This window comes from Watersipora subatra, chromosome 2 (genome assembly GCF_963576615.1).
Source record: "Watersipora subatra chromosome 2, tzWatSuba1.1, whole genome shotgun sequence".
Lineage (NCBI taxonomy): Eukaryota > Metazoa > Bryozoa > Gymnolaemata > Cheilostomatida > Watersiporidae > Watersipora > Watersipora subatra.
The window spans coordinates 38,028,308-38,150,203 of record NC_088709.1 but is presented as its reverse complement, the minus strand read 5'-3'; the positions used below and the strand labels follow the sequence as shown (position 1 = coordinate 38,150,203).

Sequence of the window (121,896 nt, the reverse complement as noted above, 5' to 3'; positions counted from 1 at the left end):
TAGAGTCTGTTGAAGACCTGCTAGAGTCTCTATACCTGCTCTTACGATCATATCTAAAAGATTCGTAACCTGAATTCCTACTCCATTTTCTAGAGTATTTATTCTTAGACCCTTCATCATTATAACTTTTACGTTGCCTTTGTGAAATTCTGTTAATTTCACCATTTTCGCAAGCACCTGAATCAGAACTTGAATAACTACTGGCTCCTCTTACTTTAGATTTATTTTTAGGAGCTTTTGTCGAAATTTCTGAAACACTAAGTTTGCTAGTTTTATATCTAGCGCCTTCCAATATAGTGTCAGATTCTCGCGCGAGTTTTCTGGCCTTCAAAGGATCCGTTAGAATTTTCCAATTCGACTCCATTTGTTGCATTAATTGCCTACGTAAAGAACCTTCTCGCAAGCCATTAACAGCTATTGCAAAAGCAAATTCTTTCCTTACATCTTCATTACCACAAAAATTAACGTTTCTACTGAGTTTTTCAACTCGTAGTAAATAATCACTTTCCTTTTCACAAGCCGTTTGTGAAACAGTAACAAATTTCATCGTTTTAACGTAAACCGTTTCATCAGTACTATAAATAGTAACTAAATGAGCTATTGCCTCATCGTAAGTAGAATTTTCATCCAACATACGAAAACCAACAGATCTTAAAGCATCTTTACCATCACTACCTATTGCGTGTGATAACGCAAGAAGTTTCGTATGGCCACTAAATTTATGGTTGCCGTCTTCATCCTTGCCCATTCTCATACTAACCATTTCTCCGACATTTTGAAAACTATCAAACCATCTTTTCCATGAACCATTAACGTCACCACTATCCAATTTTAACGAAGGAAACTCATTAAAATTAAATGCCATAATTGACGCGTAACAGAACACGAACTCTACACCAGTGTTAAAAGCATCACCAAATTTCACTGAGCACCACTGCACCGTAAACACTAAATTTCCCTCGGCACCACAACGCTGTAAACACTAAATTCCACTGAACACCACTACACCATAAACATTAAACTTCACTGAACACCACTACACCGTAAACACTAAATTTCACTGAGCACCACAACACTGTAAACATGGAAACCACACACGAAACACTTACCACGAGGTATAGAACCAATAAAACACTGAACACAATTATCACAGCACAAATCACATTTAACAACCATGCATCGGCAATCCTGTCAACTGCGGCGTGTTAAATAAGTGCACTCACCAATAAATCCACAAGGGAAAAGCCCTCATCTGCCGTTTGTCACATGCTTATATAGCTTTCGTAGTCATCCACATAGTTGACTCCTATAGGCCCACGTACTTGCGGTGCGACCTCTCAATACCGAACTGGCATACGTAACCTAATTTCCTGCAATACGAGCGGGCACGAGGCAGACACACGCATATACAACAGCAAGGTCCTTTAGTGAGCTGCAGAAGGTTTTCATAGCCATACTATTTTAGTGTCGATTCGGCAGGTCCCCGTACGTAATGCATACCAACCTCTCGACCTCCATAGCATGCTCCTGAAGTGTTGTCCTTTCCTCTCACCTAAGGGAGTTGAGCTGGCTTAGCGCCTGCCTGGCGGATAGCCTGAATCTTGCCCGGAGGGCATTGAAAATGGCCTCCTGGTCCTTGGCCCGTCCGCAGACCTCAGCCTGTTTGCGCAGTGCTTTCCGGAGGTGCAATAGGGTTGCTCCTTCCGTCCGCTGGTTGGCGTCGGCTAACTCCATGAAGTGAGCAATGAAGTACTCCACATCTCCCTTTCTAGTGTAATGGGGAGTCCTAAAACTTGGTGCCGGTTCTTGAGCCCTTGATATCAGTAGTACCCGTTTTAGTGCCTCCACTAGTCGGTCGGGTCTCGGGTCAGCACTTCTTGCTCTCCTATTGGCCATGTCTGGCTTTCAGTAGGTTTCTGCTCTTTTTGCAGAGCAGTGCCTCTACTGTGTCTGTGGCTATCAGCTCCTTTCCGGGTTTCTTCCTGTAGGAAGTTCTTCCGGTAGGAGCTCGCTGCCTCCTCAGGCAAGTCCTGTCGAAGCCTTTAGTAGGTTTCTGCTCCCGGAGCAGTACATCCACTGGGTCCGATACCGCAGGGCTTTCCGCAGCTCTCTCTGAGTTTCTTCCCATAGGAAGTTCTTCTGGTAGGAGCTCGCTGCCTCCTCAGGCAAGTCCTGTCGAAGCCTTTAAAAGGTTTCTGCTCCCGGAGCAGTACATTCACTGGGTCCGATACTGCAGGGCTTTCCGCAGCTCTCCCTAGGTTTCTTCCCATGGGAAGTTCTTCCAGTAGGAGCACGCTGCCTCCTCAGGTAAGTCCTGTCGGGGCTTTTAGTAGGTTTTTGCTCCTGGAGCAGTGCATCTATTGGGTCCGATACCGCAAGGCTTTCCACAGCTCTCTCTGGGTTTCTTCCTGTTGTCAGGAAGTTCTTTCAGTAGGAGCAGTGTCGCCGTTTTTCAGGCAGCCCAGTTCATCCAGAGTCAAGTAATCCTCCGAGTGTCTCATGATCCTGATGCGAGTCCTGTGGTAGAGTTCTTGGGATCGTCAGCGATCCCACTGCTGCCACCAGTGTAAAGATTTTGTGTGACCTGCACTTTTCCTCCACTAGTACAAGACTCGGTGCATGAGTTTATAGATATATTTCTGCTTAGTTCATTAGTTGTACAAGAATGATCAAGTAACAGGCAATGAACAGGCTCAGAACAGCTCTGCTCTCTAGCACAAATGCTCAGGCTTATATAGCCGGTAGGCTCCGCCTCTCGTTCTACTTGGCTGGGCCTGACCTGGCTCGGCTTGGCTGTACTCAGCTCGGCTCGGCTCGGCTTGGCTCGGACTGGCTTAACTCTCACCTCGTTAATTTGCCTGATTGAGCACAGCCCGGCTGGCTGGTGGATCACATTCCACAACACCTGTAAGTAACCAGTTTCAGAACGTTTTGTACGACTCGACTCGCATTGGGTGGAACGGTAAAGCTCTTGTTTTGCTTTGCGACCACATACTTCATCGTGTGACTCAGCTCATATTCTTCTATGTATGCTTGAAGACCATCTAAAGTACTGAGCGCATGCACTGTTTACATGGGCATGGAGTAGCCACCGTCTTCAAGCTGTAAACAAACAGAATGGGTACTGTAACAGTAGTTTAGGAAATAATACCAGTATTAGGCTCAGACTACTACTAACAAACATCAAAGCCTGTTGCATATCTACTGACCAATGCAATCTTGTTCTAAAGAGTGATGCTGACAAGTAAAAAAGTTACAGCTGCAGTCGTTTAATGTAAGTGGGTAATGTTGTGCAGAGTGTGATTATTGTTACATTGCACTCACTTTTGCCTGGGCCCGTACTGATTATTGATTGACTGAGATTTATGTTGACCTTTAGTACTAATAAGTCAACACAGTTACGATTAAAAGTTTGTCACCACAATCAGTCTGCCACACAACAAGCGATAATATTACCAAGAAAAAGAGGGTTGGGGGTTTGGGATGTTGATGTAAATGTTTCGTAATATAATAATTCTTAATATAAATAAGCCTAGTAAACAATAAGACCACTCAGAAAAAACTAGCTATCACAAAAGGAGAGCAACAAGCTCAATAACAATTGTTGCTGAACTTTGTGCTCTCCCTCTGTAGATGGTCTAGCCTGTATGCACGCCAGACTCGGTGTTGGTTTATTATTTTACAACAAAGCTCCCCTCGCTAAGTACTTATCTCACTTCGAGTAGTAGCAAAATGAAGATGAAAAGCTATTCTGAATGAATTACGGTTATTTATTATTTCCTATATCAATTACACGCTTGATTTAAGTGAGAGTGTGGCGCCTTACAGTGCCTCGCGTTGCGTGTTCGCAACTATAATAATTAATATAATTATATAAGACAGTACAATTCGCCTTTATATTTAGTTTTATAGTACATACATACATAGTTTAATTTCTATTAGCTAATGGGTGCCTATTGATGTACCATTGTTAATATAACCAAATCTACAGATATGCTACCGTAATACCAATATATTGCCCCTTTCTTTTACAAACTCGCGTTCCGTGTTCACAACTCGAGTTGTGCAACTCGAGTTGTACAACTCGAGTTGTGAACACGGAACGCGAGGCACTGTAAAGCACCATAACTGTAAAGCGTCATAAATAGTAGTATTCATATTACTGTTTCCCTTGCTTTACCTTTCCTCTTTTTTGTTTACTTACAGAGACATTTTGAAAAAAAGTGTTTTACACTGACTAAAACAGAAAAAACGTCGACTGACGGGTGATGCCATTCCTACTCTGTTTGCTCATAAGCCGCCGCCTGTCTCTGAAAGAAAAACGGCTTAAAAAAAAACTAAAATCACAAGCCGCAGCTCTTCTGCATTTCCCAGCGCAAGCCAAAATATGGGTGAGGAAATTTTTGTGATTAATTTCTATATTCAATTTCTCATTTATTGCTTATGATATATCAAACTGTGCAACAGATTACTGCTTATGATATATCACACTGTGCAACAGATTACTGCTTATGATATATCAAACTGTGTAACAGTTTATTGCTTATGATATATCAAACTGTGTAACAGTTTATTGCTTATGATATATCAAACTGTGTAACAGATTACTGCTTATGATATATCAAACTGTGCAACAGATTATTGCTTATGATATATCAAACTGTGTAACAGATTATTGCTTATGATATATCAAACTGTGCAACAGATTATTGCTTATGATATATCAAACTGTGCAACAGATTACTGCTTATGATATATCAAACTGTGCAACAGATTACTGCTTATGATATATCAAACCGTGCAACAGATTATTACTTCTGATATATCAAACTGTGCAACAGATTATTACTTATGATATATCAATCTGTGTAACAGTTTATTGCTTATGATATATCAAACTGTGCAACAGATTACTGCTTATGATATATCAAACTGTGCAACAGATTATTACTTCTGATATATCAAACTGTGCAACAGATTATTACTTATGATATATCAATCTGTGTAACAGTTTATTGCTTATGATATATCAAACTGTGCAACAGTTTATTACTTATGATATATCAAACTGTGTAACAGATTATTTCTTATGATATATCACACTGTGCAACAGATTACTGCTTATGATATATCAAACTGTGCAACAGATTACTGCTTATGATATATCAAACCGTGCAACAGATTATTACTTCTGATATATCAAACTGTGCAACAGATTATTACTTATGATATATCAATCTGTGTAACAGTTTATTGCTTATGATATATCAAACTGTGCAACAGATTACTGCTTATGATATATCAAACTGTGCAACAGATTATTACTTATGATATATCACACTGTGCAACAGATTACTGCTTATGATATATCAAACTGTGTAACAGTTTATTGCTTATGATATATCAAACTGTGTAACAGTTTATTGCTTATGATATATCAAACTGTGTAACAGATTACTGCTTATGATATATCAAACTGTGCAACAGATTATTGCTTATGATATATCAAACTGTGTAACAGATTATTGCTTATGATATATCAAACTGTGCAACAGATTATTGCTTATGATATATCAAACTGTGCAACAGATTACTGCTTATGATATATCAAACTGTGCAACAGATTACTGCTTATGATATATCAAACCGTGCAACAGATTATTACTTCTGATATATCAAACTGTGCAACAGATTATTACTTATGATGTATCAATCTGTGTAACAGTTTATTGCTTATGATATATCAAACTGTGCAACAGATTACTGCTTATGATATATCAAACTGTGCAACAGATTATTACTTCTGATATATCAAACTGTGCAACAGATTATTACTTATGATATATCAATCTGTGTAACAGTTTATTGCTTATGATATATCAAACTGTGCAACAGTTTATTACTTATGATATATCAAACTGTGTAACAGATTATTGCTTATGATATATCAAACTGTGCAACAGATTACTGCTTATGATATATCAAACTGTGTAACAGTTTATTGCTTATGATATATCAAACTGTGTAACAGTTTATTGCTTATGATGTATCAAACTGTGTAACAGATTACTGCTTATGATATATCAAACTGTGCAACAGATTATTGCTTATGATATATCAAACTGTGTAACAGATTATTGCTTATGATATATCAAACTGTGCAACAGATTATTGCTTATGATATATCAAACTGTGCAACAGATTACTGCTTATGATATATCAAACTGTGCAACAGATTACTGCTTATGATATATCAAACCGTGCAACAGATTATTACTTCTGATATATCAAACTGTGCAACAGATTATTACTTATGATATATCAATCTGTGTAACAGTTTATTGCTTATGATATATCAAACTGTGCAACAGATTACTGCTTATGATATATCAAACTGTGCAACAGATTATTACTTCTGATATATCAAACTGTGCAACAGATTATTACTTATGATATATCAATCTGTGTAACAGTTTATTGCTTATGATATATCAAACTGTGCAACAGTTTATTACTTATGATATATCAAACTGTGTAACAGATTATTGCTTATGATATATCAAACTGTGCAACAGATTATTGCTTATGATATATCAAACTGTGCAACAGATTACTGCTTATGATATATCAAACCGTGCAACAGATTATTACTTCTGATATATCAAACTGTGCAACAGATTATTACTTCTGATATATCAAACTGTGCAACAGATTATTACTTATGATATATCAATCTGTGTAACAGTTTATTGCTTATGATATATCAAACTGTGCAACAGATTACTGCTTATGATATATCAAACTGTGCAACAGATTATTACTTCTGATATATCAAACTGTGCAACAGATTATTACTTATGATATATCAATCTGTGTAACAGTTTATTGCTTATGATATATCAAACTGTGCAACAGTTTATTACTTATGATATATCAAACTGTGTAACAGATTATTGCTTATGATATATCAAACTGTGCAACAGATTATTGCTTATGATATATCAAACTGTGCAACAGATTACTGCTTATGATATATCAAACCGTGCAACAGATTATTACTTCTGATATATCAAACTGTGCAACAGATTATTACTTATGATATATCAATCTGTGTAACAGTTTATTGCTTATGATATATCAAACTGTGCAACAGATTACTGCTTATGATATATCAAACCGTGCAACAGATTATTACTTCTGATATATCAAACTGTGCAACAGATTATTACTTATGATATATCAATCTGTGTAACAGTTTATTGCTTATGATATATCAAACTGTGCAACAGTTTATTACTTATGATATATCAAACTGTGCAACAGTTTATTACTTATGATATATCAAACTGTGCAACAGATTATTGCTTATGATATATCAAACTGTGCAACAGTTTATTACTTATGATATATCAAACTGTGCAAAAGATTATTGCTTATGATATGTCACACTGTGCAACAGTTTATTGCTTATGATATATCAAACTGTGCAACAGTTTATTACTTATGATATATCAAACTGTGCAACAGTTTATTGCTTATGATATATCAAACTGTGCAACAGATTTTTGCAAAAGTTATTTTATATTACAATCAGTTTCAGTTAATAATTTAAATGTATCTTTTAGCATGTGATTACAAAGAGGTATGGGAACAAAGTTGCTGTGTGATTAACAATTCTATTCTTTATACATGTAGCTTTCTTACACACTCTAACTATTCTAGCTGACACTCACTTCTATAATATTTTCCCTGTTAGTGGTACAGCAATTATCTCATCAGCTGTTGTGGCCAGTAGAAATTAGGGCCACAGGTATAAGTGATATGTATGCATAGATATATATATAGAGATATATAGGTATATATATCTATGTATGTATGATTTAAATATCTGTCTATTATACACGTATTTACTAATGAATTCAATCCCTTATCGCCAATGATGATAAATTGCTCTTGCTGCACATTTTCAATTCACACAGGCAAACGTTTCTCACATTCTATTCATATTGGTTTGGAAGTTTATGCGCTGTCAAAAGAGTAACAGTGCTCCCCATTTACTGGTGCTTAAATCTTAAAATTGGCCATAATTGTCATTATTTTAATATGGTATATTTGTATTTCTAGAAATTGATTCACCGAATTAACTAAATGTCTTAGAATCAGACCTAGCGACAAGTAACCCTACAACTTTGATCACCTCCGAAATCGAGAGCATAGAACGAATGTTACGGAAGAAGCTTAAGAAAGTATGCTATCAGTGAAAATTATTGAAAACTATCATTTAATATAGATTATTTAAAGAAATATAAGCTGACTTACGCTATTGAACATTGAGGTAAGAGGAGTACAGACTCATGTTGGTATAGAACAGTTTTATGCGAGTAATTTTGACGAAGTTTAAGTTCTTTGAAACCCTAACAGGTATATGCGTGTATATGCTTGTTGAGAATTGTGATCGATTTCACTTTGATAACATGCAGATCTATAATGTTGCTATTGATTATTTTAATATCAATAGTAGTTGTTATGTAGTGAGTTTCAATGTATAAGTTTATTGTACATCTGGTCAGGTCAGCTATCATATCTAGACTGGTTGGCAAAGGATATAGCGAAACAATGTCAGGACAACATAGTAATAAAAACAAACAGCTGCTGAGTGTGGTAAGATGATTCACACATAATGGCTAACCATTGACCTAACTGCATACATGTATATCATTGAGCTAACTATGTTATGACAGTCGTTTACTCAATAGGGTCAGTAGTGGTAATCAAGAACATTTTCAACAATGTACCCACTTGTTTATTTTTTTCAGGTCCAACAAGAATATTGGGCTACCTTAGAAAAATTCCAAACCCATGAAATGGCTCTCAAAAATTTGTTTAATAGGGATCAACTCGTTGCTCTTCAGAGACATTCCACTAGAGGATTGCAATGGCGACTCGATACAATAAAGAAAGGGCTGAAGCGGCGGTTTACTTGTGGGTCCACAGATTACAATCATCTCCTGGATTTAGGTATGCCTCTTCTTTCTGTTAGGACACTGCAAAGACGACTTCAAACTATCTGCTTTAAGCCAGAAGTTCTCTCGACTGTTTTTCAATACATGAAGGAAAAGGTGAGCTTGTGTAACAAAGAGTTATCTTATGTTTATTTTCAATTCTATATTTCTCATTTGTTTTGCTAATCGCTCTTTTTATATTCTGATGTCTTTGTGGATTATACTGCATTCACAAGCTTCTTTGATTTAGGCTGCTGAGTATGGATAAGAGGGGTCGACAGTGTTGCCTTTGTTTTGGATGAGATGGAGATTACTGAAGCCCTTGAGTATGATGCTAGCAACAGCTCTGTAATAGGAAAAGTGACGTTACTCGGCCATAGTGGTCTTGCTAGTCATGGTTTAGTGGTTATGCTTGGAGGTCGGTGAGGTTAATTTCTTGTTTATTTCATTCATTACTTTCCTCTTTGTGTTTGCAGTTTTACCTCTAATATTACATGTACTTCGAATCCAAGTGTTGGCTGTATCTTTGCAGGAATTACTGAAAGATGGAAACAAATTGTCCTATTCCATCTCACTGGTAAATCTATTTCTGGGGACAGTCTAGCTTCTCTTATTATTGATCTCATAACACATGCAAGCGGTATTGGTCTGAAAGTTGTTGCTGTTACTTCAGACATGGGGTCAAGCAACCAAGAGATGTGGAAGACATTTGGTATTGAAAGCAAAAGGGTCTCACTAGTGAGCTGTATTCCACATCTTATGTCTGGTGATAATGTACTTCATTTCTTAGCTGACGTTCCTCACATTATTAAAAATTTAAGAAATGCCTTTGTCACTCATAAAGTTTTTACAATGGCGGACGATATTTGTAGAAAACATAATCTTCATTCTAATTGCATAAAACTCTCCCATGTTTTGGATCTTCTTGAATTCTAATCTGGTAAAGACTTAAAATTAGCACCTAATCTGTCTGATAAAACTGTCTCATCTACAGGACACTTCAGCAAGATGAATGTGGCGAATGCCATGCATCTCTTTAGTAAGTCTGTTAGTGCTGCTCTGAGGTACCTCATTAGTAATGAAGGTAGATCTGAGGAGTATTTGATTTATAGTATTTGATTTGAGGCTGGCTTGGTTTATTGACACAGTTGATCATTGGTTTGATTTGATGTCCTCTCGACATTTGGTAATGGCTTTATCTAAACACAAACTTGACGCTTATGCTGATGCTCGTTCATTTCTTGATGATTTTTTAGAAATAGTTCAGTCAATGTGGATAGGAGTCAAGTATGCATGGAAGCCAGTCCAAGATGGTATTCACCCATCTACACGATCCGTACTCAACATTTGCGATGACTACTTGACAACATGGAGTTCTTACTCACCTCCAGGTTGACACAAGACTGTATCGAGAACCTTTTTTGCTCGGTAAGATGTAGAAGTCCTGTGCCAAAAGCTAGACAATTTAAATATGCTCTCAAACTGATCACTGTAGCACAGTATCTCAAACCGACCAAAGCTTCTAACTATGTAGAAGATGAGCGAGAGTACTTTGGAGATTTATTGCCATCTACCATAGAAGTACCAACTGCAGAGCCTTTGCTCATAGATGTACCTCTAGCTTCCCGTGAGGAAATTAGTGCAACAGAAGAACAGCCGTTATATTATCTTGCTGGCTATTGTCTACAGAGTTTGCTAAAGTTGAAGCAAGTATGTGAAGGTTGTTGCACCAGCCTATCTAACACATCTGGTGTTTCCCGTTGTAGGTTGGGTTTTCTGCAATTTAAAAACTTTAAAAAGGGTGCTTTGTGCGAAGTTTCTGGTGACACATTTGCTCTGTTCAAAAAGTGGGAGGCTCCCATGAGAAGCTTTGAACCTCATCTTAAGAACAACCATATAGGTACTTTGATAGCTTCTAAATGCATGGAGAATATTGATATGCCATGTGAACTGCCCACTTGTCATCCTATATTGCAGAAACTAGTGAAGAAGTTTGTGAATGTTAGATTTCATATTTTATGTAAAAAAACGTACCTCCGCCTCACACTCAGTGCAGTTTGGTAGAAAAAGCATGGCCATGCAAACACTAGCTCAGACTATTCATCATTAAGTGTTGTTGAAATTTGATGCTTTCTGTATTTTTACTGTACTCATTCTTGTTGACTATTATAATATGTGCATATGTTAAAAAAAATGTGCAAGTCCGCCATTGCACACAAAATACTACGTTGGCGTTGTACTGGTACATCCAGAAAACCATATAGTAATAGATCAACTGGTCCTCTCATAAAGTGTGCTACCTTTTTTATTATTAAGAGAACTGTGCTGTAGGAAAGCAGTATTGAATTGTTATACAAACGGAAACAAACTTTTCACATTATGGATTGCAGCAAATAAATGAATTATGGTTTTACTTTATGGCCCAAGTTGAAATTTCACAAATTAAAACATTAATCTTACTTACAAAAAATTACTGGTCTTTTGGAGTGTTTACACAAAACAAGTGCCCACTGACACAGTTGGAATAAAGAGGTTCTAAAATAAAAGTATTAAAAGTAATGAAAGTTGAGCTAATATTTCACAGCAATCTTATCAGAATTGTATACAAAGAGCAATTACACAGTATATTAAAGCATTTATCAAGAAAGAGACAAGTTACTGATAGAATTTGACATTATTTAAGTACTTACAGCTTTTGATGCTACATAATTGTATATGATTCTTTGAAATCCAAGTTATGATAGGTATTAGAAAAATGGTTGACTTATTGGTTCAGTTACAGCTGAAAAACTGAGGAAGAAACAAACAACCACTTGGCATAATAAAAACTGGCTGTTTGTGGTCACACAAAAAATGCATTGGTAACGATGACACATATATGATACACACTACGCTACATGTATACTAACTATGTTTTATTATGATTGGCCAACTCAAACCTGTACCCATTAATTACTTCCAATACAGGCGTACCTTACTATAGTACTAGTACAGCTTAGCTTCTTTGACTTGTTTATTCGAAGTTAATAATTTTTATTGTAACATTACTATGAAAGATTTTCTATGTAGTATGATATGCCCTTTTAGTATGCAGTTTTTATTAGGGAAAGTGGTTCAATTTTTATGTTGTACTTCATATTTCTTGCACGTTTAGTTAAAATAATTGTCCGTAATAAATTTGCGGTTGTCCATTAATTTGCATAAAACAAGCCTGTTTATAATTTTATGAACAAAAAAATTGGCAAGTGATGGTATTATAATATAATTATTAATATATAAATATATATAATTAATATATATATTATATATATATATATAATATATATACATAATATATATATTATATTAATATATATAATTAATATATTAATTGTGAATACTTTAAATTGTTTGTTTGGCTGCCCAAAGTTGTGAAATTGCAGGTAAACCCAATTTAGCTGAGACATTCTAGTGCAGATAATAGGAGTTATTTACCATGAAATAGCAGAAAATCTGTAAATATAAAGTTGTCGTTTTTACAACTGCTATGTGAGTTAGAGCAAAACCTGAGCTTTCTTGTGGTATACTTGATAGTGCTCTAAGGTTACCCAAAGTAGTTTTATTAACTGATAAACAAAGACAGGTAAGAGCAGTCCATTGCAACTCTATATAAAAGTAGGCGTGGTCGATGTTTGTTTGGAGTTTCCGATGCGTTTGTATAGGCTCTGTTGGTGGCGTAACTCTCCCTATACGACACTGCTACGAACCACACGCGTGAGTTGCCGATTCAAGCAACTCGTAGCTACACGGTTCGCTAAAAACGCTTGCCTTTGGGCGTATATCTTCATAGTAAATGAGGATTTTCCTGCTGCCACGTTTATTCGGGATATATCGATCTAGGTACATGTATATCTTTTTCGTAGTTTTATTATGCCTGGGAAGAGGACATGAATGATAAATCTATTGCTTTCGTTTGTGGTATTATGTCCGTTTTCGATTATTCACAATTTATACAGTCAGAGCGAACACTATATTTTTCTTCTTTGCTTATCTTCTAGACCCTCTTTGATGGGGAATAACACTCTTGATGGTCTGTATTTTTCATGCCAATAGCATACTTTTAGAAACAACGCATTTGTAGCTGATCCCTCGAGAAATTAGCATCATGGTTGAAAGTTTACCATATGTTCACATAACCATTAAAACTCACTTTGTAAAAACACAAAGGTTATATAACATTTCATCATCAACATATTTTTATTAGCGCATTTATTACGTATCACCATTTCATGTTTTCTTCCATGACAATAAGCTGTTCTGTGAGTATAGCTTCTCCGGAAAATAAAATATGCCTACATTTTTTTCCTGAGCATCGAACACTGACGTGCATCTCTTGCATGCTTTTAACAGAAGTTGAGGGTAAATCTCGTAGTTTTACAGTTATTGCCATTGGAAAATGGTATCTGGTTATACTGATGCTATGTCTGACATCTATGCTGAAAATTTAAACTTTGCAGATGAAGATGCAGTAGGAATACTACCCATAGGAAGCTGAGGCATTCTATTCTCAAGATGGTCTCGGGGCAACAGATGGTCATATTCGTATTAGGATGGTTGGCATATGCTAGCACATACTTTCTAAGGAAGCCTCTCGGGCTGGTAAGGATTTGACACAAGCAGCATGTTTTTCAGGTCCACATTGTATACAATTGATGGTATGACAGTTCTCGCCAATTTTGGTTTTGATGGGAGGTTTCAGCCTCAGGGTGTAAATTGCTGCATACCGAAGATTCTATGTCTTGATTATTCATAAACAACTAGTGTCAGACTGAAAATGCAATATAGGTTATCGGTATTCTCCTGTACATGATCTTTCCTTTTTCTTGTTGAATTATAAAATTTAATTTCATCGGCCCATACAGATGAAGTTACTTGAGTAACATCACACTTCTAGTGTGGATGCATTGGCTAGTCAGTCGCATTCATGCTGCCATGTCCTTTCAATCCTCTCAAATGTTCACTCATAATCGCTGCATTACGTGTTGAGAGTAGGACATTCCATCGCAACATTCTACTTTTTTTAGTGCTATATAAAACTGAATGAATTATTGAAAATTGAATTAAAATTAAACTAGCATTAATCGAAGAAGTTGGTTTTAGGTTTTTGAGCGAGAAATTAATTAACAATGTTCTTTTACATGTATACGTTCCAATGTATGGCTGTTGCGACCATAGAGTTATCTCCCCCTAGAGTGATAACTACCCTAGCGTTTCCGGTGCCATCAAGGAGCGGTTAGGCCACGCCCATTTTTTGTGCTAGTCACTCGTAGTGATTGACAGAACAATAACATCAGCCATGAGAATGATCATTAATTTGCACAGTTAAGATAGTAATTAATGCTCATATTAAAGAAATGATGATTATAGTTTATTACTCTGATATATGCTTATTATTTAAAGCAATTCAATACCTACCAGGGATCGCTAAACATATTATGGAAATGTTTACTTTTTCCTATCCATTTCCATCAATGATATGCGACCCCCCACAGCCCTATACAGCAATGATATACAGCCAATGATATACAGCCCCCCTGTATATCATTGTTTCCATAAACATAAATATTTCCATAATTTTAGGGAGATGGATATGGAAATTTTATTTTAGAAATATGGAAATTTTATTTTAGAAATATGGAAATTTTATTTTAGAAATATGGAAATTTTATTTTAGAAATATGGAAATTTTATTTTAGAAATATGGAAATGTTATTGAAATGGAAATAATATGGAAATGTTATTGAAATGGAAGTAATATGGAAATGGAAATAATATAGAAATGAAGTAGGGAAATGTTATGGAAATGGAAATAATATGGAAATGAATTATGGAAATGTTATGGAAATGGAATTATATGGAAATGAATTATGGAAATGGAAATAATACGAAAATGAATTATGGAAATGTTATGAAAATGGCAATACTATGGAAATGAAATAGGGAAATGTTATGGAAATAATAAGTAAATGAATTATGGAAATGTTATGGAAATGGAAATAATATGGAAATGAATTATGGAAATGTTATGGAAATGGAATTAATATGGAAATAAATTATGGAAATTTTATGGAATTGATATGGAAATGAATTATGGAAATGGAAATTGTGACATACACGTAATCCCTGATATCTACTTGACTTGCAAAGGCACTGAATAGATAGTGTTAAGTAAGTGAGTTAATGCAATCAGTTACTCATAGATAAGATAGATAGTCATACTGAGGTTGTATTGCATTGGTGTGATGGGAAGCTAATCGACTGCCATCAACTATGAGCTGTACTACCCGAGTTGCCCGAGTAATAAAAAAGTCTGGACAGAAAATTTATTTTTATATAACATTTACCATTCTAACTTTTAAATTTCATATCATGAGAAAATATTTTTAAGCAGTTCAAATGAATTAAGAGGAAAAAGAAAACAACTGTAAAGGTTTTCAAGCTTTTTCAAACAACTACAACTTTTAAATTTCATATCATGAAAGAAGTGTTTTGTTGAAATAAATTAGGAAAAAAAACTGTAAATGTGTTTAAATGTAAAATAATTAGCAAGTAATGGCTAAATATAATCTGTTTAGCTATGATTACAATGAAAAATTATTTAATAAATAAGGGAATAAAAGAGTCTATTTTATTTTTATATAATTATAATTTAGTATAATTAAGTACGTTATAATTTATTTTTATTTAACATATAACAACATTTGCCACTTTAACTTTCAAACTACATATTATGAGAAGTGTTTTGTGTAATTGAAATAAATTAAGAGAAGAGAGGAAATAAGAACAACTGTAAATGTTTTCAAGCTTTTTCAAACAACTACAACTTTTAAATTTCATATCATGAAAGAAGTTTTTTGTTGACATGAATTAGGAAGAAAAATGAAACTGCAAATGTGTTTAAATGTAAATGTGAAATAATTAGCAAGTGATGGCTAAATATAATCTGTTTAGCTATGATTACAATAAAAAATTAGTTAATACATAAAGTAATAAAAAAGTCTTTTTTATCTTAAATAATTACAATTTAGTATAATTAGGTATAATTTATTTTTATCTAACATATAGCAACCTTTGCCACTCTAACTTTCAAACTTTTTGCTTGCTTACATCAAGCAAAGATGTCCACTAACTAGTGGACATCTTTGCTTTAAGCTAGTCTATGTATTTGATTGATATGTATTGAAATCTAATATTACATGTAAGGGCTGTTTGTGAACTGTGGAGTCAATGAATCACTCTATCACCATACAGTGTCAATACTTTCAGTTGATGGCAGTCGATTAGCTTCCCATCACACCAATGTAATACAACCCCAGTATGATTATCTATCTTATCTATGAGTAACCAATGATATACAGCCCCCCATGTGTGGGGGCTGTATATCATTGGAGTAACTGATTGCATTAACTCACTTACTTAACACTATCTATTCAGTGCCTTTGCAATGCATGTAGGTATTGAATTGCTTTAAATAATAAGCATATATTAAAATAATAAACTATAATCATCATTTTTTTAATAAGAGCAATAATTACTATCTTAACTGTGGAAATTCATGATCATTCTCATGGCTGATGTTATCGTTCTGTCAATCACTGCGAGTGACTAGCACAAAAAAGGGGCGTGGCCTAAAAGCTCCTTGTTGGCACCGGAAACGCTCGTGTTGTTGATGGCACAGTTATCACTCTAGGGGGAGATAACTCTATGGTTGCGACATTTGAAAAGAATTTCAATTCACCTGTTCTAACTGAAGCTAGCATTGTATCTAATAATAATATCTTGTGAGCAACAACATATAGCATTTAATTGGTTTTAGTTGAAGGTTGCCATTGAGAGGGATCTCGGGCTAACGACTGCTCAACTCGGCTTGTTGGATGCTTCCTTATTGCTGCCATATGCAGTAGCCCAGATCGCTTTTGGTTCTCTCGGTGACACATTCGGCCCACAAAGAATCTTTGGATTTTGTCTCATTGCCTCTGGCCTCTCTATGGTTAGTTGATGCAATGTATTATTGTAAAGAAGATTCTAGAAATTTTGGGATTTGGAATTTTCGGTATCGAACGCCTAGTTGTATTAATAAGCAGCAGCGTGCCATAGATATAACTTACTTGGAATGCTTATCCCAAGATGTATGGGTACTAGCTGTGCTACCTGGCGTTGCCCGGGTAATAAAAAGGTCTGAACTGAAAATTTATTTGTATTTAACATATATAACAACATTTCCCATGCTAACTTTCAAACTTCATATAATGAGAATAGAGAGAAGTGTTTTGTGTAGTTGAAATAAATTAAGAGAAAAATAAAAACAACTGTAAAGGTTTTAAAACTTTGTCAAACAACTGTAACTTTCAAACTATTAGCCTGGCACATTGCCAATGGAAAATTTTAGTAAGCTGCTAGGCTTCTAATGACGGTACTCCATGACGTTGCGTCAGCATTGTTGTCCCGCTACAGTTATTCTAATAATAGCTATAGCCGGAATGCAGACAAACATACAGACATACTTTGAGAAATATATATATATATATAGATTAAAGATTAACAATACATCCATAATGATATTGGTAGTAAGGTACATTGTTGGTGCTGAATATGTGGCTATCTTAACAAAGTTCTACGCAAAATAAAATGGCCAAAACATCTATCTTAGTTAGCTGAGTCGATGGGCCGCTCTATAACAATAACGACAACCCTTTGCATTTGTCAGTGACTCGCCCCAACGATCGTTTGCAAGCCAAATGGGTAGAAGATGTTCAACACTGAAGACTGGGCCCAAGATAATTTAGAAGATTGTTTTTCCGTGTGATCCTACGCTTGATCCTAGACATGATTTTACGCGTGATTCTATGTTTAGGATCACGCGTAGACTCAGCTGCCTAGTTTTACTTTGTTATTCTAGACATCTGGTTTCCGTAGGATTATGAAATTTTGGTCATTTTGTACTGTTTATAGCCTATTTTCAATGTTTCACGTTGATTGTACTTGAGATATCACCAAAATACTGAGGGCACTTCTAGCCGGCTGAGAATGAAAATGGCTGTTGATAGAACAGTAATTCCTACACTGATTGAAATTCTTGATAAAAAAGGATTAAAAATTGACAAAGCTAAAAAGCTTCTTTTCCGCACCAAGAGTTTTGCGCTAGAACTATTTGTTTTGTTAACAGTTGTACGCACTCTAACAGAGTCGCTGTATTGCACCATTATGTTTCTTCAGCGGTCTAAAGAGTGAAACAACTAGTAAATTGGTTGCTCTGCATCATGATATCCATAAGACAAGTTTCATACATACAATAATATTATTGATACGTAGTAAATTGGGTGCTTTGCATCTTTTTTTGTAGCACAGTAAAACCTTCGTATAAAGATTTTCTGTCAGACGTAAATTTTTGGCAAGTTTTCAATTCTATATCCGAAACATTGTTCAGCATACGGTGTTCAAAGTTTCTTCTGAGTGATAAATGATGATGCTGTTGGTAAGAAAGGTCCAGTAATTCCTCAGTTTCTGCAGTTAATAGGGACAGACAACTCTCTAGGGATTAGTGGAAATCCGTGAAATAGAAACCAATAGACTCATATCTAATATGGTCACTTTTTCATTAATCAGAAGTTTTTTTCTCTTATATCTGAGTATATCGACACACACGTGTGAATGTCCATTGAACCACCTATTGCATGGTAAATCAATGTGCACACAACTCCGATTCCGCATCATCCACGCAATGGTGCAGATGATGTGGATTTGGCGCATCATCTGTCCATAGTGCTTGAGTAGTCTTTGTGCTATTGTTTATAAAATACTAATATAAGTTCATGAATGCTTTGACAATCGGTTGTAATAATTGTATGTCTATGGTGTTTCTCTTCAAGGGTTTCCTTTTCATGTTTCGAAGTATAGTTATTCTACTATGCCCTTGACAGCTTCTACGCTCTTCTACTGGTTCTGCTAGTTCCAGCTAAAGGCTGGAAAACAAATGATTGAAGTTTGTTTGAATGTTTGCCATATCTAGCCAAACAAACTTCCAAGAGGAAGAAGATAAGAGAAAACTAACAAACTTTATACTCTGGCATTTGGACTTGACTGTACGCAGTGACTGTAGCTAGAAACTTCCATAAAACCTCTATTTGAATGCCATGGCGCTCTATTTTCAACCATTCCTCTATAGTGGCGTTCAATTAGAGGTGGCCGTCAAATAAAGGGTGGCGCTGTATTTTTCGACAAGCTCGTCAGAATTTCGAGAAGATAAATTTTATCCTTTCACTGATAAATTGATGCTAATGACAACTATATTTTACATTCTCCTTTGGGTGGATTGACATTAATGAGCTTCGGCCCTAGAATTTTTATGCTAGGGCCGAAGGGCATTAATTTAGGCTGGACAAAACTAATTTTACGTATACGTCAAAGTATCATACCTAGTTAAACAAGGAGCTACTTTGATCCTAAAATATTAGCTTGGCGCTGTTATTAATTGTTTCGATGATGCCATACCAATGGCTGCTATTACGTCATACCATGTTCCTCAAGAGTATTTTCATCATTCATCACAATGCTTTAAAGTTTTCAGGTAAGATTGTAAACCACATAATGGATGAATCTAAAAACAATGGATATGATTTAGACTTTGGTAACTTCGAATCAGAGTGTAGTTCTGATGATAAACCACTACAGCAACAACAAGAAACTTGATTGTAATCGATGTAACCGAGACATTATTAGTACGACTTTGTGGACACTTTTCTATTGATCACTTTCAATTATGGGTTCGTAAAGATCAAAGAATGTCACAAGGGTGTTCAATTAAAGGGCGGCGTTCAATTAAAGGGTGGCATTGTATTTTCAACCCTTCTATAGTCGTGTTCTATTAGAGGTGGCGTTCAAATAAAGGTGGCATTCAAATTGAAGTTTCACGGTATTTCGTACTGTCATAACTCATAATGCGAGCTCAATGGGTTCTGGGGCTGAGCTCATATGTCAATTCTCTCGTATTTCAAATCAATGTTTCCTGTATGAAATACTTAAATACATTTTAATCTATTCCCAACCCTTTTAAAACCACCTAACAACAGGATTTATGATGGACAAACGGGTTTTTGATAATACTAATTCACCACCTTGGCTCGCAAAGTAACAAATAACTTATCTACCAGTTATGATAGGGCATAAAGTTTAACATTATTGTGTACAGTGCTGCATGAGCTGTGAAAAAAACTAGATAGCAACACGCTTGGTACGCTCGGCACTTTTGTAATGCTAACATAACCTAAACACCTAAACCATAAAATTTAGCTAAAATTAATTTAGCTCACTAAGCACACACTTTAAAATACACTTTAATCTTACACTAAACTTAATTCTAATTTTGTCTTCATCGTAATTTTTATTCTTCCGACTTGGCGCTTTTCAATTTGCATTCGCTATAACTTTTAGCTGACCTTTTTAAAACTTCAAACAGATATAACGAAGAAGACCAAGTGATTCTGTTCTCGTAAGCAGCCTCTTTTTGATTTAGCAGCCACATCGAGAACCGTCTGAGCCGTCTCAAATGCTTGTATCTCATATTTGTCTTGTATCTCTAGGCAAAAAATTACTCGGAATTTTCTTCGTATCTCAAATATTTTGTATGATGGGACACTTGTATGTCGAGGTATTGGCTCAAAACTGAATACTGCAGCTGAAGGTGTTATCTACTCGTGTTCACACGTTCTAGTGTCAGTTGAAATACATGCGTAAGTTGTTGGTGCCTTGCCCGCATAGTCCGTGTTGATACATCACCACAGAATTACAGGTCTGCAGTAGTGTGAGTGTCTCCCTTCTTGTGTGGTATCCTACTATTTTTGAGATGTTTGGCCAAGAGTGAGATTGTTTTTACAATTTTGTAGCAAGACTAGCCCGAGTTCTTCATCTGCATGTAACTTTTGGAAGGCTATTTTATGCCTGTATCATTATTGGCATTAAATGATGATACGTAGATTGTCAGTACAATAGAGGAGTGTGTAATTAAGACGACATGTTTCTAGTCTTTGTATTTAACTCTATGCAAATACTGGTTTATATTGCAGGTAACATTTGGACTATGGTCGAGTGTAGAAGCACTATGCCTCCTTCTCTTTCTCAATGGTCTAGCTCAGGTAGTAGTCTTCTAAATCTCAAAGATTGTCATGTGTATGTGTGTCCTTCAGTATCTCCGGCTATAACTATTAAAATCTTGGTAAAATTTCGCATTGTGCTGGTTTGAACTTTGGAGGATGGACTTTGTGTCCTTCTGTATCTCCGGCTATAACTATTAAAATCTGGGTAAAATTTCGCATTGTGCTGGTTTGAACTTTGGAGGATGGACTTTGTGTCCTTCGGTATCTCCGGCTATAACTATTAAAATCTTGGTAAAATTTCGCATTGTGCTGGTTTGAACTTTGGAGGATTGCTATCGCAGGTTTGTAGTCCAGTTGTCTAACCACGGGTCTACAACTTGGCTCTTACGATTCATAGCTCTTACTATTATACATGTATATGCACTATACCCTTTTCACAATTTCACACGCTAAATGACATATTAATTGACACATTCCCATAAGGCGAATTTGTTTTCCCGCTGTAGATATCAACAAAATTTTCTCTCGAAATAAAAATTTGGTGATTTGTATACTGATTATATACGTTATTACGAGATATATGTTGCTCACCGTGGCGAGTTCAGCGTTATCCATTATGGTAAAAACGGATTCGCAAACAAATAAGTGAGAAGATTTTAGTTACAAGTTTTAAATTTACTAAAATACGTGTTTAGTAAGCTAAAGTGTTTATTACACGTCTGTCTCGAAGGCAAAACCTCTCTACGGTACGTTCTAGGAGTAGTACGTTGTAACGTTACATTTTCTTGCAGATCATAACCACAAAATGCACGTAACTTGTTGTAGTTAACTATTATAATAGTTACTCAGGTTAACATATCGTTTTATTACTATTTTTTAATGATGATGATTTTTACCAGGTGTTTGCACTAGATAATTACTATGGGTTTCTATACCACTCTATACGGTATTTTTGCCTTATGATGCAAACACTGAAACGAACTAAAATCATATAATTGTATACCAAATAATTTTTCATTGTAATCGTAGCAAAACAGACAATATTTAGCCATTACTTGCTAATTATTTCACATTTACATTTAACCACCTGTACGGTGTTGTTTTTTTCCTAATTTAGTTCACCGAAACATTTCTTTCATTTTTTGAAATTTAAAAGTTAGTTGTTTGAAAAAGTTTGAAAACCTTTACAGTTTTATTTTCCTTCTTAATTCATTTGAATTGCACAAAAAACACTTTTCTCATGATATGAAGTTTAAAATTTAGAATGGTAAATGTTGTCCATGTTAAATAAACATATTACTTATATAAATACCCTAAATACTTTATAAATAAATTATTACCCAAGCAACGCCGGGTATTCAGCTAGTCTATATATATATATTTCTCAAAGTATGTGGATATGGGTATATGTATGTGTGCCCTCCGGTTATAGCTATTATTAGAATAGCGTAGCCTGACAATGCTTAAAAGTTGACTTGCAACAAAATTCACATTACAGTTATTTGGTATCAAAAGGTTCACCATGTCTTACTCTGTTGTGTTGTAAATTTATGCCAAATATGTGGAAGTGGGATTAAAAACTCTTAAAAGCTCAAACACGAAAAGCCGTCGTAGATTGGAATCTCTTTATTTTTCTGACGTATTCATTACAGTTTAGTTATCGTCTTGTCACGTATGTTCTCACGTGTGTTCTCACGTGAATTGAAAGGCAAATAAAAAGCTCAATATAAACTCATCGTAGCACTAGTTAATGACAAACACTTTGGGTTTTACCGAAGACCCCGTGTCAAATATAGATGCTTGCTACTTTACAGTTTTGTTTCGGCATTATTCAATCGTCAAGTCGTAATCTGATCACGTGACCCAATACTTCGCAAATAATCTTTGCAGCGCTTTTCGATTATCACAGGTTACCAACAGGCTTGTCATGATTATCAGACAATGATATGTACTCCTTCGAGCTAAGGTTAAAAAGTTTAACGATTTTTTACGATAAGTTATAAGATATCAGTGCTAAAAGTGACAGCATTACAATGACGATAAAACAGACGCGTAAAAACAATAGATATAGTTTTATTGAATGCGTTAAGTATATTTGTAAAAATATTTCGACGAATAAGGTTGCATGAAAGTGGAAACAGAAACCATCCTGTAACAACTACGTCCCATTTGAGCCGTTTAGGAAAGCGAATCCAAACTACGGCGGTCTCGTGTGGATGCGATTAAATGTTCGTTTTTTTGCTTTTAAGAGCTTGTAATCACATTCCCACATATTTTGCAACTACGATACAACAGAGTAAGACATGGTGAATCTTATGATACCAAATAACTGTAATGTGAATTTTGTTGCAAGTCAACCTTTAAGCAACGTCATGGCGTACCGTCTTTAGAAGCCTACCGCTTATTAAAGATGTGGTTGCATCAAATTTGAGTTGATCTTAAAAGAAAGCATTTTTTTCTATCAGTTGATATGTTGTTTGTTGTGTTAGGCGATCTCATTGCCAAGATATTTGAAGATTAAAATCAAAAAATCTGATCGCCGTAAAAACGCTCAGGCCAAAAGAACATGCCCAGACTTGCCCAAAATGATGTCACGCGGTATTTATCTGTCAATATATCTCGTATTCACATCGGCTGTTTGTGATAAAAGTATAGTCCTACGCGGCTCTATTGGCATATATCTTATTTTGTATTTGCTCATGTTGGCTAAAATAAAATTTTAAATCCAGCTACAGATGCATTATTATGAATGTTTCAAAGGCCTCAAATAACGAAAATTGAAAATTTTTCTTACTCACTTTCTCCAAATGCTGTGTAAACATTTGAGTACCAACTACCAATTCTAACGGTCTACCGTAATTCTGTCAAGCAAACTATGTAGTACCCTAGGACACTTATGTATTCGCGGCATCTAACTTTCGCGTTTTCGCGGCAACAGCCTCTCGCGAAAATTTCATGTGCGAAACTAAACTATCATAACGAACGAGCGAAAACGCGAAAATAAATGGCTTTCTTCATTGATATTCACAATAAAATCGTCATATTAGAAATGCAGGCAATTTTCGTGTGTGGTTGGCTCATTGGGCAAGTTTTGCTAAACTCATTATAGCTAATACACCGACTGAGCAGCTTGGCAAAACAAATTAAGATAATAAATTTTTTTTGGAAAAGCCTAGACAAATGAAGAAGATGATGATATTAGTTTAGTCATTGAATTTGTAACTGATGAGGATGACAGTCTGGTAGGAAAAGTCATAAAATTGAATAATAATTATTGTGGTGATGAATTTTATTACCAACCAAAGCAATAACAACCTGGTGCCATGGCCACCGCGGCACCGCGTGCTATAAATACTTGAATTCTAATATTGGTACCAATCAGTCACTGCGGCTTTGACGTCATTGATAGTCTAGGAAAAAAATGGCAGCAAGCGATCAAATTACATTATTGATCTAGCCTACACATTTCTACCTGTGGTTCACAAATACAAACTACCGTACTTTTCGGACAATTAGCAGCTACTTTTTTCTGATGATTTGAGCCATGCGGCTTATAGGTAGGCCTACAAGGGTGCGGCTAATCACTGTGGCTTATTCTGTGGCTTTTTCTTTCACCGCTAGGGCGCACTAACGGGAATCTCCAATTAGTGCACTTTTAGCTGTGAAAGAAAATACGAAACAATGCCTCACGGTACTGTCCCGTTAGGCACTAAGTTAAAAAAGCGTCGGATAATACGAAACTGTGCCGTTCTGCACTGTTCCGTTTTAAAAGGCATTAAAAAGCACAGTCCTTAGTTCTGCGGCCTATAGTAAGGTGCGGCTTATGTATTGTTTTATTATCGTTTTTGGAAAATAAAGCACAGGTAGCTTATATAGAGGTGCGGTTCATAGTCCAAACAGTACGTAGTCCCAAATTGAAAAATATTTCGTACCAGCGAACTGGACCTGAGGAATCTAATGTTTGTTCCACTGCATTTATTTTCACATCACTATATTTTCGCACTCATCAGAGCTGCGAAATTAAGTTCCAGCGAAATTTTACTCTGTATGCTACTCACGAAACTAAATACTAGCGAAATATAAGTGTCCTAGGGTATAAGGTCTTTGTATCAGCGCAGTTCCGCCCCGCTACCCACACTAACGATATACAGCCTCCCAAAAGCCCCGCCCACATTATGTCCGTCGCCTATCCTTGTGGCGGGGCTGTATATCATTGCCCACACCAAAAACTAGTTGCTTACTACCGAAGTAAAATAAGCAGCTGCGTCTTTGAAAAGAATTTACATAGGGATAGAGAAGTCTGGGATGAGAAGTCTGCCGCAAACTGGATTTGAACTCACATTCTCCAGTTTTGCGGACATCCATATACCGTATCCAATTCACTACAATATTCTGCAAATCATGTTTTGCGTTATCTTCAACAATATCATTTTATTATATAATTTTTACAAGCAAAAAGATTTTCATCTCGGTATAAAGCTTTTATTAAAAATATTCATCAAGTCGTGGCCACTCACATAGTTTTAGCTGATACAATAAGACAAATTCATCTACTGCAACAAACTCAAAAAAAACATCATGGTTTATGCAACACACATTCAAGTCTCTCTTTCCCCTTCATGGCAGTTTCCACACTGACAAAGCTGCTTCGGCTGGTGGGACGACATAAACATCCTGTAATCAGTAAAACGAATGCAATAAATATATGTCATTCATAGATATGTCATTCTAAAGCGTGTCTACTGAAAGCTTTCAAATTGGGAGTTTGATAGATTGCGAGTGTAATTTTAAAACTGAATAAATGTTTAACAAAGGCACAAGTACCCCAAGCCAACGATTCGAAGCTTTGGTTCTGGAAATTAAAGATTTGCATTGATCAATCAATTTTCTTCACATTCTATAAGTAAAAAGTGAACATCTAAAGTCAAATCATAAATCTAATTCACTAGATAAAACTGCCACAGAAAAATTGAAGCAAATGTAGCTAGGTGAACCGATAAAAAAATATAAAACGATGATTAGTGATAGCAAAAGTTATAATTTTATTAATTAGTACATGTATTAATGAGTACTAAAATATTACCTTTAGTATATTCATCAATCTAAGCCATTGTATAGCTAAATGCTAAAGATTAGAAAGATCAAGAACTCACTGTACATACGTATCTCGCACGCGCAGGAAATTACATTTTAGCCTCAAACATGGAAATATAATCTAAATGTAAACTCAACAGGAAGCTCTATAGGAGACTCAAAGTAAAAGATAAATTTACCTCCATTCTCTGATCTTCCTCCGTAGAACTTTAACTACTTGATGCCAAGAAAACTCGGAGTCACCGTCGCAGCAATTTTTACAAATATGTTGTTCGCCAATAAAACGTGTCGATCGAGTAATTCATTAAAGTAACGATGTTAATTAATTTAGTAAATATCGATGTCCATGCGATTTAATAATAGAGTAAAATCCCTAAAATTGAGATCATAGACAACGCGTTTTACGAGTGATAACATTTATTACGGCCTATATAAAAATTTCGCGCTGATGATTGGCTAAGGAAGCGACCTCATATTTATCGCTCGTGGTTTCTTTTCAGATGTATTGCTTGTGACATCACGAAAGAAGCACCCGCTGCAACGTGAGCTTTTTAAAAGAGGGCCTCATTCAAACGCATATATCTCTGGACAGGGTTGGTCTACAAAGACTAAAATGGCATCAAGTTGTAGCTGATGTTTTAGCCTTTTATGGGTCTTAATTTCATTAAATTGAATTTTTTGACGCAACCACATCTTTAACTAGCATACTGGAATTTTCCATTGGCAATGTGCCAGGCTAATAGTGGTAGATGAGCAAGTGGTAGGCAACTCTCATCATTTCCCATTGTTTATAGGCTGATTTTTAATACCATTTTCCATTGGAAATGTGCCAGGCTAATAGCAAGTGGTAGGCAACTGTCATCACTTCTCATTTTTCAGAAGCTGATATTTAATACCCGGGCAACGCCGAGAGGCACAGCTAGTATATCTATATATTGGCGTAAGTTCATGTTGAAGTGCATATTGTAGGCCTCCCCGCTATCCTAGATAGTTAAGGAACTCATGCTACTTGTGCTGGCACTATTCCCAAAGTAGAATTTGTTGATGATCATAATTTTACGATGTGTCCAGTTTGACAATAGCTCTTTAAAGATATCAGTTGCGGTTGTCATCTAGCAATGCAAACAAACTTGACGCTCTAGTCTTCAACATACTGGTTGATTGTTAGGGCAAAGTGTTAACAAAGTGACAGCTATTTAGTGGGAAGTTGTATTATAACCTACAATCTCGTAAATGCTGCTCCCCGCATGCTTCAGATGTGAAAGTACTAGTAATTGTAGCTCACTTGAGTGATAAATCCCAAGGTGTCTGTAGTACGAAGAACTAAAAAAAACATTGCAGCTATATTGTTGTGATAGAAACAAGTTAAAAGATATCGCCCCACAACTTTTATCATCAGAAAAGCTCTATCACCTTCACACTGTTCGCTAGGAATAAATTAGTTGCTCGCACCTTGTGAAATTCCCATGATTAGTTAGGAGCAACTAGTCGGTGCTCTGAATGTCTGTTGGTCATGCAAAGGTTGCTGTTACCGATGTAATGCATTGTTCAAGTTAACAGAACTAGTTTTTTTAAGTTAACAGAACTAGTTCTCTTAAGTTAACAGAACTAGTTCTCTTAAGTTAACATAACTAGTTCTCTTAAGTTAACAGTACTAGTTCTCTTAAGTTAACAGTACTAGTTCTCTTAATTTAACATTACTAGTTCTCCTAAGTTAACAGTAATAGTTCTCTTAAGTTAACAGTACTAGTTCTCTTAAGTTAACAGTACTAGTTCTCTTAAGTTAACAGTACTAATTCTCTTAAGTTAACAGTACTAATTCTCTCAAGTTAACAGTACTAGTTCTCTCAAGTTAACAGTACTAGTTCTCTTAAGTTAACAGTACTAGTTCTCTTAAGTTAACAGTACTAGTTCTCTAAGTTAACAGTACTAGTTCTCTTAGGTTAACAGAACTAGTTCTCTTCAGTTAACAGTACTAGTTCTCTGGCATTGTAATCAGTATCTACTCAATTATTCTTAAGTATGGAAAGGTAATCAAGTGGTGCAGATGGTAGCCTGCCTGTCTCAGCATCCAAATATCTGGGTTTGATTCCTGTGTAGGGCAATTCTTTCCTAACGCTTGTGACGTGGTTTCGGACTGGTGGATGGCTCTCATTATAGAAAAGATTTTGCTTTTTCAACATTAATTCTTGTGAATGGATTTACCTGCTTTTTGTAGATCTCATTTTGGCTAAAGTTTACCTCGTCAGTCAATCTTTGCCACTAATTCTGTTCCTTGCAGTCGCAGTGCTGGCCTAACTGCACCAAGATCTTATCATGCTGGTTTACTGATGGACAAAAAAACTCAGTGTTTGGCTTGTTTGGCACCTGTGCATTTGCTGGAGGGATCATTGGCACTGGACTGGCGGTAAGTAACAGCTCAATAATAACAGCGAAATGACAGAAATGACATCCAACATTCAATTTCTCTCTACAACTGGACCTGTCTCTAGTCGTCAAGGTTCCATTACTATTAGACTCAGACATGTCCAGCCAAGATCACAGAGCCATGGTTTGTGTAACAAAGCTCTTAAAAAACAACCACAGCCTCTGTTTGTAGTAAGCTAAGCTGACACTACCCTCTATCGTGGAGGGGTTCCTCACACACCCGTTATATTATTACTCACTTAGTGAACTACCTGGGGTGTCACCTTGATTAGAGAGATTCATAGAGTACCTTGTGTGAAAAAAAATCATAGATATAGTAAACCATAGATTGGCAATAGCTATCATTACAATGGAGCAAAAGTGAGGCACATAATTGGCTGTTGTTTCCACGACGTTACGTCGCAGTGATGTGCGGATCTATCTATATCTATGGAAAACATCCTCCCTAGGAAACGCTATACAAGCTAACCATCAGCTGGATCGCGCTTGAGGGAGTGCTTGTCGCATCAGTGATATTGTACACCTGTCATATATCTATAGTTACACCTGTCATGTGTCTATGGTTAAACCTGTCATGTCTTCATGGTGATACCTGTCATGTCTCCATGGTGATACCTGTCATGTCTCCATGGTGATACCTGTCATGTCTCCACGGTGACACCTGTCATGTCTCTATGGTGACACTTGTCATGTCTCCATGGTGACGCCTGTCATGTCTCCATGGTGACGCCTGTCATGTCTTCATCGCTACACCTAGGTGTATAATTGTTAATACTGGCTGTGTAGCTGCATACTCTCTAAGCTCCTACACACCATCCATACACTATAAGCCTAAGTTTTTGTCACTAGCGAAATTATTGATTTTAAAAATTGCTCCTCGTGGTCCCTTTTTGAGTAACATTGATTTGGAGTGAGCTTGTTGCTCGAGGTGAAGTCTAGATTACTGCCAAGTTGAAGCCATTTTTTTGTCTATGAACATACTTCAATGATTTCATAGACAGCAGCTTAAATTCTACCAGAGTTCACCTCAATTGATCAGTCATAAATATCTTTGCTAGACTCGTTGCTAAGTAGGCTACTACATTAAGTGTTCTTGGTGGTGCCTCTATGAGAATTGAGGCTTGGAACAAGGATATATGTTGATATCAGCTGCTCGAAGACACGCTGTTCATATTCATGCAGTTCTTATTCAATTCTAAGGGAAGGCTTACCTTGCTCATCTATCATCTATATTACATCACTTAGCTACCGGTGCCCACCACGTATTGCGAGTGTAAAGTATAATATTAATATAAGTATAATATAAGTATAATATTAATATAAGTATAATATTATATAAGTGTATAATTAATTTTGTAAAAGATTTATATTTAGTCTACTGAAAGAACCAAAAATTTTTGTTTTCTGACAAGTTGCTGTGGCCTACAAACTTACAATGTGCGGGATGCAGAGTTTCTTCTTTATGCCTGGCCATGGCTATGGCCAAAATAGTCATATGATAAAAAGCCTAGTTTCAAGATAATCATCTATCTATATATTTTTCAAAGTTTGTTATTTTCCATCTGTTTTCTGTCGTACTTCGGTCCAGCTATCGCTATTAAAGTCAAGGAATTTAAAATTCTGCAATATGTTGGAATAGAACATACGGAGATTGTTCTATGCAACCACAAGATTTCCATCTACGATTTCTAACACTGAGCTAGATAGCGTGATGATCAAACATTATCACATCAACATTATCACCGTAGAGCATATGCACACGCTAAATGACGTATTATTTTAGCATTGCGCCCACGCAGTACGATGCCCCTGTTATGAAATATTGCTTTATAGGATAACTATAGGAAACCAAATAAGGATAACTATAGCTGTTTCGTTAGTGCCAATTTTTTTTTGCTGAGCGATATCAACAATAATTTCTCTCGAAATAAAAATTTGCCGATTTGTGTACCGATTATATACTTTATTAAGAGATATAGGCTACGTTGCTCACCATGGCGAGTTCAGCGTTATTCCCTATCATATATGTATGTATAGCGTATGCACAGGCTACATGACATTTTATTTTGAACTCTATGAATTCTATTAGCTCTATGAAACACGATGCTTTTTCATGCTTTCATGAACCTCTATTTTCGGTTTTTCGTAAGGTTCAATTACTATAGCTGGATTTAAGGCCAATTCTTCTCACTTGGACAATTACATGTATATTATCGCTGTAGGAAGAGTCTCGACATTCTCTCTCCCTTCGGTCAGACAAAGACAGTACGATATCTCATTTTTATATTTGTACCATTATCGGAGAGGTACCAGTATCGTCTTATTCAAAGTATTGATGGATAGCTTCTGGCGGAACAGCAGCCTTTTTTATACACACTCACTTCTATGCAAGAATCGTTATCATTAATTTAACATCATCAGGATTTTTATTTTGTTTTCTCAGTTCGTATTAATTGTATCATTACCGAATCATCTTCTATTGTAGCAAAATCGTAGCAAAATCGGCTTAATTTAGCTATTACTCGGTAATTATTTCACATTTACATTTAAAGCATTTTATAGTTATTTTTATTCTTGACGCTTGAAAGTTACAGTTGTTTGACGAACTATGAAAACCTTTTCAGTTGTTTTTATTTTTTCTTAAATTACTTCAACTACACAAAACACGGATTTTCTCATGATATGTAGTTAGAATGGCAAATGTGGTTATATGTTAAAGGTTGACTTGCAACAAAATTCACATTACCGTTATTTGATATGAAAAGATTCACCATGTTTTACTATGTTGTGTTGTAGGTGCAAAATATGTGGAAAGGTGATTACAAGCTCTTCAAAGCTCAAAAACGAACAGAAAATCGCAGCCACACGAGACCGCCGTAGTTTGGATTCCCTTTCCAAATTGGCTCAAATGTGATGTAGTTGTGAGAGATGGTTTCTGTTTACACTTTCTTGCAACCTTATTCGTCGAATAATTTTCACAAATATGCTTCACGCATTCAATAAAACCATGTCTATTGTTCTTACGCGTCTGTTTTATCGTCATTGTAATGCTGTCACTTTTAGCACTGATATCTTATAACTTATCGTAAAAAATCGTTAAACTTTTTAACCTTAGCTCGAAGGAATACATATCATTGTCTGATAATCATGACGAGCCTGTTGGTCACCTGTGATAATCGAAAAGTGCTGCAAAAATTATTTGCGAAGTATTGGGTCACATGTTCAGAGAACGACTTGACGATTGAATAATGCCGAAACAAAACTGTTAAGTAGCGAGCATCTATATGTGATACGGGGTCTTCGGTAAAACCCGAAGTGTTTGTCATAAACTAGTACTACGATAGTTTTATATTGAGCTTTGTATTGGCATTTCAATTCACGTGAGAACATCACATGACAAGACAATAACCAAATTTCGTGGTTACGTCATCGAAATAAAGAGATTCCAATCTACGGCCGCTTTTCGTTTTTGAGCTTTTAGGAGCTTGTTATCACATTTCCACATACATGTATTTGGCATAAATTTACAACAGAGTAAGACATGGTGAATCGTTTGATACCAAATAACTGTAATGTGAATTTTGTTGCAAGTCAACCTTTAAATACAAATCAATTTTCTGTGCAAAGACTTTTTTATTACCCGGGCAACGCCGGGTAGTACAGCTAGTATATATATAAATCTCAATGTTTGTCCATCTGTCTGTCCATCTATAGTGATAAAGTTTTAAGAATGATAAATCCACTACAAACTGGATTTGAACTCACAACCTCCAGTTCTGTGGACATTTATTTATCCAATACACTACACTGTCCAACTTGTTGTACCATGGAATAAGTTTGGCACATACTTGGAATACATGCCAATCTTGCATGGCTTCACGTTAAACACTGCACTGCAGCTAGCTTTATGTGTAAAGCCATATTAGAAGAAAAATCTATGAAGCCCTACCAGAAGAAAAATGCATGCCCATAAGTGAAGGAAAGTGCTTAAACTCATATAGCCAACAAGGCTATTGCAATCAGTATAGATCTGTTGTAGGTACTGCGATCGGTACAGTATGAATTACACAGAAACAAACACAGTAAACAGAAATGGCACTGTGCACAGAAATAAACCAAAACCTTCATTTGAAAGTTAGAATGGTCAATGTTTTTGTTGAATGTCTTGATTAAAAGTAAATTTTTTGTCTGAAAATTTTTTTATTATCCGTGCAACGAGGCGCACTCATCTAGTATTTACTATTATGGGTTCACATGCAGGTTCACAGGCTACTCTGAGACCCTTTATGTTATGGCTATGGGTTCACAGGCTACTCTGAGACCCTTTATGTTATGGCTATCATTGTATTACCTGCCTCGCCATTGTATTAACTGCCCCACCATTGTATTAACCGCCCCGCCATTGTATGGGCAGGACTGGGTAATAGGTAGGACAGGTAGGACATGTCATACAAATTGTATGACCTGTCCTATCTTTGTATTACCTGTCCTACCATTGTATGACCTGCCCTACCTTTGTATTATCTACCCTACCATGGTATTATCTGTCCTACCATTGAATTATCTGCCTTACCATTTTATTACCTGCCCTACCATTGTATTACCTGTTCTACCATAGTATCACCTGTCTGAGCATTGTGTTAATGCAACTCACTCCTTTTAGGTGTACCTAGAGAACAAAACTGGCTCATGGAGAGCAGTCCATACCATCCCATCTATTATTGTGGTAAGCTTTTGTTCAACATATATATTATATTACCTTGGGTAGCTCTGTATTATGTTATTGTTATCCCACGACCAAACAGAGCGAAGCGATTGGTTGGGAGATTTATGATAAATGCACATGTGCACACAACTCCCGAAAACTATTCATCAACAATGAGACGAACCCTTGAATCAAAATTCCATCAGCAAATTTAATCATCGTTTTGTAGAGTAATTAAAGTATAATAACAATACAAAACACATACAAACTTATTTAAATATGTTACCAAGTCTTTGTAAACCGTAGTTATTATCTTAAAACTTACCCATCTGATCGGATTATACACAAATAAACAGATTTATTTGGACGAAAATCGTTATTAAAACTTGTCAAGCCTCACTTTTATAAAAGTTAAGACCGAAAATTGAAACGCCGAGCGACAAAGAATAGAACGATTAAATCGTTCGCATTTCATGAAAAAATAACGTGCACTTTTCACCAGTCTATAGTATTGTCGAAAGTTTCGGTGATTAACGTAGGAGTACTGAAATCGTTTCATTTTTGCCGATTTCAAATTAACTGACATTTCAGACACATTTGAGTACTTTGGTATTCTAACTGATGTCCAACGCAGTGTAAGTAAAGGATATGACAAAGATATTTTTTTCTAACGATTTTTATGAGATTACGATATTTAATTATAAGTTTGGATATTCTTCTTGATATTTCTTGATATTGTTAGCTATGACGTTTTGAAATGTAAACAAAATTGCGCATTGGTTTTCTATTATTACTGTATTACTATTACTAAGTTTGGATATTCTTTTTGATACTTCTTGATATTGTTAGCTATGACGTTTTTAAATGTAAACAAAATTGTTCATTTGTTTTGTATTATTACTGTATTACTATATTAATAATATTGGTTATTCTAATAATATCAGTGCATTTTACTTCTAATATTGCATTTCTCCTATTGCAGGGGGAGAGATATAAACATATAATCTTTTTCTTTCATTATCGCTGTTTGTCATGACCAAACACTTTTTTAAATAGATTTTCTAAAAATCTATATAATAAATATCACTTTTTGATATTGTTAGCTATGACATTTTGAAATGTAAACAAAATTGTGCATTGGTTTTATATTATTACTATATTAATACTCTTGGTTATTCTAATAATATCAGTGCATTTTACTTCTAATATTGGCCAATATTGCATTTCTCCTATTGCAGGAGGAGAGATATAAACATATAATCTTTTCTTTCATTATTGCTGTTTGTTGTATATAATAACACCCACACCCAGTACATTACAGCTACCATTGCAGTTATCCTATTGCACTGCAGTGTCATTTGACTGCTAATATTGCATTTCTCAACCATCAGTACCCTTTCTTTTTTCCAATATCACTTTGGTCGTGGGCTGTATGACAGTGGAATTTCTAGTATATATATATATACATGTATATATATATATATATATATATATAACGTAATTTCATATATCGCTGTAAGCTTTATTATAGGCATCCTTCGGAATTCTTGTCCTGCTATTCTATAGAGAGTGTAAAGAAGCAAGGTTGCAGAAACCAGCAGACGAAGGTAGGAATACCCATGCTGCAAGTGAAAACAAGAGACTTGTTAAAATTCAAAATTAAATGTAACAAATATAAAATAAAATAAGTTTATAATCTGATTTAATTTAATGCGTAGGTTGAGAGGTAGAGGTAGAGACTTAGGTTGAGAGGTAGAAGTAGAGACTTAGGTTGAGAGGTAGAAGTAGAGACTTAGGTTGAGAGGTAGAAGTAGAGACTTAAGTTGAGAGGTAGAAGTAGAGACTTAGGTTGAGAGGTAGAGACTTAGGTTGAGAGGTAGAGGTAGAGACTTAGGTTGAGAGGTAGAAGTAGAGACTTAGGTTGAGAGGTAGAGACTTAGGTTGAGAGGTAGAGGTAGAGATTTAGGTTGAGAGGTAGAAGTAGAGACTTAGGTTGAGAGGTAGAGGTAGAGACTTAGGTTGAGAGGTAGAAATGGAGACTTAGGTTGAGAGGTAGAAGTAGAGACTTAGGTTGAGAGGTAGAGGTAGAGACTTAGGTTGAGAGGTAGAAGTAGAGACTTAAGTTGAGAGGTAGAGATGAAGATTTAGGTTGAGAGGTAGAGACTTAGGTTGAGAGGTAGAAATGGAGATTTAGGTGGAGAGGTAGAAGTAGAGACTTAGGTTGAGAGGTAGAGACTTAGGTTTAGAGGTAGAAATGGAGATTTAGGTGGAGAGGTAGAAGTAGAGACTTAGGTTGAGAGGTAGAGGTAGAGACTTAGGTTGAGAGGTAGAGACTTAAGTTGAGAGGTAGAGACTTAGGTTGAGAGGTAGAAGTGGAGACTTAAGTTGAGAGGTAGAAGTAGAGACTTAGGTTGAGAGGTAGAAGTAGAGACTTAGGTTGAGAGGTAGAAGTAGAGACTTAGGTGGAGAGGTAGAAGTAGAGACTTAGGTTGAGAGGTAGAAGTAGAGACTTGGGTTGAGAGGTAGAAGTGGAGACTTAGGTTGAGAGGTAGAAGTAGAGACTTAAGTTGAGAGGTAGAAATGGAGACTTAGGTTGAGAGGTAGAAGTAGAGACTTAAGTTGAGAGGTAGAAGTAGAGACTTAGGTTGAGAGGTAGAAGTGGAGATAGGGGTGTGCTAAGTAACTATCTTTAATTTGAGGCTAATAAAGATTTAAATTAACTTAATCTATTTAGGCCTATTAATATGTCTCTTATTTCATTTTGAATATCCTCTTCATTTTCATCTAGGAAATGGAATGTTTCAAAAATTTCGAACATTTCAGGATTTTATTGACTTTCAACATCAACAATAATCAATTAAACGGGAGCACTATTAGAAACATATTGTAGAGCTGTTAAAAGGATTCAGACAATTGTTTTTATTGAAAAGTCATCTTCTAAAAAGAGAGAATTTCAAAACTGCATTTGTCACTCGAAGTCAGTGAACCTCTCCTATTAAATGTTAAGAAATTAAAGTACGCTCAGAGATTGCTGGCTACGGGTTTTGTACGCCACTGTGATTGGTGGGACAACTTCCATTATTCATATCGGTATAGTCTCTGCCCCATTTAACAGTGCATTTAAAGGGTGAGAGGCGTGATATTGTAAGAATTATTTGGTTGCTTCTAATATAAATATTGGCTACTACTTGGTCAGCCTTAATTAACTATGATGCTACATAAACTCAGGCACCATTGTTATAGAGGTAGCTTCATCAACGCTAATTGTCTGCCTCTTTGGGAGCACTTCTGTCAGCCTTAGCTATAGGTTGTTTCTAGCATTCGGCAGTAGTGAGGAGTAAACCTTGGATTAGGAATGACAAAATATGATGAGCTATTATCCCGCGACCAAACGAGCGAGAGCGAAGTTTGAGTTTTTATGATAAATGCATGTGCACACAACTTACGAATATGATTCATCAACAAAGTCGCAACCCCTTGTATCGAAATCTCATCAACAAATTTAACCATTTTTCTGTGGAGTCATTTAAGTATAATAACACTAGAAATTCCACTGTCATACAGCCCACGACCAAAGTAATAATGGAAAAAAGAAAGGGTACTGTTGGTTGTTGAAAAAGTAGTTCTCAGCAGGAATTGACAGAGTATAATGTAAATGAGACTTAGACCTGTAGACTGTAAAGCTGTAGACCTAAACTACTGTACGTAATTTAACTAACAACAGCAATAATGAAATATATTTATTATATCTCTGAAATGCAATATTAAAAGTAAAATATATTGTAATATACAGTTTGAAAGTTGGTTGTGTTGAATGCAGAACGGTTTTGACAACGATATGTAACAGAAATAAATATTAATAAAATAAATATTTAACTATCTCAAACTTATGTTTTACAATAATAAAATAAATATTAATTCAAGCTGTAGACCTAACCTACTGTACGTAATTTAACTAACAACAACAATGCCAACAATAAAGAAATATGTTTATTATATCTCTGAAATGCAATATTAAAAGTTAAACGGCAAACTGATGTGTAATATACAGTTTGAAAGTTGGTTGTGTTGTGATGAATGTAGAACTGTTTTGACAGCGATATGTAACAGAGAGCAAACGTTGGCATTTACGCGTCTGGAAGTTTTATGCAAACTGGAGTGAAATAAAGAAATATTCTTGTCATGAAAGGGCATTGTAGTAACGCCCTACCTTGTAGATAAGATGTAAAGAAATCTGGCTGATGTTCTAGATAATTTGAAAAACCTTCGGTAATTGGACAAAAACTTAGGCTGATAAACTGTGTACCACATTTTCGTACCTGTAAATCGGTCTACGCCTCAAACAGTACACAAACCTTCTTGGCAATTAAACAATGCCATAGACTGGTGAAATGAGCACGTTTTTCTCGTGCTGAATTGCGCACTGCTAAATAGTTCTACTATCTGTTGCACGGCTTTATTGGCGTTTCGTAGGTCGGTCGAAACTATTAATAAACCAAGCTGTTCAAGCGTTTTGTGGCAATTTTTGGCAGAATTAATCTGTCTATTTATGTATAATCTGATCAGATGGGTTAGTTTTAGCAATTTGCGGTAACCGTTCAAAGGCTTGGTAACATATTTAAATAGGTTTATATGCGTTTTGTATCATTATTATACTTAAACGACTTTACTGAAAAATAATTAAATTTGTTGATAGGATTTCGTAACAAGGATTTGGTGGCGGCCGTTAGCGGATAATTTTTCGGGAGTTGTGTGCACATGTGCATTTATCATAAATCTCCCAATCAATCGCTTCGCTCTTGTTTGGTCATGGGAATACAAAACACATATTAACCTATTTAAATATATTACCGAGTCTTTGAAAAGTGTCGACATGTTCTTAAAAAATAGACAGATTTATTTGGCCGAAAATCATTATTAAAATTTGCTAAGCCTTTGTTTTTATCAAAGTTAAGACCGGAAATTGAAACGCCGAGCGACAGAGAATAGAACGATTAAGTTGTGCGCATTTCACAGAAAAATAACGTGCACATTTCCCCAGTCTATAGCATTGTCGAATTGCCGAAGGTTTCTGTAATTAACGTAGGAGTACTGAAATTGTTTCATTTTTGCCGATTTCAAAGTAACTGACATTTTAGACACTTTTGAGTACTTTGGTATTCTAACTGATGTCCAACGCAGTGAAAGTAAAGGAAATGACGATGATATTTTTTTCTAACGATTCTTATGAGAATATTACAATATTCTTATGAGAATATTACAATATTTAATTATATGTTTGGATGACTACAGAACAATGACTCCGTAGTGCAGATTTTCTAAAAATCTATATAAATATCACAACTTCTTGATATTGCTAGCTAAGACATTTTGAAATGTAAACAAAATTGTGCATTGATTTTATATTATTACTATATTAATAATATTGGTTTTTCTAATAATATCAGTGCATTCTACTTCTAATATTGACCAATATTGCATTTCTCCTATTGCAGGGGGAGAGATATAAACATATAATCTTTTTGTTTCATTATTGCTATTTGTTGTATATAATAACACCCACACCCGGTACATTACAGCTACCATTGCAGTTATCCTATTGCACTGCAGTGCCATTTGACTGCTAATATTGCATTTCTCAACCATCAGTACCCTTTCTTTTTTTCCAATATCTCTTTGGTCGTGGGGTGTATGACAGTGGAATTTCTAATGAAATAGTTCACAGGCTATACTTGAGTCACTATGCTCTCATTTGAATAGAAAGATAAATAGAAACGATAAGACATTCTTATTTATTGTAAGTGCATATCCTTTCCTATAGCTAATGTATTGTAAGTGCGTACCCTTTCCTATTGCTAATGTATTGTAAGTGCCTACCCTTTCCTATTGCTAATGTATTGTAAGTGCATACCCTTTCCTATAGCTAATGTATTGTAAGTGCATACCCTTTCCTATAGCTAATGTATTTTAAGTGCATACCCTTTCCTATAGCTAATGTATTGTAAGTGCATACCCTTTCCTATAGCTAATGTATTGTAAGTGCATACCCTTTCCTATAGCTAATGTATTGTAAGTGCATATCCTTTCCTATAGCTAATGTATTGTAAGTGCATACCCTTCCCTATAGCTAATGCATTGTAAGTGCATACCCTTCCCTATAGCTAATTTATTGTAAGTGCATACCCTTCCCTATAGCTAATGCATTGTAAGTGCATACCCTTCCCTATAGCTAATGTATTGTAAGTGCATACCCTTTCCTATAGCTAATGTATTGTAAGTGCGTACCCTTCCCTATAGCTAATGTATTGTAAGTGCATACCCTTTCCTATAGCTAATGTATTGTAAGTGCATACCCTTTCCTATAGCTAATGTATTGTAAGTGTATACCCTTTCCTATAGCTAATGTATTGTAAGTGCATATCCTTTCCTATAGCTAATGTATTGTAAGTGCATACCCTTCCCTATAGCTAATGCATAGTAAGTGCATACCCTTCCCTATAGCTAATTTATTGTAAGTGCATACCCTTCCCTATAGCTAATGCATTGTAAGTGCATACCCTTCCCTATAGCTAATGTATTGTAAGTGCATACCCTTTCCTATAGCTAATGTATTGTAAGTGCATACCCTTTCCTATAGCTAATGTATTGTAAGTGCATACCCTTCCCTATAGCTAATTTATTGTAAGTGCATACCCTTTCCTATAGCTAATTTATTGTAAGTGCATACCCTTTCCTATAGCTAATGTATTGTAAGTGCGTACCCTTCCCTATAGCTAATGTATTGTAAGTGCATACCCTTTCCTATAGCTAATGTATTGTAAGTGCATACCCTTTCCTATAGCTAATGTATTGTAAGTGTATACCCTTTCCTATAGCTAATGTATTGTAAGTGCGTACCCTTTCCTATAGCTAATGTATTGTAAGTGCATACCCTTTCCTATAGCTAATGTATTGTAAGTGTATACCCTTTCCTATAGCTAATGTATTGTAAGTGCATATCCTTTCCTATAGCTAATGTATTGTAAGTGCATACCCTTCCCTATAGCTAATGCATTGTAAGTGCATACCCTTCCCTATAGCTAATTTATTGTAAGTGCATACCCTTCCCTATAGCTAATGTATTGTAAGTGCATACCCTTTCCTATAGCTAATGTATTGTAAGTGCATACCCTTTCCTATAGCTAATGTATTGTAAGTGTATACCCTTTCCTATAGCTAATGTATTGTAAGTGCATACCCTTTCCTATAGCTAATGTATTGTAAGTGCGTACCCTTTCCTATAGCTAATGTATTGTAAGTGCCTACCCTTTCCTATAGCTAATGTATTGTAAGTGCATACCCTTCCCTATAGCTAATGTATTGTAAGTGCATACCCTTTCCTATAGCTAATGTATTGTAAGTGTATACCCTTTCCTATAGCTAATGTATTGTAAGTGCATACCCTTTCCTATAGCTAATGTATTGTAAGTGCATACCCTTTCCTATAGCTAATGTATTGTAAGTGCATACCCTTTCCTATAGCTAATGTATTGTAAGTGTATACCCTTTCCTATAGCTAATGTATTGTAAGTGCATACCCTTTCCTATAGCTAATGTATTGTAAGTGCGTACCCTTTCCTATAGCTAATGTATTGTAAGTGCCTACCCTTTCCTATAGCTAATGTATTGTAAGTGCATATCCTTTCCTATAGCTAATGTATTGTAAGTGCATACCCTTCCCTATAGCTAATGTATTGTAAGTGCATACCCTTTCCTATAGCTAATGTATTGTAAGTGCATACCCTTTCCTATAGCTAATGTATTGTAAGTGTATACCCTTTCCTATAGCTAATGTATTGTAAGTGCATATCCTTTCCTATAGCTAATGTATTGTAAGTGCGTACCCTTTCCTATTGCTAATGTATTGTAAGTGCATACCCTTTCCTATTGCTAATGTATTGTAAGTGCATACCCTTTCCTATAGCTAATGTATTGTAAGTGCATATCCTTTCCTATAGCTAATGTATTGTAAGTGCATACCCTTCCCTATAGCTAATGTATTGTAAGTGCATGCCCTTTCCTATAGCTAATGTATTGTAAGTGCATACCCTTCCCTATAGCTAATGTATTGTGAGTGCATACCCTTTCCTATAGCTAATGTATTGTAAGTGCATACCCTTTCCTATAGCTAATGTATTGTAAGTGCATACCCTTTCCTATTGCTAATGTATTGTAAGTGCATACCCTTTCCTATAGCTAATGTATTGTAAGTGCGTACCCTTTCCTATAGCTAATGTATTGTAAGTGCATACCCTTCCCTATAGCTAATGTATTGTAAGTGCATACCCTTTCCTATAGCTAATGTATTGTAAGTGCATACCCTTCCCTATAGCTAATGTATTGTAAGTGCATACCCTTTCCTATAGCTAATGTATTGTAAGTGCGTACCCTTTCCTATAGCTAATGTATTGTAAGTGCATACCCTTCCCTATAGCTAATGTATTGTAAGTGCATACCCTTTCCTATAGCTAATGTATTGTAAGTGCATACCCTTCCCTATAGCTAATGTGTTGTAAGAGCATACCCTTTCCTATAGCTAATGTATTGTAAGTGCATACCCTTCCCTATAGCTAATTTATTGTAAGTGCATACCCTTTCCTATAGCTAATTTATTGTAAGTGCATACCCTTTCCTATAGCTAATGTATTGTAAGTGCGTACCTTTCCCTATAGCTAATGTATTGTAAGTGCATACCCTTTCCTATAGCTAATGTATTGTAAGTGCATACCCTTTCCTATAGCTAATGTATTGTAAGTGTATACCCTTTCCTATAGCTAATGTATTGTAAGTGCGTACCCTTTCCTATAGCTAATGTATTGTAAGTGCATACCCTTTCCTATAGCTAATGTATTGTAAGTGTATACCCTTTCCTATAGCTAATGTATTGTAAGTGCATATCCTTTCCTATAGCTAATGTATTGTAAGTGCATACCCTTCCCTATAGCTAATGCATTGTAAGTGCATACCCTTCCCTATAGCTAATTTATTGTAAGTGCATACCCTTCCCTATAGCTAATGTATTGTAAGTGCATACCCTTTCCTATAGCTAATGTATTGTAAGTGCATACCCTTTCCTATAGCTAATGTATTGTAAGTGTATACCCTTCCCTATAGCTAATGTATTGTAAGTGCATACCCTTCCCTATAGCTAATGTATTGTAAGTGCGTACCCTTTCCTATAGCTAATGTATTGTAAGTGCCTACCCTTTCCTATAGCTAATGTATTGTAAGTGCATACCCTTCCCTATAGCTAATGTATTGTAAGTGCATACCCTTTCCTATAGCTAATGTATTGTAAGTGTATACCCTTTCCTATAGCTAATGTATTGTAAGTGCATACCCTTTCCTATAGCTAATGTATTGTAAGTGCGTACCCTTTCCTATAGCTAATGTATTGTAAGTGCCTACCCTTTCCTATAGCTAATGTATTGTAAGTGCATATCCTTTCCTATAGCTAATGTATTGTAAGTGCATACCCTTCCCATAGCTAATTTATTGTAAGTGCATACCCTTTCCTATAGCTAATGTATTGTAAGTGCATACCCTTCCCTATAGCTAATGTATTGTAAGTGCATACCCTTTCTTATAGCTAATGTATTGTAAGTGCATACCCTTTCCTATAGCTAATGTATTGTAAGTGCATACCCTTCCCTATAGCTAATGTGTTGTAAGAGCATACCCTTTCCTATAGCTAATGTATTGTAAGTGCATACCCTTTCCTATAGCTAATGTATTGTAAGTGCATACCCTTTCTTATAGCTAATGTATTGTAAGTGCATACCCTTTCCTATAGCTAATGTATTGTAAGTGCATACCCTTCCCTATAGCTAATGTATTGTAAGTGTATACCCTTCCCTATAGCTAATGTATTGTAAGTGCATACCCTTTCCTATAGCTAATGTATTGTAAGTGCATATCCTTTCTTATAGCTAATGTATTGTAAGTGCATACCCTTTCCTATAGCTAATGTATTGTAAGTGCATACCCTTCCCTATAGCTAATGTATTGTAAGTGTATACCCTTCCCTATAGCTAATGTATTGTAAGTGCATACCCTTTCCTATAGCTAATGTATTGTAAGAGCATACCCTTTCCTATAGCTAATGTATTGTAAGTGCATACCCTTTCCTATAGCTAATGTATTGTAAGTGCATACCCTTTCTTATAGCTAATGTATTGTAAGTGCATACCCTTTCCTATAGCTAATGTATTGTAAGTGCATACCCTTCCCTATAGCTAATGTATTGTAAGTGTATACCCTTCCCTATAGCTAATGTATTGTAAGTGCATACCCTTTCCTATAGCTAATGTATTGTAAGTGCATACCCTTTCTTATAGCTAATGTATTGTAAGTGCATACCCTTTCCTATAGCTAATGTATTGTAAGTGCATACCCTTCCCTATAGCTAATGTATTGTAAGTGTATACCCTTCCCTATAGCTAATGTATTGTAAGTGCATACCCTTTCCTATAGCTAATGTATTGTAAGTGCATACCCTTCCCTATAGCTAATGTGTTGTAAGAGCATACCCTTTCCTATAGCTAATGTATTGTAAGTGTATACCCTTCCCTATAGCTAATGTATTGTAAGTGCATACCCTTTCCTATAGCTAATGTATTGTAAGTGCATACCCTTCCCTATAGCTAATGTGTTGTAAGAGCATACCCTTTCCTATAGCTAATGTATTGTAAGTGCATACCCTTTCCTATAGCTAATGTATTGTAAGTGCATACCCTTTCTTATAGCTAATGTATTGTAAGTGCATACCCTTTCCTATAGCTAATGTATTGTAAGAGCATACCCTTCCCTATAGCTAATGTATTGTAAGTGCATACCCTTCCCTATAGCTAATGTATTGTAAGTGCATACCCTTCCCTATAGCTAATGTGTTGTAAGAGCATACCCTTTCCTATAGCTAATGCACATGAAGAATTATGGCAGAGTGATAGAACCTAACTGCTTTCCTTGTCCTTGCACAACGGTAAACATGTGAGAATTAACCAGGGTAACGATGCTCGATAACTATCGCTGCGTGTAGATATAGGCTAGATATTTATCAACTGTTGAAGTAGATACCATACGACATTTGCTTTTCATTCTAGATGAAAATGCTCTAACTACCTCCTCATCTTCTCCACATCAATTCAGAGAGCTCATCAGATTACCGTAGGTGTCTTGCATCTTCTCATTACCATTCTCATTGGAAAAGCTGGTTCACACTCTTAGGCTGCGATTGCAGTCTCTTTTTGCTTTCAAATATAATTAGGCAATCTTTAAATGTAACTTTATTTTCATGGGAGACAACTTTGGCCGCAACCAGATACTACACTCTCATTGTCATTCATCTGCACATTTCAATCAGTGGATCTTTGCTATCAGAAATAAGTAAAAACTGCTTTATCAATAGTATATGTTAAAGCTTGCTTGGAACCATTTAAATAGTTACTCTTCTTTCTCATAACTACTCTTCTTTCTCATGCCTACTCTTCTTTCTCATACCTACTCTTCTTTCTCATAACTACTCTTCTTTCTCATACCTACTCGTTGCTTCGAGCTGTTAACACGCTAACTCCCTTGTTCTTTCTATTGTTTATTTAGCTCTATGCAATCCAGGCATATGATCGCCATACTTTTCATTTTACTATAGAAAACGTGTTCATGTCTGTGTGTAGCTTGTTAGAGACAGCCTATCGGATTCCGTTTAAATAGCTGAATATCTTTACTAGTTCAATTACTTTGTAGATAGATTGGATAGATATGTACATAATCATAATGATAATAATAAATAACACTCCAAAAATCAAACTATTAACCAGGGAGGAGCATTGGAATAGCATTGGACTGGAGATTTTCATGGATGCCCAAGTGTGGATAGTGCTGGACCAGTTTTTCTAAAGCATTTTTCTTTGTTTATCAAAACTGTCAGTCTAAAATAAAATATGCGAGCCCACATCAAAGTCTTTCACGGTATGCAGCTATTTGCCAGACACATTATATAGCAGTTTTTTTGTTGTTTACAGGGCGGTGATCGAGATTTCTGTGGCCGTTTTCTGTCTAAAGCTAGTCAGATATTGTATGTATATGTGGATGCCTCTTTATCTTGAAAAACAGGTAGGTGCAGTACATGTGCAGTCGTGTCTCATGTCACATGTACAGTCAAGTCTCATGTCACATGTGCAGTCATGTCTCATGTCACATGTGCAGTCGTGTCTCATGTCACATGTACAGTCGTGTCTCATGTCAAATGTACAGTCATGTCACATGTACAGTCGTGTCTCATGTCACATGTGCAGTCGTGTCACATGTACAGTCGTGTCTCATGTTACATGTACAGTCGTGTCCCATGTCAAATGTGCAGTCGGTCTCATGACACATGTATAGTCGTGTCTCATGTCACATGTACAGTCGTGTCTCATGTCACATGTGCAGTCGGTCTCATGTCACATGTACAGTCGTGTCTCATGTCACATGTACAGTCGTGTCTCATGTCACATGTTATTATTATTTCTCCCTCACAAAATCTCACGCTCTTTTTAGTCTTGTCGCTTCAGGCTCTTAATTCATTGATTTCTATCCATGAATTCATTGATTTCTATCAATGAATTCATTGATTTCATTGATTTCTATCAATGATTTTATTGATTTCTATCAATGCTAGCGTCCGCTTCTTCATATTCGCTCAATATCTCAATACCTTTACTTACGCTTCATTTTATTCTTATTGTTGTTTTCTCTCCTTTATAGTTTACCGGGATTGGATAGATATGATATTTTTGGGTCCAAAATATCGATATTTTTAAAATATATCCATTTTATCATTCCGTTTTCACCTTACAACGATTGCTAACAGTCTAAAAATGCTAAGTAATACATAAAATTGTCAAATACTTGCATAGGGGCCTATTAGGCTTACCCAACACAGACACACAGACACACAGACCAAGGACCAAGGAGGTGACATTGACTAGAACAATTAATTAATGTTTGAGTTGAGAAGATCTTTTCAGATCTAAATTGTATTCCTTCATCCCAGTGCTCTATCCCTAACCTGATAATCTCATGTTAAATTGTTATATTTTATTGCTTTATTGGAAAACCAGCCTGCTGAAAACCCTTTTAACTTCCTAATCCATGATTTTAAATTGAACAATCTGACACCCAGAAACAGAATTGTAAGCACATCACACTGACTCACTGAGATGACAGAGTATCTCATCATTTTCTGTAAAAATCTTTCAATGAATAACTTCAAAGGATTCTGGCTCAGTATAAAATCTATAAATATGATGATATAACTCTGACTGCTAGTGTTGTGTGTGTGTTTTCATCGTGTGGACTGGTTCACAGCAAGTTGAGAAATTGTCTCGGTGTGGTGAAGGCTGGCAAGCTGGTGTTTACAAATACCTAAACTAGACAAGAGTAGGACATTAAAACATGCTTTGACTATCTTAGTGTGTATTTGCTATTTGCGTTATTTTGTTTGCGCTTTGCATTCATGTCATTATTTCCAATCCAATGTTTGACGAACATTTTCATATTTATAAATATTACATGTATTATTATACTAGGCTTACAATAAATCAAGTGTTTGGTATTAAATATTGCTGACTGGTCCCATACAATATATAAAATACATCGTAAACACCATGCAAGTTCAACCTAGCTTCAAATTTTTTTTAAAATGTCATTTGCTTCTTAAATATCATAAATATCAATAAATATCATGATATATATCAGTGATATGATATTTTTAAAAATGTCGATATTTTGCCAACCCTGATCAGAACATATCATTTCTCCTGTAGATAACTATATAAGAACATATCATTTCTCCTGTAGATAACTATATAAGAACATATAACTGCTGCTGTAGATAACTATATAAGAACATATCGTTGCTCCTGTAGATGATAATATAAGAACATATCACTGCTCCTGTAGATTAGTGTTGGGCTGGTAAGGAGTTATCTGCTTTTACCGACACCGATCGATTATCGGTATCCGGAAAACCAATCGTTTTCGGTGACAGCCGGTTTGATATGATAGGTATTTATCCGTGAAAACCTATCGGTAATTGGTTATCCGGAAAGATTTTTGTATTTGACAGGCTACAGCATTACCAGCGACGGGTTGTGCGGGAGAACCTCACGCGCACAATCGCCATGTAACGCAATGAGATTACAATCGCGCGTCAATTGATGTTGATTGCAAAAACGCCTCTGACGAACATGCTAAGCAAAAAGAGTCTCTCAGCGCGCATTGGCAATCACGACTTTTTTCTCAGACATTCTGAAAACCCACGCGAGTTATATTGTAACTCTTTCTTCAATGAACATTTCCACGCTTACCTAATAGGTATCTAGTATTATATTACGTCTTACATTGATAAAATGTAAAACGTAATATGCGTTTTATATTTTATCAAATATAAAACCTAAATTACGTTTATATTTGATAGAACCCCCGTTTGATATTTGATACGTTTGATATATTTATACGTTTTATATTTGATTTATCTTCCCACCTGCGTTATATAAAAATGGGCAGTAGGTAAGCTGAAGTTAAACACACTGAAAACCATATACCAAACTACAATACCGACAATATCGAACTTTCTTAGTTGGCAAAGGATACCGAAGATGGTAAATAGCGAAGATACCGACACCGGGAAAACCGATAAAAAAGTGCAAGGATATCCTATCCGGCACTAAATTATATACCAGCCCAACACTACTGTAGATAATAATATAAGAACATATCGCTGCTCCTGTAGATAACTATATAAGAACATATCACTGCTCCTGTAGATAACTATATAAGAACATATCATTGCTCCTGTAGATAATAATATAAGAACATACATCTGTTCTTGTAGACAACAATAGACCTCTAGCCATAAATACCGACATTATAATGTAGACTTTGCAGGCATTTTGTTCCCGATCTTATTTTCTTTTTCAGTAAAGCAATGGTTAAAGCAGATCAATTATATCATTACTTTTATCATATGTTTCAGTACTTCAGGTCTTGGCTTTCGAATGAGCCTATATTCAATACACAAAGAATAATAGAACTATGAAAAACAAGGTGTCAAAAGTATGTCCTGCAATAAAAAAACACTTGGTTGTGGTTCCCACAATGTGATGTCATAATTATCATTTAGCTTTAGGTCACCGATCCCATTCGCTGCCATTGAGGCTGCGCTTTTCTGTGACAATCGGTGCTCTTTAACCCAGGGAGCGCTAATAATAAACTAGGATTCTAGATAATCAACTATGCCCGGGGATCGTGCTAACGCCCGACCAATACAAACACATGTTCTGGGTTAATAGATTTCGGGTGATTATTAGATTTGCTCTTTTCACCCTTTCATTCATTTTAAAAATTTATAGTATTATTATCTGAAGAATTCGTATCGCTTTCCATGTTGCGTTCTAAATATGATTATGCTTCAATAAATATACTGTCGTTGATAAAGGTAATGAAATCACATCGATTAAATTGTGACCTGCAGTGGCGTGGCCCTAGGACTATATGTATATTGCACTCTAGCGAGATCATGCAATGCTTAAAATGAATTAGCCTCAGTCGTGCCCCTCAACATCACAATAAAAAGAAAGGGCGAGTACATAATATCATCGGGAAAACATAGTATAGTGCTTGGAATCTGAGCTATTATCATAGAAATAATCTGTACATGGAGAGCTAATGACACTGATTCCTATTTTCATCTTCATTGGTTCTCTGGAGCTGTCCTACCTTCGCCGGCCACTAGCGTCATTATCGTAGTTGATATAAGCGGTAAGCGATAAAAATAAGCGGTAAGAGCACACAACACCGAATATGAAAATTGTGATGTCATAATTTGCGAGCTTATACTATTGAACATTTCTGTGGTAGCTTTAGCTCTGGGGAAATCCTATAAACACCAACCAATGTCTGTCTCACCATGTCAAACAATGGCTCATTTGAAAGCCAAGATATTGAAGAGCCTGATCAAGCTGAAACAGTATTGATATAATTGATGTGCTTTAAGTTGCTGATCTTTTAGCTGGTAAACTGGTTGGCGGTTAGTTCTATGTGTTTTTTTGTCGTGGCCCAGAAGTAACATTTGTCTGGCACCTTGTACACCAGTTGCAATGCACTACGAGTTTCATCAGGGAATCAGTTTAAAGGTAAGACTGATAACTGTTGGAAATGAGATCACACTCACTCCTTGGATGTCGAAATGAAACTACTCTCACTCCTTGGATGTCGAAATGAAACCACCCTCACTCCTTGAATGTCGAAATGAAACCCCTCTCACTCCTTGAATGTCGAAATGAAACCCCTCTCACTCCTTGAATGCCGAAATGAAACTACTCGCTCCTTGGATACCGAATGATATCACTCTCACTCATTGGATGTTGAAGTGAAACTACTCTTGCTCCTTGGGTGTCTAAGTATTTCCCAGTCGCTCATTGTGATTGAATAATCATCTGAATTTAAAAACAAGCATATTGACGTTCGATTGACCGATTAGAATTTTTCTGATCAACTGATAAGTTAAAGTTTTTTGTGAAAGAATAACTTGTTGTTTAGTGTGCGTGCAGCTTTACATTATAAATTGGACGGCAGAAAGAAAGCTTAAGTTAAATAGTAGATGTTTTTTCTAGTGCACATGTTGGTATCGTTAAGGTATCTGAACTGCCGGCTATTTCCTTTAAGCAACTCGTAGAGGGAAGACCAGAACTTGTGGAGAATACTTTCCAATGGTATACGCGCAGTTAATTCTTTCCTCAAGTATTTTGTTCCACTTCCTTTTATTCACTTGTGATGTTAATGGCCGCTGAGTGCGTTCTGTAATAGTCTTACTATGATTATATTATGTGTATTTTATTATGCTAGAGCAAATTCTCTAATGTTTTTTTTTCAGCTGGGTTACCCATCTACTAGCGCAGGATTATTCTCCACTATGTTTGAAATTGGTGGCGTCATTGGCAGCGCTCTCTGTGGTGCTCTTATTGATAAATACAGTCCTTCTCGACCTTTGCTGGGGGTCACTTTTAGCATAACTGCCAGTGCTGCCTCTTTGGTACTCTTCAATGCAACAGCCCATTGGGGGTACGCTAGCAATTCTCTGTGTATGTTCCTCTCTGGTGCCTTCAACTGCGGGCCTGATACCATCCTAGGTGAGTTACTCCGTATGGACGTACATGTACAATCAAAGCTCGACATGTGACTCTAATTCGCCCTGAGATTTTATTCGAACATCAAAGCTGTTGTATGTTGGAGTAGATACTTTTAAAAGGACACTGCCACAGCTCAAAAACTTCACATTAAACATTTCAGGTGATTATAATATTATAGTAAATGCATTGTATAATTTTTTTACAAGCCGTGTGTAATACAATGAATTAAGGGTAGCAAACTGTACTAACGGAGTAATAATTAATCAAAAGATTTTTGTTGTCAATTCACCTACATTGAAGATAGGAGCCAAGATGTAGCATTGGTGATACCGGAAACAAACAATTCTTAGGTAGACGTTGTGTGATAGATACACAGAGCTAATCTAACCTGAACAGACGTTGTGTGATAGATACACAGAGCTAATCTAACCTGAACAGACGTTGTGTGATAGATACACAGAGCTAATCTAACCTGAACAGACGTTGTGTGATACACAGAGCTAATCTAACCTGAACAGACGTTGTGTGATACACAGAGCTAATCTAACCTGAACAGACGTTGTGTGATACACAGAGCTAATCTAACCTGAACAGACGTTGTGTGATACACAGAGCTAATCTAACCTAAACAGACGTTGTGTGATACACAGAGCTAATCTAACCTAAACAGACGCTGTGTGATACACAGAGCTAATCTAACCTGAACAGACGTTGTGTGATACACAGAGCTAATCTAACCTGAACAGACGTTGTGTGATACACAGAGCTAATCTAACCTGAACAGACGTTGTGTGATACACAGAGCTAATCTAACCTGAACAGACGTTGTGTGATACACAGAGCTAATCTAACCTGAACAGACGTTGTGTGATACACAGAGCTAATCTAACCTGAACAGACGTTGTGTGATACACAGAGCTAATCTAACCTGAACAGACGTTGTGTGATACACAGAGCTAATCTAACCTGAACAGACGTTGTGTGATACACAGAGCTAATCTAACCTAAACTAGATGAACTTTAAATAAATGTAGCTTATATTTTTGTTTTTATAGTTCATAGTTTTTACTTTGTTTTTGAATTATCACAAACAACCACTCTACTTGCATTATTTTTACTCAGCATATTTACTCAGCATACTCAGCCATGCAGAGGAAACCTGTAGATATTATATATATAGATATATAGATATTGGTGTTTATTTACCAAGATATAAATTTTCTTTAAAGTTCAAATGTCTCAAGTTGGAAATTGCTTTGGATTTTATATCAATTATTTGCTGAAGTATTACGTTAAAACATGGAGAGAGAAGAAAGACAGGGAGGGAGGAGGAAGAAGCTGAATTCCCGTTTTAAACTTTTGGCTAAATTCCTTCTTTGAACCAATATCAAGCGTGTGCCCATTCAACCATTGTTATTTCAAATTTTAATATATAATTATTACAGTAGCACTTTACAGCATTACGTTATATATAATATTAACTTATTTAGCAAGAGACTGCGTGCTTCTGAGAAAAAAGGTCATAAAAGATTTGTGTTGTCTTTGGTAAATGTTAAACACTATGTCTAAAAGGTATTTATATTGTTTGCTGTGAAAGTGAAATCCTTTTAATACCGCATAATAGCGCCCACAAACTGAAAAAGTTATGTCAAGTTTTTCCGTATTTGTATGCGTAAAGGGGTGAGTTTGGAAAGATGTTGAAACGGATTAGGCAATTTACATGTATTTTACTGTTCGTATTATGTATTACTATTCTTCTAAAGTAGAATACACGTAATGTATAAATATAACGTAAATGTTACTGGAACAGATTACTTATGCTGTAGGAGTGCGTACTGTATTTATATTGTCTGTTGTGAAAGTTAAACACTGTAGGAGTGCGTACTGTATTTATATTGTCTGTTGTGAAAGTTAAACACTGTAGGAGTGCGTACTGTATTTATATTGTCTGTTGTGAAAGTTGAACACTGTAGGAGTGCGTACTGTATTTATATTGTCTGTTGTGAAAGTTAAACACTGTAGGAGTGCGTACTGTATTTATATTGTCTGTTGTGAAAGTTAAACACTGTAGGAGTGCGTACTGTATTTATATTGTCTGTTGTGAAAGTTAAACACTGTAGGAGTGCGTACTGTATTTATATTGTCTGTTGTGAAAGTTAAACACTGTAGGAGTGCGTACTGTATTTATATTGTCTGTTGTGAAAGTTAAACACTATTTTTAAAAAAAAATTAATGTAAAACCTCTACTTGAACGTCATATTTATTCGAACGTCACCTTTAATGGCCACTATACGAGAAGGGTTGAAAAATACAGCACCACCCTTCAATTGAATGCCACATCTATTGGACCGCCACCTCTATTTGACTGCCACTTGAAATTCTTTGTTTGGTTGTTTGGTCTTTATGAACCCACAATAGAAAGTAATGGGTAAAGAAATTCACAAGAGACTAAAATGACTTGGTTACGTACATCAATAACAATTAAATCTTTCGTTGCTGCTGTAGTGGCTGCCATGGTCTTAGTGACGGTGTGCTTGAGAAGAACGATCAGCACAATCATCAGAACTTTACGCTGATTTGTAGTCACTGAGGCCTAAATCCGATCCACTATCTTCCGATTCGTTCATAATGTGGTTTACAAGCTGATAAGAAGACTTCGAAATGTTTTGATGAGCGATGAAAACACTTTTCAGGAACTGTACCACGTAATAGCAGCCATCATTACGGCGTAGCGAATTCTGTTTTCTAACTCTAACGCCTTTCAATTTTTTCCTTGAAACTTTGAAAGCAACACCATTGAAATGAGTAATAATTGCATTTGTCTAATATGCTTTACTCAAAGTAGTTCCTTGTTTAACTTGGTCTGAAACTTTGCCGTATATGAAGAACATTAGTATTGCTTCGCTGGTAAAAGAGTTAAATTTATTTTCCAAAAATTTTGAACAGCTAATTGAAAAATAAAGTGCCACCCTCTATTTAAACGTTACCTCTAATAGGGCCACTATAAGGGTAAAAAAATACAGCGCCATGGAACTCAAATAAAGATTTTACTGTGTACTGGCTGTTGTGAATATTATCACTGTGACTAAAGGGTTGGTGCTATAGTTTGACAGTGTTACACATACCACGCCCCGAGTTACACATGCAGGCAGCACAAGCTTTTGTGCTGCCTGTATGTGCACTAGTCTTACTGTATGTGTAACTAGTTTTTTTACTGCTGGTCTGCTATTATAAATTCATGTAATCTGAAGTGCATGTGATCTAGGGGTACATTTTACTTGAGACTTTAGTTTTGTTTGAAAATGGATATATAGAAGATTTGCGCCCACCATCTTTTTCACTATTTCGATCTGAACTTATTCAGGTGCTGCAGTACCTAACAAAATCGGACAGCAGGATAAAAGAGACTGTTCGGCAGCTGTCACAGGTGTCGTTAACGGTATGTTATGCTTATTTTATATTGCCTCACAGGTCTTCGCATATGGTTCTTTCTGATACGTTTTTACTGCTTAATAAATGAATATCTTTGCTGATATTTTGATATAACTGTACAAAATTATATTTGATATTATTGGTTTTGTATGAATTCATGAAACAAGGTTGGAGAATAAGCTGATAAAAAGCACCGATCATTATTTTGCATGTAGGGTAAGTGGGTTTTATAAGGAAGGCTGGGGGCACCTAGCAATTAGCAAATCTTTAGCATTAGTATATGGGAGGGACAGTTGTATAAGAGGAACGGTTATATGATAACAGTAATAATTAAAAACATGCCTCGTGATATGCTATTAGTCAGTTGATTAACCAATCGTACAGTTTATCCTAGTAGTCATTCAATGCATGTAGTTAGTAGTCGTCTTACCTGTTGTTAGTGAATTGATGTTGCCCCTTTCTCCTGATTCACACATATCTACATGATCTACCAATAGACGATAGGTAGATAAGTAGATAATAGATACAGTAGACGCTCCTATAACATAAACCTTCTTAATGTAAATTCCACTCAATGTAAAGAATTTATGAAATTTTTTTCTTTGTATCACATTAAAAACTTCATATAACATTGAGTGAAAAGTCGGGACAATTTTTCAAATTCAATTTGCACAATAAAAGTCTTATAGCCTTGAAAATATCGTTGTCTCTCTTACTACACTTACGAGAGAAATTGGTGAGTGTCCCAGCATATTTGAGTTTCCCAACATCATTGAGTGTCCATCAGAAAAAATCAAGATACCCGCAAAATTTCGAGAAGCTTTTGCCTTGAGATTCCAGAAAGGTTTGTGATACGAGCTGGTTCTCAATGCCGCCATTGGTTGGTCAAGTATACGGAGAGGTCACTTTCACTCTCATCGAATCAGTTGGAAAAAAGTTGTAAAAACGCTGGCTAAAAGTTATGGTGAATGCAAAGCAAAAAGAGGCCAGTAAAAGTTATGGTGAATGCAAGGCAAAAAGAGGCCAGTAAAAGTTATGGTGAATGCAAGGCAAAAAGGGGCCAGTAAAAGTTATGGTGAATGCAAGGCAAAAAGGGGCAAGTAAAAGTTATGGTGAATGCAAGGCAAAAAGGGGCCAGTAAAAGATATGGTGAATGCAAGGCAAAAAGAGGCCAGTAAAAGTTATGGTGAATGCAAGGCAAAAAGGGGCCAGTAAAAGTTATGGTGAATGCAAGGCAAAAAGGGGCCAGTAAAAGTTATGGTGAATGCAAGGCAAAAAGGGGCCAGTAAAAGTTATGGTGAATGCAAGGCAAAAAGGGGCCAGTAAAAGTTATGGTGAATGCAAGGCAAAAAGGGGCCAGTAAAAGTTATGGTGAATGCAAGGCAAAAAGGGGCCAGTAAAAGTTATGGTGAATGCAAGGCAAAAAGAGGCCAGTAAAAGTTATGGTGAATGCAAGGCAAAAAGAGGCCAGTAAAAGTTATGGTGAATGCAAGGCAAAAAGAGGCCAGTAAAAGTTATGGTGAATGCAAGGCAAAAAGAGGCCAGTAAAAGTTATGGTGAATGCAAGGCAAAAAGAGGCCAGTAAAAGTTATGGTGAATGCAAGGCAAAAAGAGGCCAGTAAAAGTTATGGTGAATGCAAGGCAAAAAGAGGCCAGTAAAAGTTATGGTGAATGCAAGGCAAAAAGAGGCCAGTAAAAGTTATGGTGAATGCAAGGCAAAAAGAGGCCAGTAAAAGTTATGGTGAATGCAAGGCAAAAAGAGGCCAGTAAAAGTTATGGTGAATGCAAGGCAAAAAGAGGCCAGTAAAAGTTATGGTGAATGCAAGGCAAAAAGGGGCCAGTAAAAGTTATGGTGAATGCAAGGCAAAAAGGGGCCAGTAAAAGTTATGGTGAATGCAAGGCAAAAAGGGGCCAGTAAAAGTTATGGTGAATGCAAGGCAAAAAGAGGCCAGTAAAAGTTATGGTGAATGCAAGGTAAAAAGAGGCCAGTAAAAGTTATGGTGAATGCAAGGCAAAAAGGGGCCAGTAAAAGTTATGGTGAATGCAAGGCAAAAAGGGGCCAGTAAAAGTTATGGTGAATGCAAGGCAAAAAGAGGCCAGTAAAAGTTATGGTGAATACAAGGCAAAAAGAGGCCAGTAAAAGTTATGGTGAATGCAAGGCAAAAAGAGGCCAGTAAAAGTTATGGTGAATGCAAGGCAAAAAGAGGCCAGTAAAAGTTATGGTGAATGCAAGGCAAAAAGAGGCCAGTAAAAGTTATGGTGAATGCAAGGCAAAAAGAGGCCAGTAAAAGTTATGGTGAATGCAAGGCAAAAAGAGGCCAGTAAAAGTTATGGTGAATGCAAGGCAAAAAGAGGCCAGTAAAAGTTATGGTGAATGCAAGGCAAAAAGAGGCCAGTAAAAGTTATGGTGAATGCAAGGCAAAAAGAGGCCAGTAAAAGTTATGGTGAATACAAGGCAAAAAGAGGCAAGTAAAAGTTATGGTGAATGCAAGGCAAAAAGAGGCCAGTAAAAGTTATGGTGAATGCAAGGCAAAAAGAGGCCAGTAAAAGTTATGGTGAATGCAAGGCAAAAAGAGGCCAGTAAAAGTTATGGTGAATGCAAGGCAAAAAGAGGCCAGTAAAAGTTATGGTGAATGCAAGGCAAAAAGAGGCCAGTAAAAGTTATGGTGAATGCAAGGCAAAAAGGGGCCAGTAAAAGTTATGGTGAATGCAAGGCAAAAAGAGGCCAGTAAAAGTTATGGTGAATGCAAGGCAAAAAGAGGCCAGTAAAAGTTATGGTGAATACAAGGCAAAAAGAGGCAAGTAAAAGTTATGGTGAATGCAAGGCAAAAAGAGGCCAGTAAAAGTTATGGTGAATGCAAGGCAAAAAGAGGCCAGTAAAAGTTATGGTGAATGCAAGGCAAAAAGAGGCCAGTAAAAGTTATGGTGAATGCAAGGCAAAAAGAGGCCAGTAAAAGTTATGGTGAATGCAAGGCAAAAAGAGGCCAGTAAAAGTTATGGTGAATGCAAGGCAAAAAGAGGCAAGTAAAAGTTATGGTGAATGCAAGGCAAAAAGAGGCAAGTAAAAGTTATGGTGAATGCAAGGCAAAAAGAGGCCAGTAAAAGTTATGGTAAATGCAAGGCAAAAAGAGGCCAGTAAAAGTTATGGTGAATACAAGGCAAAAAGAGGCCAGTAAAAGTTATGGTGAATGCAAGGCAAAAAGAGGCCAGTAAAAGTTATGGTGAATGCAAGGCAAAAAGAGGCCAGTAAAAGTTATGGTGAATGCAAGGCAAAAAGAGGCCAGTAAAAGTTATGGTGAATGCAAGGCAAAAAGAGGCAAGTAAAAGTTATGGTGAATGCAAGGCAAAAAGAGGCAAGTAAAAGTTATGGTGAATGCAAGGCAAAAAGAGGCCAGTAAAAGTTATGGTAAATGCAAGGCAAAAAGAGGCCAGTAAAAGTTATGGTGAATACAAGGCAAAAAGGGGCCAGTAAAAGTTATGGTGAATGCAAGGCAAAAAGGGGCAAGTAAAAGATAATAAAAAATGAAGAGAAAATTAGAGTTAAGTTTAGTAAAATATTACAACTCAGCTTTAAATGTGTGCTTAAGTGCTTTAGTGAGCTTAATTCATTTAAGTTAAGTTTAAAATCTATGTTATGGAGCATCACAAAAGTCTGGTGTATCAAATGTGTTGCTGTTAAGTCTCCCTCACACCGCCATTATCTACTACGTTTGTTTTGGAGGTAAGAACTCCTTGCAGTACTGTACATAGCAACGTTGCATTTAATTGCAGACAACCACTAGAAAGGCAATTGTTACTATTTAGCGGTTATGATCTACTAAATGTACATCATAGGTAGTGAATTAAAATCGTTAGAAAGACGATTTTCCATTGTAATTTTTTTTTTTCAAGAGTATGGGAATCGATTAATTTGCATTTAGTTATGTTATATAGGAAATATTGCATTGAGATACAGGAAAATTGACATACAAGCTCAGTCCCAGAACATTCCAAGTTCATACGTCGAGGCATGACTATATAGGGGTATCTCTATGCGTCGGTTTTTTCGCTCTATCTAGTATCCCGGCAGTCTAGTATGCAGTGAGAAATCATCAGATGTGCTGATGATGCACAGAGAATAAGTAGGTGCACAACTATTCAGAAACACCTAAAAGCTGTTGATTGGTGCAGTTGTTGGAGTGTCAGTCTACCAATCTGAGTATGAGTTGGAGTCTCCTCGAAAGCAATATTTTATCTGAACCTCTAATCCTGACTTCAAACAAATGCACGGACAGATAGACCTCGCTCTTATTACAGCGAAGATATATTTTTGTTTTACTTTATTTTAAAGGTACGCAACATTTTTTCTTTTTTTTTCTTTGTAGCATAGACATGGCTCACGTAGAAAATAGTGAACAAATGGATTTCAATTGACCTTACACATGTCCACCCCGTAAGCGTGAGGGAGAATGAAGACTTGAGTTTGTAGAGAATAAATAAAAAATATACTGTAGACATACTAGCTGTACTACCCGACGTTGCCCAGGTAATAAAAAAGTCTTTGGACAGAAAGTTGATTTGTATTTAACTTATAACAACATTTGCCATTCTAACTTTCCAACTACATATCATGAGAGAAGTGTTTTGTGTTATTGAAATAAATAAAGAGAGAAAATAAAAACAACTGTCAAGGTTTTTAAACTTTGTCAAACAACTGTAACTTGTAAGCTTCATATCACGAGGAAAATGTTTTGTGCAGGTCAAATATATTTTTTAAAAATAAATCAAGTGTAAAAGGGTTTAAATGGAAATGTAAAATAATTAGTAAGTAAGAGCTTAATTAAGTCTGTTTTGCTAAATTACAATAAAAGATGATTCGGTAATGATACAATTAATACGAACTGAGAAAACAAAATAAAAATCCTGAATATGTTAATAATAGCAATTCTTGCATAGAAGTGTGTGTGTGTATAAAAGGTTACTGTTCCACCAGAAGCTATTCAACTATCCATCAAAACTTTGAATACGATGATATTTCTCGATACTGGTAAAAATGTAAGAATGAGCTATCGTAGTACTATCTTTGTCTGACTGAACGGAGAGAGAATGTCGAGGCTTTTCCTACGGAGATAATACAATTGTCCATGTGAAAAGAATTAGCCTTGACCGCGATATAGCAATTTAACCTTACGGAAAACCGTAAAGAGAAGTTCTAGAAAACACGAAAAAACATCGTGTTTTATAGAGTAGAGTTAATAGAATTCATAGAGTTTCAAATAATACTTCGTTTAGCCACTTGCTATTATCCTGGCACACTGCCAATAGACAATTTGAGTAAGCTTACTAATAAGAGCTAACTACTTGCTCTCGAGATTTAGCACGCATAAAATTACGCTGCCGCCCTCCATGATATTGAGTCGTAAAGGAGAGATGTAGCGTATTTGCACCCATATTACGACATATATCGACTAATGTATCCATCAAGCTTGTGTGACTTAATTGGTAAGGCATTGAACTGGTGAATGGGAGGATCCGAGATCAAATCTTCTGAGATGAGGATTCTTTATTCCAAGATTTTAATAGCTATAGTTGGACAAACACAAACACAGAAACACAGTCAGACACACAAACTTTGAGAAATAAATATAAAAAGACTAGCTGTACTACCCGGCGTTGCCCAGGTAATAAAAAAGTCTTATGACAAAATATTTATTTGTATTTAACATATAACAACATTTGATATTGCTAGCTAGATGTCCGAAGTTGCCCCGGTGTTAAAAATCAGCTTATAAACAGTTAGTGGTTATGTAGTTGCCTGCCATTAGCTATCAGCCTGGCACATTGTCAATGGATAACTTGAGTAAGCTTAATAATAAGAGCTAACTACTTGCTCTAACGATTGAGCACACATAAAATTATGCTACCCTCTTACGCTGCGCCATCATGTTCCATCGAACGGAGAGCGGCAGCATATTTGTGCCCATACACCGGCATATATCGCCTAATGAATGCTAATATAGCCTAAGCTCGTGTGGCTGAATTGGTAAGGCATTGGACTGGTGAACAAGAGGGTTTGAGATCAAATTATCTGTGCTACGGATTCTCTATTCTAAGATTTTAATAGCTATAGCTGGATAGCTTATAGCTGGACAAACACAGTCACAAAGTTGAGAAATATAGCTATCCTTCATTTTTTCGTGATGTCATTTTATCGTTGTCGACCATCTCTGTAGACAACTTTTATCTTTGAAAACTCGAAGCTTCTGCAATGAATTTTTGAAAACAATGCTTTTGTTTGCAATTTTTTTATTACAGTATCAAAACAACACCAAAAAATACTATTAAATAAGAGCATGACGATCGTTTTCTACAAGTATGGCGGCTTTTTCGTGAACGAGCGCATGTGCAAACGGCTTGATGATGTAAAAAAAATGATGGAACTACCTGCATCACCCGTCTACGGAAACAGATTTATGTACGGCAAGAAGTTTATTGAGAGTTGTCTTTCATACTGTAAAGCAACTCCAAATATGCAGTCTACTGATATTGTTGTCTGATCAGACTATGCATACACCAATAATGTTGGGAAGAACAATGGAAATCTGCTATGTGTTTTACAACTAGTCTACAATGCTTCAGTCTCAAACCACTCAAGTTGGAGTTGTCCTATTTTTGTACAGAGGACTGACAAATTGACATCGCGAAGCAAACTGAAGTTCTTCAAACTGGCAGTAATGCAAAAATTTCGCATCTTTTAAAAAATTCTACAAAATACTTCGCTATTGCCAGCATTTATTGAATGGAAACTTCTACGTGCTTAAAACACTAACCATGGCTCAATCGTTTTTCATGTGCAACCTGTGTTTTGACATGGTATAAACAAGAAGTGCAGCAGTAATATGTTTGTGTTGATAAAATTTATTATCAGTAAAATTTACATGTATAACAGGACAGACAGTATGATGTCAAAGCAGATACAGCATTAGCACCTTACAATAATAAAACATAACGCCAACATGATAGCCTTTTTGCCATGCAGAAACTGCTGAGCAAACACGGCTACGGCTACAACAGGCCAGAACTGCTACTAAAAGCATTTCTAAAAATGAATGAGATGGCATGTTATTTGTAATATACCCTGCTCTCTTTCTTCTCACTGTCGCCTATCGCAACGCTCGGGAGTACCTGTGCAAGTTCTATAGTAGTACGTTACAGTACTCGTAGCTAGAAAAAAATTAGTAACTCAGCTGCGGAAGGAAATAAACATGTTTTAAATTACTATCACGAACAGTGGCTAATCCAACGTTTTTAAGTAGGGGAGGCGTGGCAATTCGTAGACAATACAACATCAAATGAGTATTACTTACCTTTTTGAAGTACAAATTTAGTAGGTAGAACGCGAAAACAATTGTCTAGGTGGCCGCAAGAAACAAACGTTCACGTTCCCGGTGCGTGTAAATATCAATATTTAGTAGTAAGTATTAAAACATGTAATTTACTACTCATTAAATCAATGAGTAGTAAATTTTATTAATATGCTACTAATATGTACTAGAAATTCCCCTGTCATACAGCCCACGACCAAAGTGATAATGGAAAAAGAAAGGGTACTGCCGGTTGAGAAATGCAATATTAGCAGTCAAATGGCACTGCAGTGCAATAGGATATCTCTCCCCTGCAATAAGGGAAATGCAATATTACAAGTAAAATGGCAAGCTGCTGTGTAATATACACAGGCTGGGGGGCTGTATATCATTGGTCATCGCAAATAATATCAAGAAGTTGTGATATTTATCTAGATTTCTGTATCTATATCTAAAAAATTATGCTGAATTTAAAAATCTAAATATATTTTAGCTTGTTGCCATAGAAATAGATGTATATCTATAAGAAAATGTAGGCCTATTACTTAATTTTGCAGATATTAAAAATGGCTTGGCAGTACCGTGATATTGGGCACAGCCGCAGTATCAACAAAATTTTTAGAAAAATAATAACAGTAATTGCAATAATAATAATAATTGCACACCATCGGTCACAATATACTTAGATCTTGTAAATTCGAATGAATATTCTTATACTTAAATCTTAGAATAAGATTTAAGATAAGATTTATGGGTTGGTTTTAGGATATTGCAGAAACTTTTCAAAGACTTGGTAACATATTTAAATATGTTTATACGTGTTTTGTATCATTATTATACTTAAACGACTCTACACAAAATGGTTAAATATGTTGATGAGATTTCGCACAGAGTTGATGAGGGTTTGAGCACAGCCGTTAACGGATAATCTTTCGAGAGTTGTGTGCACATGCATTTATCATGAATGTCCCAAACAATCGCTTCACTCGTGTTTGGTCGTTGGACTACTAATTTAATTTTATTACTCATATTAATTCAGTTTGCTTTGTACGACCGAATCGAAAAAAGAAAGACTGCTCTATAAGGTGGACTAACGCACGCACACACACAAAAATATACAGACAGATGTTTTGCCGTTTATATAGTAGACTAGCCGTGCTACCCGGGTATTTAAAGTCAGCTTATAAATGATGAGAGATAAAGAGAGTTGCCTACCACTGCTGTTAGCCTACCACTCGCTATTAGCGTACCACATTGCCAATGCATAATTTGAGTTAGCGTACTAATAAAGGGTCCCCTCTCTGTGACCTTGCACAATCAAACTGTATAGTACGCAGAGCTGTTGCGTATTTGCTCCCATATAGCGACACATATCGCCCAGTGCAGGGGTTCTCAACCTTTTCATTCAATTCCCCTTTTTTGCCTTTTCATAAATTTGATTCCCTCCACACTTTTAACTCACATGGCTAAAAACAATAGATACAACTTATAATCCTATTTTATTGTACATACTGTTCACGTATGCATCAAGGTAAAGGGTAATAATGTAGGTCTTTGGCAACTAGTTTTATTATTCCAAAATACTGTGCCCTGTAATATTGAATGATGTTAGTATTAGACTTTGTACAAAAATATATCTATATAACACTAACAGGAAAAAATTATCAAAAATACAATATTACGGAGGTAAACAGATTAGCGTCAAGTTCTACATACAAAAGCAATGTTGCATATTAATTCAAATAAAACCACATAGTATAGTACACACTCACAATTATTAACCTCTATCAATACATGCCGGAATCAGGGCTCTACAAATGTATGCATACATCATTTAATTAGAAGAAAAGTACTCTCAACAAGAAAACTTACAGAACAAACAAGAACAACTTTACAGACCCATTTGATAAAAAATAGTAGTATTCCGCAAGGGCCATATTAAATTTAAGTTTTGCATAAAGTTCATACAGAATCATCAATACATAAACTTCACTTTACATTAATAAATTCTTAGAACTTAACATATGAAACAACTTACATTAGCAGTAGTCTATAATAGTAGTCGCGTATAGCAGATATGAAGCAAGACTACTTTATCAGCCCTCTTCTAACAATAAAATGTGGCATAATCCATACACAAAGCTCTATAATATCTCAGCTATTTGAACCGAGCAGCCGAGATACTATCAAAAAGCATAACTCTTAGCTTATTTCCAAATACAATAATTATCAAGTGAACATATTGCCAATATAATCCTATTCGTACTTTAACACATACCTAAAGATATAACAACATAATATAAATTTTTATACAGCGCGCATACGACAGACAACAATACATGACCTTCAGCATGGCGATGAATTGGTTCATGACTAGCTTAACTTACTATCCGATCAAAATCTGAATCGATTTGTTCACATATATCTGGGTTCTGACTAGTAGCTCATTATTAGTAACTAGTGTGTTATAGATAAAACCAAAATGTTAAATGATGAAACCCAAACTCACACGACAGGACATAAATTAAAAATTTATCAAATCAGACACCTCTCTGTTCCCCTTGTGTATTCAAAATTTCCCCCTAGGGGAATTCCTCTCTGGTTGGGAACCCCTGGCCTAGTGAATTGATCAAGTGCCTGTGGCTGAGTTAGTACGGCATCTGACTGGTGGACAGGAGGGTTCGAGTTCAAACCTTCTGCGATATGGAATCGTTATTCCAAGATTTTAATAGCTATTGTCGCTATTAAAATCTTGGAATAATAGCCGGAATGACAGACAGACAAATATACTTTGAGAAATATGTATATAGATACATGAGTGACTATTTTAGTAAAGCAATATTGTCATTATATAGATTTTTTCATCTTTTCATTCTACTTGTAATTTTATTGTCTATGTAATCTTATTACTCCATTTTTGTTTTGCAGGTTTTGGCAGTCTTGGCACAGTAATTGAGGGACCTCTTATAGCCTGGCTATCTGGCATGTATGGATGGTCACGCATCTTTCCTCTAATGGTTGTATTGACTTTACTAGGTGCGGCAGCTACCATCAAAGCATCACCGTCCATCCGGAGTACTATCAAATCTGAAGACAATCATTTGGTTGTTTAATCAATCTCTGAATATTTCACTATCTAGTCATGTACTCAGCTCTTTTTCCTGGCAGCTCTTAATCACTTAAATAGTGTTCAATGTTACATTTCCACTTATGCTAAACAGTTTGAAGATCTCTCTCTTGGTTCAGGACTGCTTCTCTTTTTCTCATCAAATTTCCATCTGGATGGATCAAATTATTAGTGGGAATTCTATCATAGGATATCTTTGCATGCTGAGAATAATTTGGAATATTTCTCAGCCGAAAATATATTATTCGAGGCCACATTAATGGCTAGACCATGAATCTTTAAGCCTAGTTTCGCATTCCAGTTGCATTTACCATATACACGTTTGTACGTTTATAATATAGCGCAGAAAAACTTCAAATTGGCATTTGAATCTTAGTGTACTATGATGTGCATAGCCCTTGTTCTATGTGTTCCTCAACGCAATCACATGCTTACCAGGTCTCCCGCAATGTGTACTCGAATGTATTTATTGGTTTCAATCACATCTTACTAAATTAGCAGGAAAAAGCCTGGGTTATGTGAACAGCAACATTATATTACAAAACATATCTTTGGCTGAAATATATAACAATTTTTAACAGGAAGATAGTGCTATTTCATTCCGTTTAGGCTTTGTTCTCATTAAATGCTCTCCGCATGTCTTCTTCATAGTTGGCCACATTCCTTTTCATGACTTCAACGCATGGTCCAAGAAGTCTCTCAAATGCACCAACATCTAATTCTGTGTGCATAGAATGTAAGACAAACGTTTTACTCGGTAGTTAAAATCTTAGATCATGTTACACGAAGTAGGTTTGATATAAGATTGTAGTAAACTAGATACCTATTATAGTCATACTTTATACTTTATAATTGTCCTTTCAAAAAGCTGCTTCCAATTTTTGGTAACTGCTTGAGACAACTGAGCGTGACATTACCATTGTTGCTGCATTATTGACCTAGTAAGGGACCTGGTCAAGTCAGTCCACTAGTTTGTCAGCGGTTTGTAGCGGTAATACGTACATAATACATACATAGGTCATGTAAATTATCATATGCGATTAGTTGACCTTGAGATGAAAACTATAAGGCTATGAAATAAAATTTTCAACAGATGACAAACTATGTAGACCAGCGTAAAACAATAGTTTAGTAGATTCCAGAGATCTTGGGCAAAATCAACTGACTTAGTTTACATGATGCAGTGCAAGTTAGGATGACATGTTCAGACAATGAAAATTGGAAATAAAATTCTTTAAGAAACAAACAAAGCGAACTACAATTTACAGGCTCGCAATAGGTTTTAATGACACTTGACCCTTGACACAGTAAAAACTTACCCGCACATCGACTCTCCCCTACTGAAACAACATCGGCAGCACGAGGCTCTTTGCTGATGAGACCGAGTTCCCCAAAGTATCCGCCTGCTGTGATCCGACTCACCTCTTTTGATTGTCCTGCTTCGTTCTGCAATTAAATGGTTACCGTATTATAATACATGAAATGTAACATGAAAAAGTAAACTCCGGCTTTTTTATTACACCTTTTCATTGTGTATTCGGGTATCATACCTCTACGATAGATGTACGACACCGAAAGACATTCATGGGGTGGAATAATATATTGAAAAGAATAACTCCTTGCCTAGAGCTTCAGTCCAAGCATCCAACAGGAAATCTACAGTCGCCTTTCACAAACATCGAGTCTTTAGTCTACACAACTAGCATAAACTCTCTAAACACCTTTCACAGGCGTATCAAGTCTTTACTCTACACAACTAGCATCAACTCTAAACACCTTTCACAAGCGTATCAAGTCTAGTCTACACAACTAACATTAACTCTCTAAACACCTTTCACAGGCGTATCAAGTCTTTAGTCTACACAACTAGCATAAACTCTAAACACCTTTCACAAGCGTATCAAGTCTAGTCTACACAACTAACATCAACTCTCTAAACACCTTTCACAAGCGTATCAAGTCTTTACTCTACACAACTAGCATCAACTCTCTAAACACCTTTCACAGGTGTATCAAGTCTTTAGTCTACACAACTAGCATAAACTCTCTAAACACCTTTCACAAGCGTGTCAAGTCTTTGGTCTACACAACTAGCATCAACTCTCTAAACACCTTTCACAGGCGTATCAAGTCTTTAGTCTACACAACTAGCATCAACTCTCTAAACACCTTTCACAGGCGTATCAAGTCTTTAGTCTACACAACTAACATCAACTCTCTAAACACCTTTCACAGGTGTATCAAGTCTTTAGTCTACACAACTAGCATCAACTCTCTAAACACCTTTCACAAGCGTATCAAGTCTTTAGTCTACACAACTAGCATCAACTCTTTAAACACCTTTCACAAGCGTATCAAGTCTTTAGTCTACACAACTAGCATCAACTCTCTAAACACCTTTCACAGGCGTATCAAGTCTTTGGTTTACACAGCTAACATCAACTCTCTAAACACCTTTCACAAACGTATCAAGTCTTTAGTCTACACAACTAGCATTAACTCTCTAAACACCTTTCACAAGCGTATCAAGTCTTTAGTCTACACAACTAGCATCAACTCTCTAAACACCTTTCACAGGCGTATCAAGTCTTTGGTTTACACAACTAGCATTAACTCTCTAAACACCTTTCACAAGCGTATCAAGTCTTTAGTCTACACAACTAGCATTAACTCTCTAAACACCTTTCACAGGTGTATCAAGTCTTTAGTCTACACAACTTGCATCAACTCTCTAAACACCTTTCACAGGCGTATCGAGTCTTTAGTCTACACAACTAGCATCAACTCTCTAAACATCTTTCACAGGTGTATCAAGTCTTTAGTCTACACAACTAGCATCAACTCTCTAAACACCTTTCACAAACGTATCAAGTCTTTAGTCTACACAACTAGCATCATACATAGCAATGGCTGTATGTACATGGCATAGCTGTATGTACATAATGGTATCTAAAATAAGTTGAGTTTTCAACTGCAGGCATGCTCATACATCCATGTAAAATATACAAAAGATATGTAGAAAACACAATATTGATGCACAATACTCTTCTCTGACCACTAACCTCACACTTAATAGACAGATTCATGCAATAAAAATCAAGCATTATATTGGCATGTTGACCAATCATATTCAGTCGTCTGCGCCAGTTTTTTGTATTAAACCATTTGTTTGCTAAACTATGGAAGGTTTTAAAACCAAGATATTGATAATTGAAAACTTAGTAATTTGTTGATTGTAACGAATTTAATATGATATTCAGAAACAAAAGCTCTTTATTTATTATCTGCTCAAACAGCTTCAAGATCACTTTGCCACCAGCCATCACTGACATAGGTTAGACATCACTGACATAGGTTAGACATCACTGACATAGGTTAGACATCACTGACATAGGTTAGACATCAATGACATAGGTTAGACATCACTGACATAGGTTAGACATCACTGACATAGGTTAGACATCACTGACATAGGTTAGACATCACTGACAAAGGTTAGACATCACTGACATAGGTTAGACATCACTGACATAGGTTAGACGCCTTAATAAGGCATGTTTAGATGCCGACTTTGACAGGAGAGAATACTTACCGTTCGAATAACTTTTACCTCTCCTTCTTCCACAAAGTACATAGTATCCGCCTTGTCACCTGTTTTCACTATCACTTCTTCATCACTGAATGATACCGACCTGAGGGCATCGCATACCTTCATCCGCTCAGCTGGCTATATTCAAATATATCTCAAGTTGTCATCTCGTGTATGAAATTTTTAAGTAACGTAAAGCAGTCTTCAAGCTGATAATTTCATGAATATATTTCTCTCACACTATGAACACTTCTAATGGTATAAATAACAAAGGCTTCACGCAGTGCTTGACTCCAGTTTGTCTTTCACTTTCATGAAACAGTCAAAAATGCAAATTAGCGGTTTTCAGCTCTTTAAAGCACATAAATTGCATAATTTTTTTATTATATATTTCAATACATCAGAGTCTTGGCTTTCGAATGAGCCTATATTCAATACACAAAGAATAATAGAACTATGAAAAACAGGGTGTCAAAAGTATGTCCTGCAATAAAAACACTTGGTTCAGGTACTCAAAATGTGGCGTCATAATTCTCATTTAGCCTTAGGTCGTCGATCCCTTTCGCTGTCATTGAGGCTGCGTTTTTCTGTGACAATTGGTGCTGTTAAACCCGGAAAGCGCTAATAATAAACTAAGATTCTAGATAATCAACAATGCCGGCCAATACAAACACATGTTCTGGGTTAATTAATTATGCTTTAATAAATGTACTGTCATTGATAAAGGTAATAAAATCACATCGATTAAATTATGACCTGCGGTTGCGTGGCCCTAGGACTAAATATCAATCGCACTTTCGTGATTGAAATCACGAGATCACGAAATGCTTGAAATTAACTAGTCTCAGTCGTCACCCTTAACATCGCATTAAAAATAAAGAGCTAGTGCATAATATTATCGGGAAAATATAGTATGGTTCTTGGAGTCTGAGGTACTTATCATAGAAATAATATGTACATGGAGAACTAAAGACACTGATTCCTTTGTCATCTTCATTCATTCTCTGGAGTTGTCTTAACTTCGCCTGCCACTAGCGTCATATCGTCACTTTCGTAGTTGATAAATAAGCGGTAAGAGCGCACAACAACGAATATGAGAATTGTGATGTCACAATTTTTGAGACTGCCAGTAAACTTTTTCGCGGTAGAGCTCTGGGGAAATCCTATAAACACCAACCAATGTCTGTCTCACCATAGCAAACAATAGCTCATTCGAAAGCCAAGACTCTGCTGTATCAAAATATACAATAAAAAAATTATGTAATTTATGTGCTTTAAAGAATAACCAACTCAAAACCATATAAGCGCACTTCTAATTGGCTGCACGGCACCACAAAGTGTTTGCTATGTTATGAGTAGAAAAATCTTAAAGATTATGTAAAAGACTAAAGGTGAAAACACACTAGGCGATATTTAGAGCGATATCGCTAATCTGCGCTAGAGCTCGCTCATGCAGAGCGATAACACTAAACTTTCTCTACACAACTTTATCACTAGCAAGATGCATCACGATTGGTTGGTTTTTACCAGAATGCAATTTTATGGCGGGTAATTATTTCTTATCGATGCTCACCAACGAACAGCAACGACAATTGGCTATTTTGTTACAATTGAAACATCTTCAGAACGAACACTGAATTGTTCATAAATTTAATAAAAAACTCTCTCAGTCCTGTACACATGAAAAGAAATTACAAAAATTCTGAGTTTAAAACCAACATTTGGAGTCAATTGTTGCGCAGGTTGACCATCTTGAGAATGGTAAATATTTAATATATTAAATATAAAAAACTACTATAAAATAAAAGATATATAAAAATCGTAAAATATTACAGTTAAAAATACAATAATCGTTTTTTCTTATGACTTCTTGTAGTGTAGGCAGTGTACAATCCGTGAAAGTGATATAGGTTTAATAACAAAAGCGGAGGTTTTTACATTGTTGCCTATATGGCGCCAGATTGACTTACCTAAATTTATTAACAACTCCGAAGGAACTAATGATACGGAATTTTATTGGCAGTTTGTGGGTGTGCCCATTATATCGCTTGCTAGTGAATCGCTCAAGTGTGTTTAGGCACACGCCAGCGACATCTTCGCCCTCCTCATGACGCTCATGATAAAATCGCCTAGTGTGTTTGGACCTTAAGAAAACTTTGAACTTGTTATTGATAATTATTGTTTGTTATTGACTTTAATGTTTTAAATAACTTAATAAAGCAGGAGCCTTCTACACAGCGAAGGATAAATCACAAACAATCTTTGGTGCAAGCAGAAAATATACCTAAAAATCAGAGCTCTCCTCATCTCCATTTTGAATGACCTTACAATGACCTTACAAACAAGAAAAGATAACTCCTGACATTTTATCGTAATTCGTCTAGCTTAGAAATTATCTGTTGACAGAGTCGCTCGCTCCTGTTGGAATACTTTCAAGCAAGCGAACATTTCAAGTGAACAAGACCCTGTTGAGATTTTGTTTGCAGATGATATACTACTAATCATAAGAGAACCGGTTGTTATTTGTTCAGAACAAAACTAGGGCTTTTTATTGTGCATTTATAAGAGTTGGTCTAGTTAATTGAGCACTGAGCTAGATCAAGGGACACCATGCGCAACTAAGCTTTACAAGGTCAACAAACTGAGCTAGATCAAGGGACACCATGCGCAACTAAGCTTTACAAGATCAACAAACTGAGCTAGATCAAGGGACACCATGCGCAACTAAGCTTTACAAGATCAACAAACTGAGCTAGATCAAGGGACACCATGCGCAACTAAGCTTTACAAGGTCAACAAACTGAGCTAGATCAAGGGACACCATGCGCAACTAAGCTTTACAAGGTCAACAAACTGAGCTAGATCAAGGGACACTATGCGCAACTAAGCTTCACAAGGTCAACAAACTGAGCTAGATCAAGGGACACCATGCGCAACTAAGCTTTACAAGGTCAACAAACTGAGCTAGATCAAGGGATACCATGCGCAACTAAGCTTTACAAGGTCAACAAACTGAGCTAGATCAAGGGACACCATGCGCAACTAAGCTTTACAAGGTCAACAAACTGAGCTAGATCAAGGGACACCATGCGCAACTAAGCTTTACAAGGTCAACAAACTGAGCTAGATCAAGGGACACCATGCGCAACTAAGCTTTACAAGATCAACAAACTGAGCTAGATCAAGGGACACCATGCGCAACTAAGCTTTACAAGGTCAACAAACTGAGCTAGATCAAGGGACACCATGCGCAACTAAGCTTTACAAGGTCAACAAACTGAGCTAGATCAAGGGACACCATGCGCAACTAAGCTTTACAAGGTCAACAAACTGAGCTAGATCAAGGGACACCATGCGCAACTAAGCTTTACAAGGTCAACAAACTGAGCTAGATCAAGGGACACCATGCGCAACTAAGCTTTACAAGGTCAACAAACTGAGCTAGATCAAGGGACACCATGCGCAACTAAGCTTTACAAGATCAACAAACTGAGCTACATCAAGGGACACCATGCGCAACTAAGCTTTACAAGGTCAACAAACTGAGCTAGATCAAGGGACACCATGCGCAACTAAGCTTTACAAGATCAACAAACTGAGCTAGATCAAGGGACACCATGCGCAAATAAGCTTTACAAGATCAACAAACTGAGCTAGATCAAGGGACACCATGCGCAACTAAGCTTTACAAGGTCAACAAACTGAGCTAGATCAAGGGACACCATGCGCAACTAAGCTTTACAAGGTCAACAAACTGAGCTAGATCAAGGGACACCATGCGCAACTAAGCTTTACAAGGTCAACAAACTGAGCTAGATCAAGGGACACCATGCGCAACTAAGCTTTACAAGGTCAACAAACTGAGCTAGATCAAGGGACACCATGCGCAACTAAGCTTTACAAGGTCAACAAACTGAGCTAGATCAAGGGACACCATGCGCAACTAAGCTTTACAAGGTCAACAATGTTCAGAAGCTTCACCAAGAAACTACTGTACACAAGATCAATTGAAAAAAAGTTAGCTTGAACATTGATCACCAATACATACATGCTTTGACACTTTGCTATTGGTCAATTTCAACTAGCCTTGAAGGAATTCGGACTCAGAAGACACATGTACATATATAAGAGTAAGCGTTTGAAGAGAAACCTCGAATTTTACCAAATCACAATATACGGTTATAACAGATTTCTTCATTGGCTCTGAACTCGGGCGGTTTTAGGTGGCTGACCCCAAGAGGTGGTAACCTCAGCTCACTAAAGCTAAAATAGGTGGGATTGGTGTGTTGTCGTTTTTCGAGAGTGTTGATTCTCGAATAAGGGCAGCTAAAGATGACAAGTCAGAAGTTAGAAGTTAGATTATGCCAAGCTGTGCATGTTACAGAGAGAGGAAACCACAGACGAGAATGATGTAGGTCTACATCATACATGTATGATGTAGACCAACATCATACATGTATGAGAAACGAGTATACTTATTATGCGTTTCTCATAGAAGGTAACACTAACATTTATACTGTGATATGTTAGAAATCATATTGTATAGTGGCTGACTTTCGTTATTATTATTTCATTTGATTAGTTTTATCATCCCTGATTGTTATTGTATTTTGTGAAGTTTTTAAAGCTAAATGGTGTATTTATAGGAATAGAGTGTTCATGTGTAATACTGCCAATAAAATTTTCACACTTCAAGGAAGATCGTAAACTGAATGGCTCGTAGAAGACGACATACATGAAGCTTAGTTCTCTTTTAATGCGCAATATAAACAGTTTGTTGGCGAAGGTGAACCTACCCTAGTTGAGATCAATATAAACAGTTTGTTGGTGAAGGTGAACCTGCCCTGGGTGAGATCAATATAAACAGTCTGTTGGTGAAGGTGAACCTGCCCTAGGTGAGACCAATATAAACAGTTTGTTGGTGAAGGTGAACCTGCCCTAGGTGAGACCAATATAAACAGTTTGTTGGTGAAGGTGAACCAGCCCTAGGTGAGATCAATATAAACAGTTTGTTGGTGAAGGTGAACCTGCCCTAGGTGAGATCAATATAAACAGTTTGTTAGTGAAGGTGAACCTACGCTAGGTGAGATCAATATAAACAGTTTGTTGGTGAAGGTAAACCTGCCCTAGGTGAGATCAATATAAACAGTTTGTTGGTGAAGGTGAACCTACCCTAGGTGAGATCAATATAAACAGTTTGTTAGTGAAGGTGAACCTACGCTAGGTGAGATCAATATAAACAGTTTGTTGGTGAAGGTGAACCTGCCCTAGGTGAGATCAATATTGATGCTTGCTGATCAAGGTGAACTTACTTCTAGTGAGCTCAATATAGATACATCGTTGATAAATTTTTCATATTCTTGCCTCTTTTGAAACGTACTCTTTAGTACAATTCGTCTAAACGTCTGTCGATCCTGAATAAAATGAGACTTTAACACAATTAAAACCTATTATTTACCAAAAACAATCTGCTACAGAAATTGAGTGATTTTGAGTAGCTACACGGTTTTGAAATCACAAATTATATTTTTCCATTTTTATATATTACTTTATATACTATATAACAATCCACTCATTTTGGTTATTTCACAAAATAAAAAGATAAATTTTTACTAACATATATATTGAGTAAGACCATAAGGAAACTACTAAATGACTAGCTCTGAAACAGAGAATTTGGAAATTTAAACAAAACCTTGTATGACTTTCTTTTTGAAAATGAACATTTGTTGTAACAAAGTCAGCTAGCAAACAGTGCATCACATAGTGCAATATATTGATTTGTGCATAACTTAGTTTACTGCCTCTGTTGTATTTACTATGCAATAATCTGTAGCATCTGTCCGATTTTTATTTGTTTCATTATTCATTCATTTTGTTGCTCAAATAAATTAAATTAAGTCAGAGTTTAAGTCAGCAAAATAACTACACATGTTTTCTTTGTGTGGAAAGAGCTTAGAATACAGTATAAACTTACCAAAGCCCAAAGTTCACCCGCAGTTTTGGCTGTAATAGTAGCTGCTCGGGGTGTGTTGTATAGCAATGCAAGCTCTCCAAAACTTCCTGTGTCTTCGTAGGTGTTGACCAACTTGCCTCCTATCTCTATTTCATAGGTTCCACTGTATAACAGTTGCAAATGCATCTGGTATGTTTTTCATATTTAGACATATTAGACATGCAGTATTTGAAAATTGAATGAAGCGCCGAACCGACTTAGGTTTGGTTCGGAAGCTGTTTTACTTCGGCTCGGCTAAGCCACATGTCACGCAGCATCCAAAATCACTTCGCTTCCCAGATACTATACATATGGAGACAGGACACTGTTTCATTGGTAGTTTTTATGTATTTGAGCTAAATATTTCTATTGTAAACAAAAAACTTTGAGGAACAATTATTAATTATAATTACGCAGCAGATTTATCAGAAGATCGTTCAGCTGCTCAAAATAAATCACTCTATACAAAGAGTTTGCCAACCCTTCCCATCAACACAATTATATTTTTTATTAACATATGAATGTTTTTCCAAGCTGAGTACATAACAAACAAAAACAGTCTCTATCATAGTGCTGTGGTTTTACATAAATAAATCAGGCAACAATACTTCATCAGGATGAGTATGACAGATTACTTCTATTCTACACGAAAGAAAATCACAACCATTCTCTTACATTTATGCAAAACTTAAGTGCAACCAACATCTTACATTTATGCAACACAATCACAAGTCCGGGTGAGCCTTGTCGTAAATTGCTTCATGTTGTTTATTTAATTAACGAAATAAAATTATCGTCCCATCTTTTTTAACTTCGCTTACGCGCACTTAAGGAGAAATTTGACGCGTGCTTGCTAGAATTTTAATCAGCCAATAAGAGCACAGGTTCGGCCACGAAATTTCGAGCAGGACCGAAATAGTTCGTTTCGGACAGAAATGTCTTTGGCCAAACAGTTTACAAGTGACAGCGACGTCCTTTTGTGTCGTATAGTTCGTTTCGGCGCTCGTGTGACCACCCCTTAAGGGTTCTTTTATCAATGCATATTTCTTAGAAATGATCAAAACATCATAAGCCAATCAGCTCTACCCATGACCACAAATTAAATACAATTCCTAAGACATGGCTATCACTTAATGGTCAGTTTGTATTTAGTTTTAGTGTTGGCATGGTGACATGTAAATAAAGTTAACCGCACCATTTTAATAAAAAATATAGTTTCATATAATTTTCAACACCTAGCAATTCACCCAAAATACTGTCAAGCACAGTTATTGACTGGAAAAACTTTTGGTTAGTCGTTTGGCTTTTTGCGAAATATGTTTGAATTCCATTTGCTACTGTTATGGTATGGTTACAACACCGCACTTGGGCTATCCGTTAGTAGCTAACCACTATGAAAGGAGACAATTGGTGTGGGGGTACACTTAGTGATGACAGTGGATGGAGGTGTGCTTAGTGATGACAGTAATTGGGGTGTGCTTTGTGATGACAGTGGATGGAGGTATGTTTATTGATGACAGTGGATGGAGGTGTGCTTTGTGATGACAGTGGATGGGGGTGTAGTTAGTGATGACAGTGGATGGGGGTGTAGTTAGTGATGACAGTGGATGGGGTGTGCTTTGTGATGACAGTGGATGGGGTGTGCTTAGTGATGACAGTGGATGGGGTGTGCTCTGTGATGACAGTGGATGGGGGTGTAGTTAGTGATGAAAGTGGATGGGGGTGTGCTTTGTGATGACAGTGGATGGGGTGTGCTTAGTGATGACAGTGGATGGGGGTGTAGTTAGTGATGACAGTGGATGGGGGTGTAGTTAGTGATGACAGTGGATGGGGGTGTAGTTAGTGATGACAGTGGATGGGGGTGTAGTTAGTGATGACAGTGGATGGAGGTATGTTTATTGATGACAGTGGATGGAATGTGTTTATTGATGACAGTAGATGGGGTGTGCTTTATGATGACAGTGGATGGGGTGTGCTTAGTGATGACAGTGGATGGAGGTGTGCTTAGTGATGACAGTGGATGGAGATGTGCTTAGTGATGACAGTGGATGGAGATGTGCTTAGTGATGACAGTGGATGGGGGTGTAGTTAGTGATGACAGTGGATGGAGGTATGTTTATTGATGACAGTGGATGGAATGTGTTTATTGATGACAGTAGATGGGGTGTGCTTTATGATGACAGTGGATGGGGTGTGCTTAGTGATGACAGTGGATGGAGGTGTGCTTAGTGATGACAGTGGATGGAGATGTGCTTAGTGATGACAGTGGATGGAGATGTGCTTAGTGATGACAGTGGATGGGGGTGTAGTTAGTGATGACAGTGGATGGGGGTGTAGTTAGTGATGAAAGTGGATGGGGGTGTAGTTAGTGATGACAGTGGATGGGGGTGTGCTTAGTGATGACAGTGGATGGGGTGTGCTTTGTGATGACAGTGGATGGGGTGTGCTTAGTGATGACAGTGGATGGGGGTGTAGTTAGTGATGAAAGTGGATGGGGGTGTAGTTAGTGATGACAGTGGATGGAGGTGTAGTTAGTGATGACAGTGGATGGGGGTGTAGTTAGTGATGACAGTGGATGGGGGTGTAGTTAGTGATGACAGTGGATGGGGGTGTAGTTAGTGATGACAGTAGATGGAGGTGTGCTTAGTGATGACAGTGGATGGGGTGTGCTTTGTGATGACAGTGGATAGGGTGTGCTTAGTGATGACAGTGGATGGAGGTGTGCTTAGTGATGACAGTGGATGGAGATGTGCTTAGTGATGACAGTAGATGGAGGTGTGCTTAGTGATGACAGTGGATGGGGTGTGCTTTGTGATGACAGTGGATGGGGTGTGCTTAGTGATGACAGTGGATGGGGGTGTGCTTAGTGATGACTGTGGATGGAGATGTGCTTAGTGATGACAGTGGATGGGGTGTGCTTAGTGATGACAGTGGATGGGGGTGTGCTTAGTGATGACTGTGGATGGAGATGTGCTTAGTGATGACAGTGGATGGGGTGTGCTTATTGATGACAGTGGATGGGGGTGTAGTTAGTGATGACAGCGGATGGGGGTGTAGTTAGTGATGAAAGTGGATGGGGGTGTAGTTAGTGATGACAGTGGATGGGGGTGTGCTTAGTGATGACAGTGGATGGGGTGTGCTTTGTGATGACAGTGGATGGGGTGTGCTTAGTGATGACAGTGGATGGGGGTGTAGTTAGTGATGAAAGTGGATGGGGGTGTAGTTAGTGATGACAGTGGATGGAGGTGTAGTTAGTGATGACAGTGGATGGGGGTGTAGTTAGTGATGACAGTGGATGGGGGTGTAGTTAGTGATGACAGTGGATGGGGGTGTAGTTAGTGATGACAGTGGATGGGGGTGTAGTTAGTGATGACAGTGGATGGGGGTGTAGTTAGTGATGACAGTGGATGGGGGTGTAGTTAGTGATGACAGTGGATGGGGGTGTAGTTAGTGATGACAGTGGATGGGGGTGTAGTTAGTGATGACAGTGGATGGGGGTGTAGTTAGTGATGACAGTAGATGGGGTGTAGTTAGTGATGACAGTGGATGGGGGTGTAGTTAGTGATGACAGTGGATGGGGGTGTAGTTAGTGATGAAAGTGGATGGGGGTGTAGTTAGTGATGACAGTGGATGGGGGTGTAGTTAGTGATGACAGTGGATGGGGGTGTAGTTAGTGATGACAGTGGATGGGGGTGTAGTTAGTGATGACAGTGGATGGGGGTGTAGTTAGTGATGACAGTGGATGGGGGTGTAGTTAGTGATGACAGTGGATGGGGGTGTAGTTAGTGATGACAGTGGATGGGGGTGTAGTTAGTGATGACAGTGGATGGGGGTGTAGTTAGTGATGACAGTAGATGGGGTGTAGTTAGTGATGACAGTGGATGGGGGTGTAGTTAGTGATGACAGTGGATGGGGGTGTAGTTAGTGATGAAAGTGGATGGGGGTGTAGTTAGTGATGACAGTGGATGGGGGTGTAGTTAGTGATGACAGTGGATGGGGGTGTAGTTAGTGATGACAGTGGATGGGGGTGTAGTTAGTGATGACAGTGGATCGGGGTGTAGTTAGTGATGACAGTGGATGGGGCATGCTTGGTGATGTCATCCAATTAAAGCACTCAATCTGTGGTCTGAGATCTTAAAAAAACATTTGTATTTTTTTCACTGCGTTTTGGGTCTGCTAAAATCTTTTCTTTGATTCGTTTGAGGGTCGCCATTTTAGTAATGACCATGTCAATCACACACCGCTGAAAGCATATGAAAGTATATGATAACTGTAAGTTTATGGTTCTAGCATTTCTAAACACATATTTATTTTGTACTCCATGCACCTCTGTAGAGCATGCTTGAAAGTAGCGTTATATTACTAACGATATCACAAGAACAGTTAGATTTTCAAAGTGTCAATGTATGGTTGCCTCAAAACAGTCAGAGGAATATTGTGTGCACTCTAGTCAGCAGCATATTGTTGGAAAGTTCTTTATGGCTGTATATGGTGATTGCAAGGCTAAAGGTCAGGGTAAAGGTCAGGTATTTTAGAGAGGACTAAAATAATTTAAAAGTTACCCTTTGTCTTTTAGTAAAGATTTCATTAGATAAAACCCTTCCATTGGCTGTTTGCATTTTTATCTCGATTACTTCTGCTAAATCTCAATTAAGAAATCCTGGCGAGTCAAGCTACGTCATACCTCTCTATTCCATAGAAGTATTCAGCTTCCTCATACCTCTCTATTCTACAGAAGTATTCAGCTACCTCATACTTCTTTATTCCATAGAATTATTCAGCTACCTCATACTTCTCTATTCCATAGAAGTATTCAGCTACGTCATACCTCTCTATTACATAAAAGTAATCAGCTACCTCCTACCTCTCTATTACATAGAAGTATTCAACTACCTCATACCTCTCTATTCCATAGAAGTATTCAGCTACGTCATACCTCTCTATTACATAAAAGTAATCAGCTACCTCATACCTCTCTATTACATAGAAGTATTCAACTACCTCATACCTCTCTATTACATAGAAGTATTCAGCTTCCTCGTCGCCTTCTTTGATTATCACCTCTCCTGCCGCAACTTCTCTTTTCTGCATGGCTTTCACTAGCTGTAGCACTTGCTCCTGTCAAAATGACAAACATCTGCATTGGTTTACTGCGCCACTACAATAACTTTATGAAGTAAATGAGATAGATTGATGCGACCTTTGTTTCACGAACCGTAGAAAAAATTAGAAGGCAATTTTCTGAAATAAATCAATAGGGTATATGCTTTCATGACTGAGCTGTCATTGGACAGTTTGAAGCAACCTTGATGGAATTAAATTTGGACAAAAAGATATGGAGAAAAACTTTAGCTTGATGAAGTCACGATATTTTAGCTAACAAGTTAATCTTAGCTCTGCACTGTGTCAGTTCTCATATTTTTACTAAACTCAGTAAATGTGTCGCAATCACAAAGGGCGGTATTTCCCAATTACAGCGATATGATTTATTGCAGCCAATCACGAACAAGAAAACAATGATGAGAAACAAGAATGCGGTGTGATGTTTCTATTTACTAGCATTACAAAAGTAATTTGAGCAGTCGATGCATAAAGTTATATATCTCTCTCTCTTGATCCTGACCATATGATGTATCGTTTGTATCGCACAAAATGACCTCGGTGGCTTATCGGTATTTAGCCTGTCCTCAATCATCTGTGTCAAGTGAGGCCTTCTTCAGTACGACTGGCTACATCCATAGTGATAGAAGATAAAGACGTCTGACTGAGAGAATTGAAGCACTAATGGTAATTAGAAGAAACATTTATTTGTACATTTATTTGTATTTTACTTGTACAGGCGCAGCAGTTCGTTCAGCAGTAGAAGAGAGACTTCATTATCACAGAGAAAGCTGTACCACTAACAGCAATTACCATTATTAATAACAGATTTCAAGAAACATGGACTGTGTTGTTACTAGATGCACGGTATGTCAGTATGTGAATATATATATATACAGTGCACCCTCGAGATACGATTACCCTGATATACGATTTTTTCACCTTACGAAGTTAAACATTGTGATATCTTCACCTCGCTATACGAATTTTATTTTACCATACGATTTTGAGAAAAGTTTCGCCCGAGTTAAAATTTAGTGGTCGGTGTGCTCGTAACGCCCGTCGAAATAGAAAAGACACCCAAATATAGTTTGCCAAAAACATTTTCAGAACGTTTAGGAGACATGATGATCGACTTCTCTCATGTCAGCATTCCGCGTGGAAAATTTCGTGTAAAATACACAAGCGAGAGCAAATATTCATTTGTAGCGTTATTATATCTTTTACTATAAACTTTTAAGTCAGCATATGTATATAACTACAAGTATATACATTTAATTCGTTAGCTATGGAATCTGAGACCGATACAAACGTTACAAAACGAAGGAAAAATGATTTTTATGTCAGCAAAGTTGGATGTCGTAAATAAGAAGGCACCCGTATTATTAACATTGTCAAGGAATATGATCGCTACCAATCAGCATTTGCAATTATTATTAAAACAAGAACTCCATTAAAGCAAGCATAAGAAAGAGCTTCCGACTGAAGATTTGAAGGAGCTAGGTCATGCACGCGATCAGCATCCAAAAGGAGCAACCATTTAGTAAAGGCGAGGAAGTAGAAGATACAGAAAACCCCACATTGGCAGAAATATTTCAAGTGTTTAATTTACTGATGTGGACTAGTACATTAAAACAATGCATGTATAATATATATTATTTATCTCTTGTGTGGCATACTTTTCATATTTTATTCATTTTATTTGTTTCCTTTTGATTTTATGTTTTATTTTCTTGTTTAGCCATGTCTTTGCAGGTGGGCTTGTTATCTCCTACGTGAATACAATTCATCGTATGTATGTAACTCGTATAACTAGCTACTCAAGATAGTTGACACATTTACATTACTTTCTGAAACTTGTTAAAGCCCTTTCCTCTAGGGTATAAATACGTACAAACTTTGTACGTATGGTTACATTGATTCTTGTACACATTTCATACAAGAAAAACTACTGTAGCACCTTCTCTGGATCCTTCTACAAGCGTTAGCTAGCTAGCAGTTTTCCGCATTGCACCAGCATTTTTTTCTTTTAAACCAGAAGAAAAATTGGACGGGACTAGAAAACCTTCTTTAGCCTGCTAAAAATTCTATTTTATTACAAATTAAATTAATCTTCAAGTGCACGGCAACATAATTAGCATTGATACGTTTTTGCCTCCTCTCTGCTTTATTCGCTACAATATACCAGCTAAAGTCACGTTACTCCAAAGGTATGTACGTCCTGTATAGTAAATATAATTTCATTTTTCTTTTAGGTAGCCATTAAATGGTCAGGTGTGTGAGAGGCCGCTTTCGATAACTGCATCGCTCGGCCTTTTTTATTGAATTCTGGTTGAAAAAGGTTTCAACCAGACACGCTAAATTTTATAATGAAAGTGAAGACAGAAACTTATGAAGGATAAAATTTCGTGATAACAGTTGAAATTCATTAAAATAGTTCAAAATACACACTAAAACTTGGTTTAAAGGGTGAGTTTGGCAAGCTAAACTTATTTGAAGTGAATTCAACGTTTGTTTTGCGTACCTTTTGAAGGTAAGAACTTGTTATCGTACGATCTGCATTTGGTACACAGATTACAATTTTACAGTATTACAGATTATAATCACTAGGTGCACTTAATACAATGCAGCTACTGTAGGTAACTATAGTTACTAAAGTTAACATACTAATTTGTTACTAATGTTCAATATGTACAGCATTTTTATAAAATTTTGGACGATTTTTACCTTCTTTTTTTCATTGTATAATTACAATGGTTTCTACTCCCAGACATACAATTGTTTCGCCATACGATGCCAGCCTTAGAACGGATTAACATTGTATCTCGAGGGTGCACTGTATATATATATATATATATATATATATATATATATATATATATATATATATATATATATATATATATATATATATATATATATATAAAAGTTATATTGATACACATTAGTAAAAAGAGTGCTCAATGTTTAGAGTAAAAACAGAGCTGATATAAAACTATGTGTACTAAAAAAACTACAAGTTTAATTAAAACATTTTATTACTTAAAGTTTCGTGCGGTAGGCTTGCACTCTTCAGTGCAAGAGTGCAAGCCTACCGCACGAAACTTTAAGTAATAAAATGTTTTAATTAAACTTGTAGTTTTTTTAGTACACATAGTTTTATATATATATATATATATATATGCATATCTTTTTGCCATAAAAACAAACAAATAAATACATCAATATTTATATTTTCTTTGCATTATATTTACATTTGCATAATAAAATTAACAATTATCTATGCAACACAGAAGATCTGAATCGGTATCTGAATCGGATTATTTTTCAATAATAATCAGTATATCGAATCGGTATCTGAATCGGCTGGTGAAATTAGAATCGGGGCATCTCTAATATAAACCCCCCACAAGGATAGGCGACGGCTATCATATGGGCGGGGTGTGATGATCGCGCTCGGTTGAGATGAACCCGAACATAACACTAGAACAAAGAAATATATGCTGAATAAAGCCCCTTTTAAATTTACAAATATTATGAACAATTGTGGTTATTTTACTGATCTGTTGATTTCATTTTGTTGTCAAATAAATATAGTTGCCCAATATACCCTAGGACACTTATGTATTCGCCTCATCTAACTTTCGCGTTTTCGCGGAGTCATCCTCTCGCGAAAATGTCATGTGCGAAACTAAACTATCATAACGAACCAGCGAAAATGTGAAATTAAATAGTTTTATTCATTGATAGTCCAAGAAACAAATGGCAGCAAGCGATAAAATTGCATTATCGATCTCTCCCACACCATTCTACCTGCAGTTTACAATTACAAACTAGTCCCAAATTGAAATTTTTTTTATCGGTGAATTGGACCTGAGGAATATAATTATGTTTGTTCCGCTGCATTAATTTTCACATCACTATATTTTCACACTCATCAGAGCTGCGAAATTTTACTCTGTATACTACGCACGAAACTAAATACTAGCGAAATATTATAATAAGTGCCCTAGGGTAATTGTCATCGTTATGATCAGTCAGTTGCCATTCACAAGCATTCGTGATATTACATAATAGTCGCCATTGTGAAATCGCCCAAATTAGGTTTTATATTTAGATCTTGAGTATGAAAACTACACTGCACAGCTTTGCCTGCTGTCCCATTTTATTGCCCAGGTCAAACAATGTGACAACCATGAAAGACTGTCAGTTTATATTAGGGGTAGCAAAATTTTAATCAAAAACTAAGGGAAAAAGGGTGTTGTTCGGGTGATTTCGGGTAAATTAACTTTAAGCATATATTACAACCCCTACCAATCTCAAAATTGGTAAAAACAAGTAATTTGAAATGTTTTATTTTCCATGGATCAATTTCTTTGGTTAGGTATTACCCCTACACTGTAGAAATTCAAGGTTTGCTATTGTGAACCGCAGGGGGAGTCTACTGACTGAATGAGCTAATGATAGGATAACAGCCAGTCGTGTTTTCCAAAACCTAATAAGGCAACACGACCGCCCCGCGAGAACTGTGCTAGCCTCGAAACCAAGGCTAGCACAATCCCAACACAGAGCGATCATTAAACCCCGCCCATATGATAGCTGGCGCCTATCCTTGTGTGTGGGGGGGGGTATATCATTGATGTAAGTTATCCCGAGACACCTTTATAAACCGATATAAACTGTTAATATTATCATTGGTTCTTGAAACTACACTTTGTTTTATATCTACTTCCGTTACCGTTAAAACTAAAAAATTTTACTTTCAGCTATCATTGTGTAATATTGTTATTACAAACACCTCACACCATGCTCTACAAACAACGCACAGTCTAACACACATCCTGCACCACATATAGCAAACCCTTTACACTACGCGCCGTGCGCCACACACCACGAACTACGCATCCTGCACTACACACCACATAGCACGCACCACAGCCTACATACAAAAAATATAAGCAACAATCAGTTTCCTTCAACTTAGATCATCATGGAACCAACTAATTGCCAAAAAGCGCTAATCTGCACAGACAAAAATTCAATAAATTTATTTGCAAAAACAAATCCACAAATAGATAAAGCTGAATACTCCTAGATATACCTATACTGGAATATTATGATAATCCACAAATAGATAAAGCTGACAACTCCAAGATATACCTATACTGGAATATTATGATAACCCACAAATAGATAAAGCTGACAACTCCTAGATATACCTATACTGGAATATTATGATAATCCACCAATAGATAAAGCTGACAACTCCAAGATATACCTATACTGGAATATTATGATAATCCACAAATAGATAAAGCTGACAACTCCTAGATATAACTATACTGGAATATTATGATAATCCACAAATAGATAAAGCTGACAACTCCTAGATATACCTATACTGGAATATTATGATAATCCACCAATAGATAAAGCTGACAACTCCAAGATATACCTATACTGGAATATTATGATAATCCACAAATAGATAAAGCTGACAACTCCTAGATGTAACTATACTGGAATAATATGATAATCCACAAATAGATAAAGCTGACAACTCCTAGATATAACTATACTGGAATATTATGATAATCCACAAATAGATAAAGCTGACAACTCCTAGATATACCTATACTGGAATATTATGATAATCCACAAATAGATAAAGCTGACAACTCCTAGATATACCTATACTGGAATATTATGATAACTTATCCATTGATTAATAAGAAGTTGTGCAATGCCATACAGATGGTCCACTCCAACAAGTATGATCAAACAAGTTGATTGAAAAGAAGGGTTACATATACCGAGATTAGTTTGGGAACTATAAAGCAATGAGAGGACCGTGGTGTCCAGTTATTAATAACTTTTACATAAGATAATCATAATAATTGGTAGCAAACCTGCTTATGTCAAATATTAATAGCTTTATTAATTTGTAAGTTTATCTTTGAACTGAAAAACAATGTATACAATAATTATACATAATTAATAATGTATACAATAATTATACATAATTAATAATGTATACAATAATTATACATAAATAATAATGTATACAATAATTATACATAATAATGTATACAATAATTATACAAAATTAATAATGTATACAATAATTATACATAATTAATAATATATACAATAATTATATATAATCAATAATGTATACAATAATTATATATAATTGTAAATAGTTATAATACTGAGACAGCGGCATGGGACTTATTGGTGCAGGTTACAAGGTCAAGGTTACAAGGTTACAAGCTCAGAATTGATCATCTTCCGTTGTGACTGAACAATGACTCGTTGGGACTTTGGCTCAACAACTTCTAAGTGAAACAGAAAAAAATTGTGCATAATGGCTACATTTACGTATTTGACAGATGTAGTTACTTCAATCTAATTTTGGTGATCGTAAAGTTTTTATGTATCTTGAAGAAAAGGTATTATGTGTGAAGTTTTATGAATACGACAATGCTATCTACAGGATACACATATAAATAGTATCTTTGGTGTATATTTACAGGATACACATATAAATAGTATCTTTGGTGTATATTTACAGGATACACATATAAATAGTGTCTTTGGTGTATATTTACAGGATACACATATAAATAGTATCTTTGGTGTATATCTACAGGATACACATATAAATAGTATCTTTGGTGTATATTTACAGGATACACATATAAATAGTATCTTTGGTGTATATTTACAGGATACACGTATAAATAGTGTCTTTGGTGTATATTTACAGGATACACATATAAATAGTATCTTTGGTGTATATTTACAGGATACACATATAAATAGTATCTTTGGTGTATATTTACAGGATACACATATAAATAGTATCTTTGGTGTATATTTACAGGATACACATATAAATAGTATCATTGGTGTATATTTCCAGGATACACTGTATATGGTAAAAGGTCCTGCACTAGACAGTCATAGACTTCTAAAAAGGCTCCAGCCTTTCCTCCCTAATAATGGTGTGTATAGATATATATATATATATATATATATATATATATATATATATATATATATATATATATGTATGTATGTGTATATATATATATATGTATATTTGTATGTATGTATATATGTATATATATATGTATATTTGTATGTATGTATATATATAACAACTGTAATCCCAGTAGTCATTAACAACTGTAATACCAGTAGTCATTGGGGCACTGGGCGCAGTAACACTGGCGGATAAAATGTGGCTTGCCCAAATACCAACAGCAATCAACTCAGGTGAGTTGCAAAAAAGTGCGCTATTGGGAACAGCTAAGATCTTGAGGCGATTTCTCAAACTCCCAGGTCTCTGGTAGGAGACCCGAGTTAGAGCAGAAATTACCACCTATACGGGTTACCGGGGTGAGGAAACCTTTTTATATATATATATATATATTCTAAGTGTGTATATATATATTCTAAGTAAGGCTGTATTTATATCATAAGAAGTTTAACTGAGAGAACTTACAATCTATTACAAATTATTGTACTTACTATTCATTGTGTGACTGTACTTACTATATGTTAAATGGTTGTACTTACTATCTATTCGGCAGATGTACATACTTACAGGTGCCAGGGCCTTGAACATGATAATCGAATATACTGAGACCGAAAGCCTCCTAGTCTGACTTTCATCCTTCTGAAAGACCTGGTAAAACAAACGTTTGGCTTGAACTACAAGCTAAACTTGCTAAAGCTTTTAGCATGACAGGATTCTACTTGCTAAGAGCTAATCAAGCACCTGCTAACAAGAGTCAACCAGCTTCAACTGGCTAACTGCTAAGCAAGCACCTGCCCACATCATTCAAACTTTAATTAGAGAAAAATGCCAAAGAACGCTTTCCAACTAGTTTACCAAGGATTCAATAATTTCTTTATCAAGTACTGGAAAAAGCCTAGCCTGTGGTCAGTGAAAGTTACTGAGCACAGAATGGTTTACAAAACGTTATTGGATACTTGTGAATGCCCACTAAAATTACTGGGTGTAGAGTCTAAAAGTACAGGTACAAGTCTCTAACCAAATCTTAAAAGTTGACTTGCAACAAAATTCACATTACAGTTATTTGGTATCAAAAGATTCACCATGTCTTACTTTGCTGTGTTGTAGGTGCAAAATATGTAGAAATGTGATTACAAGCCCTTAAAAGCTCAAAAACGAACAGTTAATCGCAGCTATCACAAAACTGCCGTAGATTAGAATCTCTTTCCAAAACAGCTCAATCGGGACGTAGTTGTACAATATGGCTTCTGTTTACACTTTCACGTAACCTCATTCATCGAAATATTTTCACAAATATACTTCACGCATTTAATAAAACTATGCATATTGTTCTTACGTCTTTATTTCATCGTCATTGTAATGCTGTCACTTTCAGCACTGATATCCTATAACCTACCGTAAAAATTTGTTTAAATTTTCAACCTTAGCTTGAAGGAGTACATATCATTGTCTGATAAACATGCCGAGCCTGTTGGTCATCTGCGATAATCAAAAAATGCTGCAGAAATTATTCTCGAAGTATTGGGTCACATGATCAGATTACGACTAGACGATTAGACCAAGCCGAAACAAAACTGTAAAGTAGCAAAAATCTATATTTGATACGGGGTCTTCGGTAAAACCCGAAGTGTTGGTCCTAAACTAGTGCTACGAGAAGTTTCATATTGAGCCTTTTATTGGCCTTTCAAATCACGTGAGAACATCACGTGACAAAACAATAAACAAATGTAATGACCACGTCAGAGAAATAAACTGATTCCAATCTACGGCGGCTTTTCGTTTTTGAGCTTTTAAGAGCTTGTAATCACATTTCCACATATTTGGCACCTACAACACAGCAGAGTAAGGCATGAATCTTTTGATACCAAATAACTGTAATGGGAATTTTGTTGCAAGTCAACCTTTGAATAAGCTTGTTAATTGAAATTTACTTGAAAATCTTTGCAAAGTTTAAAAAACTACCAATGGGTGGTTTTAACATGTCTCGGAAATGTCACTTTTTTTCTCACAATTGTCTACAGAATATGTATAAAATCTGAACAATCGGCTTCAGAGTGTGACTCCAAAACAGGTGTAGCATTTGAGGTTGTCTTCTCTCTTAGCTTTCTATAGTTCTCATAATTTTCACATTATGGCCACTTTATCGTGAATATACAGGATATGCAGTCATCGACTCTATTTATATATGATTCTGTTTATTCTTACATACGGTAATTAATGGCTTGTTATCATAGAGAGCAGACAAAAATCAGCAAAAAAGTTAGACAGATATGACAGCTTTAGGTATGTCGAATGAGCTTTGCAAATTTTATTTTATAATATATATTATATATTTTATAATATATATTTTATAATATATGGTGTCAAAAAATGCATATTCGTGAAAACCAACCAGCCATTTCTGAAAATGTTAGCAAAGACTCTTTTATAGAGATCGAACGTTGGGCACTTGTTACCGATGTATACCTTTTGTAATTGTAATTTTATATTGTGATTGTTTAAGTTATCACTGAAAGATAACATTTATATGTTACTAAAAATCAGTATTTGGTTCAGTTTTAGACTTGGCAATCAGTCGACAGTCAAATTATAATAAACATAAAAGAATAAATGCATACACATATAGCCTATATGTGCCTATATAAATATATATATATATATATAAATATATATATATATACAGTGGATATATATATATTCCCATATATATTTATGTCCCTATATGTAAATGAATTAAAGTTGAGAATCTGGTTCATCACTTTTTAGTTGTACTAACTATACTAACAACTACTACTAATACTAGCTATAGTTAATATGCTTAACAATGTACTGTAATTAGCGAGTAATTGCCGTAGTGAGCAACTAGCAAACAGTTAAGATGGTGAGCGACTAGCAATTGTGTGGCGCAGTGAGCGATTAGCAAATGGGTGATACAGCAGGCAACTAGCAAGCAAACGACGTAGTGAGCAACTAGCAAACGAATATCATGGAGAGGATTTAGCAAACTAAAAAGATTTTTTCAAGGTACTCACTGGTGTATCATCATCTTCATCTTTGGAAGGATCATACTTCTCAGCAGCAACTAGAAACATAAAGCAAATGATGATAGCAATAAGACTAATACTAAGATATGGCAGCATTGTGACTATGAGTGCAGCAGCTACAATGCGCAACAAAATTAGCAAGGTATTGACTATTGATGTAGTCAACTGCTTCCAACAATATGCTGCTAAGGGCATGGAAAAACCTCTCTTTTTCTCTCCCTCTTGAAATCCGTTGTTTTGACAACGACTGTATGGAATTACCACACATCCCTATATACAGAAGATGAGCATGGCATGTACAATTGTCATATGACTTAATAATAGCAAAAAACTACAATTTCTGTTTCCGAAAGCGTATCATTAATATAAGCTAACCAAACAGTCGTTTATGGGCCATTGGTAAACAAGTGTACATCAAAAACTAACTCCTAAATTTGTCCAAACCATAATACATCTTTTGTGCTTTTTCTGAAAGCAGGTTTGTCGCTCTCTGCTGAAAGATCTTAAAACACTCATCTACTAGCGGTGTATCATACGGTTGTAGAACTAGAACACTCATCTACTAGCGGTGTATCATACTGTTGTAGAACTAGAACACTCATCTACTAGCGGTGTATCATACTGTTGTAGAACTAAAACACTCATCTACTAGCGGTGTATCATACTGTTGTAGAACTAGAACACTCATCTACTAGCGGTGTATCATACTGTTGTAGAACTAGTCTACTAAAAATAGGGCTGGCTGATTGCATAAGCCATTGCTGCCACTATCCTGTTACACAGGCACCCACTTGTCTAAATACAAGCGCCTGTTGTCAGTCCTCTAGGCACAAGCACCTGTTGCCACTCCTCTATGCACAAGTACTTGTTGCCACTCCTCTATGAACAAACACCCGTTACCACTCCTCTATGAACAAACTGTTACACCTGTTACCACTCTTCTATGCACAAACACCTATGATGAACCTGTAGTAATATCTGTGCTAGGTCATGAGAATATGCCTTTCAGGCATGCTGACCTGATTTGCGTCTTTGGGAGCCTCTGTAAGCAGCAAGAGGAGGTTCCTGCTCTGGCTCTATGTCTACAAAACACATTTTATAACAACATTATTAACATTGCTTATAAACATCTAGCAATTGCATGAGCTACCAGCTCAATCAGGTAGTGAACAAACTACCAAAAAAATAACCTTAAAGGTTGACTTGCAACAAAATTCACATTACAGTTATTTGGTATCATAAGATTCACCATGTCTTACTCTGTTGTGTTGTAGGTGCCAAATATGTGGAAATGTGATTACAAGCTCTTAAAAGCTCAAAAACGAACAGTTAATCGCAGCCACGCGAGACCGCCGTAGTTTGGATTCTCTTTCCAAAACGGCTCAAATGTGACGCATTTGTGAGAGATGGTTTCTGTTTACACTTTCATGCAACCTTATTCGTCGAAATATTTTCACAAATATGCTTCACGCATTCAATAAAACCATGTCTATTGTTCTTACGCGTCTGTTTTATCATCATTGTAATGCTGTCACTTTTAGTACTGATATCTTATAACTTATCATAAAAGTTCATTTAACTTTTTAACCTTACCTCGAAGGAGTACATATCATTGTCTGATAATCATGACGCGCCTGTTGGTTACCTGTGATAATCGAAAAGTGCTGCAAAAATTATTTGCAAAGTATTGGGTCACATGATCAGATTATGACTTGCCGGTGAGACCAGGCCGAAACAAAACTGTAAAGTAGCGAACATCTATATTTGATACGGGGTCTTCGGTAAAACCCGAAGTGTATGTCATAAACTAGTACTACGATAAGTTTTATATTGAGCTTTGTATTGGCCTTTCAATTCACGTGAGAACATACGTCACAAGACGATAACCAAACTTCGTGGCTACGTCATCGAAATAAAGAGATTCCAATCTACAGCAGCTTTTCGTTTGTGAGCTTTTAAGAGCTTGTAATCACAATTCCACATATTTGGCACTTACAACACAACAGAGAAGACATGGTGAATCTTTTGATATCAAATAACTGTAATGTGAATCTTGTTGCAAGTCAACCTTTAACAGCAATCTAGTTATATGTGGTATCAAATGCCAAGTTTAACTTCGGCTAAAGACAAAATTGATTAGTACCATGTATGACTAAACAGCCTGGATTTGCTTCTTCTGTTAGGCATTTATAAGACTTTCAAGCTTAAAGGGTAAGAATTCTTCTGATGAGCTGATACAGTGAACATGCGGTCAATAGTCAGTCAGGTCAATAGTCAGCCGGGTGAACAGACAGTCAGGTCAACAGTCAATCAGGTCAACAGTCAGTCAGATCAACAGTCAGTCAGATCAACAATCAGTCAGGTCAACAGTCAGTCAGGTCAACAGTCAGTCAGGTCAATAGTCAGTCAGGTCGAATTATAGTCAGTCAGGTCAAAAGTCAGTCAGGTCAATAGCCCGTCAGCCATTATGAAGGCTTTCTGTAGCAAAAAAGTTAGCATGAATCAGCAATTGAATTTTGACATTTTCTGGTACAAGCAATCTTTGACTTTTACCTGCATCAGCTAGTACTTTACTATATTGGTCAATTACTGCTTGTGCAAGGTTCCGAGCTCACCCTTATATATATACACATATAGGCCTATATATATATATAATTACAACGAGGGTTCTACTAGATTATAAAATAATACAGTAAAGTAATACTAAAATAAAAGAACTCTACAAGAAATAGGAGCAAATAGTAATAGTTTGCAGGCCGAAGATTGACAGAAGTCATTAAACTGCCAGTAGCTGAAAGTTAAGTACAACTATGTTACATAACTACTATATATATATATATATATATATACTATATATATACTATATATAGACTATAATATATAGATATATATATACTATTATATATATACTATATATAATATATATATACTAGCTGTGCTACCCGGCGTTGCCCCGGTAATAAAGTCTTTAGACAGAAAATTGATTTGTATTTAACATATAATAACATTTGTCATTCTAACTTTCAAACTATATATGTGACCCAGGCAGTCAGAATGTACAATCGTGCTAAAACAACATTTTTGAGTTATTCACAGATTCAAAATCAGCAATATCTGAGCATTTTAATGCAATTTAAATTTTTTAAATCGGATTATATATGCCCAGGTTATGCAAGATTTAGTAGAGAAGGTCTCACGATGAACTAAAACTGTTGTTTTGAGTTTAGGCAGGGTAAAGTTGCCGATTCATGAATCGTAACTCATGGTATTTGTTTACAAATCAAAATGCCATAGCAACAGACCACTTAATCTCAAGCCATATTGATGAAACCTGGCATTCTACACATTAAAGCCCTGAAAAAGATAATGGTCACATTTTTATTTAAATTTGATTGTCGGTTGACCTTCTAAAGGTCAGGGTAAGGTCAGCAATATATGTGGCTAAAAGCTGACCTTCCTGGAGATTTACATTAAAAGGGTATGCTTCAAACTGGGCACTTCTCATCAAACTATAATGCTATGACTGCATATATTGTCCATCAAAATTGTCCATCTATACAAAAGGTCATGGTAAGGTCAACGAAAGGTGACCACAGAGGGCATCAAGATGCGGAAATATCAACCAAACTCATCAAGTGACCATTCAATCTAGAGCTATATTTATGTAGTTTAACACTCACACATTGTAACACAGAGTACACAGCAGAGATTTATTGTAGCCCATTCAACGATATTGCTTGTTATATTAGTGGCAGTTTGTCCCAACACAACCATATCAATTGTGTCCTTCGGTAATCCTTGATACACAGTTCTAACGAGGCTTATTTGTTTAGATGACATAAAACTAGTGCAGAATTCTTTACATTTGCATCCAATTATTAGTTTGATGTCAACGGCTATAATGGGAAAGTTATCAGCAGTGATAGGCTGATCGTTATTCTCTGTAATTTAATTAATTAGGATGATCGCTGTTACTCTCCTTATCGTTAGCAGCCACATATTGCGTAAGCAGCTGTATTTCTGAGGTTTCCTTATTATCACAATCCTCATCATTGCTTTCACTATAATCTGAGGCAGCTGACTTAGATTCTATGTAGAAATACTTAGAATTACACCTAAATTATTAGCGTCAACTAGCCGTAATTTGTGCGACGGTTTATTTTGTTTTAGCCTGAGGCGTTGAAACAGAAAATAGCCACATACACGCGGCCACCCGCAATTAGAGTCTATACTTAAGATCTTGGGTTATGGCAAATTCCATAGCAACCACCGATATGGGTAGATTTAAATGGCAATTCTAGCTTTATGATTGGTCAGACACAAAAATAAACAAGACCACGTGAAAGAGCAGGGTTGAATGCACTATAAACCACTGTTTACTAAAATAGTGACGGTGAGTCATATAATAGCATATAGCACGCGTTGCGCTCTATTGTGAACAATCCAATTACCGCACGATTGTACATTCTGACTGCCGGGGTCACATATCATGAAATAATTTTGTGTAGTTGAAATAAATTAAACGAGAAAATAGAAACAACTAAAGGTTTTCAAACTTCGTTAAACAACTGTTACTTTCAAACTTCATACCATAGGGGAAAGGGTTTGTGCAGGACAACTAAATTAAAAATAAATAAAACAACTATAGAAGTTTTCAAAAAACTGTAAATTTAAAATTTCATAACTTTCAGTTTTCTCGTTGTTCGAGATCCAAAACAATTTTTTCCCATTGGAATAAATGTATGTAAATTTTAATCCATTCCAAGACAAGAAAACAACTTTGGTAGAGTACTTAACACCATAAACTGTACTGTACACTGCATACTAAAAATAAAAACGGGTAGAAATTAGATGGTGTTTAATTTTAATGAAAGGTTTTTTATTTAAGATGATGGAAAAAGAAAACAAAAGTAAACATTTCGTATGTTTTGCTCTTAAAACATCAAAAACTTTGAAAGTTAAAATACAACAACAAAAATTGCAGAAATTGATAATGAAACAGCAAAAAATGCAACAGATCAGTTGCATCAAAAATCGTAGGAAAAATAAAATATAAACAGCAATGGCACGTTTACTTCACATCTTTGAAGGAGAACCATCTTCCAAAGCAATTTAGGGTAACTCGACTGAAGGGGTTATCTCCCTAACAAATCTGTTCGGTAGAGGAGCGGTCGTTCCAGATGGTTCCTCCTTTTTTGAAAAGAATTTATGAAGCGTAAATTACTTTTCCGTTTGTTAACGAATGTTTCCATGCTGCTTCCGGAGCGGTTCTAATTCTAATGCGCATGCTCGGGTTTGGTCGAAAACCAAATTTATGTTAGAGTGTAAAGAAATTTGCCGGCCTTTACTTTGGCACAATCTAGATCAGGAGTGTCAAACTCAATTGTAAAAGGGCCAAAATTCAAAACATACTCTAGGTCGCAGGCCGAATAAGATAAACATTTATTTAATACACCAAAACTAAATGTTTTTGGAACATAAATACAAGTAAAAACAGACAGGAATATTATTCTGAAACAAACTTAAACCATAAAGGTTGACTTGCAACAAAATTTATGTTACAGTTATTTGGTATCTTAAGATTCACCTCGTCTTACTCTGCCATGTTGCAGGTTCAAAATATGTGGAGATGTGATCACAAGCTTTTAAAAGCTCAAAAATGAACAGTTAAAAAAGTGGTTGTAGGCTGGAATCCCATATTTTGACGACGTATTCAACTCGACAGGGTTATTGTTTTGACACGTAATGTTATCACATGAAATCAAATGCCAATTAAAGGCTCAATATAAAACACCTCGTAGCACTAGTTTATGACAAACACTTCGGGCTCTACCAGAAAGCCCTATCAAATATAGATGCTCACTGCTTAAAAGTTTCGTTTCAGCTCGATCTAATCATCGAGTCGTAATCTGATCATGTGACCCATATTTCCCGCTATATGGTGTGAACAATTTCTGCAGCATTTGTCGACTATCACAGGTGACCAACCGGCTCCTCATGTTTATCAGAGGATGATATGCACCCCCTTGAGCTAAGGTAAAAAAAATAAACTGATTTTTAGGCTAGGTTTTGAGATATCTGTGTTCAAGGTTACAGCATTACAATGATAATGAAATGGACGCGTAAGGACAATAAACATGGTTTCATTGAATACGTGAAGTATAATTGTGAAAATATTTCGACGAATAAGGTTGCATTAACGTGTAAACAGAAACACATTGTGTTCAGCTACGTCACATGTGAGCCGTTTTGAGAGAGATTCCAACCTATGGCCGTTTTCGTGTTGGCTGCGATCAGCTGTTAGTTTTTGAGCTTTTAAGAGCTTTTGAGAGCTTGTAATCACATTTCCACATATTTGGACCTCCGACACAGCAGACTAACACAAGGTGAATCTTTTGATACGAAATAACTGTAACGTGAATTTTGTTGCAAGTTAACCTTTAAAATACTTCTATTTATTTTTTGCTCTTCATAAAAATATCTTGTTAAAAAAAATTCAAATTTCTTTGCTCCTATGTCAATGTATATAAAAAATAAACTTAAATATCCCAAAAAGATTTGACTCTCCTTAAAAATATCTCCTATCAAAATTATACAAGTTAAAACTATGAACACGCTACAAAACATGGAAATATACATAAATAGTGTGCTGTTCAGCAATAACAATTTAAATCATTCAGTTTTCTTTGCTCTTATGACTTTGATCTGATTATATGATCGGCCATGATCTGACAGAAACAACAAATGGCCACAAATGGCCACAAATTCATTTACGTTCAGTGTAGAGGCGTGGTCACACGAGCACCGAACCGACATAGGATCGGTTCGGAGGCTGGTTCGGGTCGTGGCACATGTCTCACGACATCCGAAGTCACTTCGCTTCCTAGACAATATACGTATAGAGACAGGACACGGTTTCATCAGTAGTTGTTATGTATTTGAGTTAAATTTTTCTATTGTAAACAAAAAACTTCGAGGAACAATTATAATTACACAGCAGATTTATCAGAAGATCGTTCAGCTGCTCAAAATAAATCACTCGATACAAATATTTTGCCAACCCTTCCCATCAACATAATTATATTTTTTTTATTAACATATGAATGTTTTTTTATGCTGAGTACATAATAAACAAAAACAGTCTTTATCATAGTACTGTGGTTTTACATAAATAAATCAGTCAACGATACTTCATCAGGATGAATATGACACATTACTTATATTTTACACGAAAGAAATTCACAACTATTCTCTTACATTTATGCAAAACTTGAGTGCAACATCTTACATTTATGCAACACAATCACAAGTCCGGGTGAACCTTGTCGTAAATTGCTTCATGTTGTTTATTTAACGAAATAAAAGTATCGTCCCATTTCTTTTTTAACTTTACTCACACGCACGTAAGGAGAAATGTGACGCGTGCTCGCTAGAATTCTTGAATTTTAACCAGCCAATAAGAGCAAGGGTTCGGCCACGAAGTTCCGAGCAGTACTGAAATGGTTCGTTTCGGCCAGAAATGTCTTCGGCCGAAATTTTTACATCTGAGAGCGACGACGTTTTGCGTCATTTAGTTCGGCTCAGTGCTCATGTGACCACGCCTTTATGCTGGTGTTGTGGAGATCTCAGAATAGACAGCAGCGCTCATCAGGCTAACTGCTTTTTAAGCCTTTTAAGCATCAAAAACCGTCAAAGTATGCATAAATGCAATCAGTTGTAAGCATCAAAATCTACATAAATATATTGTTTATGGTTCATGGTAAGCAAAACTTTTTCTTTATTCAACGAACGATATAAAACTCATGACACTACAGATTTCTGTAAGGGACATTGACAGAACAAGAGCTATCACTTCTTTATTGCAATAGCTCTTGTTCTGTCAATGTGTCCATGGCAGAAATCTTTCACATCTGATTCTGTATCTATTTCAACATCTTTATATATGTATAATATTAGAAGATTATTTAGACAGCCTGCCCCATGGTGCTCCTCATCAATGTTTTGATTCTCTTCAATGCAGAAAAGGATCACTCATTCACTGCATTAGTGGCAGACGAAACTAATACTAGATTAGGAGGCTCTTCACTTTGTCGCTAGTTGTGATAGACCAGCGATGGAGTGGAGCGATGAAGCGAGAGCGATGAAGCGAGTGTGATGAAGCTAGCAATGAACTAATTTACGCTAATTTACTAGCAACTAGCGCTGTAGCGTTAGTTGCTAGTTGTTGGAAATTCCAAGTGAATACGCTTAGACTGCAATTCTTAGTACTTAATCACCAAAAACCATTGAAAAGTTGAGGCGGATCAGCCGCCCAGCCGTTCCAGGGAATACGAGCCTGTCAGTGCTTCATATCAATGGGCCATGGATAGCAATAATGTAAAATGATTTTCCGGGCCAGATAAGATTACAAGGCGGGCCGGATGTGGCCCGCGGGCTGTGAGTTTGATACTTGTGATCTAGATTCTAGACATACAGTAGAGAAAATGGGTAAGGATTTTATTTGCTCATATTTCGGAAAAAAATCCCTTAGTCGAAGAGCAGGAGGTTCGGAGTTCGAACCCTCGTGCAAAATTTTGTGCAAGTTTTCGCGCAAGTTGCCTGCAGAGTTTCCTTTCCCATTTTGTCAAGCTTATCAGCTGGACTCATTTGGGAAGCGAACTCCAATAATTCTTCATCACTTTGTGGGCAGTTTCTTCGTGAGGGCCGAGCCCTCCTGGCCCCTTTCATATTTGGCCTTCTGCGTCGAGGTTTGCCCCTGTCTTTTCACCACATAGGTGTGGTTGGGCCAGGCGGTTATGACTTGGTAAGGGCCCACGAACTTAGCTTGTAGCTTGGCGGTTGCCCATTTCGCCGCCGCCTGTTTACCAACCACACCCAATCCCCAGGTGTGAGGATTGGTGGTTGAGGAGTGACGGGGGAGAGGGGCTGTCTTCCGCTGGACAGAGCCCCAAGGTACCTGAGAGAAAGGCATACTGCTTACTTTGGAGGGACTCATGCCTGACTCTTCTAGGTGTAGTGGTTGCAATGTGTTATGGGTAGCGGTGAGGGTTACTTGAGCTGGAGTTCTGGGTCGGCCTGATTGTCTCCACTAGGTCCATTTGGGTGAGGCCTTGGCTGAGTCGGTATTTCGTTTTTCCCTAGTTTCCGCAGGGGTTTTATTGCAGCTAGTAATGGGTGCTACTGCGGTGGCCTTCTTCCGTTGCCCGATACCGTTTTCTTTTGACTAGAGCACTTCTTTCAGAGATGCCCTCTGCCTCCACATCCTCAACAAATGGCAGGCTTCTGGAGGTTCGTTGGCCTGCTTTGCAGCTGCTTGACCTGTTCCGCCAGCTGCTTCACTGTAGATAGCAGTACATTCAGGGTGTCCTGTTTCACACTGCGTACTGCACCATGTCCCATATTGGCCTCTGGGTCTTTTATTTCTTCTACCACAGTTTAGACGGCTCTACCCAGGGTCGATTTTTTTCCAGATATGATCTGAAGAAATTCTCCTACAGCCCATACTGCATCTATGAGAGTTTCCGTGGGTACCGCTAAGAGGTGCCGCGGTAGGACGGGGTGGTTTAGGGAGTTTTAGAAGTACTCCTTTGCCATGTTGCTTCTGATTGGTTTGGGCAGCTCAGCATAGGCTATTTGAACTAGTCGTTCAATTTCCGTCGCGTGTTCCTGCAGGGAAGTTTGGGTTCCTTTTTTCAAACTGATCAACTCTGCTCGGTCTTGTCGGAGAGATAGTCCAAATCAGGCTCGGATGGCTTCAAAGATGGCTGCCACCCCGACTGCCCTTCTGCAAGACTCTGCCTCTTCCTTCAAAACCTCTCTGAGATGCAGTGTGCTGGCCCCTTTGGCCTACCTATTTGCAGCTTCGATTTCTCAAAATCTTTTAATGAAGTATTCTGGGTCTCTGACGACATTATACGCGGGCGTTTTGAACTGAGAGGCCGGTTCTGGGTTCCGACTGAATCTGACAAGTTGCCCAATGGCGTCAGCTAATCTGTCCGTGTCCCGGTCTTCACTCCTTGCCCTCCTTTGAGACATGACTGAGCTTCTCTTCGAGTGAGAAGTACTGTTATAGATGATCGTGGTCTGACTCAGAGTCCTTGAGCCTTTTTGGCAGTATCGAGCATCTCGCAGAGTGGGGGATGGTTGGCGTAGTGCCAGTCATCAACCTTTCTCCGGAGTGCTGGATAACCTGTTTATTCTAAAACACCAGGTTTCTCTACGAATGGTGGGGATAGCCGTACAGCTGTCTTGGCCAGATTCTGAACTCTCAGTGTTTGCCGTACTACTCTGGTTTTCCTCTACTGAGGCTGCTTTTGCAAGCAGGGCAAGAGGTCTGCCGGAGTTTAATTTTTACATTTCTAGATGGTGCCTGCCGGGCTGCGCGCTGCTGGGCTCGGCACGATCTCACTGTTGACACAAGTGTAAAGGAACCTGTCGGCCTTTACTTTGGCACGGTCTAGACCAGTGATTTTCAACCATTCTGCCACAGCACACTAGTGTGCCGTGAGAAATTGCCAGAAATTATCCAACATCACTTTTTTAAAATTCAATTTTTACAAAACATTTAGTAATGTTTCTCTGTAAATTGTTGTGGAAGTCAGCACTGACTAACCACTTGCAATTGGGTTCTGCGTACAAGTTGTCTTACACCAAATGAGTAATAGCTCTCATGCACAACTGTAATGGTTGCAAGCAAGGTGACTGGTGAATGAGTGTGGTTCTTTATTTACACAAGCTCTATAAGCATGAAAAGACAGAGCAATTAAAATTCAATACAATCAAGCGTAATGCTGAATTGAGTTCACAAATAATAAATACTCAAACAGTTACTCTTGTAAATGTAAGAATGTCAAGGTACATGTATATATGTATACACAAAGCTGCACAGAGATAAGTTATTGTTACCACGCTGTTCCTAAAGATTCGTAACTTTTCGTAATTCTCAGTCCTTCGTTTTGTTGTTCGTAGTCTGTATCACTTGCTCTGTGCTTTTTGTTCTCCCCCTTAACACTGGAGCACCTTTGCTTATATACCAAAGGCTGAGTGTTAGTCTACAGGCTTTCCACGCAAGCTGGCTTTTAAATTACTAATTGCTAATTTGAGAATAGCTGAACACTTCACGGTAATTAAAACAGCTCAGCAAACCCATCACAAAATATTATATTATTGCCTGGTGTTCTTGAAGTAAAGACTGGGAGGGTAATTTACCGCAAAACCATTATTTGAACGTTGTGGCGTTCTATTTTTTGACCTTGCTTTAATGATGGCATTTAATGAGGGATGACGTTCAATAAAAGGGTGGCATTCAATTTTTCAACTAGCTGCTCAAGATTTTGGTAAGTTGAATTTCATTTAGCTAATAACAAATGATAACATAACATCCAACATAAATTTATAATATAAGATAATTCAATGAGCAACCAATGATAAAATATCAACCAACATAAAATTACGAGACAAAAATTTACTACAAAACATAATACAAAATAACACGGTGATCACTAGCATGTAATAAAATGTTTAATGCTGAAAATCAAATGATACATTACTATTGCAACAGTTCTCTCATTCTCCAGAACTGTCGGTTAGTTCTAAAATCGCTCTAGAATCAGCCTCGAATAGTTAAATGTCATTTTATTAGTAATGCCAGCATTAGCCCTCACTTGCTGAGGACATTCCAGTCCAGTCTTAAACGGGCGACTGAATATTGTTATCCTCAAAGCCGTTTAGTGCGTCGGTTAGTCTATATCCCTTAAACGATTTGCCAATTAGCGTCTTCGGATTCGTGCCTGCTCGACGTGTCTGCTAAAGTTTACTGTATACATACGTTCTCATAGTGCTCTGAAGTTTAACACACAACATATGCCATAGGAACGCTTTAATTGAATGCCCAGTCTTTGATGTAGTTGTCTCAATCTCCAGGCATGATGATCTGGGTGTCTATTCACGTGTTTGATGCACGGTCAACACATTTAATACTGACCCACAAACTCAAAGTCCATCGAAATCGGACAGGCCGTTTAGTACAATATGCCTAGTTAAGCACCTTTGATTACTAATTAGCGTGATGAATTTCAGTGTCATTCAATTATAGGTGGCCTTCAAATAAGGGGTGGCATTAGAATATTGGCTTTGTGTTCATCTAAACAGGCCCAGGTTTCACACTGACTGAGTATAAATAAATTGAGAAACTATATTGTGATTAAATATACTGTTCAGAGTGTCATTTTATAGCATTTTTGGTTAGTTGTGTACCACAAAATTTTTCAAATGTAAAAATGCAAACAGGTTAAAAAACACTGATCTAGACCATTACATACAGAAGAGAAAATAGGTAAGGGTTTCATTCGCTTATATTTCAGAAAAAAATCTTTTAGCCGAGGAGCTCATGACTATATGCTCTGCCCAACTGAGCGAGCACGCTCCCTTATATACAATAAATTTGCCCGTTTCCATGCCCGTATTCCCTAGGGAGGCTGGGCGGCTGAGCCGCCCCAACTTTTTATTGATTTATAGCAGCTAAGTACTAAGAATTGCATTCTAAACTCATTCACTTGGAAATTCCAACGATTTACTAGCAACTAGCGTTCTATTTTGTCTCCGTGTTGGTCTCACCAAATGAGTGATCTTGTGAGACTTTGTTAAGACTTGGAAACTGATCTTTATAGCTTATCGGGGGGTGTGAAGAAGACCCCCAAACTTGCATTTTCTTTATCATAGCATAACCGAATCAAAACATCGAAAAGGAGCACTATAATGGGGCAGGCTTGTCTAAATAATCTTATAATATCACACATATAAGGTATAAAGATGTTGAAATAGATACAAAATCAATTGTAAAAGATTTCAAAAGAAAAAAAAAGGGCAGAAAAAATTAGCCCTAACAAAAAACACCGAGGAAGCATTACATTGCATATACTTAGGTCCCAAAATAATTCTAAACAGAAGCATCGTAACTCGTGGATGCAAGGCTAAAATAATTAGCACGCGCATTGTGTATACTCTATATGCAAACGTCGTTAGTCACTATGCTGTTCTAGCTCAGTGGTAGAATATCCGGGTAAGAAACTTGTTGACGCGTTTGTGGTATCCGTCGTGAGTTCAAATTTCTCAGAACGCTGAATTTTAATATATAGGTTTGAAGATCTAATAGGCGAAATGACACGCAGATCCACATACACACATACTTTGAGAAATATATATATAGATATACCTATACACAGCAACTGCACACAAACAGTACATCAGAGTGTGTCAACTAAAAGCACTGACTGACTCAAGTCAATGACAAAAATTGCTGATGCTGTCACTAACTAACCTGAGTCGTCATAGGTCTCAGCATATTTTCGGTTAAAATATTCTTTGGCAAACTTGATAATATTGTCAGGCTGACTTCGGAGTACAGCGGTCGTGAAGTCACTGAGAGCATCAGTGAGGCCTGGCGGAGTTCTCAACAGCAATTCTTCCTTCGTCAGTCTTTTCGCCATATTTTCCTTTTTTTTACTATAAATAGAGTAAATTAAAATCACCTACCAGCGCTGCTAACCTTCTGTCTTTTGCTGTCTTTAGGTTTCTTTGGCTTTAAACAGCATGCCATTTGTTTTAACTTGTTGGCTCAGGCAATTAGTAGAGGCTTAGTTGCTTCTCTAACAAGAAGCATCGATGAAATATTTTGCTTTCCTCACAGGATTATTTAAGTGAAGAAAACAAACATTTAATTAAAAAACTTTTTGTGTAAGAATTTAATTTATACAGAGAATTTGAACAATGAATGCGAAAGACATAAAAACATATGATGACAGCTTTGGTATGCGGAGTCAGGCGAGTTGCTCAAGAAGAATAAAAAGTGTGTATACAAAGTGGTAGGTTGTACATGCGCTTGTACCAGCTGTTATACTCACGGTATGCAGGCCTAGAGACTTCTAGCAGTTCACTATAGGATGCAATTTCATTAATGCATTGTTGCTCCTGATTGTTTGTCGTAATGCCTCCTTTCTCTACCGAATCTATTTCGACCATCATTAAATACATCGTCATCTATTATACTATTAGTACTAGTAAAACAACAACTGAATCCAACTGGTATTTTTGCTATGGACCTGCCAACATTGAGTTTGTTTAAAAACTTGTAATTACAATGTTACTAAATGGCAAAATGAGTTACCCCCAAATCCTTGATGAGTACAACAGGTTGAGGAAGGCAAGAAGATGCTGTTGACTTAAATATACATATTATATATACTTCCATCGGCAGTCCATACATATGGTGCCATAAATGAATATATAAATAAAAATAAGCATCAAACCTGAAGATACAGGAACAGAAAAAATACTACTTACAGGGTAAGGCTAAGTATATGTAAGGCTAATACTACTCACAGGGTAAGGCTTAGTATATGTAAGGCTACTACTACTTACAGGGTATGGCTAAGTATATGTAAGGCTAATACTACTTACAGGGTAAGGCTAAGTATATGTAAGGCTAATACTACTTACAGGGTAAGGCTAAGTACATGTAAGGCTAATACTACCTAAAGGGTAAGGCTAAGTATATGTAAGGCTACTACTACTTACAGGGTAAGGCTAAGTATATGTAAGGCTACTACTACTTACAGGGTATGGCTAAGTATATGTAAGGCTATTACTACTTACAGGGTAAGGCTAAGTATATGTAAGGCTAATACTACTTACAGGGTAAGGCTAAGTACATGTAAGGCTATTACTACTTACAGGGTAAGGCTAAGTATATGTAAGGCTAATACTACTTACAGAGTAAGGCTAAGTATATGTAAGGCTAATACTACTTACAGGGTACGGCTAAGTATATGTAAGGCTATTACTACTTACAGGGTAAGGCTAAGTACATGTAAGGCTAATACTACTTACAGGGTAAGGCTAAGTATATGTAAGGCTATTACTACTTACAGGGTAAGGCTAAGTATATGTAAGGCTATTACTACTTACAGGGTAAGGCTAAGTATATGTAAGGCTATTACTACTTACAGGGTAAGGCTAAGTATATGTAAGGCTAATACTACTTACAGGGTAAGGCTAAGTACATGTAAGGCTAATACTACTTACAGGGTAAGGCTAAGTATATGTAAGGCTAATACTACTTACAGGGTAAGGCTAAGTATATGTAAGGCTATTACTACTTACAGGGTAAGGCTAAGTATATGTAAGGCTAATACTACTTACAGAGTAAGGCTAAGTATATGTAAGGCTAATACTACTTACAGGGTAAGGCTAAGTATATGTAAGGCTATTACTACTTACAGAGTAAGGCTAAGTATATGTAAGGCTATTACTACTTACAGAGTAAGGCTAAGTATATGTAAGGCTAATACTACTTACAGGGTAAGGCTAAGTATATGTAAGGCTAATACTACTTACAGAGTAAGGCTAAGTATATGTAAGGCTACTACTAATTACAGGGTAAGGCTAAGTATATGTAAGGCTAATACTACTTACAGGGTATGGCTAAGTATATGTAAGGCTATTACTACTTACAGGGTAAGGCTAAGTATATGTAAGGCTAATACTACTTACAGGGTAAGGCTAAGTATATGTAAGGCTATTACTACTTACAGGGTAAGACTAAGTATATGTAAGGCTAATACTACTTACAGGGTAAGGCTAAGTACATGTAAGGCTAATACTACTTACAGGGTAAGGCTATGTATATGTAAGGCTAATACTACTTACAGGGTACGGCTAAGTATATGTAAGGCTATTACTACTTACAGGGTAAGGCTAAGTATATGTAAGGCTACTACTACTTACAGGGTAAGGCTAAGTATATGTAAGGCTATTACTACTTACAGGGTAAGGCTAAGTATATGTAAGGCTAATACTACTTACAGGGTAAGGCTAAGTACATGTAATGCTATTACTACTTACAGGGTAAGGCTGAGTATATGTAAGGCTATTACTACTTACAGGGTAAGGCTAAGTACATGTAAGGCTAATACTACTTACAGGGTAAGGCTAAGTATATGTAAGGCTACTACTACTTACAGGGTATGGCTAAGTATATGTAAGGCTATTACTACTTACAGGGTAAGGCTAAGTACATGTAAGGCTACTACTACTTACAGGGTAAGGCTAAGTATATGTAAGGCTAATACTACTTACAGGGTAAGGCTAAGTATATGTAAGGCTAATACTACTTACAGGGTAAGGCTAAGTATATGTAAGGCTATTACTACTTACAGGGTAAGGCTAAGTATATGTAAGGCTAATACTACTTACAGGGTAAGGCTAAGTATATGTAAGGCTATTACTACTTACAGAGTAAGGCTAAGTATATGTAAGGCTATTACTACTTACAGGGTAAGGCTAAGTATATGTAAGGCTATTACTACTTACAGGGTAAGGCTAAGTATATGTAAGGCTAATACTACTTACAGGGTAAGGCTAAGTATATGTAAGGCTAATACTACTTACAGGGTAAGGCTAAGTATATGTAAGGCTATTACTACTTACAGGGTAAGGCTAAGTATATGTAAGGCTATTACTACTTACAGAGTAAGGCTAAGTATATGTAAGGCTATTACTACTTACAGGGTAAGGCTAAGTATATGTAAGGCTATTACTACTTACAGGGTAAGGCTAAGTATATGTAAGGCTAATACTACTTACAGGGTAAGGCTAAGTATATGTAAGGCTAATACTACTTACAGGGTAAGGCTAAGTATATGTAAGGCTATTACTACTTACAGGGTAAGGCTAAGTATATGTAAGGCTATTACTACTTACAGGGTAAGGCTAAGTATATGTAAGGCTATTACTACTTACAGAGTAAGGCTAAGTATATGTAAGGCTATTACTACTTACAGGGTAAGGCTAAGTATATGTAAGGCTAATACTACTTACAGGGTAAGGCTAAGTATATGTAAGGCTAATACTACTTACAGGGTAAGGCTAAGTATATGTAAGGCTACTACTACTTACAGGGTAAGGCTAAGTATATGTAAGGCTATTACTACTTACAGAGTAAGGCTAAGTATATGTAAGGCTATTACTACTTACAGGGTAAGGCTAAGTATATGTAAGGCTATTACTACTTACAGGGTAAGGCTAAGTATATGTAAGGCTAATACTACTTACAGGGTAAGGCTAAGTATATGTAAGGCTAATACTACTTACAGGGTAAGGCTAAGTATATGTAAGGCTATTACTACTTACAGGGTAAGGCTAAGTATATGTAAGGCTATTACTACTTACAGAGTAAGGCTAAGTATATGTAAGGCTATTACTACTTACAGGGTAAGGCTAAGTATATGTAAGGCTATTACTACTTACAGGGTAAGGCTAAGTATATGTAAGGCTAATACTACTTACAGGGTAAGGCTAAGTATATGTAAGGCTAATACTACTTACAGGGTAAGGCTAAGTATATGTAAGGCTATTACTACTTACAGGGTAAGGCTAAGTATATGTAAGGCTAATACTACTTACAGGGTAAGGCTAAGTATATGTAAGGCTATTACTACTTACAGAGTAAGGCTAAGTATATGTAAGGCTATTACTACTTACAGGGTAAGGCTAAGTACATGTAAGGCTAATACTACTTACAGGGTATGGCTAAGTATATGTAAGGCTATTACTACTTACAGGGTACGGCTAAGTATATGTAAGGCTATTACTACTTACAGAGTAAGGCTAAGTATATGTAAGGCTATTACTACTTACAGGGTAAGGCTAAGTATATGTAAGGCTAATACTACTCACAGGGTAAGGCTAAGTATATGTAAGGCTATTACTACTTACAGGGTAAGGCTAAGTATATGTAAGGCTACTACTACTTACAGGGTAAGGCTAAGTATATGTAAGGCTATTACTACTTACAGGGTAAGGCTAAGTACATGTAAGGCTAATACTACTTACAGGGTACGGCTAAGTATATGTAAGGCTATTACTACTTACAGGGTAAGGCTAAGTACATGTAAGGCTAATACTACTTACAGGGTAAGGCTAAGTATATGTAAGGCTAATACTACTTACAGGGTAAGGCTAAGTATATGTAAGGCTACTACTACTTACAGGGTAAGGCTAAGTATATGTAAGGCTAATACTACTTACAGGGTACGGCTAAGTATATGTAAGGCTATTACTACTTACAGGGTAAGGCTAAGTATATGTAAGGCTAATACTACTTACAGGGTAAGGCTAAGTATATGTAAGGCTACTACTACTTACAGGGTAAGGCTAAGTATATGTAAGGCTAATACTACTTACAGGGTACGGCTAAGTATATGTAAGGCTAATACTACTTACAGAGTAAGGCTAAGTATATGTAAGGCTACTACTACTTACAGGGTATGGCTAAGTATATGTAAGGCTATTACTACTTACAGGGTAAGGCTAAGTATATGTAAGGCTATTACTACTTACAGGGTATGGCTAAGTATATGTAAGGCTATTACTACTTACAGGGTAAGGCTAAGTATATGTAAGGCTATTACTACTTACAGGGTATGGCTAAGTATATGTAAGGCTAATACTACTTACAGGGTATGGCTAAGTATATGTAAGGCTATTACTACTTACAGGGTAAGGCTAAGTATATGTAAGGCTATTACTACTTACAGGGTATGGCTAAGTATATGTAAGGCTAATACTACTTACAGGGTAAGGCTAAGTATATGTAAGGCTATTACTACTTACAGGGTACGGCTAAGTATATGTAAGGCTATTACTACTTACAGGGTAAGGCTAAGTATATGTAAGGCTAATACTACTTACAGAGTAAGGCTAAGTATATGTAAGGCTATTACTACTTACAGGGTAAGGCTAAGTATATGTAAGGCTATTACTACTTACAGGGTACGGCTAAGTATATGTAAGGCTATTACTACTTACAGGGTAAGGCTAAGTATATGTAAGGCTAATACTACTTACAGGGTAAGGCTAAGTATATGTAAGGCTAATACTACTTACAGAGTAAGGCTAAGTACATGTAAGGCTATTACTACTTACAGGGTAAGGCTAAGTATATGTAAGGCTAATACTACTTACAGGGTAAGGCTAAGTATATGTAAGGCTATTACTACTTACAGGGTAAGGCTAAGTATATGTAAGGCTAATACTACTTACAGGGTAAGGCTAAGTATATGTAAGGCTAATACTACTTACAGGGTAAGGTTAAGTATATGTAAGGCTAATACTACTTACAGGGTAAGGCTAAGTATATGTAAGGCTATTACTACTTACAGGGTAAGGCTAAGTATATGTAAGGCTATTACTACTTACAGGGTAAGGCTAAGTATATGTAAGGCTAATACTACTTACAGGGTATGGCTAAGTATATGTAAGGCTATTACTACTTACAGGGTATGGCTAAGTATATGTAAGGCTATTACTACTTACAGGGTAAGGCTAAGTATATGTAAGGCTAATACTACTTACAGGGTAAGGCTAAGTATATGTAAGGCTAATACTACTTACAGAGTAAGGCTAAGTATATGTAAGGCTATTACTACTTACAGGGTAAGGCTAAGTGTATGTAAGGCTAATACTACTTACAGGGTAAGGCTAAGTATATGTAAGACTATTACTACTTACAGGGTAAGGCTAAGTATATGTAAGGCTATTACTACTTACAGGGTAAGGCTAAGTATATGTAAGGCTATTACTACTTACAGGGTATGGCTAAGTATATGTAAGGCTATTACTACCTACAGGGTAAGGCTAAGTATATGTAAGGCTATTACTACTTACAGGGTAAGGCTAAGTGTATGTAAGGCTAATACTACTTACAGGGTAAGGCTAAGTATATGTAAGACTATTACTACTTACAGGGTAAGGCTAAGTATATGTAAGGCTATTACTACTTACAGGGTAAGGCTAAGTATATGTAAGGCTAATACTACTTACAGAGTAAGGCTAAGTACATGTAAGGCTATTACTACTTACAGGGTAAGGCTAAGTATATGTAAGGCTATTACTACTTACAGGGTAAGGCTAAGTATATGTAAGGCTACTACTACTTACAGGGTAAGGCTAAGTATATGTAAGGCTATTACTACTTACAGGGTAAGGCTAAGTATATGTAAGGCTAATACTACTTACAGGGTAAGGCTAAGTATATGTAAGGCTATTACTACTTACAGGGTAAGGCTAAGTATATGTAAGGCTAATACTACTTACAGAGTAAGGCTAAGTATATGTAAGGCTAATACTACTTACAGGGTAAGGCTAAGTACTGTAAGGCTAATACTACTTACAGGGTAAGGCTAAGTATATGTAAGGCTATTACTACTTACAGGGTAAGGCTAAGTATATGTAAGGCTAATATTACTTACAGGGTAAGGCTAAGTACTGTAAGGCTAATACTACTTACAGGGTAAGGCTAAGTATATGTAAGGCTAAGGTTAAGCTAAGGCTGAAGTAAGGCTGAGCTTTCAAAGGCTCAAGTCATAATAAATGCTGCAGAAAAAAAACATTTTCAGGCACTGTTCAAGTATTTGTGGAAAATGTGGTAGGCAAATGTTGACGGCGCTGAAAATGTGACTTTGAAATGATTTTTTTCTTTTCATTTTGTAAGACAATAGCAGAAAATTAAGCCACCAAAGTCATCGATGAAGGTTTGATGTGCGGAATAGCTTGGTTATTTGAGGTGCAAAGTCGAACTGGCGAGCAATAAATGGATTGTGGTTCACGTGGATGAAAAATCATTGAATTTGAAGGAGAAAGAATAAGAGCTCATCAGCATACAAAGTACTCCAGGCTCGACAGCAGGTGCCGATTCAAGACGGTCCTGAATGGATTAGTGTTTTTTACTCCCCAAATGGCAGCAGGCAGCTGATTCCATACTTCAGAAGTTTGGCATGAAGGCTGACGATGTCCAGATGCTAAGGCGATAGATTGAGAGTAAAGTCTTTAGTTAGTGAGTAAAGTCCATTTAAGTGTGGAAAGTTTTAGGAAAAGAAAAACTGGTGTAGCACAGAACTACTTACTTATAGCAGGACAATTTCACATTTTGTGATACTGTACACCAATTCACATGCCTACTACTTATGTATAGCAGGACAATTCCACATGCTGTGATACTGTATACTAATTTAGATGCCTTCTACCTGCGTGTAGCAGCACAACTCCACATAAGTCCTGTCTTTCTATAAGCTAGTATTTAACATGTAAATTGGTATACCGTATCATGGCATGTGGAATTATCCTGCTATAAGTAAGTAGCAAGCATCTAAATTCGTATACAGTATCACAGAATGTGAAATTGTTCTGCTATGAGTAAGTAGTAAGCATCTAAATTGATATACAGTATCACAGCATGTGGAATTGTCCTGCTATAAGTAAGTAGAAAGCATCTAAATTGGTATACAGTATCACAGCATGTGAAATTGTCCTGCTATGAGTTAGTAGTAGGCATCTAAATTGGTATACTGTATCACAGCATGTGGAATTGTCCTGCAAAAGTAAGTAGTAGGCATCTAAATTGGTATACAGTATCACAGCATGTGATAATTGTTCTGCTATGAGTTAGTAGTAAGCATCTAAATTGATATACAGTATCACAGCATGTGGAATTGTCCTGCTATAAAATAATGGCATGCTTCTATCATGTAGTGACAATGCTTGATAGTGTTCTCTAGTAGAGAAACATACCACCAGGACTAGTTTTTATAAGCTACCTTGGGTGGTCTTAACACCTATCAAGAGCTTCTTCTGGAACTGTCAGATTAGCCTGAAGGGATACATTTTTGCAATATGTCCAGTTTGACAGAGCCAGGCAGCCAGTTCACTTGTCCAATGTGCAAAGGACAGATGTGGATCTTTAACGTGCCCACATTGTCAGTGTGGTACACGGGGCCTCCAAGTTAAGGTCTAGATCCGAAAGACCCAGCAATTTAGGGTCGAAAGCTTGCTGAGAGTTTTTTGTCAGATTGGCATTAAGCAGGGCTCGAACCACCAACCCCATGGTTAACAATCAAAGCTGATACCGCTAAGCCACTCTGACACGGTATACCAATTTAGATGCCTACTACCTGCGTATAGCAGGACAATTCCACATGCTGTGATGCTGTATACCAATTTAGATGCCTACTACTAACTCATAGCAAGACAATTTCACATGCTGTGATGCTGTATACCAATTTAGATGTCTACTACTTACATATAGCAGGACAATTCCACATGCTCTGGTACTGTATACAATTTCCACATGCTGTAGTACTGTATACAATTTCCACATGCTGTAATACTGTATACCAATTCCACATGCTGTGATACGGGATACAAGTTCCACATGCTGTGATATGGTATACAAATTCCACTCGCTGTTATATGGTATATAATCTGTTTTTTGTATTTTTCAATAGAATACTAGGAGTATTTTAATGTTAAATGTCCAATGACTTGAATGACCTGAATCGCATCGCTATAAAATATTTAAGTTAATAATGTTATGATTGATCTGATTATTATTAAATATTTTCTTTTTACTTATAGGTTTGCGTCATCAAGGAATAAAATTAGTTCAATGTAGACTATGTATGACATAGGATATTTAATATATAACACATATAGCGCTAGTCTAAGTATAGATCTCTGAGGAACACCATAGCAAATTTTGTTGTGGTCTGAATTGTGATTGAATATGATTGGGCCAAATGCTTTGTGTATTTCAAGTAATTTGAGAACCAGTCAATGACAGATTTCTAAACATCGTATAAAATATCACATTTCTGAGCAATAGAAAGTATGCAAAAGCTATGAAAAGGCCAAGTATAATTGCTTCTCTATCATTTAAGGCTAAGATAGGAATTGAAGACTCCGATAAAAAATCTTTTACACAGTTGGTGTTTTGTAAAGCGATCTTTTCTCCAGCATGGTGCATTAAATACTGGTGTAACCCACAGTTTAATACTGGTGGAACCCATAGTTTAATACTGGTGTAACTCATAGTATAGTACTGGTGTGACTCATTGTCTAATACTGGTGTGACTCATAGTTTAGCACTGGTGTGACTCATGGTATAATACTGGTGCGACTCATAGTATAATACTGGTATAGTACTGGTGTGACTCATAATTTAGCACTGGTGTGACTCATAGTTTAATATCGGTGTGACACATAGTATAATACTGGTATAGTACTGGTGGGACTCATAGTTTAGCACTGGTGTGACTCATAGTTTAATACTGGTATAGTACTGGTGTGACTCATAGTTTAGCACTGGTGTGACTCATAGTTTAATATCGGTGTGACTTATTAGTTTAATACTGGTGTCACTCATAGTTTAATACTGGTTTGACTCATAGTATAATACTGGTATAGTACGGGTGTGACTCATAGTTTAGCACTGGTATAGTACTGGTGTAGTAATAATAATAATACTGGTGTAGCTTATAGACTCAAAGTCCATTAAGTGCATCTTCTGACAAAAGGTTTAACTGCAGCAAACCTTCAGCATATTTTGTTATATTCATCGTAAGTTTATTTCATTATAATCATATTATATTATGAATTATGTTTCCCCAAAAATAAAATTACGCATTTAAACTACTTAATAAATTTAGATTGGCTGGTAGAACATTAGAAATTACTATAGTTTTCTTAGCTCACCAACAGATAGACTAAAAACCTTAACCATTAAGGTCACTAGTTAACCACTCTGAAGGTTTTCCACAACAGTTTTCTGGTCGATAATTTCGAATATGTGTGGAGCGTCTACGATGATACTGATGGTACCCGTAATAGTCGTGGCCAGGAACACGTACAGAATAAATCTATCAATGACAGATGAAACATATTTCCAGTCTTCGCATATCTGCAACAGACAAAGCAAACATGATACCATAAGCTGTGTGTTGAGAGCATTCATGAAGATATGCAGCCACAAACTAGCTCTGTTTGGAAATCAGTCTAAGATATTTAGTCGAGGTATAGATTGGTTAGATAAGTACACTGATGTATAATCCTTGCTATGATTTTAAATAATACTATTCTATTTTAGTATAGTATAACATAATATGATACAATTATCTTCTGAGTTACTATCTCCTTCTCAGCTTCATTGCATAACTAGCAAAAGATTCCGCATGCTGCAGTTTACATCTTTCTAAATATACATTTTATGCATCCTATGTATTGTTATATTATGCAATAGTAACACATATGCAAATATTATGCACAAATCAGTTTTTATATCTAGCTTCAGGCTTTATCTCTGGCACCTCTAAGGAGTTGGTAGTCAAACAGACAGACATAAACTACACCTCTATTATACAACTAGTAGAACAGAATAAGATGCTGTTCATTACTATTTATATAATTACAAATACTGTGATAGAACTACATATATATATATATATATATGTTTCAGCATAGTGTCTTGATTTGTGTGTTTTAACAGACACCATATTTATATCTACACCACGACTAGGCTCGGTAGTCTAAGCTTATAAACTTTTGCAAATAGTATATATTTTATGCTGCTGAGTTGTTTTTAGTCTAATTTGCACTATTTGTTAAAATGGAACATGACAATTCAGATAAGCAAACCAGTCACCGACTAGCTCTCTTATGGTTAAGAGCAGATTCACCAATCAAATTCAAACTCTATTATGTTTGGGAACAGTTTAGCCAATTAACTTCAAGATCTCTTATGTCTAATAGCGGTATAGCCAATCAACCTCTAACTCTTTTATGGCTGAGAGCAGTTGTTTTAAACTAAATGTACTATAGAAACCTACTGAAGCCATACCTCATCATAATCGTCCTTCATCTTAAGGTGCTGTGTTATATATTCTACAGACTCAACAGCCTGCAGTCCTTTAGGTGTCATCTCTAAGTTAGCTACCTGACCATTCACTTCCTTCTGAGCCAGACTTGCCTCCCCATCGTCTGTCACCACAGTTCGTAAAGGTCGGCTACTCACGCTGTTTGCTATCTTCGCCGCTATCTTCCTATCTCTCCACTTTTTGTATTTTTCAGCGTGTCGAGGTCTCGTCATGAACATGAGGATAGGGAGCCAGTTGAGAAATATGATACGAACCCATCGAGGCATTTTATAGGTTCTGGGAGAGCGATAATTCACATTAATAATCATGACCGATACAATGATGGTTATGATATTTATTACGAACGCAAAAAAGAGATACTTAGATATAAGTGGAATAGTCACGGAAGTTGGCGGCAGACTTCGAGAGACGAGCAGAAGAAATACAATAAGAGCGAGAAGAATTGAAATACACAATGTGACTTTTTCCTGAGCATGGGCAGGAAGGTAAAATGTTAGAACGCTCAAGAAGGATATGAGCACGCATGGCATTAGTAGGTTCACTGTGAAGAACAAAGTTTTTCTCCGTAGCTGTATTTTGTAGTTTATTTCACTGTAACGTTTGTTTGTGTTTTGAACTATATATGCTGGACATCCGATGAGGTCCCACGTTCCACTGAAGACATAATTGCTGAGCTCGCATAGAGCATTGTCATCCATAAATGCCATTCGTACCTCGTCAGAACTGAATGTCCACGAACCAAACTTCATTTCACACACTTGTTGGTCAAAAGGGAAGTAGCGAACATCAATTGTGCAAGAGCTCTTATAAATGGCGAGGGGAATCCAGAGGACAACTCCTGAACTATATAAGACGGTGTGGCAGCAATACGACTGCTCATATTTCCCATCTGCACTGTTGAGTAAAAAGGAATACAAATCATTGACCAAAAAAGCTGGGCAGCTTTCTTTAAACAGTTCTAGTGAAGTCAGCAAGCATTACAAGGAAGATGCTGTCTATTTAGCCGCAGTCACTCTTGATGGATAGCAGCAGAACTGCTAGAACAAACTGAGAAAGCTCCTCAATAATAATAATAATAATAGTAACTACTTGAATCAATGTAAGAGCCACAATAACATAAAATAAAGCAAGGGTATAAATAATAACAATGACATGAAGTAAAAGAAGTCTGTGGTTCCAAGAGAAGTATATAGTGTTATGACTCAAAGAGAAGTGTTTACTGGAACCAGCATGAGGGAAGTATGTATAGATATGATCTCAAGAGAGGCGCATACTGGTTCTTAAAGGGATGGACCTACTCGTACAAATATAAGAAATGTGCTTACTGGTATGAGCAGAAAAAGAATATGTGCCTGATATGAACACAAGAGAAGCATATATATTACTATGATCACCAAAGAAGTACGTACTGGTATGGCCATGAGAAGGGTATATTACTGGTACGACCACAATATGAGTACGTTACTGGCATGACTACCAGAAGAGTATGTTACTGGTATATCCACTAGAGCAGTATGTTACTGGTACGTTCACGAGAGGAGTATGTTACTGGTATGACTACGAGATGAGTATATTACTAGTACATTCATGAGAGGAGTATGTTACTGGTATGGCCACGAGAAGAGGAAGTTACTGGTATGACCACAAGAAGAGGAAGTTACTGGTATGACCACGAGAAAAGTACGTTACTGGTATGACTACAAAAAGAGTATGTTACTGGTATGACCACGAGAAGAGTATGGTACCGGTATGACCATGACAGGAGTATGTTACTAGTACATCCATGAGGGTAGTATGTTACTGGTGCAACACAAAGTCATACAGCTCTTTAGAATGGGAACTCTTAAAGGTTGACTTGCAACAAATTCGCATTACAGTTATTTGGTATCAAAAAATTCACCGTGTCTTACTCTGTTGTGTTGTAGGTTCAAAACATGTGAAAATGTGATTACAAGCTCTCAAAAGCTCAAAAATGAACAGCTAATCGCAGCCATCACGAAAACGCTGTAGGTTGGAATCAACTACGGCCCAAATGTGACATAGTTGAACACGATGTGCTTCTGTTTACACTTTCAAGCAATCTCATTTGTCGAAATATTTTTACAAAATATGCTTCACGAATTCAATAAAACTATGTCTATTCTCGTTACGGGTCTATTTCATCATCATTGTAATACTGTCACTTTGAAAACTGATATTTCAAAACCTTGCCTAAAAATCAGTTTAATTTATAAGCCTTAGCTAGAGGCGGTGCATAGCATCTTCTAATAACTATGAGGAGCCTGTTGGTCACCTGTGATAGTAGAAAAATACTGCACAAATTGTTTGCGCCATTTGGCCGAAAATATGGGTCACATGATCAGATTACGACCGAATGATTAGACCAAGCTGAAACGAAACTGTAAAGTAGCATCGATATTTGATAAGGGCTTTCTGGTAGAACCTGAAGTGTTTGTCATAAACTAGTACTACGAGACGTTTTATATTGAGCCTTTTATAAGCCTTTCATTTTACGTGATAACTTCACGTGCCAAAACAATAACCACGTCGAGTTGAGTACGTCATCAAATTAAAGGGTCTCCAACCTACGGCCATTTGTTTAACTGTTTGTTTTTGAGCTTTTAAGAGCTTGTAATCCCATTTCCACATATTTTGCACCTACATCACAGCAGAGTAAAACATGGTGAACCTTTTGGTATCAAATAACTGTAATGTGAATTTTGTTGCAAGTCAACCTTTAACTATTGTGCTGGTTCAATAGGCAGAGGAGTAGAACAATGAAAGCAACAAGACAATATTGCATTGCAGTGACTAATTGAAACTCTGACGCTGTTTTTCCTTGTTAAAAATAGTCTGAACAGTAAGGTACGGCCATACATGTTGATTTTTTCGTTGGTTCTGGCCGAAATCACGAAATGAATGAAAAACACGGAATTATTTGGCCGAAATTCACAGAGTTGTCAAAGCTGTGCACGCACACCGAAATCGTGGACGAAACGCTTTTAATTGGTTGAACAAATTATTAGTGAGCCCGATTCTAGCAGCTTTCGCAATTTACATAGTCCGAGGCACATAACACGACATGCCATTTGCCATTGTGAATACGATGCAACTGACTTGAGTGCGCTAAAGATGGCAACTCTATCTACAACGGAACTTGTGCTGCTAAAAAGAAATTGTTATTATTAATTAGGTAATTTTTTATTTAAAAAAATAATAAATTACCTCTATTTGCAGGCCTGATATTACATATAATTTATAAAATAAATTTATATTTACACACACATATGTATATATTATTTCATGAGTATATTTATGTAGCACAATATAATTGTATTGTTTTTGCGCAAAGGGGTTTTAATAGTATAGGCATTCTGTTTTGTCGAAGAATTTAATAACAGTAATAATATACCATTTATTAAAAAAGAAAAGATTTGTAGCCACAGTATGCAAACCAAATAAAACCAACAATAAAGCAATCTAAGCAATTGGATCGTATTTATTATGTTGAATTGCACTGGTAATTTTACTGTGTGTCATAATACGTGTATTGGACTACACCGATTGCGAAATCTGCTAAAATCGCCCTCGCTAATAATTTGTTTAGCCAATTAAAAGCGTTTCATCGACCACTTTGGTGTGCATGCACAGCTCTGACAATTCTGTAAATTTCGGCCAAATAATTCTGTGTTTTTTGTTCATTTTGTGATTCCAGTAGGAACCAATGAAAAAATCGGCACATGTGGCCGTACCTCTAGATTTGACACTTTTGATACCAGCTCATAGCTCGTTAGAGCATAGGAACACCTCCATTACAACAGATGAGATTATTTGAGGAGTTGTCCTACTTTGTGAAAAGAAGACATTCACATACTTATTTAGTAGGACTATATCAGGTTTCCAGACCTCTTGGCAGGGCAGGCGAATTGTCTCTATACCTTCATACATGTCAGGATCCCAAGCGAGCTGGTAATCTTTCCACATCTAAAAACGTAATATTTGTGATACTAAAAGACATACTGAAAGACATACCGACACACATGAGTGACAGTCAGTTCACTGTATGTAACCAACTGAATGTTTTGGTGATGGGACAATTCCAAAACTTCTACAGCTGTTCGCTGCATGAAGCGTAGGATAGTTCGCCTTCAGTATAATATTTTCTGATAAGCTAAACATAGCAAGTTCACTATAAAAATAGAAAGTTCTCTATTTTCTCACTACAAGATTCACTTCTTATACACTCAAACTTTGACAACTTCTGCTTACCATCCTTATCCAGTTATTAGTTTTCATTACTTGTGTTCTTTCATCCACACTAATTACTTGGAAGAGGGTAACTCCAAACTCTATAGTAATGGACTCAGAAGCATTCTGCACTGGCCTAATTAGAGGGTTATAGCCAGGTCTCTCTATAAGATCATACACGAGTTGTCTTTCCACTTTACTACTCGCCCCTACAACATGGCAACGTGTCCACTTTACTACTCGCCCCTACAACATGACAACGTGTCCACTTCACTACTCGCCCCTACAACATAGCAACGTTTTATTGAGAAGAGACACAAACTACCTTTTGTCTCGGCTACCTTCTCAACTCAGACATCAATTTAATTTTCATCCCTGAGTTTTCCACAGATATCAACGATATCAACTATTGTAATAGTCATTTTCAAAACTCTCCTTTTTAGTGACTAGAAATTCCCCTGTCATACAGCCCACAACTAAAGTTATAATGAAAAAAGAAAGGGTACTGCTGGTTGAGAAATGCAGTATTAGCAGTCAAATGGCACTGCAGTCCAATAGGATAACTGCAATGGTAGCTGCAATGGTAGCTGTAATGTACTGGGTGTTATTATGTACATGTACAACAAACAGCAATAATGAAAGAAAAGATTATATGTTTATATCTCTCCTCTGCAATAGGAGAAATGCAATATTAAAAGTAAAATGGCAAGCTGCTGTGTAATATACACAGTTTAAAAGTTGGTTGTATTGAATGTAGAATGGTTTTGATAGCGATCTGTAACAGAAAGCGAGCATCAGCGTTCACGCGTCTGGAAGTTTTTTGCAAACTGGAGCAAAATAAAAAAATGTTCTAGTCATAAAGGGTCATTGTAGTTCGCTCCTAGCTTGTACATAAGATGTAAATAATTTTGGCTAAAGTTCTAAATAATTTAATGAAACCTTCGGTAATTTGACAAAAAAAACATAGGCTGATAAACTGTGTACCACAATGTTGTACCAGTAAATCGGTCTACGCCTCAAACGGTCTACGTTTATTACAGAAACCTTTGGATGAATAAATTCGAATGATTATTCTTATAATTAAATCTTATAATAATTTTAAAAAATCGAATAATTATTCTTATAATTAATATTTTGAACATGTTTGGCAATTGAACGATGCGATAGACTGATGAAATGTGCCGGTTTTTCTCGTGAAATGTGCACAACTTAATGGTTCTACTCTCGGTCGCACGGCTTTATCGGCGTTTCGTTGGCCAGTCTTAATTTTGATTAAAAAAGGCTTGTCAGGTTTTAATGGCGATTTTAGGCCAAATTAATCTGTCTAGTCATGTATTATCCGATCAAATGGGTAAGGTTTAGGATATTGTCTACAAATTTCGAAGACTTGGTAACATATTTAAATAGGTTTATATGTGTTTTGTATCGTTATTGTACTTAAACGACTCCATTGAAAAATGGTTAAATTTGTTGATGAGATTTCGGTACAAGGGTTTGCGACAGTGTTGATGAATAATTTTGGTGAGTTGTGTGCACATATGCATTTATCATAAAGCTCCCAAACAATCACTTCGCTCGTGTTTGGTTGTGGAAATACTAGTAAGCGGGCCTCAAGCCGTGAAAGAACCTTATGTGTAATAAGTATGTGCACAATGATTCTTTGGTAAAGAAAGGTGGTCGATTGGTGCAGATGGTAGTGCCCTTGGCTGAGAGTCTGACCATCTGAGATTTACTCCCTTTCTAGTGCACTCTTTTTGCCTAATGCTTTTGTAATGCTTGTACAGACAAGCAGACATTGGTCTTATTATAGTACATATTATTGTAATTCATTCCCATAGGAAATATCAGTGCTCAAAATATACCAAAGTCAATGCACTGGTAAATTTTATATCCATGTATTATTATCTAAGCGTTGGCAGTAGGGGTTTTCTTTTTTTCATATTTATCAACTTTTTAAAGTTCACTTTTCAAACTTTTTTCCCAGAAATGACAATTTATTCATTATTTTTAAACTCAAATATTAAGTATATTTACACCTAACGTGTCTTATGTTATGACTAACAAGAGGATATGTATGGCATAGCATACCTGGAAAATGACAGTGACATCCATGACCAGAAAAAAATGATAGAGACATGGCAAGTGGCTCATCGTGTACCGAATATTTGCTTTACAGTATGCATCAACCTACCTACAGTAGTTGATAGAACGTTCAGATATAGAAACGAGCAGACAACTCCAACTTTGTCATAGATGTATCACTTTATATCGCTGGTGCTGGTATGTCTTCAAGTGATCTAAGCAATGGTGAGTTTTTATTCAAACATATCAGATCTCCTGTTAGTCTCATAACTTCTTATACAGACAGGATTGATACTGATATGCAATTGCAGTCTCATAGAGATGTCATTGTACCCAAAGATATGTGTCAGGGTCTAGGGTCAGGGTCTAGGGTCAGTGTTTAGGGTCAGGGTCTAGGCAGACTGCTTCACATGCAGTTAACATCTAGCAAGCTGAGAATTTATTAAATGGTAAAAGTTTATGATTTTATCAGCTAAATGATGAACTGCAGCTAAAGATAGTGATAGATATTGATACAATTTAATTCATCAACAATGTACCTAACGAGTGTGTAAAAAATTAAACCTTGCGTCTTATTACTTCTATGTGCAAGTCAAATATTTGCATTGCCTTGTTACTACTGCAACTATCTTCTCTGCCTGATGTATTGATTTACTAGTAAGAGATTAGATACTTCCAGATTTGTTTAATTCTGTCCTTTTCATCATGGCTGAGAGCTGACCATTGTTGTCCGTCTGCCGACTATTGGTTTCTACTCAAACTCTCTGCTTCACTGACTCATCAGCTCTTCAGCGCCTCAGTTGCTCATATTATAAGAGGTCATTGTGTATACAACTTTAGCATTGAAGTGGTTTATAAGCGGGTTCTTTTTTATCAAATTAAGTTTTAGTTTTAATTTTGAAAAGCTCTAAAACACCTTTTTATACTCCGGAATGTTTGATGAAAATAATTTCAAGCAATTAACTTTTACGAATTCATATTTTTGCAAGCCTATATTTTCACCTTAAATAAATCACTTCTGCATAATCATTTGTTTAAATTTACTATAAGATAAGTCATTTATTTTACAGGAGACTGCATCATGACTTGCCTGTAATTTACAAATTCTACCCCTTATATTGTACCATTTACATGCTTATTTAGAAAAAAGAATGTTGTATTCAAAGTACTGAATAATTTAACTTCTCCATATATCACTGGTATATATATATATATAGTATTTATTAGCAATAATTTCATTTCAAAAATAGAAATGTTTTTCAAATTAGGCCATACAATTAGTAAAACAAACAAAAAAAAAGGGCAACTGTTACCCATTAAAATTGAATAAATAGTTTAACGGTTACAAATAGTGTTTAAAATACCTTTCTCTGCAGATATTAGAGAACGCATATTAGATGGAAGATTGTTAAATCAGCTGGCAATGATATTTTCAAAATGATTGCTAGCGATTGTATGCCATTTTTTCATATTACGTAAGTTGAAATGACTTGAAAACCTGTAACTGTCATGTAAAAAACGAGGACACAAACCATGAAAAATCTTGAAACCTTCAAGTGAA

General features: G+C 36.4%; 3 protein-coding genes across 8 annotated transcripts; 1 reads left to right on the top strand and 2 right to left on the bottom strand.

The window, feature by feature from the left end:
* Positions 1-12,788: 12,788 nt before the first annotated feature.
* LOC137386942 (sugar phosphate exchanger 3-like) lies at positions 12,789-64,965 on the top strand. 6 transcript variants are annotated; one of them, XM_068073180.1, is made up of 12 exons: positions 12,789-12,881; positions 13,499-13,640; positions 16,858-17,031; positions 21,104-21,172; positions 28,515-28,634; positions 33,318-33,380; positions 34,891-34,966; positions 44,501-44,564; positions 45,419-45,509; positions 50,314-50,569; positions 53,934-54,008; positions 64,273-64,965. In XM_068073180.1, the coding sequence occupies exons 2-12, from the start codon at positions 13,554-13,556 to the stop codon at positions 64,455-64,457; spliced, it is 1,260 nt and encodes a 419-aa protein (XP_067929281.1). In that variant the 5' UTR covers positions 12,789-12,881; positions 13,499-13,553; the 3' UTR covers positions 64,458-64,965. The 6 variants fall into 6 exon arrangements, with proteins under 6 accessions (XP_067929281.1, XP_067929278.1, XP_067929283.1 ...); XM_068073177.1 differs by having other exon boundaries at positions 28,509-28,634; XM_068073182.1 differs by lacking the exon at positions 64,273-64,965 and adding an exon at positions 58,366-58,614 and having other exon boundaries at positions 28,509-28,634.
* A 111-nt stretch (positions 64,966-65,076) lies between these two features.
* On the bottom strand, positions 65,077-102,731 carry LOC137388182 (cAMP-dependent protein kinase type II regulatory subunit-like). The gene is made up of 12 exons (XM_068074686.1): positions 102,563-102,731; positions 97,923-98,250; positions 96,533-96,564; positions 90,264-90,326; positions 89,233-89,282; positions 86,768-86,848; positions 79,064-79,173; positions 74,038-74,179; positions 73,369-73,474; positions 68,064-68,194; positions 65,791-65,917; positions 65,077-65,192 (listed from the first exon to the last, which is right to left on the bottom strand). The coding sequence occupies exons 1-12, from the start codon at positions 102,729-102,731 to the stop codon at positions 65,077-65,079; spliced, it is 1,455 nt and encodes a 484-aa protein (XP_067930787.1).
* Positions 102,732-112,867: 10,136 nt separating this feature from the next.
* Positions 112,868-120,365, bottom strand: LOC137388180 (acetylcholine receptor subunit beta-like 1). The gene is made up of 6 exons (XM_068074683.1): positions 120,342-120,365; positions 118,275-118,499; positions 117,880-117,989; positions 114,797-114,899; positions 113,969-114,721; positions 112,868-113,032 (listed from the first exon to the last, which is right to left on the bottom strand). The coding sequence occupies exons 1-6, from the start codon at positions 120,363-120,365 to the stop codon at positions 112,868-112,870; spliced, it is 1,380 nt and encodes a 459-aa protein (XP_067930784.1).
* Between the last annotated feature and the right edge of the window lie 1,531 nt (positions 120,366-121,896).

What these genes read in the sequence shown, in the direction of transcription:
- LOC137386942 (XM_068073177.1), top strand. Translation starts at nt 13,554, where the DNA reads ATGGTCTCGGGGCAACAGATGGTCATATTCGTATTAGGATGGTTGGCA. An exon ending in TTCTCAATGGTCTAGCTCAG is followed by an intron (nt 21,173 to 28,508) that starts GTAGTAGTCTTC and finishes TGTTCCTTGCAG; the next exon opens with TCGCAGTGCTGGCCTAACTG. An exon ending in CCATCCCATCTATTATTGTG is followed by an intron (nt 33,381 to 34,890) that starts GTAAGCTTTTGT and finishes GCTTTATTATAG; the next exon opens with GCATCCTTCGGAATTCTTGT.
- LOC137388182 (XM_068074686.1), bottom strand. Translation starts at nt 102,731, where the DNA reads ATGGCGAAAAGACTGACGAAGGAAGAATTGCTGTTGAGAACTCCGCCA. An exon ending in CTCCCAAAGACGCAAATCAG is followed by an intron (nt 89,283 to 90,263) that starts GTCAGCATGCCT and finishes TTATGTTTCTAG; the next exon opens with TTGCTGCTGAGAAGTATGAT. An exon ending in AGGGGAGAGTCGATGTGCGG is followed by an intron (nt 65,193 to 65,790) that starts GTAAGTTTTTAC and finishes CTATGCACACAG; the next exon opens with AATTAGATGTTGGTGCATTT.
- LOC137388180 (XM_068074683.1), bottom strand. Translation starts at nt 120,365, where the DNA reads ATGGATGTCACTGTCATTTTCCAG. An exon ending in ATGTCACTGTCATTTTCCAG is followed by an intron (nt 118,500 to 120,341) that starts GTATGCTATGCC and finishes GTCATGTTGTAG; the next exon opens with GGGCGAGTAGTAAAGTGGAC. An exon ending in TTTATAAGAGCTCTTGCACA is followed by an intron (nt 114,722 to 114,796) that starts ATTGATGTTCGC and finishes TTCAGTTCTGAC; the next exon opens with GAGGTACGAATGGCATTTAT.